This window comes from Eretmochelys imbricata, chromosome 10 (genome assembly GCF_965152235.1).
Source record: "Eretmochelys imbricata isolate rEreImb1 chromosome 10, rEreImb1.hap1, whole genome shotgun sequence".
Taxonomy (NCBI): Eukaryota; Metazoa; Chordata; order Testudines; family Cheloniidae; genus Eretmochelys; species Eretmochelys imbricata.
The window spans coordinates 47,935,113-48,079,291 of NC_135581.1; the positions used below are offsets into that span (position 1 = coordinate 47,935,113).

The following is a 144,179-nucleotide window of genomic DNA, read 5'->3' on the forward strand; positions in this document are numbered from 1 at the left end:
CTGTTCGCCTCTTACTTCCTCACCATCACCTGCTCCCCGGCCCGGCACCTCTCAGGAGCCCAGCAGGACCTGCCCAGTGACGCCAGTCCCCACAGGTAACGTGTGGGCCTGATGGATCCCAGCACCCACGCAGTGTCTGTGCTAGCCCCTAATTGGGGGAAGCTTCCTGCTTGGATCCTTTGTTGTCCAGGGACCCCCGACACCTTCGGGAGACTGAGGGTTCAGATCAGCCAGGCTTCTCGTGCTTAGGAGTGGGCAGAGCTTCCCCCGGATACTCAGGGAGCCAGAGAGCTCCTCAGAGTGGGCAGCTCATGGGGGCAGGGCTCAGGGCAGTAGGATGTTCAGGGGGGCACTGCATGTACTTTTCTCCCCGGGGTCAGTTTCCTGGCTGGGGGCGGAGGGGGCAATTTTCACATCTTTGGAGGAGAGCGAAGGTCACATCTGCAGACGCTCCCCCCTGCCCCTCCAGCCTTCACAGTTGGCGGCAGGGGAACCAAAGGCAGAAGTGGGGCAGCTTCTAGTCTCACCCTGCTCCCTTCAGTGCTGCAGCAAGGGAGTCCTGCCCCCCCACCCTGCCCAGAGAGCAAGCATCCCTGCATCACCATCTCCTGCCTCCTTCTCTTCCCAGCATGGCTGTGCACGGGTGCTGCACCTCAGGGGCAGTCAGCAGCTGTGGAGCTAATGGACCAGGAGCGAGGCTGGCAGCTGCTGGAGGAGGCCCAGCCCTAGGAGTTCACTCTCCTTAGCAGGTGAGGACAGAGACTGGAGGAGTCACATTCTTGCTCTGGAGCCTAGTGGGGCAGAGATGAGAGGGGGTGGCCAGGACCGGGCTGGATTCTGGCATGTGCAAGGTTGTCATGCACACGTCAACAGGAGCTCTTGTTCTCTTCCAGGGCCATGGCGATCCACCCAAAGCAGGCCCTGAAGAGCATCCTGCGGCTCCTCCTTCCCAACCTCCAGGCCAGCCAGGAGGGTGAAGGCATGGCCTGCACCGCCCTGTTTGCAGAGGTGAGTTTGGAGGACTTGGGGGAGGGTTAACCAGGCCCAAAAGCTAATGGAACAGGAGGCCAAGCTGGTCAGCCAATGAGAGATGGTCCTGGTGGTGTATTGCTTGTAAATTAATCCCTCTGCTGGGGACTCTGTGATGGGGTTTGGGAGCACCCCACTGGAACCAGAGGGAGTGCTCTGCCCTGCTCGTGTCGCTTCTGTTAAGCTCAGCTGAAGCCAGCCTCTCATGAACAGCAGTCAGTACGGATTTAAGTCACCTCCTGACCCCTGATCATACTCCCTTCCCCTTGCTCCGGCCGGGCTAGGACCCACTGACCTCACCCAGCCCTCTCTGACAGCTCCATTCGGTCCCTTTAGTTCCTCAGCAGCCCCTTGCTGATGGAGAATGAGCCCAAGGCGATGCAGAAGCAGGTTGTGAGGGCCATGCTGCAGTGGACAGAGGACAGCAACATCCATATTCAAGGCAGAGTGCTGCACGGCCTCAAAAACGCAGTAACCTAGTTCCCGGACAAGGTGGGTCTGGAATGGCAGGGTACTAGGCAGAGAGGGCTGGATGGGAAGCTCCTGGTTCCCCTTCTCCCCAGCCCCTGGCTCTTGTGGAGCAGACTGGGCTGTAGGCTCACTTGCCCGGACTGTGGTTACACTCAGGCTGACAGAGCGTTGGCCCAGCAGGAAGGAGGGGAGTTTCCAGAGAATTGTCCTGTTGTTTGAACTAGCTGAAACCTCTCCGGGCTCTGCAGCTGCCAGGCTGATTCCCAAAGCATGTGAGGGCCTGAGTCTGTCCCCCACTAACCACCCTGCATCCCCTGTCTGCAGGAGAACAGCGGCCTGAGGCAGACCTCCATGGAGCTCTTTGGCCACCTCAGCAAATTTGTTTCCAAGAAGTCGTCCCTCTTTAGGGCTGAGGTGGAGAAGAGCATGGGGACACTGCTCATTCACCTACAGGACAGGAACCCCCAGGTGACCCAGGTGAGTGCAGCTGAGGGCTCATAGGGGCAGGGGTGGCTGGGGGCATTATAACAACATGGCAAGGGTGGTGCAAACTCCACCCTCCAAGCCCCAGCTCTCCTCAGTGCTGACCTGTGGTACCCAGGACAGGGACCCCCCCACTAGTCCAGCCCTCCCTCACCCCACACAGAGCTCTGCCAGCCCTCAGAGTGTAGCTGTAGGGCAGATCTGTGGGGTTTCCTTCTCCTCCTCCATTCCCCACAGACACTTCCAGCCTCCCTGCCCAGCCAGACTCTCGGTGGCTTTGGCTCCATTTTACAGCCTGCCTTGTTTAGTGGCCAGGCCCAGGTCTATCTATGGCCCCTAGCAAGTGACCTGACCCAAGCAGGGCCTCAAGGAAGGGCAGGTCGCTGAGGCCACTGGCTCTCCATTGCTGCTGCCCTGCCCTCACTTGTGTGTTAGCTCCTGTCTGGGAATGACTAGCATCCTGCAGCAATCCCCCACCCCCCGAATAGCAGCCCCCAATAGTGCCTGGATTGAGGGGAGGCCACGTACGTTGGTCACTGGGCAGTGCTGTTAACGGCCTGAGAGGGACCCACAGGGAATGGCCCCAGCCCTACTTCCTATTATCTCTCCCTGCCCCACGAGTCTGGGGCCCAGTGCCACATGCACACTGCCAGCAGGGGGGAGGGGCTGGCCTCATCCGCCCACACATAAACCCACCCAATTTCCCCCCTGTGACGGGTTGGATCACAGAAACCCCCTTGGGGCTGCCAACTGATGTGCCAAGACTACTTCTGCCCCAGCTTTCCCTGCCAGCTTGGGCCTCCAGCACCCTGTCTTGCTGAGCCAAACACCCAGGGTCTGAACCACCTGCCCCAAAGCTGCAGACCTAACTGAAAGCAGCTTAAGAAGTGTTCCTCTCTTTAACACTCAGATGCCCAACTCCCAATGGGGTCCAAACCCCAAATAAATCCATTTTACCCTGTATAAACTCAAATTATTCGCCCTCTATAACACTGATAGAGAGATATGAACAGCTGTTTGCCCCCCTCCCCCAGGTATTAATACATACTCTGGGTTAATTAATAAGTAAAAAATGATTTTATTAAATACAGAAAGTAGGATTTAAGTGGCTCCAAGTAGTAACAGACGGAACAAAGTGAATTACCAGGCAAAATAAAATAAAACATGCAAGTCTAAGCCTAGTACAGTAATAAAACTGAATACAGATAAAATCTCACCCTCAGAGATGTTTCAATAAGTTTCTTTCACAGACTGGCTGCCTTCCTAGTCTGGGCACAATCCTTTCCCCAGTACAGCCCTTGTTCCAGCTCAGGTGTAGCTAGGGGATTTCTCATGATGGCCGCCCCATTTGTTTTGTTCCACCCACCTATATATCTTTTGCATAAGGCGGGAATCCTTTGTCCCTCTGGGTTCCCACCCCTCCTTCTCAATGGAAAAGCACCATGTTAAAGATGGATTCCAGTTCAGGTGACATGATCACATGTCACCGTAAGACTTCATTACCCACTTGCCAGTGCACAGGTATACAGGAAGACTTACAAGTAAAACAGAGCCATCTACAGTCAATTGTCCTGGTTAATGGGAGCAATTAAGATTCCAAACCATCATTAATGGCCCACACTTTGCATAACTAAATAGGACCTCAGAGTTATATTTCATATTTCTAGTTTCAGATACAAGAGTGATACATTTATGCAAATAGGATGACCTCACTCAGTAGATTATAAGCTTTGTAATGATACCTTACAAGAGACCTTTAGCATGAAGCATATTCCAGTTACATTATATTCACACTCATTAGCATATTTTTATAAAATCATATAGAGTGTAATGTCACCCCCCGCCACCTTCCCACCTCCCTGGGACAAAGGGGTAGCCAAGGCTCCTTGGAGCCAGATGCGGGAGGGCTCTGCGGACAGAGGGTCTCCTCTGTCCTGGGCCCGGGCGAGCCCAGCACCTGCAGCAGGAGCAGGTCTGAGGGAGAGATCCTGCCTCCCAAAGGTCTCACCGTGGTTCCCCTCCCCCCACCCCACTGAGGCACTGGCCCCAGTCAGGTCCCCCCACAGCCTGTACGGGGGGTGTGGGGGGGCAGAGATTCACAGGAAGCCCCAGCCCTGCCCACCCCAGCTACCACCTGCCATGCAGGCAAAGAGCCAGGGCAGCAGCTCTGCCACACTGTGCTTCACGCCAGCTCCCAGTGGGGCTTGTGTGCCAATGTGTGCCTTGGGCACAACACCTCTCCTGGCCTTTGTGGGGCACAAGGCCAAGGCAAAATGATCCCAGTAATCTTGGGGACTGACTCTCCACCCAGCTCCTTCCCCTCCTCTGCTTGGATGGACTGGGGACAGGGGGGCACCTTGAAGGACAGAAATACAAGCGGTGGATAGTGCCCTGCATTCTGTTAAATAACCAGGCCCGCCTGCCTCCCCTAGGATACGTGGTGGACAACTGAAGCCAGAGAAGAGAAGGCTTGGAACGCCTGCCCTGCTGTAAGTCACAGCTGAGGCATATTGCTGTGGTGGGGGGGGAGGGGGAACGGGATGAGGAGGGGTTCTAGGGGCAGGGGGCAGCAGCCACATTGCACAATGGGTGGGAGCCAGAACCCAGTTGGAGTGACATGCAGAGTGTAGGAGCAGGGAGAAAGCCCTCAGGGCTGGCTCTGGGGTATCCTCTCCCAGGCCATAGTTTGAAACTCCCTGCCCTTTGGGGTGTTCTCATCCTGGCCCAGGCAGGAGCCATGGCTGGTCAGCAGGGTCTGGGAGTCAGAAGTGGGTCGTTCCTGGTAGGCAAGGGGCAGTGGCAAGCAGAGAACCCCCTACTCCCTCGCCAGCTGTGGTGCCGCCAGCAGGGACTCTGAGCAGCCCCAGCCCAGTGCGAGGCAGGGGGCTGCTCTGAGCCTCATTTGGTGCTAACTCTGCATAACCCAGCCTGGCATACGCCAGGAAGTCGTGTTGCAGACCCACCATGAACCATGTCTCCCAAGGATTGCTGCCAGCCCCCTGCACGCACAGAGCAGCTGACCACCACCCCAAACCTCCACACAGCCCCAGCTAAGCTTATGGGGATATGAAATCTAGCTCTGAGCCTCCCTACCTTCAACAGATGATCATGCCCCAAAAGGCTGCACCAGAACAGAGGAAACAGAGCCAGATGCTGAGGAAATACATCCCAGGGCTGGAGTGTGCAGTCCAACACCCCGCCCCATCACAGGCATTAGTTCAGTCAGAGGCTGACCCTGTCAGCTGCTCCCTAGGCAGAACCCAGCCAGGTGCTGAGCAGGCTGTCCTAGGCCTGGTGCTTCAATGCCTATAGAGGCTGCAGTCAGCGCAAGAAGGGTGGGCAGGGGTTGGCATAGAGCCACAGGCTGAACTGCAGGCCGCAAGCAGATCCAGCATCGCTTCTCACAGCCCCAATCCACAGAGCAAAGGAGGAATAAGGCTGCTGCAGCCAGAATTTCCTTCACTCAGGCTGCAGGTCCTGGGTTCTCCCAGCATGCGGCCCTGGCTGTCAGAAAACTCCCCAGCTCCCTTTAACAAGCCACTCTCCTCACCCCACCCCCTGCGGGCACTGCCTAGGACAAACTGCAGGGGGCCAGCTCTTGCTTAGGGAGGGGGAGTTTGAGCTCTTTACATTAGCTTTGTAGTGAAGCGAGCTCCTAACCAGCAAGACCACTAATAACAGCAAGAGCCACGAGGTTACTTGAGCAAAACAAATACTTTAAAAGAGGCAGGGCGGAGAGTAAAGAGGAACCTGAATTACAGCGGGTAGCATGTAAGCGGGAAAGTAGAAGTGCTAAGATGGCTTGTGAAGAGCAAATAACTGAAGGTATATAGACAAACACTAAGAAACACTTTAAGGCATCAGAAGCCTGTGAAAGAATGAGTGGATTCAAGAGAGCAATTAAAGACGACAAGGACATTGCTGAGAAGCTACTGGGGCTTGAGATTGCAGCAGAGGCGGTCCTGGACCAAGCTGATAATTTACGAAAAGTAATCCCCCCCCCCAGTTCTTCAAACTGGATTTCATCCTGCTCTTGCATCTAGAACCTTCCATTTTTTCTTTCTAAAATTCAGAAGTCCTACCTTGGACAAGTCCCCATCTGCGTGTGAATTAAAGCATGAGAGTATCAAACCCTGAACACAAGTTTGTAATATTGTTTGCAGTAACTAGCATCCCCAGCGTCCAGGCCGCCACGACCAGCAGCTGCGGGATGGCTGTTGGGTTCTCAGGGCCTCGCTGCAGGGTCTGTCCTCACAGCAATTGCTGCTGCATACTCCAGCCTAGTGAAGGGGAAGAAAATCTTTGTGCAGAATCAGGCTTATATATTCTGTTGTGCCCTCATTACAGGTCAGCTTTATAAAGCAACACACAAGAACACAAGGGCATAACTGCCTTTCCTAAGTGAGGGTAGCTGCTAAGTCTGGGGGTAGCTGCATGCTAATGACTACATAGGGATGATACTCAAGATCTCATGTTCACTCCCCAGATAGACTTGCAAAGATCCACACCCACAGTAGACACCTCTCACCACAAAACTCAGCTTGTTACATTTCCTGACACCCTCTCTATTTACAACCTATGCAGTTGGCTGCTTTTTAAAGACAAGTGCGTGTTGCAAACTCACGTTTTGTTATCCATTTCCTTCTTTGCAAACAAAGATTCAGGCGGAGAGAAATTCACTCATACTTTTTCCTGCAGGTCTAGCTACTTAGATGCTCTGCTCACACAGGCAGGCTGATCATGTGGGCTGGACCACGCTGCTGTGTGGATGAGGGAAGCCTATGAAAGGTGGGGTGTAAAACGGCATACTCACTGAAGATGCTCAGACCAAACTTGGGTCAGGATGCAATGCTACAACAGTCCAGCAGGGGGAGCCACCCCAGGAGTAATGGGCAGGCTGCCAGTGGATGTCCCCATATAGGCAAGAGAGCACTTGCAGAGACCTGTGAGAAAGCAGGAGGATGCCCAGGTTACTGCCTTGCCAAGTTCCAACAGGGAGGTGTCTCTTTCTCACCAAGATCTACCCGAGCTCTGATCTCTAGGGCAGGAGCCTTTTATTTAACGCTGCAGGCCTCACTCATACACCTGCCAACCAATCAAGGCCTTTGAGCTCCATTTGCACCATACAGAACAAACGGGTGGTCAGACTCACTCACCTCGAGGGTGCCCTTTTTGTATGTCTAGGACTTTTCCATCTTCTCCTCCTCCACAGAGGGGAAGAGATTGGAAGCTCCAGCTCCTGAATTGGGCTGTTGGGGACACACACTGATCACCAGTGACTTATTGGGGGACTAAATAGGGAACCCTGGAGACAAGAGTATTTCCCCAACCTGCCTAGGGTGGAGAAACTTTAAGATTCAGGTCCCAGGAGTCCAGAACCTCTCGAGTTTGCCCTCTGCAATCCGTTCTCTCCGGGTGGAGCCTGACAGAAAAACAAGAGATTAGTGGCCAAGGGCACAGAGGGCTGCCGTGTATCCCCTCCGGGAACCAAGGCTCAGGAGAAAAGGCTAGTGGCCTGCCAAGCAGCAGTCATCAGGCTTGGCTTCTCTGGCCCTTCAACAAATCTTCCCCAGAACTTCTGAGCTACATGCAGGCTGCAAGGGGTGTATCGCTCAGTGAGAATTCACCTCTGGCAGGCAGCCCTATCAAGAGCGGGGGTAGGGGGATCGGAATGACATGAGCCCAGGATGGGCTTCCTTTCTGGGACAGTAGAGCTGGGCAATCTGCAGCAGAGGCTCACACTGCAAATCCAAGACAACATCATCATCATGTTCAGCCTCACCACGAGCAGACGCCTGGCATGTAATCAAGTCTCCATTCTGTCCTCGTCCAAAACTTGAAATCAAACTCTTACCTTCTCGACATTAAAGACTGCGACAGATGCCCGTGTTGTGTAAACAGGCAGCGAGGTTATGCAACCTAGGCAGAAACAGGCACTCAAATACTGCACTGATGGGGGCCTTGTAAGGATGTAAAGTAGTCAGATGAACAGTAGCATCTTTATACAGGAGGATCCTTGAACAATGCCCCCAAGCTATTGGACTCAAAGCAAGAACAAGCATCTCTTGTTCACCTCTCAGTAGGAGGGCTCAGGGAAGAGAAGAGTGAAGCCACAGCTCGTATCGAATCTGTTCTTCAGCAGATTTAGGGTGACCAGATAGCAAGTGTGAAAAAGCAGGACAAGGTGTGGAGGGGTAATAGGATCCTATATAAAACAAAGCCCTGAATATCGGGACTGTCCCTATAAAATCGGGACATCTGGTCACCCTAAACAGACTACACGCTGCACATCAGTCATACAGCAGCAGCGTTGATGAATTCATCTAGAATGAGAATACGGTATCTGCACCATCCGAGTCTAAAATGGGGTAAATGCACACAAGGCAGACTTTGAATAATGCTTGGACAATACAAAGCCAACTCTCTCCTCCATGCAAGTTCTGCTGGTTGGATGTGAAGATACTAGGGTGGGGTTGCAGTCGTGGAGGTGATGGTTTATAAAAATACTCCTGGAAGACCAATAAACTGCTTCTACTACACAGCCACTTCCTAGGGGAATCCAAAGAGATTAGGTTTCATTTGGGACACTTTCCAGAAAGCAGCTGAGGAGAGAGGTGCTTCAGCTGCCTTGTGAACACGTACTTCCAACAGATTCTCTCCCACCCAACTGGGAAAAGTCTCCATGTGTGTCAAAGACGGGACCGCTTACAGCTGAGGGTGAGAAGTTTTAAAGCACCCTTTAGTGAAACCACTCTGATTACCAGACAATGCCAGGATTAACTGTCTCGAGTACCATGTCACTAATCCAGCATGCCAGGGACATCACAGAGTGCAAAGGCAAACGCAGTGGTTTACTAGCAGCTGTTTTGCTTGACCTAGATACAGAATTCTGGTCTTGCCTGGGAAGGAACAAGAGATTCTTTAAAACCTTTGAAAGCGTTGCAGCTTTAGGCACCAGAGAGGCAAATGCTTCCTCAGATTTTCAACCTTCAGTAAGATGTGGCAGCTCTTACAGAGACAAGCAAGAAAGTGCCTGGAGACACAGAAGGGCTACCCTGAAGTCACAACTCTTTGCTGGCCTGTCACCAACAGCTGGCGAAGGAAGCTGCACATGCTGCAGTGCTCCTGGTCTGGCCGCACCAACACGCTCGGCAGCATCACTGAGTCAAGACAGCACTCACCGAGTCAAGACAGCACTCACCAGATGGTCTGGCTCCCTGGAAAGTCCTCCAACAGCCCAGCTTTAGACGTGCCTGTGGGGCAGTGTCCCAGGACAGGCAAATCGGAGGATTTTAAAAAAATATTTTTTTTGTGCAACAGCCTCAAAACTCAAAGAATGGGAGATGGACAAATGACTCCGCTGAACTGAAGCCTGTGGGCTGCACTTCCACACATGCATCTTTGTTGGATTTATTTATTTTTTTAAAGCTGCAGTCCCAAAGGAATGTTTCGGGGGAAGTTCTGGGTTCTACAGGAGGTCGGACAAGGTTCTAAGGCCAGAAGGGATCATTGTGATCTATGACCCTTGCTTGCTAGCATCCCTAAGTTCAGAGTCCAAAAAGGATGACTTCAAAGGGAGGCTCAACGGCACTGTTGAAAATGAATCAGACAGGCTATCCAGTGAGTTAGAGCACCTTCTGACATTGCCACTATTTGCATCTCTCGGGTCCCCCTATTCATTATTAGCGGACTTGCAGTCTGTATTCAGTGTGCCTTAGCATATGGCTTTGGATACCCAATGGCAGCTGGTTGAGCTTTTCTGGTAGTTCTGTGTATTTCCACAACACAATTACCTCATGGGGCTTCCTCACCCAACAGGAAGAGACAGAGGAAAAACTATTAAACTGTTCCAGAAAATACTGAGTACAAAGTGCAATGTTACCATTTAAGCTAAAAACATTCAACGTTCATGTCAGGGTGGCTGGGTGTTTAGTGGCCCTAAACTCCATGACTGGGTATGTGACAGACCTCAATCTCGAAGCACTGGATGTAGGCAAAGGGAGTGCTGAAGACCGCTCTAAATCAAAAAAGAATCCGACTAAAGAGATCTGTTAATTTGTTAAGCAACCAAAAAGGATTGATTTGTTATTGAACACCCCTGCTGCTAACACAACAGAGGGAGAGATTTTTGACATTTCCACTGGCTGGTAAATTGTATTACCCCATTTCCTAGACTGACTCAAGGGATGGGGGCAGGAGTGGGGATGTCAACCCCTTCCCCCAGCAGCTTTAGTGGAACTGAAATTTACATGGCTGATAACTTCCTTATTTGTTCTGATCTATAGCAGCTGGAATGACCTCCCAACTCCAGGGGAAGAGGTGCTTAATTATTGGCTCGTGGCCACCACAAAATGTTGCAACTGCTACAAAATAAAGAGTTTATAACCTCTGAACAGGAATTGCTTACAAATTAGTATCTGGAATCCAGAGGTGATATCCTAGCAGATAAATTTAAGGGTAAGTCAAACATTGGTCATTTGTGAGTGTGCTAAACAGAGATCAAACTTTCAGGCGTACTATCTTCTCTCACCACCTCTAATTCTGTTTTTATTAACAGGAGCGATTCCATCAGATGCATCTCCCTCCCTTCCCTCAAGAGAGTGTGTGTCAAGATTTCATTGTGTATGATCAAGAAGGAAGAAAAATCTGTACACAATGATTAGCCCTGATATTTTAATGGAAATACTGCACTACAGTCAAGTTTACAACATTTGTATAGAAATCATCACATGGATAGGTGGCCAAGGATCACATTACAGAATACAAAAAGCAATTTAAAGTAAAAAGAAATCTTTGCTATTGTACAGGCTGGGATCAGAGCTTGGAGCTCAGAAGTCAGACATCAGGAGGGATGAAAGCTGTAGGTGAAAACCCTGCTGCAGGAGAAGATCTCCTTGTGTTTTATTGGGTTTTTTTCCTGGGTACCTTGAACAGCAGGAATCCCGCCATGTTAACCCCATTCCGCTCAAATAACATGCAGGCACAGACTCTTGGACAAAAACACCCACAAAGCAGCAGCAGCTGTTACTTCCAAGCTGGTAAAGTCTAAATCATCCAGACTTCCACTTTCAGATCAGCTTTAACATACATTGAAAAGAAACACCTGAGGGTGGGGTGAGGCGCAGGGGAGTGTGTGTAAAACCTTTGAAATGGAAGAGGACACAATAAAACCCCCTTCCTGTCTGAACACAGCAAAAGGAGGAGAAACGGGACAGGTAACTTATTGCTGGCAAACTCTGAAAACTCCCCAGTGGGCTCTTTACTCTCTTTTCCTTTCTCCATAGGAGGCTCCCATTCTTCACCATGGCTGGAACTACTCTCTGTACATTGGCTGCCAATGACTAGTGACCCTTATAGGCCATGCACTTTCACCACTCTGCTCTCCCAGGCTGCACAAAGGCTGGAGCAATTGCCCTCCCCCTGACCCTCTCTCCCCAGCTTCTCCATCTCTCTGCCATGGAAGGTAAGAACTCAGTTCTGAGGGGACAACCAGCTGTCTTGAAATCCCTGGGACAGATTTAAGAAGGGGACTTTGAAAAGCAGCAAAGCTGCATTCACAGCTCTCCAGCTGGGACGACAGAAGCTGTTCGGGCACAACTGGCAGCATTGTTTTGTGCAAGGAAAAGATGCCTCCTTTGAGGAGGAGAGACAGTGCAGTTGGGTCTGTCGTGGCTTACGAAGTCCAGGCCAACTTGTCCGAAAACCAAAATCTTCCAATGCTTAAATATCTGCCAGCACTAAACTTCTATGCTTAAAAAAATATATATCCCATTTGTGGATTTCACTCGTGAAATGCGTCACACAGCCTACCAGCCTTGCCTTTCTCTCTCTCACACACCGACCGACCGACCAACACACACACACACACACACACAGAGACACAAAGCAGCTCTAATCAAATACTGGTTTGGTACTTAGGATGTTTTCTCCAATACTGAGAGGGAAAATACATAAGCACAATCAACCCCAGCTAGGTAGCTCAGCAACACTTCCCAAAAGCGAAGGTTCTCTGAGCTGGAAGACCAGGTGGATAAAAATTACCCACCAAAAAAAAATTTAAAAGTTAAAAATTATATAATATATATTTATATATCATAACAGGCTGCTTAGAACATGATCATGTTCACCACAAAACACACACATTGCCTCTGCCTTCTCCCCTCAGATTGTGAAGCCAATAATAAAATGGTCAAATGTCCCCTCTCCCCACTGCAAACTGCATGCTGCATGGTGCCTTTCAGAGCAGGAACAGGGCCGTGGGTGAGCGAGTGTCTTCCTCAATAAGAACCAAGATGTACTTTTATTTACAAAAGAAAGGAGAGAAAAGTTTCCACACAAAAGCACTACAATGATAACTCCCTTTGGTAAAAAGTGTAATAAATGTCTCCATAGGTCTGTTTGTAGGTACTAACTCTCAAGCCACCTGGTACTATGGTACACAAGAAGCTGGTACAGTTATGCTAGCACATCAAGCATACTTCCTTTAATAAAAAAACAAAAAAAAATTGACAATATGTACATTTATTTACAAAAAAGGAAGGGGAACATGTTAAAATTGTGTTGTTTCTGCTGTGTGTGCGTATGTGTGTGAAAAGCTGGTGCATGGCACTAGGAGAGACTAGTAAACAAGCAGGTACAAAACAGTCCCACTGGCACTAGAAAGGACAGACCAATCTGAACTGGTTGAAACAGGAGTCCAGCAGGGTGAAGGAGGGAAGTCGAGGGTCAGATCCAGGAGATGGTGTTCAACATCCGGACTGCAGAGCTGGGTGACCCCATGTGAAGATCCTGGCAAACCTAAAGCAGCCTAACAGAGGAGAATCCAGTTGTGATAGGCACCTCTGGGTTTCACGACATATCTGAGCATGTAACTTTAAATGCATCACTCCGGTGAGGATGTATGCAACATCCAGTTCTCGTCCCTTGTAGCTCAGGCCATCGAGGAGTTAGTCTCAAACCTGCTGGTGCGTATGAGCTAGCTGCATTTCTCTAGGATCACTCAGTTCTGAAAAGGGTCCTTCCCTCCACAGTGCACGCTGAAGTCAGAGGCCTGTTGGCAACAGTTCCAGCTTAGGTTTGTAGAGATCCGTATTCCTAAACCGAATCCCGCTGGTCACAGGCTGTACCAGCTGCACACTAGTCAACTGGCCATGTTACGGAGATACACAGTGAGGGGAGAAAGGCATCTTCCTCGTTTCCTTGATACGCACACACACACACACCCCACGTGATCTTCCCTCACTCAGGAACTTTACGGTGTCTTGAATATTGTGCCGTATTTGACACGGTACTTGTTAATGCTCACAAAGTGCAGGGTCTCTGTATCACAGGTGGTGGTACAGGGCACCAAACCCTCCAACCCTTCTCCCATTAGCCACTTGTTTGTCTCAGCTGCCATTTCACGGGTCACATGCTCCTTGGTCCATTTGTCCACCCAGGCTTGGAACCGCTGGTGCAGCCGCTTGCTCACTCTTTCATGGGACTACAGAAACGGGAGAAACAAAACAAAAATAAAATAAAATAAAAGGCTACAGCCCCCAACATTCAAGATGACGAAACACTTAAAAAGAGAAAACACACCCACTTCCCTAGGCCGACAGATTTAGCTCTACTGGGGAACAGGCAATATAAACACTGGCCCTCGCTGACTAATCAAGGGAAAGTGTCAGTAAATTGGAGGCGCTGTATGAACAAGCAGACACAGACACTCTTATTGCCCAACTGGAAATCCTCAAAAGCCTAGTGTCAATGAAAATTAAGTCTGTGAAATCAAGTGCTCAGAAGCCATAAAATTCAAAAGTCATCAAATGTTTGTTGAACTCTGAACTATAATGTTAACTCTGCCACAGTGTATATCCTGTATATTTTATGGAATGGATTCAACACTGTGTTCATGATCAAAACAGAGACACATAAAAAATACATGTGCACCAGAGCAGAATTAAATCCTCAAAAGAAGTAACGTCCAGAAGTTCCTGACTTGACTGCTTGATTATAACCCTAACGCTGCAATAACGCTAAGCTTCTCATATCATTTCCCCCATTAATGGCAGTGTCAGGTGATGCAAGACTGTGTTCAGTCTTCAAGGCAGGTGTTTATAAAAAACAATACAGAAACATTTTCACGTGTGTGCAAGAATTCCAGCTGGAAGAGAAGAGGGGGGTGCTGAGACAGATATATTTGTTCCCAACTTCTCACAGCGCATGCACATGGCACCCCCACTAAAATAAAGTTATTTTTAGACTGAAACAGAGCCTAAGAAATTTCAAGCCAAAAAGGAATCTGAGTAAAGTTATGAGTAGTTTAATAAAGGGTTAGTTGAAGTTTAACACTGACTTAATTACTGTGGTCAGTCCCAGTAGCTGCTATACATATTCCCATAGCTGTGCTATTCTGCTAGAACCAGAACGTCCGAGTCCTGGGAAAATACGCATTGTGACGTTTCCAAGGCGGACGGATTTAAATCCACTTTTCCATTTGTATTTCAGCTATTTTCTAAAGAAAGATGCACTCTGGTTGATATAACCATTAAAACACCTTGACTTACAACTAAACAGACGCTTTACAGTAGATTTGGTACATCTGTTTGCTACCTAGAAGTGTACACCATAACTCTAAATTTAAGCAATTTATATAGCTTAACATTTTCATATTCTTATTAACTGAACACTTTTAGTATGTTAGAAAATGGTGAATCATATATTACTTATTTACTAGATAATTAACTTTTTGCTCATGTTATGTGTCAATCTGCATTAGAATGGTAACTGGAATGTAAACAAACAAATAAACCAGTATATAAAATGTATTTGTATTAAACAAGACAACCTTAAATGTTTTAGGCACAAACTTTTCTTATCAAAAGATGTTTCACGTTGACAATTAAATTTATTAAACAGAGGGATTAACTGTAGTCAGTGAATTAAACTGATTATTTCAGGTTGGTCTGGGAAAATTTTCAAATATGCCTAACTGAAAGTAACGGGGGCTTAAATTTCTAGTCTCACCTATGTCTCTTGAAAAGAAGACAGACAATCTCCTAAATTACCTAGGCTCACTAACTGTGCTATATTTTTGAAGCTTGACCTCAAAAGTTAGATGCTTTCCCTGGCTCTTTCTTTATATTAGAAAAGAAGCCTTTAATTCAAAGGCTTTATTTTTATTTTTATTTTTAAATAGTGGGTTCTGGATTCAGCATATTTATTTGTTATTTAAATGTCTTATTATAATCTTCTAAGTTTAGGCCTCAACATATATTGTATTAAATTCTGATTTCATTTTAAACGGGCTCATTTTTAAGAAGAAAAACTTGTAAGTAACAAACACTTTTTAAAAGGATTATATTTAATTAAAAAACAAACAAACCAACCAACCAGTCTTCCAATTTTTATCCATCCTGGACCTTTCTGTATTATGACATAACTGCAGCTATCCTTGTCACAAACCCAGCACTTTCAAGCAGCTGGTATATTTATTTGCAGTGCTCCGCTGCCTGGGAGCAACCCTAGACTCCCACTCTCAGTGACTGCAGGGACAAGGCACAGCTCCTTGATGAGATGAGCTTGGAGGGCTACGTCAGTTTTTCAGCATTTTAGTTCTTTGCTATCCCCCTTTTCAGGCCCACCCTAACAAGGGGGATAGCAACCAATGTGAGGTCCCCCTAGGCAAGAAACCTATGAGTAAAAGGATGCTAACAGCTGCCTACTCTAAACAGGAGAGTTTGGGAAATGGAGGGGTAGGAAAGGAAGGGTTACATCTCAGGAACATTCAGAGGAAGTTTACAGCATCCAGTGGACTAAACCATGTTGTGTCCAGTCCTCAAAGCAATATAAAGACGACTAAACATTATAGGAGAACAACCCCATCCCGGAAACTTTATCTGACTCTCCCCAGATGCCCTTTGGGAGCAAGAGGTTCAGGGAAACACCAGCTGCTCATCCCATTCCTTTCACTCAACTCCTACCTGCTGAGCACGCAGCAGAGCGGTCCTCCTGTACATGTAATCTTCCGATTTGATCACGTACACCATCTTATAGGAGTTCAGTTTGAATTTACACTCCAGCTTGTCCAAGCTCTCCACATTCTCCATGGACTTCTTACTGTTTCCCTCCTTCCCTTCCTTCTCCTGCTGCTCCCGACCACGCTGACACTTACGGATCCGCCTCAAGTTCCTGTAAACCAGAGAATCCCTGCTGGGATTAGTGCTCATCCTCTGTCCACTAGGCTGGACACATCTGGTGGCTCCAGGCCAGCCCTTCGGAACCCAAAGTATTGCTCAGAGCGGAATGGTCACAAATTAAAGTCGTTTAGGCTCATGTGCCTACCATAAGCCAACCCACTGATCTCAGCTGTTTACAGAGAGTGAGGGCCTTTCAAAGCTATTTTGCAACCAACTCCCTGCTAATGAAAAGCACTGACTCAGCACCTGCTGCACTCAGCTAGAGGGCTATTGTAAGCCAAGGCAGGATTGCCAAAAAAAAAAAAAAAAAGGGGGGGGGGGGGCTGGTGACTCCCCAAACCTCTGACCTCCCTGCTGCCTGTGGACTATGCCCTCTCTCAGTCACTGGAGAGCAGGAGCCCAGGGTGGGCTCTTGGAATAAACAGCAGCACAGTGTCTTTATATGCTACTCCCAGGTTAATGTCTTCTAAAGTGGCAGAGTACTAAAAACAAACAAGAGACTGCAATAGCCAACACTGTGATCTAGTAAGATTTTCTCCCCCTGCTGACATGGGTACTTGTGGTCTGTGTGTCACTTTTCACAGCCACAGCTTGTTCACTCACCTTGGTAGGAAGACCGGCTTTTGGGCCAGGTGTTCCCGAAGTTCAGGAGAGGTAGAATCAGAGTTGACATACCGCTCTACGTAGTCTGACCAACGCTGAAATTGGGCACAGAACACAAGGAGTTAACCAACATCTGCCAAATCAAACAACTCAAACCCAACTCTGAAGGGGTTAGGTTGGAAGTGGATGAAAGAAAAGCAATCTTTGGAGACTCCATATATTTCACACAGGTCCCACTCACTCTCCCCCCATGGACGGACATGCACCTGTACTGTCTGGTTTTTTAAATTGTTAATGAAAGAGATGCCAACGAGGACTCTTCAACCCAGTTCACTGAGTGCACTGTGTCACATAATGAATGTGTCCTGTAGAACTAGAAGCAGGTCATAAACTATAGCATCTGAAACACTGACAGCTCTGCCATCTTTAACCAGTATACCCCTGTTTAAACTTTACAAGCTTAATAGCTGCAGCTGAACTCCGAGGACAATCTGCTCTTACCTCTGCCTCTACAGGGTCATCTGAGTTCTCCTCTTCGGTGTCCAGCAGCTCGATGGTTAATTGGACCTGGCCTCTGCTCTGAATGAACATCAGCTACAAAACAGAATGTGGAAGGGGACTTCGTAACAAATTATTCAGAAAAATGAATCCCTTTCCACCAGGGAAAAGAACACGGAAGGAGTTTTGACAATGAGTGGGAAGTTCTAAATCACTAAGTAGCTAATCTAACAGAGGGTAGAAGGAATAAGGTTAAAGAAATTATTCTACGTATATCGGCAGAAGAGAATTCCTGGACAGAGAACCATGATATGCTTAAAGAGAGCTGGAAGACAAAAGCATGAACTGCTGTAGTGAACAGTTGGTATTTTATTAACAATCAGACAAAATCTCTGTTACCCACAAAGTTTACTCAAAATTGGGATGTTTCTAAAGGCAAAGCAAGAAGCTGGACCCCTTTTAGCAGCATGCTGTTTTCTGATCAATTTGTGCAGTTTCAGTTCTTTGCTTCCCTGTTTATTTTGAGACTCTCAGTGGGAACACAGAGACACCCTATAAATATCAAAGCCATTATCAATGAATTTCACTAGTTAAAGATGGGCCCGGCCACTTCTGATTTCACAGTGACGAGAAGTATGGATTTGATTTTAACTGTGAGTCAAGTTTATTTAACGCATAGGTAGCAAATATTAGTAAGAGACCATTACAGTCTACAATGGATGAGATGGAAAAAAGGTGGACAGCTCCAGTGACCCACAACAGAGGAGGGAGAGAGAGATTAAAAACCTAGTGACAGCAATCAATCAATACAGTATTACTCTGGTTTTGGGATACTGAGAAATACAGAGAAATCCTAGCTTTACTTCAGGATATGTATTTTTCCATCTTCCTTGCAAATGCCCCATTTCCGAGGAACTCTTTATAGAAATATTTATCTGTTTTTTCTGTACATTCTACAGTTCCTGTCTGGGTTTTATGCAAGCCCCGCCAAGGGCTATATTAAAACTGACAGTCACAGAGCAGGTACCCAGCAGCTCCAGGCTAGAATGCACAATCAGATCTACCTGTCAAGCTCTATGAGAGCTGTGGAGCACACAGGTGTCCAGAGGTCCTTGGGATATTTGGATAGTTACGTAAAATGAAAAGCTGAGCCCATTCTCCTTTCTCAGCGAGCCTTCATACTTCCCCTCCTCTCTCAGCAAGCTCATCCAGAGTCCTCCTCCAAGTGTCAGCAGATATGGTTTTTACCTTGAAACAGTTCTCGTCCGACATGAGCTGCTCGGCTTTGCGCTGGTACGTGGCCTCCACAAGGGTCCGAGATGATTGTGAGGACAGCAGGCCTCCAGTAGCTCCATTGTTATTCTCTGACAGGTAAAGGTCTGTCACCTGCACACAGATCTCATCGCTCACTATGTGCTGAAGCTGGGAGCAGGAAGGACACGGAGAAGAGGAGTTAGTGAAGAGGGTTTTAAATGCCTCTGGATTTGGTGCACTGTATACTGCAGTAGCTCCCTTTCCCCAACCCAAGACAGTCAGAGAGCTTTGCAATAGTGTGCAGAATGGACAACCTGCCTTCTGCAGTCAGGCAGTAGACAAAACAGAACGCTAAGAAAATCTCCAAAATAAACTTCTCCATGTGGCATCAAGCAGAGAGTTTGACATTAATCAAAACAAGCAAGGCTGAGCCTTCACCATCTGCCTGCACTTCTATACTCAGAGTTTCTGAGCCCTTTATTACAGAGATGTCCTTCTCGAGATACGGTGATCACAACACAGAATTCCAGCTAGCTGGGGGATTTGTTAGTTTTATGCAAACACTTATGTCGAAAACTATAATTGATAAGAGGGAAACCATTTTATCTCCCCTGCATACATATACGCTGTGGCAGAATTGGTCAGATTTCCAGTTCTTCTCCACTATGCAAGTCTCATAATCAGCTAAAGAATATGTCCATCAATGCAGATTAGAAATGAACATACCCTTAAAAATTCCTGCTTCAAACCTTTGTCTGGTCAAACCGCAGCAAAAAAATTCTAGCCATCTAAGTATTAAAACTAAAAAAACAATTATTTAGGTTACGAACATAGTAGCCTCTTCTATTGTGAATTACAACTACATCCATTGGAAAACATCATGTCCTTTAAAATAAATAATGATGCTGGCAAAGTACAGTTACACATACAAAGTAACTACAGATAAATAACCTTTAAGTAAGCATTATGAAGGAAATGCCTGACAGCTGGCAAAGATTTAGACCATCGAGGTACGTGGGAAGGGCTTGTTAGGCAGTTCTCTTGTCATGAAATCGACACCAAATTCAAAGGTTGATTGGTTGGTTGGTTGTGGAGGGGAAATTAAAAATAATTAAATCAAATTCTAATCCTTAATTATTTCCCAAAAATTAAATAAAGAGCCGGTTGGCTTCCAATTTCCTGTCAAAACTGAAATTAAGAACTTATTTTTAGCCCTACCTTTATACTCTAATTTGTGCTTAACAATTCTCCAAAGAAATGGGATCATCAAGGTAGCCAGCATGTGAGGGCTCACACTTGGGCTTACAGAGTTAAAGTGACAACTAGCAGCTGAAATCAACGAATATACCAGGTTCAAGAGCCAGCCAGTGTGTGTGCAATCCAGAAGGAAATTGTTATTCAAAAGAAATACAGAACCTTTACCAAGAGTCCTTACAGTTTTGGTTCTTGTGTTTACAAATGCTTCAGGTTTTCTTATAGCAAGAGAACACTTCAAATGTGGTCCCATCTGATATGAGGCACCTTTTGAATAGCTGAGGACAGTCTGCACTTGGTAAGGCAACTCCTACCTTTTCATGTGTTGTATATTTATACCTGCTTACTATATTTTCTACTCCATGCATCTGATGAAGTGGGTTATAGCCCACGAAAGTTTATGCCCAAATAAATTTGTTAGTCTCTAAGGTGCCACAAGGACTCCTCGTTTTTACTGATACAGACTAACAGGGTTACCACTCTGAAACCTGCCTTAAGAATGAGGCTTGAACCTACCTGAGGAGTGTATTACAGTCACACACTAGGTGGACCACTTATTACAACACAGTGGTAGCAGCACTATCTTTCTGAATGAGGAGCTTTACTATAATCCCCCTGATTATTGGATCACTTGATGATTACCTGGTTGTGTTCATTCCCTCTGAAGCACCTGGCATTGGCCACTGTCAGAAGACAGGATACTGGGATAGATGGACCTTTGGTCTGACCCAGTATGGCCGCTCTTATGTTCTTATGATTTCAGGCACATACTACAGTCTGAAAAAAGTCCTCTGGGCTCATGTTATTCCTGCCCTCAAGACAGACGTGTATTTTAAACAAAACTCTATCTATTTGAATAGTCAATCTTTTTGCTTTCTATAGAAGGTTTACAAATCTTCAAAAACTGGCATTTTAAATATTGTTAAGCACACTTAATCTAGCAACTTCTTTGTTAAAGCAACATTACTTGGGGAACTGTTGTTATGCCAGATACATGTACCTTTGAAGAAGCTGAAGAGGGGAGACAAAGTACCACAAGGTAGCTGGGTAACCTAAATATCCGTACACACCTTGTTGAACCTCATCACTTAAATACACTAACACTTATCCTGCCCCATCTCCAGAAATATGTTAGAGACACAGGAGGAAACCCCTGCTGTTCTCTCCTCCACTCTGAAATACATCACACAAATACATTTCAATATTACCAAGCTTCCTTTAAACCTTGGGGAGTGCTCTTTTGTGGGAAAGCATCAGCTACTTCCTCTTTATCACCTGGACACCACCCTTCCCTTCCCCTGGCAGTATGCTATAAGTCACCTGTCTAACAATGCTCTGGATCAGCTTGTCCATGGTAAAGGCGATGTAGGCATGAATGGTGAACATCTCACGCAGGGAGTCCTCATACTGGGATGAATCCATGTTGCCATCTAGCAGGTTCCGCACCATGTCCAGGAAAGCTGGGTAGTAATCCTCCACATCAATATCCACTAGAGAAAGAAAAGGTGCAGCATGAACTACATTGTAACACCCCTCAAAGGCAGTTCCTACAGGCCTGCTATGAGTTCTGGGAGCAAAAGGGCCACATGTTGAAGGTCTCAGACAAATTGATGAATTACCAGAATGGTCTATAAAATGAAGGACAACATTGTAAGACTTCAAATTAGAGCTTTTCAAATTAATGCCAGGTTTGTAACCCGTCAGAGACCTCATGGAGGAAGGCAGAGGTAAAATTCTCAGAACTAAAGGAGGTTCTTGCTACTAAAACATTATGCATACTATTAAGGCGGAGACCTCACCAAAAAGACATGAATGCAGACACGTACTAAGGCTCTTATGAAATATACACATTACACATTATTAACAACTTGTATTTCAGTTGCACCCAGAGGTCACAAACTATATCTGGGACCCCTCTGTGCTTGGCACCATTCAGACACATAACCAACGAGTCCCTGCCTTGAAGAATGTAAAACAGAAACCAAGCGGGTTGGGGGAAGCAACTTGCCCGAGGTCACATAGTAACTAAGTAGAAGATCTCGGACTAGAACTCAGGTCGTCTGTTTCTCCAATACCTTATCCAGCAAGCTACATGGACAGTTACTGCCTTTCCAAGCTGAATGTGCCAATGTAGCTTCTAAAAGGTTTTGTGTGCTGTAACAGAAACACAGCAAAAATGGGAGGGAAACGAAAAAAGCAATTCAGGGTACACCCAGTTTTGAACTAACACTCATCACTGTGGTATAGGTATCAAAGGAAGATGAAAATAAAGTTTTTGAAAATACTGGTTAAGGAACAATTGTTTTCTGTTTGTTTTTAATTGTTATAGGCTCTGCATCCCTCAAGGCCAACAAAGACTGTCCACACCTCCTCCCTTGCTTTAATCCAAATTAGGTACTTTACTCTGGTTTTAGCTGGCAGGAAATAGACAGTCATACGCAGTTTAGTACTGTAGCATTATCACCACTAAGGAAACCATCCTTGGAGAATTCTAAATACATATATTTCCTGAGACCATTCTGATTACACTAACATTACAACAGCAAATGGAAGCTCAAAGAGGCTTTTTACTGGTCTACATATGACTGCCTATACTTACTTAGGTTTGCCCATCTCTGCTTTCTTTAGTTGGTAAATCATTTGAACACCAGTTTAAAAAGGACACACACTTGTTAATACCAGAGCCAAAACTGACTGCTTTGTCAATTGCTAGGGGCTGACTCCTCCATTGAGACATTTTATAACAAGCTTGAGGCCAGAGGAGATTTTTATCCAACTTGTAAATCCATGAGGTAGAAAAACAGCACAATTCAAAATTAAGAAATTCAGCTGGCAAGGAGTGTTAAAGCAATACCAAATACCACGCCTCTTACCCACAGCCCCATGAACTACAATGCTTCCAGTCCCAGGGTCAGATCTAGAGATCTCCTCCTTGATAACATGCTGTGCTACATTTAGTGCCCACCAGCATCCTTATATTTCACATTTTGGAAACTACCAAAATGCAGGTACTGAGACAATACCTAAAGGCAGGTGAGGGGGGAGGAACACAGATTCCTCAAGACACCAGGAAACAGATCAAGTACCAGATCCACACACTGCAAATTAAAGCACCTATCACAACTGCCCCCCCCCACTAAGAGAACACTCACTGGGCTCTTTCAGTCGCAGCTGAATTGCTGGGCTGTCACTCTTGTCTCGTTTTATGCCTAGCACTTCCCGCTCCCACTCCCTTTCCCGGTTCTCCTCTTCGATTTGCCGCTCGGCCTGGGTGCAAATCCTCAACAGCCGCAAGCACAGGATCTGGTGAAGCCGCATGAAGATGTACCAGTTGTTGTTGACATAGAAGAGGTTGTACACTTCGTCCACGCCCCGTAGCTTCTGGGCCGTTGTGTTGCTGAACAGCAGCTTGGCTTTCGGGGGGCTGCCCCCAACTCCATTGTGCTTTTTCGCAGTCCCAGTGGCTTCATCCACATCCATTTCCTCCTCTTCTTCCTCCTCCACATCTGAGAGCTCGCCCCGCTGAGCAAACAGCAGGTCCGGAATGAAGTGGTACATGATCTGCTTGATTTTGTACTTGTCCTCTTTCTGAATTCCTGTCTGCCGTTTCACGTGGTGGATGATAAGAGAAGCAGCATCCTCCAGGATTTGCTTGTCCTCATAGGCTAGTGACAGGTGTGGGCCTATGGGTACTCCAGCATTATCTTCTGATGCCTGCTCTTGCCTCTGAGGGAGGAAGAGCAAATAGACAGAGCAAGGGTGAGTCTCACATATGCAACTTACCACATCTTCAAGACCCTTGTACAAAGCACTGGCAGTGAACTGGATTTCCTCTCTCATTACAACCCCAAGCCCTATGGGGGCAGGACCAGAGTTCACACCATCCATCATACCACCACAAGTTCTGGTGTCAACGGCCTACACATATTACATACATGCACGCACGCACACACTCCAAATCTCCTTCTGTCATATCTCTTCCCTTCCTGAACCTGTGGCTCTTACCATAGCAGGATCTCTGTTGCCAAAAAGGTAAGTTCCCTCAAGTGCTAACTCAGTCACTCTGTAGCAGCAGCCACCACTAACTACCATGACCAGGCAAGCAGCGTGCATTCTCTCCTTCCCCCTGAAACTGGTGGCCGTGAATGGCCTACATTGATACAAATGCTGCATTATTAATATACCCCAGCAAACAAGGAGGGGCCAGGGTAAGGAGGAGGTGAGAGCACATGCTCAGAGCCCAGATAACTGATAAAACAACACTATCAGTGATCACCTTACCTCATCATAAATGCTCTCAATCTCATTGAGGAGGCTCTTTGACCTCAGGACCTTGGTGTCATTCTGTTTGAAGTTGATGCCCTGGTGATCCAGGGATTTCAGGTAATATTTCTCATTCTGCTCCCTCCAGACCTTGTTGAATCCTCTCTGGGCTTCTCGCCACTCTTCCTCTTTCATCTTTAGCCTTAAAAAAGCAACAAAAAACAAAACAGGAGCTAAGAGGTGCTAAGATACCACATTGATGGGTATAGGATAAAAACCTAGACCAGACAAGCTGGAGGCAGTAAGGCTTCTGCTCAGTGCCCATCGTCCACTGAAACAAAAGAAACTTTCAGCAGGAGTTCAAATGAGGTACAACGTACATAGCAAAATTCTCCAGAAATGGCCATGAATCTTTAGACTGGTTTTGCAGCTATGTTATTTTACAGAAGGTTAAATAGGCCACAAATGCAAGAGTAGACCCCACTAACTGGGCTGATGAGGGCATTCAACAGAACATAAACCAAACTTTTTTTTCCTTCTGTATAGCTCCTACAGAGTCCCAGGACTGGTTCTGGGTTCACTCAATTTCCCAGAATTCTGCTTTGTGAGGAGTTACAAACAACAAAAATCTCAGCTGTTGTAAACAGCTGGCCCAAAGAGTCCCTGGTATCTGTGACATCCCATAATTTATTTAATACATGGATTTAACCACTTGCCAGAAATTTCTGAGCTCTCAAACTTCTCTGATACTTGTTATGGTCCTGTAACTAGATATTCTTTTCACCCCATGCAACACAGGCATATACAAAACTCTGAACCTCTCAGCCATCCTATACCTAGCCTAGAAGAAAGAAGTCAATTCTGTCACTTCACAAAGAGTGCACTGTAACCAACTTGATCACATTTAAAGGAAAAACATACACAAGTTGGGAAACACACATCCTTCCACCTCTCACATCTTGACATAATGGAAAAGCCAGCTCTCTCTTCACAGGGGATTAAGAAATCACAATTTACATCTAGGCAGCCTAGATACTTTTTATGAGACATGGGAACTTTGCAGAGGTATAACTGCTGAACATTCCAGGAGTCTAGATGCACACAGATCCCAGAAGTACCTCTTACTTGGCAAGTCCCTTCTCAAAACTGTATCCCTCCTCTAATCTAGTTTTTATATCATGTCCATACCCTGGTGTCTAAGACCACTTCCTCACAGTCTTACCCCTCTCCTTTCATCTCTTCTTTCTGTATGTCTAGTTCTCACATTATGTTCTGCCTCAGTAGAGAACCTGCTGGAGACTGCAGGGGTCCTCAACATGATGCAACAGAAAAGCAAGTCCTTCCGGACAGGAGTTCTCTTTCTGCATTTGTACAAAGGGGCACCAATTCTGACTGGGGCATTAGGGAGCCACCATAATAAAGATCTGACAATCCACAACTACAATGCTAAAGGGAATTACTTTTATTTCTAATTATCCTTTGTTCTACATTGTTAGAGATGTATCTGGAAAGCGGAAATGTATGATGACACAGTTCCATCAAAACGCTGTTGTAGCCTCTTGCTATGTAAATCCAGAACCAGCCAGGAGGACAGAGAAGCTATAAAGAACACAAAGGTTAGTTTCCATTCATTTATGGAATATCCCCTTCAGCCAGTTTAGTAGGGGCACATTCCACACATTCTTTGAATATTCAATTTCCACTTTCTCTTTACAGCTCACCTGTCCAGCTCACTGACCATGCTCAACAAGGAACTGGGTGGAAGACAGCACTTAAACTCAGGAGTGACACGTGGTGACCACTAGAGGGGTTGGCTCTTACTCTACTCTATCACCGCTGCCCTCAAGGGTAAAAAAAGGAAGAGCTAGGGAAGTTCAGAAAGTCCTGCACTAAGGACACAAAAGGAAAAAGTCCCACACAGATGGTACTCGAGAAGAATACGTCCTTTCATCAGTTTTACATTTCCTGCCTTTCATTTTCACTGAATAGCCCCTTGTCTGTATATGAAAAGGTAAAGCAGCAGCAATCATATTTGTATACCTCTGGAAAACCCCCTCTGATTCCACCATCTCTCAAACCTAAATAGTTTCATTACCATCAATCACTTCTCACAGTCTTCCCATGTCTCATCTTTCCCTCCACCCGCTCATTTCTGAGCCCTTTATTAATGAGCTGTCCTTCTCGAGATAGGGTGACTACAACACAGAATTCCAGCTAGCTGGGGGATTTGTTAGTTTTTTCAACATACAGTAATGGGATATTTGCTTCAATTCATAGCAGAGATTGAGGATGTATAAGAAGATTCTGTCGACCACCTCTCTTTCTATTCAAGACCACAATGACGACCTGTTGTCTACAGATCAGGAACCTATGCTTTAAAGATCGTAAAACTGTCCAACTTTTGACTTAGCTTCCACTTTCCTAAATCTCATATCACAATTTTTAGTATAATCCCTTCTACCAAGGATGCTGGACTGTTATATATTGTGGTTGCTACCCCTTGATGGTTTGACTATGGTTATTTCTTGATTCAATATCCGAGTGTTATTCAGGTCTAAGTCAATAACCTCTCCTCTTGTGTAGCTACAGACTAGCAATTACAAGAAGTAATAATTTAAAATACTGAAAAACTCCTTCTCCTCACCTTATTCAGAGGTTGACATTTTATATGTGGGGAGTTGAAATTGCCAGTTATAACTATTATTCAAGACAGCGGTCTCTGGCCCCGCTCAATGTTGTGCACTCACTTCCTTTTTCTGGTCAGGAGGCTGGCAGTAGAACGTAGTATTCTTTGAGTTGGAACCTGAATCCAGTACACACTCTGCACTTCAAAGCCTTGTTCACTTTCACAGATGGGATTTATAATGGGATCAAACTCAGTTGTGTTCAAAACTGACAACACAGAACCCCACCCCATCTTGATTTCTGAACTCAAGACTGCCATATCTTGGGTAGTGATGTTTTGGCTTTAATGGACACAATAGTGGCTGGGTAATATGAAATGCAACAACTTATTATAACATAAAAAGAATCTGCATTTCTCAGACTGTATGCTTTCCTGAACTGGAGCCTCTGTGTGTGTTTGGATAGTGCCTAGTGTACGATGAGTTTTATCCAAACGCAAGTAATAATGCCAAAACCTGGGAAGTACCTTTTCAGCACAATAGGAACTGCAACAGATGGGTTTTTCCTCAGCCCATCTATGATGTCGGTTGCTTTGTCAGCATATATCCTCTGCAGCGCCTTGCGGTGGATCACCTCCGATGTGCCACCCAGGGTGTTGTCCAGCCGGAATTTGGCTTGCTCCTCAGCAGACAAGCGGGAGAGTTTCTTTTGGATTGCCTCTAAGACTCTGATTGTTGCCAGGTTGGTCTCCAAGACAACATCCAGCTGAAAGGGAAGATGCGTTAGCCATAGTACAATATTACTTGCTGGAAATTAAGGTCGGGTCTACACTATAGACCTATATTCGTGTAACTATATTGCTCAGGGGTCTGAAAAATCCACACTGAGCAATGTAATTACATCAACCTAGTCCCTTGTGTAGACAGGGTCATGTCAACAGGAGAGCGTGTCCCATTGACACAGCTATCATGTCTCAGGGAGATGGATTAATTAAGCTGATGGGAGAAGCTCTCCCATTGGCATGGGAGCTTCTTCACTTATGCGTTGCATCAGAACAGCTGCCGTGTTTTAAGTGTAGACTTACCCTAACATTTAAGTGAAGCAAAACAAGAACTTAATACTTTTGTAATGCTTTACATGTAAAACAGGAGGCACTTGAGAAATGGTTTAATATTTCCACATTTGGTTGTTCTAATCTACCTACATTTCATCTGCTTCCTATACAGTATTGCATCTTTCCACAAGAAGTTACAGGTTACCAAAATGCTTCCTTTAGGAAATAAGATTTTCCATGTGTGGGAGGTACACAATTGACAGCATTACTACAAAAGGAAGTAATAATCTTAGCATAGGCAAATAATTGCTGAGCTGACTTCCACTTGGAGTGTCAATCATTTAAACACTCTGTAAATGTCATTTTTCAGACTTAACACAGGGATTTATTTCAGCCCCTATGTACTAGGTGGCTAATAAAAGGAAGCATTAATTATGCACCTGTCATTGAACAGTTTTATTTGGAATGACCTAAACTGAAGAGGAAGAAAGTTCTGCCAAAGCTACTGACCAGGATAAAGTCAATGGGCTGGAAGGGAAGGGGTTGGTGATCAGAAGCAGTTACTTGAATTTTGCTCCTTGTATTCACAAAGGCTGAATAGTCCTTAATTAGAAGCATAACCATGTCCACCAAAGGCAGGACAAGTAGTAATGGGCTTAATCTGCAGCAAGGGAGATTTAGGTTAGATATTAGGAAACTTTCTAACTATAAGGGTAGTTAAGCACTGGAATAGGCTTCCAAGGAAGACTGTGAACTCTCTGTCATTAAAGGTTTTTAAGAACAGGTTGGACAAACTTCTGTCAGGGATTGTTTAGATTTACCTGGTCCAACTCAGTGGAGGGGGCTAGACTCGAGGTTATTTCCAGTCCTACATTTTTATGATTCTATGATCCTATAACCATGTGAGACATGGGTCACCCAGAAAAAATGATTCTGGGCATCAGTATTTAAGCAGTATTATACCATACAGCTAGGCAGTTCATAGAATCCCAGACTTCCCAAGAAATGATTTTGGAAGAACTTCTACCTCAAAACGCTCATCCTCACATCTGTAGATGTGTTCTTCGTATTGTGTCTTCTTGGAGCTAACAAAGGTGGAATCCTCAGACCAGGAAGGGAAGGATACCCAAGTATCATTCAAAACCTTAGGTGCAGGAGAAAAGCAGAAGACTGAGGGATCTTTTCTCTGAGCCATCAGAGAAGCAGACATCCAAATTTACATCATTACATGTTCCTCTGACAAGGAATCTCAGATTCCCTACATCCATGGTCTCTTTTCCTTGGTGAACATTCTCTCCTGTACATACCACAGGACCCCTTATAGCCAAAACTCGACCTTTTGGGCATACTGCAAAAGCCAATGATTTGACATTGTCTGTGGGGAAAGCTAGGGGTTTTTCTCCTAGGGAAGTCAAAAAAAAGGGTAAAAGTAGTATTTCTGTTGCTTTGGATTTATTGGCTGGCTGAGTTAAATTTGTTCTGTTAAAATGATTGTTTAATGATGCTGGGTGGTCTCACTGGATTATTGTAAGTATAATAAATTGTTAAGGTGCCCATGGCTTTTTGTAGGGACTTTATATTCAAACATAGATATAAACCTAGTCAGGTGCTTAAATCCATACTCTGGCACCTTGGCCTCATTCTCAAAGGTCCTGAGCAACTGATCTTCCACCGACTGCAGTGGGAACTGGGATTTCTCAGAACCTCTGAAAAAAGAGGCAAGGTGCCAAAATACAGATTGGGAGACCAATCTCAGCCAAGCAAGTTTGAAAACTTTGGCCCGTTTTCATAGACCCTGAAGTGTGTGAGGCTGAATCACTAATCTTCTGCAAGACAGAGTTTGTTAGGATACCACATAGGTCATCCTTTAAAGACATGTTACAGTAAGGTTTTCAAATGATGCAGCTGGTTTTCACCATGTTATTTTATGCTAGCCTACCATCAGTCCAATTAAATGTTTATCACCTACAACAAAAAAGCACTTCCATTTGCGGGTAACTGGTCAGCTACATCCTGCCTTTCCTTCTCCATGGCATCATGAGCAAAGCCCTGCCTATCCCCTCAAATGGAATCTTGTGGCAACATTTGTGGTGGCAAAGATCTTCACAGCCATCTAGGCAAGACATTTAGCTGTGCTCTGGGGTTCCCCTCTTCTCCAGGGAATCCTCTTAATCCCTCCTATAAACCACTAGGAACTTAGATAACCTCCTGTAAAAGTCCCTATCCCACCCGTATCAGAACCACTAGCCTTCCTCAGCTGATAGGTAAACAGTACTAGCCAGCACCATTCCTGCATTGATCAAAAAAAGGTCGTTACAGAGCATAGCAAGGACTGTGCACATCCCCTGACTCTGCACCTCCTGCCAGGAGAAAAGGAAACTCAGGTTGTTGATCTGTGAAGTCTCTATAAACTGGACAGATTCTTTTAAATTATGTATTCTGAGAATCCCATAAAGTTTTTCTGGTGTACATACACACCACAACTGAAACGAAGGAAAACTTTATGGAATTCTCAGAAAACACAATTTTGTGAGGAATCTGTTTTCACTCTCACACTCTCTCACACAGCTGGTAGCAGCACTACTATTGAATGAGGCAGGGGTTCTGTGGAAAAAATAGTATGTGATGATGAAACTGAAGACTATATCATAATACATTTGCACATGTGGGCGAATTAAGGTTATACTGGCCAGCTTTAGCATTTCCTAACTTTGAGTGCTTGACTTTGCAACTTTTCAGCATACTAGAGTTATGCAGTCAACTCCCCTTATTGCCCTTTTCTACCAGCTACCATTCAAGTCCTAGCAGACTGGAAATGGGCTTCCCCCAGCATGCAATTCCTTTGGCTAGAGTGCCTTACCTCTTTACATAGCGGAGTCCGCCCTGTGCACTTGGGCTGCTGGTAACTCTTGGGCAAGGCTCGGTAGCTGGAGCCCAGTCTCTTACAAGAGGCATAGTCTATCTCCATGGCAATCCCCTCTGTAGCCCGTTCTTTTGGAAATGTCTCCATGTGAACAGACTCTTTGTAACCCAGAAAGTTTTTAAACCAAGTGAACAGTTCTGGGAATTTCCTAAGGGAAAAGAAACATACAAGAAAGCCTTGAAAACTGTAGCGACTTAGAAATCAAATACCAGTGCTCTAAGATACTGGGTCAGAGCTGCCACTTGAGAGAGACGGTCCAAGACGGCCCTTGGAAGTCACATCTGGGGACAGAAGACTCTTGGCCACTCAACTGCACTTTGAGGAGGCCTGGTAAGTGGATGCCAGTGTAGAAAGTCATTCTGTTTTTCTTTGGATTGCTCCTGCTTCTATTCATCTTGAAGGCTATTTTTTTTTGTGGCAAATGCCTTCACATCTGGGAGGCTGTTGCCATGATGTCTGAGATCAAACACTTTTGTTCTGCCTCATCCTCACTCATCTCAAAAGCTGGGTTCATATGAGGAACTGGGTCTGCTGCTTCTCCCAGAGTAGGCAAGACTTGCCAGGAGCACTCTGACAACATTTTCAAACTGAATCTCTGACCATTTAGGTTAGATATAAAAGCCAGTTGGCTGGTTTCTAACCTATCTGCCATTCAGGGACTCAGCCTTAAAACAGATCATTACTTTCCTGATTGGAAAGGGGTAAAGAAGTTGAATACTGATTCTAGGACTCCACTGAAGAAAAATTCCATCCTTGAAGAGTGAACCTCACACCACCAGAGCCTCAGCTGGTGTTGCACAATTAGGTGGAAGATTTAGAAAATACCAGCTGATAAGTAAGCACATAGATATTGGTAACTGAAGTGGATTCTGCTTGTGAAAAAATAATCTTACTCTCTGAAGACCTTATTAGAAACTAAAACCAATACAGGAAGAACTAGAAATACTAGTGAATAATCACAGTTATGACATAACTGGCATCACAGAAACTTGGTGGGATAATTCACATGACTGGACTATTGGTATAGAAAGATAAGCTTGTTCAGAAAGGACAAGCAGGGGAAAAACCAGAGAAGGGGTTGCCTTGTATATCAAAGACGTATGCACTTGCACTGAGGATGAGATAGATATGAGAGGCAAACCTGTTGAAAGTCTCTGGGTAAGGATAAAAGAGGTAAGAAAAACAAGGGTGATGTTATCGTAGGTGCCCACGATAGACCACCAAACCAGGAAGAATAGGTGGATATGCTTTTTTTTTTTTTTTAAACTAATAAAATTATCCCAAACAACAGGACTTGGTAGTGATGGGGGACTTCAACTACCCAACCATCTGTTGAGAAAATAATACAGTAGGGCACAGATTATCCAACAAGTTCTTGGAATGCACTGGAGACAACTTTTTATGATAGACGGTGAAGAAAGTGACTAGAGCAGAGGCTATTCTAGATTTGAGTCTAACAAAGAGAGGAACTGGCTGAGAATTTGAAGGTGGAATGCAGCTTGGGTGAAAGAGATAATGAAATAAGAGTTTATGACAATGGACTTCAAAAAGGCAGACTTTAGAAAACTCACAGGATTGGTAGGTAAGATCCTGTGGGAAGCAAGTCTCAGGGACTTCAGGAAAATTGGCAGTTTTTTAAAGAGACCTTAGAAGGGTACAAGAGCAAACTATCCCAGTGCATAGGAAAGGATGGATGTATGAAGAGACCACCCTGGCTTAACCAGGAGATCTTCAACATACTGAAACTCAAAACAAAGCATGCAGAAAGTGAAAACTAAGTCAAATTACAAAGGAATATAAAAAAACCCCACAACACCACAAGTACACAGGGACAAAATTAGAAAGGCCAAGGCACAAAACAAGATTAAACTGGCTAGGACCATGAAGAGTAACAAGAAAACATTTTACAAATGCATTAGAAGCAAAAGGAAGACCAAGGACAGGCCCATTAACTTAATGAGGAGGGAAACACACTCACAGAAAACACAGCAATGGCTGAAGTGTTAAATGCCTTTTTCATTTTAGTTGTCACAAAAAAAGTTAGCAGTGCTCAGACAATTAACACAATGAACATCAGTATAAATGGGCTAGGATCTGAGGCTAAAATAGGAAAAGAAAAGTTTAGAATTACGTAGACACGTTAGAGGTCTTCAAGTGACTAGGGCCTGATGAAATACATCCTAGAATACTTAAGGAACTGGCTGAAGAGATCTCTGAGCCATTAGTGATTATTTTTGAGAACTCATGGAGGACAGGTGAGATCCCAGAGGGCTCAAAAAGGGCAAATAGAGTAACTATCTGTAAAAAATGGAATAAGGACGATACAAGGAATTACAGACCAGTCATCTTAATGTCTGTACCCAGAAAGATAATGGAGCAAATCAATACCAATTTGTAAGTACCTAGAAGAAAAGAAGGCAATAAGTAACAGTCAACATGGATTTGTCAAGAACAAATCATGTCAGACAAACTTAATATCCTTCTTTGACAGGCTAACAAACCTTGTGGAAGGGGGGGAAGCAGAAGATGTGATATATCTTGACTTTAGTAAAGCTTTTGATACGGTCTCACATGACCTCCTCATAAACACACTAGGGAAACATAGCCTAGATGAACCTAGTAAAAGGTGGGTGCACAACTGGTTGGAAAAGCATACTCAGGGAGTAGTTATCAATGGTTCACAATCAAGCTGCAAGAGATATCGACAGGGGTCCCACAGGGATCTGTTCTGGGTCCGGTTCTACTTAATATCTTCATAAATGATTTGGACAATGGCAGAGAGAGTGCACTTATAAAGTTTGTGGAATATACCAACTGGGAGGGGTTGCGAGCTTTTTTGAGGACAGGATTAGACTTCAAAATGATCCTGACAAACTTGAGAAGTGGTCAGAAATAAACAGGATGAAATTCAATAAAGACAAATGCAAAGTACTACACTTTGGAAGAAATAATCAATTGCACAAATATAAAATGGGAAAGGGCTGCCTAAGAAGGACTACTACAGAAAAGGCTGGGGGGTTATAGTGGATCACAAACTAAATATGAGTCAACAATGTAACATTGTTGCAAAAAAGCGAACATCATTCTGGGATGTATTAGCAGGAGTGTTGTAAGCAACACACAAATAATTCTTCCACTCTCCTCAGCACTGTTAAGGCCTCAACTGGAGTAGTGTGTCCAGTTCTGGGCGCCACACTTCTGGAAAGACGTGGACAAACTGGAGAAAGTCCAAAGGAGAGCAACAAAAATGAGTAAAGGTTTAGAAAACATGACCTATGAGGAAAGATGGAGGGGAGCGGGGGGGGAGAGAGAAAAAGATGGGTTTGTTTAGTAAGAGAGGAGGGTGATAAATTATTCTCCTCAACCACTGAGGACAGATCAAGAAGTAGTGGCCTTAAATTGCAGCAAGGGAGATTTAGGTTAGACATTAGAATTGTAAGGATAGTTAAGCACTGGAACAAATTACCTAGTGAGGTTGTGGAATCTCCACCCTCAGAGGTTTTTGAGAACAGACTGGACAATCATCTGCCAGGCATGATCTAGATAATACTTAGTTCTGCCTCAGCACAGGGGACTGAACTAGACAACCTATCAAGGTCCCTTCCAGTCCTATATTTCTGTGATCGCCTACAAAGCTTCAGCAATAAGAGAAGCTTCTAGCCTTATTACTAATGCTAATTAATCATTTCATTTATTGCATTTTTGTCATTACATGACAGAGGGACTAATGTCCCCAGCTCTAAAATAATAAAGTGAGCTTTACTGTACCTTTCCAGATATAGATAGTTCCTGCTCTAGCTCAGAACACACACAAGATACATGAGAGGAAGAATCATTTTAAAAAGTTATTTTTATTGATTTAGGTCTAATATTTTACTTTTTCTAGCTAACATCAGGCTCTTTCTTAATGACCCAAAGTTTGCCAAGTTTCAATGAAGCGAAACAAAGATTGTAAGTTGTTTGCAGCAGTCTTTCATATTGTGTTTGTACAGCAGCCAGAAAAACGAGGCTCTGGTCTTGATTTAATTTATCATCATCTTCGCTTTGCCTCCTTCTCTGCCCTGTGTGCTAATTCGGTCTAGAGCAGCATGGAATACTAACCTTGCAGCCCCAAACTGATGTAAGAATAACTAAGGTACATAAAACTTACATACAGTCTCTGCCATAACTTATGGTGGAATTGTTTTGTTCACTATCAACTCCCAAAGAAGGGTTTGTACCCTCTTGGTTTACAGTTTTGCACTTCATGGTGTATTGTTCTGGACATTAATTTGCTTTGGGGCAAAAACTGATCTGCTCCATGTGACTCTACTAACTTTTGGAAGTTAGCAATTATTCCTTTTTCGAGTTGGTATGTTCTGTACCATAAAGACAAAATTACTATATTTATGGGGGGGGGAATAGTTCACAATCACAAAGCAAGAGGCTGCTAGGGCACCATTGTTAGATCTTCTGAAGAAGGGTAAAAGGATCAGTAATAACAGCACCACTTCTGCACTCCTCTTAGCTGCCTTTTCATTCTTTGCAGTCTCTAGGAAGCCACAAAACTGCCTCTTTCAGGCACTTCACCAGAAAGGGAAAATGGCGGTCATCAAATCAGGTGACAATGTGCAAGAAAAAATGGCTGTTCTTTTGCTTCAATGAAGGACAGCCAAAGAAGAATCTAAAATCTAATGCACTTTGAATTTATAAAGTACTTATAAAGGATCTCAAAGTACGATTGGTGTTCCTTTTATCTCATAGGCCTGCTAGTAGCATGTGGCAATTTGCCACCTACATTCATAATAAGAAGTGTTCAGGGAGGGCTGGAGGAGACAGGAACCTCAGAGGTGACACATTTGGATCTCAGAGGTGAACTGGTATTAGCTCACTGCTGTAAGGGCAACTCTCTACCAGTTATTTTGTGAAAAGAATTAAGCAAACAGCAGGGCACACAGATAAACTAGTCAACATTAACGTTCCATCTCTGGTGTGTACACTTTGTGCTGCAGGTAGCTCAGGAAATCAGATGCCCAGTCAAACTATTGAAGCTATGGAGTGCTGGGCCACAGAACCAGCTGTAAGTTTTCTTTCTTTACATGGCCACACAAGTCAGCATTTCCTTCCTAGCTCCCGAACAAAAACAGACTAGATCCCCTAACGTCACCCACCTCCAAGCACTGACCATATAAAGAAATGGATTTGCCCATCCTCCACTTACCCCAAGAACGGAGAAACTAGCTGCACAAGCTCAGCCCGGGAAATCACCTCCTGATTAAAAATAACCAGGCAACGAAGAAAATTTTCATACGCCTCCGTACTACGCAGAGCTTTGCGGACCTTACATACATATGGGAGGAAGAAAACAGTCAATACAGAGTTGAGAATGAGTGCAACCTAGACTTAATACTGTGCTCTCAGGTGTTATCCTGAACAGATGAGGTTACTCTCACAGCCAGAATCAGACACACTCTTTTAGACTTGGGAGTTTTATGCCATTACATTTAAATGCATTTCCCCTGCCCATGCACTACTACTGTGAACAGGTAAGGTATAAGAACCTCTGTAGAATAGATCAGAGCATAAATTAAACTGGGTCTCTGGTTCTCGCTTGCGCAGACCATGAGGCAAGAATGATGACTGATCCAAGCATGCCGTTCTCCTAGTGGACATCCTCCTCCATCCCAAAGAGGTAAGCAATCAAGATCTTTGTGTCCACCCATAAGGAGAAGAGCAAAATATGGGAACACTGAGAAGAGTCTCAGTCAAAACTGGTTCATAGAACACTGTCAGCAGAGACTACAACAGCTGTCTGCTGTTCTGCTTCTAGAAGCAGACGCGTCACACAGGTAATCCTCTACCCACTAGGGCAAACTGCAAGTCCAGACAACAGAACAATTCACTGTAGCCTAACAATCAGTAATCCACGCTACAGCAGTCACAACTTTCCAGCTTGCCATTATCACCACAAAGTGGTGTTTGTAATCCTCCTCTTCTCAGTAAGATACAGCTGAATCAGATTCTTTAAAATACCATTACCTTCCCCCATGAGAACAATTTGCTTCTTCACATCAAATAGAGCAGTAGCATCATCAGGTTATTCATCGTTGTGATTCAGACTCTCCTGCTAGGATTTCTACATTTACTTAGGTTAACACCTCAGTGTTTTCCATGCAACGTATGGGCTTTCGGTTACCATTACCTCTCAAACTGCAAACCTGTGCCATACCCCAGGGATCAGGATGGTGTCACTAGCACGTGGATATGTAGTTAAAATGAGCATTTGCCTGGGGTCACATGCTCTGCTACATGCAATGGAGGAGAGAGAAAATTGTGGACACCTCAGGGAAGAGTACAAGGGACTACTTGGAGGCATCTCATACTGCCTACCTGCCTCAGTCTAGTCTGTGTGGTCAGGAGATGCGGCAAGAAATAGGTAAAAACTGCACAACATGGTTTGTTCCCACTCAGGAAAATGTAGCTTACAATGCAACTGACTCATTTAAGCAAAGTTGCCCCCACTTCATGCAGCTGGACAGGGGAGGGGAATGGAAAGTGACACTGCCAACACAACAAGGTAGGCCATGTCACCAGTAGCATAGGGGGCTCAGAGTGATGGGAGATGAATGTGAACTATGAACAAAGATGCCTTTTCCTGCAGAGTTTTGTCTTCCATGACAACTGGCAGCCACAACCCCTGACAGCTATGCTCTGCTGCCATCTTTACCTACCCAGAGGGGACAAAGCCGTGGATCAAAGGCAGCTGAAGAGCCAAAGATGGACTTTAGGGGCAGGGATATGCACAGAATTTTTTTAAATTAATATATATCAGATATATAGACCAGCTGATAGCACATGTAGTTAAAAGATGACAGAAGTCTCATTCTGGAGAGAACGCCACAGACTTCGCTGTGTTTAGTTACATTGGAAAACCAATGTGCTATGAGCATGAATCAAATGTGCAAAACTGTCTATTCAGAATTTCATCACTCACCTTCTCGAAGAACAGAGATTCTGTCCCCACCCCATGTTTGCTGGCTTCTGCCAATGACTGGTCCTTTAAACCAAGCAGCTTTGGTTTCTTCTGCAAATAGCAAAAGTAAAACCACAAAAGGAGGATTAAAATATGCAATAACAATATTTTGCACAGCTATCATGTGAGGGCATGTGTTTCAACTTCCCCGACACCCCATGTACAGTACATCCTTGCTATAATGCCCTTCATTATTACAAACCTTTGGCTATCATGAACCTGGTCCCTGGAGCCCGATTACAGTACAATACTGTACTGTGTTTAAAACAAAACAAAAACACGTTGCACATACTTGCACAATTTTTATCCAGCCTCATATGTTGAGCCCAAGGGCAGAAACTAAGGAGTGGGCTCCTACCCCCCGTCCCCTCTCCTGGGGCTGAAATCCAGAACCCCAGCCCCACTGCTCAGGGCTGAAAGCCGGAGCCCCAGACCCCCATTTGTTTTGATTGTCTTTTTGCTATAACAAACCCATGGCTATCACGAACAAAAGGCTTGGATCCCAACAGGTTCATTATAGCAAGAATGTACTATTCTTTCAAATAGAGCAGTCAACATCAAATTTTTAGGAGGAGAATTATATTTGAGTTTCTACTGGTCCCCCAAAATTAAAATATTCACTTCGCTCCCCTCTTTGCTTCCCCTGGACTTTATATAATTGCTTTCCCCATACTCCTGTTTCATGGGGGGGAGGGGGGAGGAGGAGCCTTTATTTTTCACTAGCAGCAAAACTTTAAATAATGTTTAATGCAAAGATGGAAAAAATGCATCAAGCCACTTGCACAGAATACACCTCAATATATTAGTTCTGTACTTAACAACAATGAAGACAAACTCCTTTAGATTTCTGCCAGAATCTCTCCCACCTACTCCAATCTTGCACCTCCCCATAGTTTCTGTATTTCTTTGCTCTCTTCTTTTATTTGTTCCCAGGGTCTTCAAGGAACCCTCCCTCCCACAGCTACACATCTCATTCTCAGAGGACTGCTGGAAGCTGACCATTATTGTTATTTGCTCCATCACTCTGGAGGCAAGAGGGATTAAATTACTAGAGAGATGGGTGCTGTTCCTTTCCTTTTCAAAGCAAAATGTAGAGCTCTGGGATCACTGGATAAGACTACCAGCACAGAGAGAAAAGAGGCAAACTTGACCCGTACAACCTCAATAACCAAACACTAGACCACTTTGCCATTTCTGTTTCATTGCAAAGCTTTATCCACCCAGAAATTCTGGTAGCTTGTAAAAGCAAGGCTTGGTTAACAGAACACAGACTCATCAGAACTCTCAAATTTCCTTTAGCATGGGAAGAACACACAAGAGCCCAACGTACCTGCATTGAATTTTGATTTAATGCAACCCCTGGGATACACCATAACTATTCCCCTTTTTTACTTCCCCCAAATGCCTTGAGAACAGCATTGCAAGCTTTTCAGACAACCTGTCACTTGGTCAGGTTTACTGAGGCTTCTCCCTATCTACTCCCTCCAAATGCTGCTTTATTAAATAAAACAATATAATCAATAAACATATCCCGGTGTATTCTGTAGCAACATAGAAGAAGAAAGCAAGCACTGTTCCTCTTTCTCCACTGGTAACTACTGCCACACTACTCACACAGGCTGCATCTAAGTCTCTAGCCCTCTTTGTATGGATACTACTAAGTCCTGCCATTAAAGGCAGACCTGAAAAGGGTCTAATTAGAAGCCTGGGTAGGTCTCCTTCGCCCTCAATCTATTCATAACCTGGAATTTGAGCCTCAATATAAACAAGTACATAAAGTGCATTCTACTCTGTGCCCTCAATTTTTGCCCATTACCATTATTTCTGGGAGAAAAGCTGTGAACTATGCATGTTCTTACCTTCACTGGTGGGGTTGCTCCAGTTCCTGAGTGCCGTCTGATTTGACAGCCATTTTGGTTGGGTCTTTGTTGCTTGTTGTTGAGCTGGGGTTTCTTGATTGTACCACCGTGGTCATTTCTCACTGACTCCACTTTCTCTGCAGTTGTCTTGCTTAACAGCTTATTTAAAAAAACCCACAAGACTATTAGTAATGTGAGCTTCTGGCGCTGGGGCAAAGGTGCATGTGAAACCCCGTCACCTTAGCTCTAGCTGACCAGTGCATTTTACAGCAGTGATTATAGTCCTAGAACAGGTCTTTGAGGCACAGGAGTCACATTTAAAGATTTGTCAACAGAGACTGTACTCCCTGCCCTCTTTTCCCCATGTGCAATGAAGGACTGTTTGAAAACACACTTAGAAAAGAGGAAAGCAGTGTACTTTTCTGAACTCAGTTTTCTTGCATAGCCAGCTTTCTACCAACTAAATTAGTGGGGTTGAACTCACCACAGAGCTGTTAGCATCTGGCAGGAACTGCCCAAACTCAGAGAGTAAATCCTCCTGGTTCTTGAAGAGGCGCGCTACCTGTGCGTACACCTCCTGCTCTGTCAAAGCTGGTGTGTAGTTACCACCTGCCTCCTTGGCATTCCGCTGCTCTTTCTGTCACAGGAATGGGGGATGTGAGAGAGCAAAGGAAACAAGAACCATTACAGCTGCTTTCCCTAGTTTCTGCTTTTCTTTCCCTAGGGAGCAATACTTAATGCAACTCAAAACATTCATTCCTGAGTTGAGAGTTTATGTTTGTTGCTCCTGTATCGCTAACTGGAAAATCAGCAACCGAAAGAAAAACTGAATATGGTGGCTGGCAGCTCCTCTGAAAACAAAGAGTCATTCCAAATGCTCAGGGGGCAAACATCAACTGAAAAGGTACCGATGCTAGATAGCTTGTTCTCTCTCCTTCACATTACCGTATGTAGATGCATTATATCCATCACCCCTTTATGCCCCAGGTTCATACAACATTTGGTTTAAAAATCCTGCCCACTATTTCAGATAATTGCAATCAGACGAATGCTGATTTTGCACTGTTAACTCACACGCAGTTAAACTGGTTTGAAATACACAAGTTGCCCCCCACTCTCCCTCTAGCTAATTATTTGCTACTTGAGCATGTCAGTATGTCAATCTTCCGCATACCCCCTTCAGATACACAATACAGGCGTAAATGAATGTTCTATGGTAAGGCATGACACACATTTATACATACTTAAAAACACCTGCATGGGTAGTGCACGTAGACAGTGTTCCACTAACCTGATACGTGTGGAGGATCTCCAGGAAGGCCTTATAGATGTCTGGCTGTCCCTGGAACCGATTCTTGATTTTGTTGACGTAGTTGATGGCATGATTGAACTCAACTGGCTGATTGTTCTGCAGGGACGGTGTGGTTCCAAGAGAGATTGTCACAGGTGTATGAGGCTGCACAGGTGGAGAGCGTGGTGATGCATATGGAGGAATTGGGGGAGTCTGCTGGCTGGCTGGCGTATGTGCCTGCAATTGTGATGGCTGAGAAGAAAAGGGACACTTAGTTTTGTCTTAGAGATTTGTGTTGTGGTAGTTTATTTCATTCAGATCAAATCCTAGGAAGAGAACATGTAGTATTAAAACGCAACAAAATCAGTCGCACACAATAACCTGCGGGGGGGTGGGGGGAGGTGGAGAGGCGCAGGAGCTGTTCCCACAACTGATGCCAACAGCAGAGCACCATGCACAGGGTACCTCTGTGAGATGGAAGCTCTCAGTCTACCCAAGATACTTTGATTTGACCAATGGAGAGGCTGAGTAGGCTGGACATACCCTGATGATACTAATGCCCAGTGAAATAGCCCCACCCGTATGTTTCAGCACTAGGGATTGTGGCATGTTCATTTCTTGGTGTTCTTAACTCCACAGCTGGGAGTGTTACAGCAAATTTTTGTTTGCACTGATGGAGATGGAGGAGGAAAGGTACACTGAAACTAAGTCAATGTTGTCTATCCACACAACTCATCCACACAAGAAAATTTCCTAATGGTTGATCCTGGATGGAATTTTATTTTTATTTTCAAAAACTGATTCTGAATATTAATGGATGTACCGAATAAATACATATAAGAAAACAGAGGAAAACTAATGTAGGATGTTACAATCATCTAAAGAGCTGATACAAAGCACACTTGGTAAAACAGAGGAAGACCTCACCTTTCAAGTAGTGAGGAAACATTTTGACATTACAGAGCAACTCGATTTTGGCTGAGTCATTTTTGTCTTCATATTTCAAATTAACAGGAACCAAACCGCATAGACTTAACTTGCTCCAGGGTGGCTAGTGATTGTCTCCATTATGAAGGTATCCTGTACTCCATAAAGCCAGGCAACTGAATCTGAAGATACTTTCCTTTTCCAATATTCAGTTAGTCACATAACTGACACTAACAAACATGAAAATCAATTTAGGATTTTAAAATTTGGTTGCTACTGTGACGAAGTGGGAATGTTCTTAATGTTTTAGGGAAACTGAGGCACCCACACAGTATTCAGAGAAAACATTACGACCATTCCCACTTCGTCACAGCTACCCTTTAGTGGGAGGCTCAACAAAATCACAGAAGGGTCTAGAGCCAACTTGGAGCTGGTAATTTTCAATGCAACTGAAAATACTTCACCTTCCACTGCCTTCCAACATGCATTAAAGCTGTATTTTGGAGAGTGTTACTGGCAGTTCTGGTAACAATCCTTGTAGTTAAGGTTGGCTTAAACTTAACTACATTAAACCATTATAAGACCTTGTTTTCAGTTGCTTATAACTTTGTCAAACTAACTCTTCAAGCTCAAGTTTCTTATGCCTGGCATCTGCTTCAGGCTAAAGTTTTAGCATAAACAGTTCAGCTAGTTCTGAGAAGGAGATCAAGGAAAAGCATGTTTTGCCCGTGCTAAAACAAATGCTTACAACCATTTCATTGAGATGCTCTAGGGCTTCCATGCTTTGGAGCAGGGACTTGAAATCTGAGATTTCCTAATTTTTGAGTGTTTGACTTTGCAACCAACCTTAATGTTCTCTTCATGTATTTTTTGCATGTTATTTTTATATAAAGGCAGAAGACAACTACCACTAGTGCATCACTCTGAGGTTCTATTAATGGTCAGAGAATCCTGCTGCATGCTACCAGTGTTGGAGAAAGGGAAGGTTATGGTCATCTAGTCTGGCTTCCTGCATAACACAAGACATAGGATTTCACCAGTGATTCCTGCATTAAGTCCATAATTTCTGGTTGAGCTAGAATGCATGTTTTACAAAGACACCCAAACTTGATTAAAAAGACTTCAAAAGAAGAATCCACCATGTCCCTAGGCAAATTGTTCCAGTGATTAATTACCCCAAATGTTAAAATTCTACATGACAGATACAAGGTGAGTGAGGTAATATCGTTTATTGGACCACTTTCTGTTGGCGGAAGGGACAAGCTTTCAAGCTTCTCAGAACTCTCTCTCATATGACCTGAGGAGGACTTCTGTGAAGCTGAAAAGCTTGTCCCTTCCACCAGCAGAAGTTGGTGCAGTAAAATATATTACTTTACCCACCTTGTTTCTCTCATATCTGGGGACCAACACAGCTACAACACTGCAAACAACAATGGAAAATTCTACATGAGAGTTTCATACAGCTGCCAACCCTTCCATCAGGATTTCTGTTTCTCAGCAGAAAACAAAAATAATGTAGGGGAATATCAAGAAGTCCTCTCTGTTCAATATTTATCTATTGCTTTATCGGGGCCCCATATCAAATGCAACTGAGCTAACTAAAAAAGGCATTCATCTGGGCGTACCAGACCATCCTCGGATATTGGTCTCTACCACATTTTGCTAGAGACTCTGAGTATCTTTCTTTCCCCAAATAAAATGTATAACATTGGCTTGCATCTCCTTTGGTAGTCTCCAATTGAAAGGTTTGAAATTTATTGATTTTGGATAGCAAATTCATTTTTTAATCAAAGCAATATTTCCAAACTAATCAGTAAGGTTTTTTTGTTGGTTATTTTTTTTAAATAAAAGCTTTTACGAAAGGAAAGTAAGCTGGAGCCAAAGAGACTATTCAGGCAGGAGCACAAACTAGGGTTTTGAGATGCTACAGTAACAAAAATAGAGTCACTGTTTCATACCTGAATTTGCCTGCTCCAAATCTAAAACTAAAAAAAGGAGTTTCTGAAGTTTTGGACCAAATCCATCACTTTAGATTCCATCTAAAATTTACTTTACATGCTAAGACTTTTCCAAAGTCAGTAATTTTCTAGACAGTTCTGTAGAACCATTTATATTCACATATGGTCCTTTTCACTGTGCTGGCAGTTCAGTGACTGATTATTTTCACACTCGTATCATATCACCAGGCAATATGACCGCTCTCCAGAGATGGTCTCCATGAGTGATCATCCTATCATTCACATGCACACTCACAGCTGCTGCTGCGGAGCCAAACTGGTACATGTTTACTGTCGTTTTCATGATGTGAAAAAGTTGCGAAAGTGATTTTACAGACATTTCAGTTTTTACATTTCCTTTGATGAAATGTTAAGCCTTTTGCAATCTTTAGTTTCTTACCATTTCTAAACAGGGACTAGGTATTTCACTCTGCCTGTGGTATCCAAAGTCTCTCACCTTGCTGATTTTGGCAGGTGGTGGCTGTGGCGCGGGCTGTGCTGGGGTTGGGGTCGACTGTGCTGAAGGCTGGGATTGATGCTGAGGCTGCGGCTGTGGCTGAGGCTGGAGGCCATGTGTGGGGATCTGGTGAACCTGCCCTGGTGTTGTCACATTCACCATGTCATTAGTCTGCACCTCAATTTTGTAGCCAGGTGGCAAGAAGGTATTGAAGCCCATGATCAAGTCAGGGTGACCTTTGAAGAGCTGAGACACGCGGCTGATCACTCCTGGAGTGTCAATACTGAAAAGGAACAAGAAGATAGAAAGGTCACAGATCTTGCAAAGGGGCGCTCACTGGCAAACTGGGAACCCCACACAAAGGAACTATACTTTCCATTCAGATTTTTATCTAGCCATCACTAGCTTGCGACAAAGCCAGGAAACAAGACAAAACTGATTCTTCCTCATGTATTATTTAACTTGTTCTTACGTTACAGCCAATTTTATTTGTCCAAATAACACTAACTCAATGTGATTTGGTCACAAGTCTGACCGCTCTGCACCTACTGGCAAGCAGACAACCAAATGGATCAGCTGTAACGACTGAACTGGGAACTCCAACTTTCTAAGCAGAGATTTGGCACAAATGAGGGGATTGGCTTAGGCTCCAGAATGGAAAATACTGACCAACACTGCACTTCCCAGCACTGTCCAACCAGCAGCACGAATGGAGCAAACAGGAGGAAAAGGACTCTAGAGATTACCAAGGGATGGATAATCTCCAAAGTGGAAAGTGCTAACCGTCTCTTGCCTGCATCTCCCAAACATGCATGCGCACACACACTCTCTCTCTAATCTAATATGAGGAAAGCAGAATATAAGTTGTTACCTTTGAGATTTAAATTCCTTCATAATGTCCAGGAAATCATTGTAGACCTGAGGCTGACTACCAAACTGCAGCTTCACCTGGTCAAGATAGGACAGGGCATCCTCCACCTGAGAGCAAAATAAAGGAGCTAAAAATACACCTCAGAGAAAAGTGGGTGCCCACTCTTGAGCATGAACACACATTTGGAAAGGCACCTGCCTACAGTAAGCCACTAAGAGTAAGTAATTAGGTAGCAGCCTGATCATAACATTGGCTAGTTTATAATCAGTGCTATCTGACCATTTGATACAGCCACATCCTATTGCTGGGCTCACACTGGAAAGATCTTGGTATTTTTCTGTGATGATGCAATGTATGTGTCAGCAGAAATAGTCACAGTGAACACACTTCAAAGTAACCATTTCATCACTGGGTGGGGTGATTGCTAGTAAAAACTCAGAGCTGGACATGCACTATTTTTCCTACATTTTTTGTGGAAATTATTACTGAAGTCTAAAAATAAACATGGCGGGGGATCCTAGGAGGAAATTCCATGTATTAGTGCTGCCAAGTACACACTTGCCCTTTTTTTAAAAAAAAACTCATGAGACAGACATTTCAATTTGGCTCATAAGGATTTGGAAAATGCTAACTGTGGATGTTAACTTGGAAGTACCTCAAACAGCAAGGAGGCCATGTGGACACTTAGTTTCTATTTACGAATGGTCCATATACCAATGTCTGATTTTCAGGAGGTGCTGTCTGAGCAACCGCAGCCCTCAGTGAGAATTCTGGGTGCTTCTTATATCTGAAAGTCGGGCTACAAATGAATACACTGCAAGAGCCATCCATCTCCCATTTTGCTCATTACCAGATTGTCCAGAGGTATGAAAGCTCCTACATGCAACAGAAGCCTTCTGGAATAATATCTGAGATCGACACTGGAGTTGTTCCTGTTCTATTGTATGGGAAATACTGAAGTTAATTAAAAAGTTAATTAAAAAAGAGATTTTAATCCATATTCATCTTGAACCTGATCTTGAACCATCAGAGGTTTTGCCATTGATTTCGAAAGGAGCAGAATCTGATCCCAGAATATGGGAAACTAGGTCCCCTGGAAAGCAAGCGCTCTGTTGCTCTGTTTACTGTTTTAATGTAGGAACAATGAAAGACACTTCAATACGTTTTCCAAAAGAGAGGAGTAAGAAATAGACATAAAATCATATACATGTGTTCTTACTACAGCTGATCTGAATTTAACCACTTCAATGTGTTATTTTTGGTTGGGGGAGGGGGTTAAGGGAATTTATTGCAAACAGTCTAAGAACAGAGCCTTGCTCACTCCCAAGCATCTCCTCTACACCCACCCACACAAAGCAACACATTCAGAAAAGCCTCTAGATGCCACGGTAGTTTAACCCTTTCACACATGGGCTCTGCATCAAAGCTCCTTGGCCCCCCTTCATTCCTCCCTAAACCTGTTGATTAGAATTCCAGATTTCATTATTTTGCTACAGCATTTGAAAAGAAAATGCATTAACAGAGACGGGTGGGGGAGTCTTTGGCTTACACAGCCTAAATCCCCTTCTTCATACTGAAATATTAACAGTGTACAGGGCCAGCTTTCAAGTCATGAATTCCAGGCTTCTGTGGCTCATCAGGAAAGCTTTTAACAGACAGCCCAACTGGCTCTTCCGGGAGGCTGGTATTACATATGCAATAGCCAAGGACCCCAGATTACCCCCAAACTTCTGGCACAGGCCTCAGAAACTGCCGCCTGCTCTGCAGCAGCACAACACAGACAGAAGTCGATAGCGTTAAAAGATTTTAGTGAATGAATATACAGAACTTCAATACTTACTTTCAATAAAATGTGATTTTTCCATTCATTTAGGCTGCTACACAAACTAAAGCTCACCACAGAGTTCACCAGGTCACAGAAGTCAGGGGTTTTGCTGATGAACACTGGTACAGCACAGACTACATGGGACTCTGTATTCCCTACACATAATGCTAGTGCCAGACTCTTGGGTTTGTTCTGAACACCATGCCAAAGGCCAAGTTCCAACTCCCACCAAGTTGTCCATAAATCTAGCCTAACGATCCTTCATTACAAAAAGATTATTACAAAACCAGCAACTATTACCTGAGATCTCTCATCCAGTTACATCAGACACCTGTGCAGATGAAACTACCGCCAACTAAGCAGATGCTGCCCTTCAAAACACCTATTTTACAGAATGATAAACTGGAACTTGGTGTTACCTTAAGCCTCTGGAACTGCTGTTGCCCCTGCACGGGTGCTGCTGGAGGGGTCGGGTGAGCATGACTCTGCACCACCTGGCTTCCATGAGGCTGCACTGGTGTAGTGTGGTGATGTCCGCTATGGACGGTCGCTATAGCGGGACCATGACTGCCTGAGCTCTGGGGCACAGCCGACACCTGGAGAGGAAAGATCAGAAAGCAGCTGGGGGTTAGGGCTTTATCTGCTCTTGGAAATTCCCTACTGGAAAAATTGTGTACACTAACAATTCAAGCTTCAATGAGGACATGGACTTACATAGCGCCTTTCACCAAGGCACAGCCCTCACCGTACTGAAATGCAACCACTTCTGTGGTGAAACAATAGCTGCTTATTGTGAAGCTAGTTTAAAAGCAGCCTCGAGTCCTATCCATTCCTTAATGCACAGATGCTGCATAAATTTCATCTGGTGACTATCTGTAAAATGGGTATAAGAACCTTTATCCAATTCTTTGGGCAGCTGTGCACTGTAGCTGTTTATAAATAAATGCTTCAGCATCTCTGGATGAAAAAGTACAAACTACAATTCTGAATTGGCAGAATGTCACCAAGTCTGTACTTTCACCATAGCACCAAGACTAACAGCCTTATTCATTAAATGCATTTTGGGCTCTTTAACCATGACCTGCAAAAAGGGGAAAAAATGGCTGGTTTCTTTCATTTTCTCTGATTTACAAAGGCCTTGAAGATTTTTTTCGGAAGTACGAAAGGAGGGAACCCTCTCTGTGTTTATGATAGAAATTCAGGTCCTGTCCAGCCTGGAAGGCTCTCTGACGACTGGAGAACTAGTGATGTGATACCACCACAAGAGCCAGGAGCGAAAGTAGAGAAGGGAAAGAGATTTTCAGGCAGATTTGGACAAATTTATCAGTGCGATTGCATGATCAGGGTTGCTTGTGATGGTAGGAGGCAGGGCTCAACAACCCCACGGCTCACATCTGGTTTATGTCTTACATTCCTAAAAAGCTCATGCTTCAGGGTTTCAGCCAGCCACTGGCAGAGGACAGGAAGGATTCTCCTCCCCCCATGTATTCTGGTAGAGTTTTTTTTATCTCCTTCCTTTGACATATCAGAGATGGCCATGCCTGGAGATGGGACATTTGGGGGGTGGCCAGGTCTCTAAGGTGGCACTAAGCATTCTCTCTCAGTTACTTGGCTGGCTGATTCTTGTTCACATGCTCAGGGTCCAACTGATCACTGAATGTGGGGTCAGGAAGGAATTCTCTCCCAGGTCAGAATGGCATTGACCTTGGGGGGTTTTCACCTTCCTCTGCAGAGTGTGAGTGCGGGTCACTTGCCAGTATTTTCTGGGGCTCTCTCATTTAAGCATTTCCCTGACATCTTTGGGGCCTCAGGCACCAGTGCACCTGGGTCCCTCCTATTCTCTGCCCATGGCTCATAACGGCCTAGTCTCCTGTGGGATGCAATACTTTGGTCTCATTTCAGTTGTTGTGTTTAGTGTGCATGCACTGGGTAGGGCTGGCGGCCTGTGAGTTACAGGAGGTCAGACTAGATGTTCTGGTGGTCCCTTCTGGCCTTAAACTCTGATTCTATGATATTCAAATTCTGGTTTCGTTTCTATCTATTACCACCTATTTAATGGCACAATGATGAAAATTTTGGATAAAGAAAGCCTTTGTTAAAGATTCAACACCATAGCTCTTCAATGTACGTGTTAGAGCTCTCAATTAAGATCCTTTGGACCTCCCAGAGATCCTCCAGCAAAAACCTGGGAATCCCAAACTTGATGCTTACCTTCAGAAAAATCAGGAAAGACAAGCAGAACAAACTCTTTTGGGCATGCACTTTTCAGGCCTCCTTTATACATCATAAACAAGCAAAAAGTTAAATTGAAAAATTCTTTAATGAATACTTAGCTTGAATTTTTTAAAAATTTGATTTAAAAAAATCCAGTTTTTTAATAGAGAACCTGCTTCAAAACAAAAAACAAGCAAGGTTTTTTGCTCCTCCATTCACATTTAGAAGACTCTTAAGAAGGCCTGAGCGCAACACCAAACTTACCTGGGCCAACTCTCCAGACCTCTATCCCCATCTCTGAGTACATGCCCGCCTGCTATCTGCCTGCTGTTGCTGTTAGTAGTGAACATCCTTTTGGAGAGCCTGGGGTAGCACGTGCACATGAGTTGCTCCCTAGGCCAGTGCATGAGATGGGAAGTGCAACTGACCAGCATCAAAACCAAGGCAAGGATGATATATAAAATGCTGGGAAAAAACTAAGCAAACACTGAGAAAAATAGAGGACAAATATTTCTCTCTAGTGTTTCATTTATAGAAATCTTACATGCTGCTATTAGATTAATAGGTACAAATTTTTCAGATGATGCGATTTTCAAATTGGCAATGTTCCTTTAATAAGCACAAAAGGTCAGGATCTCAAAAGGAAGAATGCCACCTAATCAATCACCCACATCACTTCCTGCTGCACTTGGATTTTCCTGGAAGTCTCCCATCCAAGTATTGATCCAATCCAGTCTTTCTGAGTTTATGAGCTGAAAAGATCACAGCAAAGGTTGAGTGGCTGCAGGACAAACTATCCTACTTAAAAGGGAAAAAAACCCACTTACTGGCCTACTTCTGAATAGGAGATAATTCAGAGATCAGGGTACAAGGATCCCAAATTTAGGCCTTAACTCAACAAGGTACTTAAGCACATACCTAATTTTAAGCTTATGATCAGTTGCCACTAAAATCATGGGACTTAAAGCAAGTGCTTAAAAATCAGGCACGTGCTTAAATATACTGTCAAATTGGGGTCTTAATTTAAGAGGCCATTTCTGGCAAAATAAGAACTGCTGTCACATGTAGAACCCCACCATAGATTATTAAACCTGCATCTTGCATTGTACAGTCATTGCTGTTCACACTAAGTAACAAGTGGGCATACCTGGTAGCTGGGAGTTACAGAATACTGAATTCCAGTGGCAGACTGCATGGTCTCCGAAACCGCCTCATATACAGGAGGTGCTGGAGCAAGCACACGGTGCTGGTGTTGGAAAGCTTCTGTGCTGCTGGTGATACGTCTCTGTTGTGACGCGTACACCGGTGACTCCTGCTCATCCAATCGCCGCTTCATTCTGAACTCATGCTCAGGGAAGCTCTACAAAACCTGCTAAAACAGTTCAATTAATAAACAGAAGTGATTAATCATTCTCCCTCAATGAATACAATGCTGAGCTCATCAACATGAGGCATAGCATAGGTAAGGCAGGTTTCTGGGCATCCATTTAACTTAATTATTTCTTGGATAATTTTTTTGAGGGGGGACGTGGGTTTGGAATCAGAATTAATTTTTTCAGGTGAAATAGTAAAATTGCATTTTTTTAAATACTAGCCTGTTTTAGAACTCAAATATTCAGTTTGAAAGTAGAAGTTGATAATTTCTTCAACAAACTAAACCGAAGTACATTTCTAATTTGAACATCGCTAACATATGTAGGTTCTGAACAAAGCCACGTTTGCATACTACACAGACTGGAGATGGTTGAGGAGTTTCTGGCAACAGAAGTCCAAGTAGCTCTTTCACTGTGGTGGTGAATCTTCAGTGGACAGCTGAAGGCCTTTTAAGTGCTTACATTGAAAGTGTGAAACTCATAGTATGTCAGCTGTGAACCTGCAGCGGCAACAGCCCAGGTAGGATGTTAGCCTGCCCTGTGGGAAGGGGTTTCCAGAAGCTTTGGGAGTGGGTATGGAATTTAATTCTAAATAATTTAGGGGTTAAAAGATGAGGTTCTCTCAGATTTTACAGGCTGAAATAAAGTTAGTAGTAAATCCAGAACAAGAAAAAACTGCAGACTTGCTAGTAAATTTAGTTTTGATTCCACATTCCTCGCCAATAAGTTTTACCCAGCCCCAGTGTCATTGCAGATCACCAGTGTCACAAAGTGGAGCAGGGCTAAGTGTCAAAAATTGGCCCCAATGTTTCCTCAGGACATCAGAAGACAATGATGAACAACCCACCTGCAGCTCCCTCAAGATCTTCTTGCAACACACATCCAAAAAGGCATATGCTCCTGCTCTAACCCAAATAGCGATTCCCTAATTCACTCTAAATTTGTGTCATTCTTCTGACCTCCCACCCCTTCAAATTCTGTAAATTCTTCTCTTTAATTGCATGACCTCTCCTTTCCAGCCAGGATATTCAACAACTGCTTCCTTCTAGGTGATGACAGTTAATGTCATTCCTGAGAAGTTACTTATTCTTCATACAACCACTGAGAGTGTTCAAGCACATTCAGTCTCTCTCTCCAATCCAGCACCACATCCTAAAGAGTGAAACTTTTTTCTCTGCGGTCTGGAATACACCTGGGTCTTTCCAAAGCAAATATATAGCCTTGTCAGTTTCAGTGTAATTAATGAACACAATTCACTGCTGGCAAGGAAGCTAACAGAAGCGGTCCCCCAGCAGATGTAACTGGGCTCACGCCTCCCCCCCCAAAAAACACCGGTAAACCAACACCCTTCATGCCTCACTTCAAATATCAGCTTCCAAAAACATTCTAAGTTGTGAAGTTATACTAACTCTTCAGTTTGAGTGCTTAATTAGCCAACCAGATGACAAACAGTGATCATCAATATATGTAGGTATAACAAGTAAATGCACAACAAATTGTGTATCAAAAGTCCATGTGTAGCTTCTTAGTATTTAAGAAAGTCTAATTGTGTAACTTCTTACTGCTTTCCCTGGAGCCTCTTTTCTCCCTCACTAGTTCTTCTTTCTCTCCCCTTGTTGCAGGATCTCACTTTTTTAGTTGTTGAAGTTGTACTGTGAAGCTTCCTCCATCTCAGAAAAGAATCTCCCATCAGGAACCTACCATATCTATTGTGAGGGGCCTTCTGATACTGATCAATAAGCTCTGGAATGAGGAGGAGGAAATTACTAAAACCTAATTCATAGGGTACTAAGCCTAACAGACCACAGTGACATCTGGAGAACAGAAAGGCAAAAATCCAGGAGAAACTGAGTTGATTTTCCTGGTTTTGTCTGCTGTTTTTGGACTGGTTTCTGCAAATGACTCCAGCATCTGCCCCATGATTTCATTTACTGTTACCCTCCTAGGGTTTAGAAACATTTTAGCTTTGTAAAAAAATATTTTACAGATAGCACAGCTAGAATCTAAACAAGTAAAACAGCAGAATTTGGCCATGCACCTTTGATAGAAGCACCATCTAGGATTTCACATCAACACTGTGATAATAAGGGCATGTCTACCCTACAAAATTAAGTCGACATGTTAAGTCAACATATAGCTGCCACAGTAATTAAAGCGATGGTTCACGTCCACACCTTGCTCCTTCTGTCGGTGGTGTGCGTCCTCACCAGGAGCTTCTGCTGACTTAAGCATGTGGGACAGTGACAGCTGGAGTCCCCATCCCAGTGGGGAGGCAGAGACTCCAGCTGTGAGCCCCGCGCTGGGCTGACAGCCAACAGGCAATGTAAGTAATACAGTGTCTACACAGACAATGAGGCACCCTAACTGTATTGACCTAAGTGCTATGCCTCTCGTGGAGGTGGAGTTATTCAGTTGACATACAGGGCAACTTGTATTGGTAGGAGCTACATTTTAGTGTGGATGCTTACAGAGTTAGGTCGATGTAAGCTGCCTGATGTCAATCTAATGCTGTAGCGTAGACCAGGCCTAAGTCAAGTCAAAGCAAAGCCTTGATAGCACTCACTTACAATGCATGCTCAGGAATATGGAGCAGCTGAGAGGTAAGTCCCTATGTGTCCACTTAATTTTTGTTCTGTCCCCTCCCCATTCTTATATTGTTAGTCTCTCTAGGCTTAGTTCACTCCTTACCCTTTTAACAGAGCAGTAGCATACCATCAGCAATGCAATCATCACAAAAGCATTTCCAGCAGTTACAAAGTTAATGCTCTCTCTCCTCCCACTTCTCCCCAACAAACTGGGCATGAAACTTTTCAATCCAAATTCACAGTTTGCAGCCAAGCAGAAAGTGAGCCAGCTATAATAGGCCTAATGTATAACCTGCACAGGGGTATAATTCCAGAATACAGAAACACTGAAGTGAAAGATACAGTTGCAGAGACCATCTAATATAATGTGCATGTCTAACAAAGCTCTGCTGTTTGCGTGTCTTCGCCCAAAGAAACACTTTTCACTTTTCCTGGGCTAGTCAAGGTTTAAAGTAGATGCTGAGCTGCCTAAAAGGCTGTGTAAAGGTCAAATAACTGCTAAAAAGTCTTGCACACTTACCTGTTATGAGGATTACAATTCCACCTGGGACTACAAGGTCAGCCTTTTCTTCCAAGGAGCAACAGAAGATCTCAGATTATAGATTTACTACAGTCTTGCAGAGGTGCAAGGATGAGTTATCTGCTACAAGTCATCTGCCGGGAAGGTTGGCTTAATCGTCTAACCCTCAAGTCTGGAATTCCTAGACTGCCTGGTCAAAATGCTTACAGGGTCAACTCAACCCTTTAGCTTCCCAAGGCAGACAATGAAGTTCCACACAGGATACTGTATGTGGATATGTTGGATGTAAACTTAAAACCAGGCCCTGTTTGCTCTTAATTTTTACTAAAGATCCAAGGCCATTTTTGCACAAATTACACACAGAGGTTACATGCTATAAGCTGGACAACTGCCTTGCACACCAGAGTAAACAAAAATTGAGTGGCATGGTATGTAGGCAAATTTTATCCTTCTCTTGTACATTCACTTACTGGGTGAGCAGTCCGTCCAAACCTGGAAAGGGCTTCTCCTCCTCACTCTCTTAGTGATAGGTAGCAGAGGTGAAGCTTTGGCACCTCCATTCCCCTGCAAGCACTGTAGCTGCCTCAGCTCTCTAGCTGAATGCTTACTCATCATCTAATGCTAATATAACCAAGTATGAAAACTGACAATAAACCAATTAGAACTCACACTAGGCTGGGCTTCCAGACTAGTGGGTACTCCTGGCCAGAAAGTGAGTTTACAAGAGAATACCAAAAGCCTCATTTCTATGATGGAAGGTCCGATATTTTGGATTGGGATATACCATGCATGCTTACTACCTGGGAGATTACAATACCTCATGTCTGAGAGCAGCTCCTAGAACTACACCCAAAGGCCAGGTCCACAGATACACTAACCTTCACTCTGTAATGGTCAGTGAGCATGTGGACCAAACTTCAGATTGCTGCTTGTCAGAGCTCATCCACAAACTTCCTCTTGGCCCAAGAAGTGATTATGCCCCATGAAATAAACCTTTACTCAAGGGGGGGGGGGTGGAGAGCAAGGGAACCCATCTGCAAACTAAAGTTTCCTTAATAGAAAAATGATTATTCAAGTGCATTAAAGACCTAGAGGCTCTGTCATCTTTTCTAGCCCCTATGGAATCCATAAAAAGGATTTCCCTTTGCATAGGTCTTTAGAGAATGCAGACTAGATGGAAAAAACCCTGTCCTAAGCAACCAATCCCTCAGATGGAATTTCTGGCAGCTCAGACTAAATGTTGAGGGACCATGCCACATGGACCTCTTTAGTGAGCAACAAATTGTGTTCTGCCCTATAAGAATAACTTTCCACTCCTAGCACCACCTTGCTTGCTGGCAATCCAGGCAACACTGCTTACTCCTGTCTCTGGTCCTTGGAGACCAGCATACACTACTCTGACTGCTCTAAGCTCCAGCCAGTTCACATGCAGAGATCTCTCCCATGTGGGATGAATGGGACTGCAGGGTGGTTCCCCAAACCTTGAGGCTGGCATCAGTCCTTACCCCAAATCGTAGGTCCTTGAAGTGACCTCCAACTTTGAGTTTAGTTACATCTCTCCCACAACTGCAGGGACAGCCTGAGCTTCAAGAGACTCTGAATCCTCACATGTAATCCCCACCCCATTCCTTTGTTCACCACTGTGAGAGCAGCTTGTGAACCAAAATGCTTCCTGACCTACAGAGCTAGATCAATTAAGGAAGACATCTTCTTGGCTCAGATGCTGGAGGATGCTCTGATCTGCTCTGCTAAGTTGTCTTGCCGTTTGTACTCTCTTCTCTGATGGAAGACCCATTCCTACCACCATACTAACTCAGCTGATGACATGGGATCAGGTTTTGCTTTTTTGTATCTGATCATAAATCCCAGCCACATCAAGAGAGTTGCTGATTCCTGGACAGCTTCTCTTGTTCCTACCAGAGTGAAGACTTTCATGAGCCAGCCAGATATGGAAGAATATGAAGTTTCCTCTGTGGCTCTACCACCATTACACTCTTTGTGGAGACTGAGCCAATGGCCAGGGGAAAAACCTGTAACATTGCAGAAAGGTACAAAAGTCCACAGAGTAACATGCAGAAATCAGAGAGCACTCAGTGATCCTCTATTCTGCTGAAGTCTGCTTCAGGGGGAGAGGGACAGGGGCAGGCTCAAGGGGCTCTGGTCAGGTACAATCTCTGGAATCAGAGTAACAGCCGTGTTAGTCTGTATTCGCAAAAAGAAAAGGAGTACTTGTGGCACCTTAGAGACTAACCAATTTATTTAACCAATTTATTTATTTGAGCATGAGCTTTCACGAAAACTCATGCTCAAATAAATTGGTTAGTCTCTAAGGTGCCACAAGTACTCCTTTTCTTTTTGCGAATCTCTGGAATGCTGGCCTATACCAAGGCCTGGGTGGAGATCTTCATTATGCCAACCAGTCTCTATTCTGAGAAGACAAATATGGTCTCTTGGGCTCTGGAATGACTTTATTTTCATCACTGAGACCCTGAAGGCTTGATCTAGTGCTTCCCCAAATAACTTTTCCCCATTAAAAGGCAGATGCAATGAGCTCCTGCTTTGTTGCAAATTCCTCCTCTCCAAGAGCATTACTAGAAGGCTCTCCCATCCATAAAGTGACTGGTAAAGACGGAAAGAAGATTGTGTGACCAAGACCAGGGAGGCATCACTGAGGAATCTGTAAATTTCCAAATTTCAGTCACAGGGTACTTCAAAGCCACTGGCCCCTCCACAGGGCAGGTACAATTCTTAGTTGAAGATATGACTGCAGAGTCAATAATGGGGCAAAAATCCCAGCAATTGTGCTATCTTTTAGACAACCTGTAAAATATATGCATCTGCCTTGGGGCGGGCTGTTCTGGCACCTGATTTCTCTCCATGTCCTTGTGAAAGGGGAAAGCTCACATCTTGTTTTGAGGATACATGTGTAATGACTGTGACCCATTTAAGTACCTAGAGTGAGTATCAAGGACTTGAAGATGAACGACAATGCTAAAACATAAATACCATGTTATTTTTATTTATATTTCCAATGTACAAAAAAGGCTTTTATCTAACACTAAGCCTCTACTGTAGACTAAAAGGACAAAGAAATAGATTAACCCAGATTGTGTCTGGATTCTACATCCAGAACATAGCATTTACTCAAGCACCTGCTTTCGGGTAGAAACTAATATTGGTCATTCCAAGCTTTTAGATAATCTAAACCAGGGGTTGGCAAACTACGGCCCACGGGCCGGATCCAGCCCCTCAGGGTTTTGGATTCGACCCGCGGGATTGCCCCCCTGTGGTGCCGCAGGACCCGCGCCGCTCTCAGAAGTGGCCGGCACCACATCCCTGCAGCTCCTGAGGGGGAAAAGGGGGATGCCGTTGCCACCCCGGAGCCGCTTTAGGTAAGCGGTGCTGGGCCAGAGCCCGAACCCCTCCTGCACCCCACCCCCCACCTCCCTGCCCTAAGCCCCCTGCCCGCACTCGCACCCCTCCTGCACCCCAACTCCCTGCCCTGAGCCCCCTGCTGCACCCTGCACCTCTCCTGTACCCCAACCCCCTGTCCTGAGCTCCCTCCAGCACTCCGCACCCCTCCTGCACCCCTGCCCTGAGCCCCCTCCTTCACCCCAACCCCATTCCCTGAGCCCCCTCGTACACCCCGCACCCCTCCTCTGCCCCAATCCCTTGCCCTGAGCCCATTCCTGCACACCGCACTCCCTCCCACACCCCGCACTCCCTCCTGCACCCCAACCCTGCATATAATTTTCCCACCCAGATGTGGCCCTCGGCCCAAAAAGTTTGCCCACCCCGATCTAAGCACTGGTTTCCAGCTCTACAGATTTGAGATAAGTTGTTAAACACAAAATGGAAAAAGAGCAATATGGTAATAAGAATAATGTAATTTTTAAAGGTCTTCTATCTCAACACCTGTCAGGACTAGGAATCTTTTAGCAGATGAGTTCCTTTTTCAAGAACTAATCATGGAACAGCGATCACAGAGAAAGAAGATCTCAATCCCCAAAGATGTGAGAGATTTCTGAGAAAGGCTATGCCAACTGTGTAGTCACATACTGAACATGTATCCCTAGACTCTTATTTTTTAAACAAATGGGAGAGCTCAATATATCCCCAAATTCCAGGATTTCTCAGAAAAAGCATAACAAGGAACAGTTTAATACAGAGTGATGTATCCGGTGACCCTCATGTCCTAATTCAAATTGCATGCTGCAGACATCTTTTCACAAGCTGTCTGAAGTTTTAACATATGTTCCTAAAAGGTTTTATACAGGTTTATAACTATAATATGTACAACGTGATACTTCTATTATTACTTCGTTTTTTAAATGTTAGACTCTGGACAGAACTGCACTAACTGAGGGCAGGTCTACACTACAAAATTGCATTGGCGCAGCTCCACCGCTAGAGAGAGTCTTCACCAAAAGCACTAAGCTGACGTGAGAGAGCTCTCCCATTGGCTTAATAACTCTACCTCCACGAAAGGTGGTAGCTATGTCGACAGGAGCAGCTCTCCCACCAACAATAGCGCTGTCAACTTGGGGGGTTAACTACGTCATTATGGGGTGTGAAAAATCCACATCCCTGAGTGATGCAGTTATACTGAAGTGTGTAGTATAGACTTGGCCTGAATGAGGTTGGTAAACCTGCTTTAATGAAGGGAGAGGAGGGAGAGAAAAGGGTCTTAAAATGAGGAGAGGACCTGATATGGATAGACAACAGGTGGACCGTAGAAATCTACACACACATACATACACATCCAAAAGACAAAAGAAAGGAAGTGTGGGGATTTCAAACGTTAGCAGAAATAAAAGGATTGCGGAAGCAAGAAAGCAAAATAGGGTGGAGGAGGAGAAAAGGGACAGAGGGACAGAAAAGTTGGGGAGGGAAGAGCTGAGGGGGTCAGACAGGGATAGATTTTACCTGAGAAAGTAAAATAGCTTGAAACACTTACAGTTTCTTCTCATTTGGACCATGGAAAGAATGGTGGGTAGGGGCAGGGAAATGAGAAATCTTAGCTAGTGCTTGGGACTCAGAAGAGCTGCACTCAATTTCCTGCTCTGCCACAGACTTCCTACGTGACCTTGGGCTAGTTATTTGCTCTGTGCCTCAGTTCTCCATTTGAAAAATGGGAAAAACAGCACTGACCTACCTCACAGGGGTGTTGCTAGAACAAATATATATTAAAGGTTGTGAGGCACTCGGATACTATGGAACTGGGGACCATATAAGTACCTAATATAGATACTGAAAAGACATTAAATGAACTCCCTGAAACGTTGAGAATTGACTGCAAGGTGAAGTGCTGGCAGCCCATTGATTATGCAGCTATGGATCTTACCTAGGCCTCAGACTAGATGCAGCTAGGATAATCTTAAACACCACTCACCTCAACCCAGACTTGAAAAGGGAGGATGAGAAAAGTGGTGGTGAGGCATTAATTTACACATTGTCACAGCAGCAGCTGTTAATGATGACCCCAACTCTGAAAATTACACAGTAATAATTTGTGAGAACACAAAGTGAGTCAAAACTTCACATAAGAAGTAAATTTCCCCACCTCCATGGTGTCCAATTTCTACAAAAACATTTCTTCCATCATTAGTGCTCAGAATACCTAAGAATGCAGCAATGGGGAGGAAAAAGATACAAAAGTGCAACCAAGAGCACACCCCCATCCAGACAGAGGAATACATATAGGCCTACATTTTCTGCTCTGGCTTTAACAACCATAAAAGCTTTCAATGCTGGAGAAGACCAAAACTGCAATCTAGACAGAAAACGATTTATAAATCCTGGAAACTAAACTGGTTTGTATGCCAATTTCAACACAACATTTCTCATTCCAAGACCTACATGTTCAACAAGGCCTGTACTGAGTGCTCCCTGACTGGCCTGACCATGAATGACACATCACAACAGCAGGCAAAGTAAACCTGAAGAGATCTATCTATTGCATGTTGTAATCCAATGTGAAAAACATCCTGTATTTCTCTTCTCTTTACATGACTTCAAGAACTCCAGTCAGCCTAGTATTTCTTGAGTTTTCCATAGTTCAGTGTCTGTGGTATTTTGTTATAACGGCACTGTGTCCATATGCTGTTCAAGGCAGAGACATTGGAAAATGTATAGCTCTACCACCATTTAATAACAATTTCAATTTCCTTAATATTACTCTTATTTCTTCAATACTTGTCTCCAGTGGTAACAGTAGACAATAGTCTCCACACCATTTCACTGAAAGCCAATATTTTAACAAAACCCAGTGGTTGTTTGGGAAGTCAGATCTGTACCTCTGTGCCAAGCAGCATGAGATTAGAGACAGCCAGGACAGTCCTTCCAGCTAGCAAAATTAAATGTGTCTAATTGTTAGTGAATCCAGATGCCATCTAGGTGTGTATAATCACTTCCATCACTGAGTGCACGACAATTATCAACAAATTTATCTTCACAACAGCCCCATTAACTAGAGAGTATTTATCCCCATTTGTATTGAAAATTGAAAGACTAAGTGACCTGCCCAAGGTCATGCAGAAGGTCTGTGGCAGGGCCAGGAATTGAATTGCAATCTCTTGAGATCCAACCCAGTGCCTTAACTGTGAGATCAACAACACTACACATAAAAGAACCAATTAAAGCCACCCATGGGGGGGGGGGAAGAAGGGGGGTGACTTACCAGTGCCACTTTATCCTAAAGCCTGCATTGTGAAAGCTAAGATGGAGTCTGAAGTGCCATCATCCTTGCTGAGGACATCTGGCATTCACAGGTTTGCACTGAGATGGCACGCAACTAATGGGTGAGCTACCTATATATCACTTCAAGTTTCAGACAATTCCTCAGTTCAACCAGAGGTGATTTTTTTGGCATCTTGTTACACTAAAATCTTATCACTAGACACTCACTTAAGATAGTACTGTTTCCTAAAACATTTTCATTAATAGAGTATTATTTAATAGTTTTCTATTTTACTGCATCAGTTTTCTTTTACACTTTACCTTTTAGTGTATTGAAAGTTTAAACCCTTGCACAGAGTCCACTGAATCCCAATCACACTCTTGGGGATACAATCATTTGCTAACCACACACCTTTTCCCTCTCCATACTGCAGCCTTTATTTTTGCAGAAAACCAGCTCTGCTATAGTTAAGGCTGAAAACTCACTTCCGCTGACTTCAAATGCTCTAAAATCCACATGCTTATTCATATTGTTTTGAAATTTAGTATGCCTCAAAGGGATGCAAATTTGGGGTCACCCAAGCAAGAAGTTCTCAAGATATAGAGCCCTGGGGGTGGAGAGGAGGAAGCATTTCTTAAGGTTGACAGATTCTACCAACTTTTTTTGAGCAGACCTAGGGAATCAAACTGTGGCTCTGATTGTGGCCCAAATGGTCTCCACTACTCAATGCTGGGAGAGGTGACATTCAGGTGGGTGGGTGGTGAACCTGTCAGCCCCACATTCTTCCCTGGTATGCGTATGCCAGCATCTGAGGGCATCTGCCCCTTTAGGGGGACCTGGGCTCCTCTTCCTGCCCCTCATGTGAGCTAGCATCCCAGGAGGCCTCTTCACTCTGAAAGACTCAGATTCTCTCTGTCCCGCTGGGCCCCTCCCACAAGTGAGCAGGCATTTGGGAAAACCCTGCCCTCTGGGGCGGGAGCTGAGGACATGCAGGCTGGGGGCATGAACCCAGGACACACTGCAAGACTGGGTGAGGAGCTGAGGGGCATACCTGATGCATATCACTCACTCAAACACTTGGCACGGAGAAGACGAGTCCCCAAATCAAATCTGGGCCTCAGGCACAGCAGTACAGACCACAACCACAAGTCCACCTTGGACATCTATTCTTTAATTAGATACTCATTCAAAGGTGCTTCATTGTACATAGTGTTCTTTTAAATGAGTTTGTTCACTTATAGCAGACACTAAACAAGTCATACCTGACCATTATATTTAAATACAGGTAAGTCTATATTTATATTAAATTTTTAACCCCTTCCAGTTGGTACTGTGCCTAACACAGCGCTATGAAATAAATCCCACTCATTGAATATACTTAGACTAAACTAGTTCTGGATTAGAGTTTTTCAGAAAAAAATGGTAATCAAAAAGCTCACACATTCCTCATGACACATTTGGTCACTCAAGCAGCTTCCATTTAAACAGCAAGTATTTGTCAGTTTTACAAACAGTTTCAGTCGTCCAAATAGAACATATCTTGCTCTGATACAGCAGATGTATCTTAAGCAAATACCAGTTTATATTGGTGCATGTACTGATGTCATATCTACATGGGCAATACTATAAAAAAACACTTTGTATTCTGTGTTTCATTGGCCCAGATTCAAGGAAGGAATCTGGCATTTGACAAGACAAATACAAAATATATTAATGCTTCTACAGTTTATGAGAATACCATTCCCAGTTACCTACAACCCCAGGTAAAACCCTAATGCAGTTTCTATTGATGTACAGTAAGCAAAGGGGTAAAAAAAAAAAAAACAAAAAAAACAAAAAACCCAAAGATACTGAAACTGATACACTCAGTGCAGGCCACTGATAAATTTAAAGATTGTGAGGAGCATACATGTAGAGAAGGATGCCAGTTCTTGATTAAAATATTTAAAAAATTAATGTTAGTAGCAGAATACTCTAAGAGTAATTCTCAGACTCCTACATGCCTCTGTGTTGTTCCGTGCACAGTTCTTATGCATAGCTTTGCAGTATTTCTATCTAGAAACTGCAACAGTCCTTTGATAGGAGTTCTTTCAAACGAAATCTGGAAATTCTAATAAATCTACATGTCCCTTCAGAGTGGGTTTAAAGAGTGAAAGCAGAATAGGCCAGTTACTCATAAGTGATGCTGTGTCCAAAACCAAAAAGTAGCAGCAGAACAAGAAACACAGGCACCTAACCATGTATATTTATTGTTAGAAACTGTGGTAAATGTAAAATATTGTTTTTATATTTTAAAATAATACTTTCTACAGGAAATACTCTAAACAGTTACTACACACTAGGGGTAATAAATAGGTGGACTGCAAGCCAAATCCAGACCACCAGGTGCTTTTTAACAGATCCCAAAATCTTTTTATTTACTTTTTTTTATTATTATTTTCTCTGGAGTCTGGACCTTGACAAAAAATAATTGACTACCCCTACTTTACACTATTAATATGGTGATGAATAAGGTGGGTTGAAGGAATAAATCTGAAGATTTTAGTTAAATTCTATGAAAATCTGCAGAAACCCCACTGATGTCATCATTTTCAGCTGCTCATCCACACTAACACAACTCAGTTCAGTTTATTTCCACACCTCAAACATGTTTTATTTAGCTCCCTCTTCCTGAGTATTTGTAAACAATATGAAGTGTACAATGAGGAATCAAGTGAGAGTAAAGTACTAAAAGGCAGCCTGTATTTTTTTTAATCTGTAAAAACCTGAGGTTTCTGATTACCATAGAAACGTACATCATTAACAAGAGATTTAAATTCTCCAGACTAAAGTATTACACACTGGATATTTTACAACGACCCAGGAATATTCTGTAGTAACTATGCCCATCTTCTGCTGTTCAGCATGCTCACTCAGCCCAATTATCTCCTAGCTGGCTCTGCACATACATGGAGCATTTGAGGACAGACTACACAAGCACAAGAGGCTGATGATTAATGCAGAAGCTCCAGCCATACTATACTATGGGAGGTGACTGGCTGCCCTTTCCCTGTGATCGGGTACTTTGAAGTACAAAGGACCACTGGAGAGTCTTTTGCCTCTCTCCCCAAAATGCAAAACACCCCCCCACACACCAAAGCCCCCACTTCACCCCATGCTCTTAAATAACTGGAGTGAGCCTGCAGGAGCCCCAGTGGACAACACAGCTCTAACTCGGCTGGAGGTATGGATGTGCTCTGGACACCCTCCAGATACACATCACAGGCACGTGGAAGACAGGCTGTCCCCAAGCCACTGGCCTTTGCTGACAGAGCTTCCTTCCGCCAGCCAGTTACCTAGTGCTTAGCGTCCAGTTACCCCCCCCCCCCGCTAAGAGTTAGGGAAGGAGACCTCCGAACATCGCTGCCTCGCTGCAGGGATCAAATCCAGTCGGCTACCCCAGAGCGTTTGGGATACAACCGGGGAGAACCGCCAGACGAGTGCAATACTGCTCCGTGTAACTAGCCGAGGCTGAGTGACCACAGGGTGTGGGTCCCCAATAAGGGTGCTGTGTGAAATGGACCCGCTCACCGCGGGTCTCCGGTAAGGGATCGAAGCGGGGTAGGAGCCGAAATGCAAAGCCCCCATAAGGGAAGAGTACAGGGGAGGAGGCGGCTGTGTGCAATCCACCCAAGACCTGCACGGACGGAGAAGAGGAGTGGGAGGAGCTAGCAGCGTGCAGTGTACCGGGGAAGGCGACGTCCCCAGAGGCGGAGCCTGTGTGCAATGCCAGCACTGACTGACGGGCGCGGGGGAGGAGGCTGGGTGCCACCCTCCCGGCACCGGGGTGAGAGCAGAGATGGGGAGAGGGAGGAGCCTGCGTGGAACGCATCCAGTACTGAGAGGAAGAGGGTGTCCCAGGGACGGGGGCGGGGCCCGTGTGCAATGTACTCGGTACCGAGGGATTCCGGGGGGTGGACTCCGGTAGGGGCACGACGGGGGCGGGCTGAGTGCGATGCAGCCCGCGGGCTATCCAAGTACGGCTTATACTCCATGCACTCGGTTCTTAGGGGAAGGGAGTTTGTCGCGGAAAGGGAGGCGGGCCCGTGTCCGCTGCACCGACTCCCGGGGCAAGGGGGCGGCTGCATGTGCAATGTGAGTGATCCGAAGCGAAGGAAAGGGTTCGGGAAGCTCATCTTCGCTAATCCAGAGCCCGGGAAAACAACCCGACCGGGACGGAGAGTGGGAGCGGCTACTTGTCCGCTACGCTCGCCGGGGGAGGGGGCTCCGTGTACGTTCTGCACCGGGGGGTGGGGGGCGCCTGTGTCCGGCGCACGCGGGGGACCGCTGCGGGGGGCCGCTGCGCGGAACCGCCCGCTCGCCGGGGCAGGGAACCCCCGGGGAGACGCAGCGTGGGAGGCTGCTCTCGCTCCCCTCCCCCGGTGGCGCCCGAAGCGCGCGGGCCACCGGCGCGAGTCCCCGCCCCATACGGAGAGCGAGAAGGGACAGGAGCGACCCGCCCCCCGCGGCGCCCGGCGGGACTGTCACACCGCCCGACCCCTCGGCGCTCACCTCAAAGCCCCCCTGCGCCCAGGGGGATCGCGCCCCGCCGGTGGCTCTCCGGGCCCCTTCTCCTCACGCGGGGGCGGCCCTCGGGCCCCTCCTCCTGCTGCTGGCGGGGTCGGCGGCGGCAGCTCCCCCCCGGCTCCGGCGGCTACTCGAGAGGGACGGTCCCTGGCGGTGTCGCGCTGTGGGAGGGCTCCCCGGCCCCGGCGGCTGCTCCGGGCGGGGTGGGGGGTCCCGGGGCCCCTCCTCCTCCTCCGGGCGGGGGCGGCGGCTGCTCGGTTCGGGCAGTGGAGGGGGTGAGGGGCGGCTGGGCCTGGACAGATACGAGGGATGGTCGGCCCCGGTGAAGGGGGGGGTAAAATGGAGTAACCGTCTCTCGGCGGCGGCCGCCGAGCGCTGGCCGCTTCTCTGTTCCCCGGGAAATCCCGCCCCTCCCCGGCCCGGGGGGAGACCCCCGCGCTTCCATTGGGTACGTAGCCTGCCACTCACCGCTTCTCCCAATCACAGCGCAGTGCCCACCCCCATCCCCCGCCCCTATTGGACACAACCCCCAGGAAGGGGATGTGAAGGGGGGGACCGAGGAAAAATGTCCGTATAGGAAACAAGCCCCGCCTAGTCCCGCCTCCATTCCTCTCTCATTGAATGCCGCCTACAGGAACCGGTCAACGATTGGAATAGGTGCACGTCAGTCAAACCTAGACTCCCCCTATCTCAGGCTCCGCCCCCGGCCACTAGGAAGCTCCACCCCCTCTCTGGGGAGCTCTTTTGTGGAATGTTTACATCTGCAAGTGGATCCAGATTCGTGCCCCTACAAATCCGCCCACAATCCCGGGAGCAGCAGCTAGTGCGTTGGGCGCACTGCAAGCCGTGTATCTGCACCCATGTTGCTTCAGAGTGTTGCCCCAGCACGTGCACTAACACTGTACAATGCACGGGTGCAACAAGCTGCAGCAGCACGGGCGCCAATTCTGTCCAACTCCACAAGCTGCAGCGGCGGTACGCCCAGTATCGCTAACGCACGATGCATGCATGGGTGCAACAAGATTCAGCCGCACGGCAAGTAGCCCAGTTTAATACACGCAGGCACCAAACTTAAGCAGCTATGCACTCGCAATAGTAATGCATGAATGCAACAAGTTGCATGAGGTCAATCATGCTACCCAGTTTCCAGATTATCTGTGAGATTCATCCGCTTGCATACAATTTAAACTGGGATGAAACCTCGTGCATACTGCTCGCTAGGAAGCAAGGTAATTAGTTTCCTTTTACTCCTATCAACCCAGTTTGAAACTTGCAGCAAGTTTACAGGAGGTAACAAGTGAAACCATACAACAAAACAGGCACTATTTAAGAACACCTTTTGAGACAACACCAAAGCTGTACGTGGTGGTTGCATTAAACCACAACCCTGGATTTGGAATCCAGCCTCAAAGAACTGCAGGTCACCTACTGAGCAACTTGAGCACATTTTGGATCAGAGCTACTCCAAACTGAAGCAGATAGGGAAGGTAGATTTGTATTCCAATATAAAGTTCAGGTATGTTTTTACACTCACGTGGAAGAAAAAGCTGTCATAGGATTAAACAGATGTCATTTTCCCTCTAGTCTGAAAGCTTTTCCCCCAAAGTTTCTGCGAGGAAGCATTAAGTTTGTCTCAAAGGACAGACAGGCCCAGAAGGCAAACAAACAACAGCAAAAAATAAAGTGTGCATTTCTTTACCTGAAGTTGCATGACCCCATCGCTAAATAACTGCATTGGAAATCAAAGTCTTAGCTTACTTTTAGCCACTACAGTGACTTTGCTTTATTAATTCCACACAGGAGTTTCTGTGTATTTCCACTACCACTGACTTGTGGAGCACTGACCAACTGCCTTAGAGGCTTCTCCAGGCCAGCAACATGTACAATTCTCATCCTCAATTCTTCCTTACTACAGAAGTCAGTGACACAGTGTATCCATTCAATACAAGCCCCATGCTTCCAAGGGAGAGGAGGATAGTCAAAACAAATTGACTAGCAGTGTAAATCACAGTGAATTCTTGGCATTTAATAACAGTCACCATGCAGACAACAAATGAAAGATACCTTCTGGTGGTACCCTAATGAAACTGTATTCTTATTGCCTCCCACAGGCCAATACCATTACACACACTTTCTATTCCAAGCCTTAAAACTGTCCAGAACCCTTATTTGGAAGTATATTTTGTACCTTAAGAGTACACACACAGACCTTAACACCTCCCTGTCTAGAAGAGCCTGCTGTAATAGGAATGGGACAGTCAAGGCAAAGTAGCACACAGGTCTTAAGCATATGGCTGATACTATTTTTAATATTTGGTTCTATACCTCTGTTGGGTGTTGCCCACACAACTCCTCTCTCTTCCCTGGTGTAAAAAGGGACAATATCTGGATCACTTGGAGATTGTCCCTCACCTTCCACTTATAACCCTGCTAATTATTGTACTGGGTGGCCGGATGCTGCCTGTTGCTGCAGTTTCAAACAAGCGACTTTCTGATTCATATTTTGAAGCATGATTGTAATTAAAATAAAAAGGTGAGCAGGTTATGCATGGCCCAGCCAGTTCAGAAATCCTCAAGTGCCAGCACCCCTCGCTCACACGGTCTCTTTAGTGCATGATGTACACACACACCAACAGTGAGAGCTACTATTAAACCCTCTTTAGCTTCCTCCAACAGACACGCCTCCAGCTAGCTCCCAGTAGCTTTGGAGCAGACGTGCAGGCTTCAGTTTTAAAATATCTTCCAACATGACTGAACTTGTAGTTCTGAATTAAGAGAGAGACTTCAATGAGGCTCCCTTCTAAAGAGCAGCCCCTGCGAATGGGGGAGGCTTCGCTTCACATCTTTTTACAATGAGTCTGAGCCCAATAGAAGCAGGGAGGGAAGGAATCGATTTCTCTGCATTGGACTGTCCCACCGACTCACTCGTCCCTAAAAACTGGGGTGATTTCCTCTTTTGCCTCGCCCCCTTCGTGCACGGAGTAACCAGGTACCCTCTTTTCTACGTGTTAACTCTGTCCCTGAAAGCATACCAGAGGTTAGGGCTCCACCCCGACTGTAAAGCAAAGCACGACATCACTAGGGTAAAACAGGGCTTAAGGGAAAATCCACGTGCTGTACTGCAGATTGCACGCAATTTCCACGTTTCAGGACATAGAAGTACAAGGTAGTAAACACAAACAACACGCACGCAGAGCTCCCTCTCTCTGCGCTCCTCGTGGACTACATAGTACAAGATTTGTAGCTAACCAGGGGGCAGATACATTGTACGATCCACATCCAAAGAGCTTTATAGCCCCCTAAACTGAAATCAACCCAGGAAAAGTCTGCTTGTGACAGAGGCTCATTTATCCAGGGACTGGGGGGGGAATCACAGCAAGGGAGGAGCTGGTACTCGGTCAAGGCACCGAGATGGTGAAAGCCACCCCCTTTCCCATACGCTGGCTCAAGGAGGGCTGGGGCGGGTGTGCCAAAAACTTTGGGCCACACTCTTTACCTTCAGGATAGATCTCAGAGAAGGGAAAAAGAAAAAAAACTCTGCCTCCACGAGGCAGTCCAAACGTTCTGGCGCCAGACGGGACTTGGAAAGAACGAAAAGAAATTGGGGAAAGGTGGGGGAGGTTCTCGCATTACCAACCTCTCCCCCCCCGCCCCCGCCCAAACCAAGCTCGAGATTTGTTGCTCCTTGCTCTTAATCTCAGGTTTTCACCTCACGGGCGCACTATGCATTGGAGGAGGAGGGAGATCGGGGGAGGGGGGAGGAGACCCGCAAGCGAATGATGTGTAGTATTTCAGATATCCAGCTAGGCAGATTCCGTGCAGTCTCCCACTTAGATCTCCAGAGTAAACCAAGGCTGGATTTCTGCTGTCTCCCGCTCAAAAAAAACCCCGTGCGGCACGGGGGAGGAAACAGGGCCGCCGAGTGCTTTTGCTGCCAAGCAATATAAGACCAGAGCGCGCAGCTAGGGTGACTCTCCCGCCTTCTCCTCCCCCAGAAGCTAGAGGAGAAGGGGGCTGGCCTATGAATCCACAGCGGTGCGGGCGAGAGCTCCCTCCGAAAATATCCTAAGCAGCCACCCCTGCCCTTGCCCGGTGGGGAGGGGGGGATTTTATTAGGAAAGAGGCACCTTGGCAGGTGGTCCCCCGCCCCAGCAGGAGGGCTTGTCGGCGGAGGGGGGATTGCCTCTCCCTATCTCTTTGCCGGGCAGATCTGACTGATCTCTGGGCGAATCCTTTTGTCCCTAAGTCCCTCCCAGCATTGACTGCGCAGCTTCACTTCCGGGATGGCTGCGCCCCACGTGGGGCGGATCTATTACACGTGGGGGGGAGGATGGGGGAAGACACCGGACCTGCCTTCTCCCCCTCCCCCATTCTCCCTCCCTTGGAGGCAGAAGGGGGCGGACCAATGCTTTCATTTCTACCAATCAGCTCCAAGGAGAGGAAAACTTCCCTCTTCCTGATGGAATTAGGCAGTCCTTTACCATTTGGGGCGGGAGACCAACCTGAAAAACAGCCAGGTCTTCTGACAGGCGAGGCGATTTGGGAACCCTAGCCAATAAAGCAGAAGGGGTGGGGCTAATTCTTCTACCCAAGGAGAAGGGCTAATCCCGCCCTATGACTACATAGGGAGGAAGGGGGCGGGGGAAGGACTGTGAGTGTGTGTACTGCGTATTCACTCTATCAGTCTCATGCAGTACGGGCACGCTACGCTGCTTGCATAGCTGAGGTTGCAAATAGCAGTGTTCCTCCAGCACAAAATGGGGAAAGCGACTCAGACTGGCAGGATTCTGGAGTGGATTCTCTCAGTGGGGTCTCCTCTAGGCTGGAAAGAGAGAAGAGGCAGAATCCCCTCCGCCCTCACCATCCACGCCTTGTAAATTGGAACGTGAACCCTCCTTTGCTTTCCAGCCTGCTGTTCCCGCCCCCTCCAGAGTCCGCCCCAGAACCCAGCCTTGCTGGCGGCTCGCGGCCTCACTTTGCTAGCGCTATAACGAGCGCAAGGAAGCCCCTTTCGTCTCTTGGGCCGCGAGACCAGCATGGAGAGGGCCAGCCCGTCACGGTAGCTAACTCCATGCAGATCAGTCCAACACCCTAAATCCTCGTCCCTGTCTCTCTGATGCCCCCTCTGCAGTGTTTCCTTTCCCCAGGTCAGAACCATACTAACTTGACCCCCCCCCCCTTCCCCGACCTTCACAGTTCCTTTGCTTCTTTAAACTATTTTGAGCCGCTCTGCAAAAAAGCGGCAAGGACCACCGGCTTGCGGGAGAAAAGGGGCCTGCGGGGGTAGCCCAACCCCGGAGCTGTCCATCTTTCCCTCCCACCGGCATAGGAGGCGGGGTGGAGACTAGAGATGCAACTCCATGTTTGCAAAGGGAATCAGGTTCAATCAGCTGGGAGATGAGAGCTCGATGGATCGAGACCAGGAGGAAGGCGGCTGCTTCGGTTTGGGTCGCAAAGTAGGCTCAGTGCACTGCAGGTAGCAAGCGTTCGGTAACGGAACGTTCGCGCGTGAACAGGGGTTCGGCGCTGGAACGTTCACCCGGTGTCTGGCTACTTTGCGTTCGGCAATGGAACGCCACGGCGGCTGCTAGAGGCCCCACTCCATTCAGCGGGGCTCCGGCGAGGATTGTTTTGGTGTGAATTTAAAAATAACAATCACACAGCTGCCGGTTCAGCGAGAGAGAAACTGGAGCTGCAGCCCAGGCCCCCCTGCCGGCGGCTGCCTCTTGGCAGATCTGTTCACACGCCTCCCCCAACAAGTTTTCACGTAAAGAAGCACAAATCTGCAGGTTCCGATTCCGCCCTCTCTGCGAGTACATCCGGCCTTGGGATTTGTAAACTAGATCCACGCTCTGGCAGCGCCTGCAAAGCCCTGCATCGAGCCGTGCTGCAAAAGCCACCCCCGCACCCCAAAAATCTACTCAACAAACTCCTAAACCTCCTCTCGGGACCTTGACCCGCAGCGCAGCTTTGTTTATGCCAAGCAAAATAAGGGGCGGGGGAAGTGAAGTGTCCCTGTTCCTTCTCCTCCTCCTTTCCTCCAAACTGCATGGATCCCAGCGCGATGTTAAACAAACACCACCAGCACGCATACCACCCGGCCAAACGCTTGCTCTTCCTCGGATCTCCATGCAGGGAGGGGGAGGGAGAGCGAGGGTAAAGCAAAACCCAGGGAAAAACTGTTTTTAATTTCTCCCCTCTTCCTCAACGGATCCGACTGCTCAGTCCCTCTCCCACCCTGATTACCAACAGCTCCACCTACCACCCCCTTTCTCTCCTCTGGTTCTGGCCCGATTTGAGCCGGGTGATCTTAACACACCCCCCAAAAAAACGCCCAATATTTTGGGGACTAAATTGAAAGCAGCTGTTACATACCCTCAAAGCCCAGGCGAGGACTCCTGAATGGATGGGAACTCCCCCCAAACGGGATTGGCCTCTAGCTGAAACTCGTCACTTCAATCCCACCCATCAGGGGAGGGAAGGCTGGATCCAAACCTGCAACCCTGGACACGCCCTCCCCTCTTCCCCAAAACACGCAGGGCAGGGCTTTGTGCGAAAGTGGAGTTAGGCTGCTGATCGGCCATTTATGTACATCAAACTCACGCCTGCACGTCGGGGACTGAAGTGAGCGTTCACACACTGGAGCTTGCATTAACTCCGGTTTCCATCTGTCTAGCTGCGCTTGAAGCACTTTCTGAACCTACCTGTTACAGTGTTAGGATCACAAAAGCAAAGTTGTGCTGAACGCCACAGCGCCAGTCCTAGGGCCATGGGAGCGGTGCGGTTGTGCTAAGACGCCCCCCTTGGCAGCCCCACTCCAGAGCAGGGAACACAGCAGCAGCACAGTAAGTGATTCTTTTCTAATAATAATTAATTAATACTGTGCCTTGTCCTGGCAGCTCCCATCCAACCATTAACTCCTGTAACACCATCATCCTGCTTGTATAGTGAGTGTCCTCTCTCCAAGGATCTCAGGACAGTTTACCAACATGCAGGATTAACCCTTGCAACAGGTCTTGGCGGTAGGTATTACCCTCATCGTATAAAGAAAAGGAGGACTTGTGGCACCTTAGAGACTAACACGTTTATTTGAGCATAAGCTTTCGTGAGCTACAGCTCACTTCATCGGATGCATTCAGTGGAAAATAGGGAAATTGAGGCACAGAGATTAAGTGATTTGCCTGAGGGCTGTGGCAGAACTCTGATCTTCTGAGTCTCAGTCCTCTACTTTAAGTTGTTATACGAGCTACGCACACTTTATCAAACAGAGAACGTCTAATGGGCGAGAAGGGCAAGACCCTTGTCAGTTGGACGAAGAGCACAGGAATCTCTTTTGGAGGAGCAGTTGGAACCATTTAGCAAAGGGGTGAGTGCCAGGAAGGAGCACTCTCTCCCCACTATTGTTGTAGGAATTCTTATTTTTTGTATTATTGTATTGTATTATTGTAGCACCTAGCAGCCCTAGTCATAGACCGGAACCCCATTGTGCTACGTGCTGTACAAACCCAGAACAAAAAGATAGGCCCTGCCCCAAAGATCTTACAATCTGTATATAAGACAAGAGACAACAGATGGGTACAGGCAGATGGGGGGAGAACAGGGAAACAATGACACATGACTGGCCGTGAACACCAGTAGACACTTGGATCCTGGGAGCTGATGCTCTGTTCTTACAATCTAAGGGAAAATATGGGTGGGATTTAATTATCACGATTAATCACACTGTTAAACAATAATAGAATACCATTTATTTAAATATTTTTGGATGTTTTCTACATTTTCAAATATATTGATTTCAATTACAACATAGAATACAAAGTGTACAGTGCTCACTTTATTTTTGATTACAAATATTTGCACTGTAAAAACAAAATAAATAGTATTTTCAATTCACCTAATGTAAGTACTGTGATGCAGTCTCTTTATCATGAAAGTTGAACTTACAAATTTCAAATTATGTACAAAAAAATAACTGCACTCAAAAATAAAACAATGTAAAACTTTAGAGCCTACAAGTCCACTCAGTCCTACTCAGCGGCGTATTAAAGCTTAGGCCAACAAATTTGCAGGGGGGGCAAATTTATAATAGCAGCCAGAGGCTGCTTCCCTCGGTGCTGGTTCATGCCCTCCACTCCCGGCCCCACCCCAACTCCACCCCTTCCCCGCCCCCTCCCTGCCCCTATTAGTCCCCTTCCCCAAATCCCTGCCCTGGCCCTGCCGCTTCTCCTGAACGCGCTGCGTTCCCCCCTCTTTCCCCTCCTTCGCAAACCTGTTTTGCGCACAAGCACTGGCAGGGAGCGGGAAGAAGCAGGACCCGGCGGCACGCTCAGGAGAGGAGGCGGAGCGGAGATGAGCTGGGGCGGGGAGCTGCTGTTGGGGGGCGGCAATTATTTCAGTGCCTAGGGGCAGCAAAATCATTAATCCGCCATTGGTCCTACTCCAGCCAATCACTCAAACAAACAAGTTTAGTTTCATTTGCAGGAGATAATGCTGCCTGCTTCTTGTTTACAGGGTCACCTGAAAGTGAGAACAGGCATTTGCATGGCACTGTTGTAACTGGCATTGCAAGATATTTACATGCCAGATGCGCAAAAGATTCATATGTCCCTTCATGCTTCAACCACCATTCCAGAGGACATGCATCCATGCTGATGACAGGTTCTGCTCAATAACGATCCAAAGCAGAGTGGACCGACATATGTTCATTTTCATCATCTGGGTCAGATGCCACCAGCAAAAGGTTGATTTTCTTTTTTGGTGGTTCGGATTCTATAGTTTCCGCATTGGAGTGTTGCTCTTTTAAGACTTCTGAAAGCATGCTCCACACCTTGTCCCTCTCAGCCTTTGGACGGCACTTCATATTCTTAAACCTTGGTTCGAGTGCTAGAAATCTCACATTCATACCTTCTTTTCATTTTGTCAAATCTGCAGTGACAGTGTTCGTAAATCAAACAACATGTGTTGGGTCATCATCTGAGACTGCTATAACATGAAATATATGGCAGAATGCGGGTAAAACAGAGCAGGGGACATACAATTCTCCCCCACGGAGTTCAGTCACAAATTAAGTTAACTTTAACGAACATCATCAGCATGGAAGCATGTCCTCCAGAGTGGTGGTGGAAGCATGAAGGGGCATACAAATGTTTAGCATATCTGGCACGTAAATACCTTGCAACGCCGGCTACAAAAGTGCCATGCGAACGCCTGTTCTCACTTTCAGGTGACATTGTAAATAAGAAGCAGGCAGCAGTATCTCCCGTAAATGTAAACAAACTTGTTTGTCTTAGCAATTGGCTGAACAAGAAATAGGACTGAGTGGATTTGTAGGCTCTAAAGTTTTACACTGTTTTGTTTTTGAATGCAGTTATGTAATAAAAAAAATTCTACATTTGTAAGTTATGCTTTCACGATAGAGATTGCACTACAGTACTTGTATGAGATGAATTGAAAAATACTATTTCTTTTGTTTATCACTTTTACTATGAAAATATTTGTAATCAAAAATAATATAAAGTGAGCACTGTACACTTCGTATTCTGTGCTGTAATAGAAATCAATATATTTGAAAATGTAGAAAAACATCCAAAATATTTAATTAATTTCAATTGGTATTCTATTGTTTAACAGTGCAATTAATCGCGATTAATTTTTTTAATTGCAGTTAATTTTTTTTAGTTAATCACGTAAGTGAACAATTAATCAACAGCCCTAGTAATATCTTTTATTAGACCAACTTCTGTGGGTGAGAAAGGCCAAGCTTTTGGAAGCTCGAAAGCTTGTCTCTCACCCCCAGAAGTTGGTTCAATAAAAGATATTCCTTCACCCACCTTGTCTCTCTAACATCCTGGGACTGACATGGCTACAACAACACTGCACACAAGTATTTACGTTGAGTGGGAAAGATCATCTACCATAATCCTAATGTGACAGCTCACCTATGTGATTGAAGCCACATCACCATTCACTGGTAAACAGCAGGTCTACTCAGCTAGGACGATTCCTAAGAGAGATTCGAGTACATTTCAATGGCTCTAAGCAATGGGTAAGCAGCCTGCCTCAGGTGCATCTACACGTAACAAAACTGCAACCTGGTTTTCTGCACCTATGCTACCACCAGTAACTGCAAGTTTAGATTAGGCACATTAGTGGTGAAAAACAAGCAAATCTCCAGACCTGTCAGCGTTCAGTCAAAGTTTGCACTTACATTCTTGGTTCCACTGGTGTAGAAAAATGGGTAGCAATGATATAAGCGTAAAAGTCTCTGTAGCTCACTTAGAGCATGATCCTGTGTGATGCTGAGTATCCTTAGATCCCATTTACTTCACTGGGAACTGAGGGTGCTTTCTTGCACCTTACAGGATGAAGCCCTTAAGTGGCATACCTGGTGGTACCTGTAAACTAGTTGACACATATAAGTTAGCATCTGCTAATGCGAATCTATTCTTAGCCAGTTGTTTGTCATTTCACATTGTTCTCCTGCTCTTTTTTTTTTTTTTTTTTAAGCGTTCAGACATCCCTTGTTTGTAAAGTGAGGTAATAAAAGGGAATCTCTCTCAGCACAGTGTGCTGCTTTGAAACACAGCCAGGACGGTCTGACTTCCAAAGCCCTGGTTCTGACACAAGGAACGTGGCACTAACGTCTCTGCTTCAGTTTCTCCATCTGTAACGTTGGACAATAATTCTTACTATCTCACCAGGGAGTGTTAATGAATTAGCAGATAAAGTGCTTTGAAGATGAGAAGCACATCTGTGCTAATGAATTATTATTAGAGCTGTGTGTATACAGACAAAACTCAGTGGTCTGGATCCTGCAGTAAATTTTGCAGAGGTAGACCACATGGAGTTTGTTGCAAGATCGGGGCCAAAGTTTGATCCAATAGCCTCAGACATTTTCATACTCTTTTGGGTTTGCTTTGTTCAAACATTACCTAGATTGGTTTCAGAGTAGCAGCCGTGTTAGTCTGTATTCGCAAAAAGAAAAGGAGTACTTGTGGCACCTTAGAGACTAACCAATTTATTTGAGCATAAGCTTTCGTGAGCTACAGCTCACTTCATCAGATGCATAAAAGTGGAAAATGCAGTGAGGATATTTTTATACACACAGACCATGAAAAAATGGGTATTTATCACTTCAAAAGGTTTTCTTTCCCAAAGGTGGGAGTGGGGTGGGGGGAGAGAAAACCTTTTGAAGTGATAAACACCCATTTTTACATGGTCTGTGTGTATAAAAATATCCTCACTGCATTTTCCACTTTTATTCATCTGATGAAGTGAGCTGTAGCTCACGAAAGCTTATGCTCAAATAAATTGGTTAGTCTCTAAGGTGCCACAAGTACTCCTTTTCTTTTTGATAATAGGGTATGTAATCAAGATTTACGAGCACAAGCACTGATGGAAACTCTGTCTCCAGATCCCATGTTCAGTCACCAAAAGAAAAAGTACGAATGACTTTCTGCAAGCGTTTGCAGATCAGAAGAGTTGCATTCAATCAGAGAACAGAAACGTGACCATGTGACCAATTGCTCCAAGGCAATGAATGGGAAATTTAAATAGCAAGTAACTCAGCAAACAAAATGAATCAAATAATTTTGCAAAGCAGGTACATTTCAGACATTTGTGGCCACGTCTACCCTACAGAGCCTTTTCTGGGCTACCCTTCTAGTGTAGACACAGTGTAAGCCAATCAAAGGAGTTTTTCTGCCAGTGTAACAACACTACCTCTCCGCACACCATTTGCAGCCTCCTTCTGCAGCCTAGATACGTCTCCATTGGGGGTTTTGTCGGCATAACTGTGTCGGTGGAGGGAGTATTTTTTTTAAATCCCTGACTAATATAGCTCTACCAGTATAAGTTTTAAGTGTAGACCAGACCTGTGACTTTTTCAGATGTTCCACGTATAGGAAAAAGGCAAAGTTAATCAAACCAGGGGGAAATTTTTCAACAACATAAATAGGAACTTCCTTTTTTTGCCTTTGCAAATCCTCTTCTAACTGGTTAGTTAAGAATTATTTGTTCAGCTCTAATTACTGTTATGATCTTGGATAGTCAGGACAGTTGCTCACTTGGAATTTTTAGATTTTCGTCACTTCGGGGTGACCAGATCTAGTTTTATGGGGCTGTGCCAGGGACCCAGACAGTTAAACTAGGAGCTTGACCTGGTTTTAGTGTAATGAGATAGCTGGGTGGCTGAGCACTTACCTATCCCCATTCAGAAGAAGCTCCTGCCTCCTTTCTTCCCCCTCCATATTCTGGGCCATGAGTTGTCTCTGTGTTAGGGCGACTAGTTCACTACGTGTCTGTCTCCCTCTGATGGAACTCTTCAGTGGAGCAGTGCCCAGGAATTCTAAGGCAATAGGGCTGAACTTGCACTCTTAAAAATGTGTGTGAAGTTTTTGCGCCTGCAATGATTTGCAGTAGTTAAATGATGACTGGTATCATTGCAGGCAAAAGTCAGCCAGTTGGGCTCATGGGGTTAGCCATAATGCCCGAGTTTTGCACTAGCTATTTATTGCAAAGGTAAAACAAAAACAACAAAAATGCAAGCAGCTAGTTTGGAGGCACAAATTGCAATGATTAACAAGGAGGTTATGCCACGTGGATGTTTTTCTAAAAGACATGCTATAGGAATTATTTTGGAGAAATTCTCCGGCCTGTGTGAGACAGGACATCAGACTAAATCACAACAGTCCCATCTGCCCTTGGAGTCTGTGAATCTATAAACCTACCACCATAATAAGAACGACACTCACAACTTTGACACTCCATCAATACAAGAACCCAGCCAGAAAAACCCTGAAACCAACCAAGTAAGCACAGAGTTTACTCTAAAAGGGAAAAGGAGCCAGAGACTCAAAGAAATCCACTAGGGACTTCACTATTGCTGATTGATTTTACATGGGAGGTGCTCAGAGAGTATGGTGCTCGGCAACAGTATGGATCCTTAGAGATAGATCCTTAAAGAGCACGTAGTGCCATGTGGGATACTGCAAATCCTGGGGCACTGTAGATATGCAGCTGAGATGCGCCAGCCTTTCCAATGACTTACTGCCTTGTCTGCTACTTCCAGGCACACACAATTCCATTGGAGACAGTCAGTGTGCCACCCTGCCACAAGTTTCTGTAAATGGGACCTGCAAAGGATTTCTTTTTATTGGATTTGTGCCTGTTTTTTGCTTCTTTATGACGGATCAAGAAGGCCTGAAAGGTGCGTGCCCCTGAAAGCCGGCTTTTCCCCCCTCCTACTGGTTTTGTCTTGGAAAAATCAGGACTGCTCTATCTGGATTCCCCTGGTTTTGCTGGGGGTCTTATTGTGTGTGCTGATACTTCAATGGAAAGGGCAAAAGTGTTGAATCTTGAACCAAAGGCTTAGCTTACCCAAACTGGCTAATCAGTCATTGACGTTAAATAGGTGCAGTAAATACAAAAGGAAGTGGTGGGACTAGCTCTCCCTTCCCCTCTCAATTACTCAACTTCCGCTATCTTGACACTTGGGATGTCACCACTTTGCTGGCTCTCCATTCATCCTAGCCTCCCAGGGTAGGCAGCACGGAAATTGTTAACGTAAAGACCAAGCTGGGAAAAGCCCCCCAGCCTCTCTTTGGCCTCTCTTTGATACATCATAAAGAAAAAGTGTGCACAATCCCAATTAATTTTCCTTCGCGGCTTACCTCCAAGGGAGGGGAGATGCCTGGTCAGTTGGGATGAATAGCTGGGGGCATGTTGCCTGGCAGAAAGGCTAATTAGGGATTAGTAGAGCCCCCCGTTTTGTAAGACAGCTTGTTATGAACAGTTTCTTCCTTCCCCCTTCCATCTGTTAAACCCTCCCACACTGCAAGTTCCATCAGACACGCCCTCCTCTGCTACTGGATTGCCAAACCCTGCATGTGCTCCCAGTGCCATGTGCCCTTCCGCACACTCAGATGCCACACTCCCTAGAACAAGCCCTTCCCCCACCCCAAATTCATCTCCCTCTTCCTCCCAGCTGCTAAACCCTTCCCTGGCCCTCCTAGAATAAGGTATTGTTAGAGGCCCAAATTATCCCACCAGCTCCCCACACCCCTCCTACCAGCTACACTCCACAGTGATGTGAGAGCGGTTCCAGTTTTCTTTTGTAAAAATAGGGTCTACCTAGGCTAGTTAATGAAGAAGATTCTGCTGTGCCAGGATCAGCTGATACCCCTCCTACTCTTTGCACCAGCCTCTTGGGTAACTCAAAGTGACCAAATTTAAAACCAGATGTTTAAATGCAAACCCATCTCGGATCAACAGTAAGTCAAGGAGCAGTGGGACTTTGAGGGCCTGATTCTTGGTTAACGTATTCCTCCGCTTGGGGAAGGGGACCTGTGACGGGGTGAACTCACCCTGCACTGGACAGGAACTCCTCACTGGGGGTACAGGAAGCCACGCCCCAACATTCCTACTGGGCATGCTCCAGGTGTAGCAGCCGTATAAGAGGGAGCAGTCTGGGCTGACTGCTGAAGAGGAAGGATGTTCCTTGCTGGCTCCTGCCCAGGAAACACTGGAGCCCTGGACTGCAGAAGCCAGAGGCGCCAAGACCCACACGGATACCCAGGTACCTGTGGACACCCCAGGGACGTCTGAGCTACAAGAAGTTGCACTGGCCGAAGAACCGAGAGACGCCGAAGATGCACAGATCACTGACTGGAGTGACAAAGTGGGAAGTAGCCCGGGGGGACAAACCATTATCTTGAGGCCTGTCAGCATGTTGTGGATGGATCCCCACTAACCCAGTGGTGGACTCACTTGCTCTGCATGGGCTGGGGATGCTCCCTGCACAACTGGTGTACTCAGGGGGCTGGTTACACCCACTTTACAACGCTTTGTGCTTCCAGAGTGGGGTAAACTTAGAGCAGCTGAGAAACAGTGTGAGTGAGACAAAAAAAATCTCTGACTATTCTAGGTACATTTCTGGGGTGACAATATCCCTAAATCAGTGTGTGGTGAGGGGGGGGAATGGGCCCTTTTGTGCTGCTTTATAGTATATTAAAAATATCTGAAAGGGGAATTATTTCTTAAGGTTCCCCCACCCAGAAACACCTAGGTCAGTTTCATTTAGTTCTCCAGTCATCCAGAGAGGAATTCCAGGAAAAATAAAAGATCTGAATTTCTTCTTCTTTTTTTTAAAGGCAGAAAAATAATGCAGCCCTCTTCATTTGACACAATGAAGCAAAAAAAATGTCACACACCCACATCACCTTTAAGGAGAAATTATGTCACCTTCCCCTCTCCAAGATTCACCCTTTATTTCAGTGTTCATAAAGTCTGCAGACGGACATGCAATTATCAGGCAAAAAACTGGAGTCTCTACATTTGAGGATCAATGAACACATCAGAAGGCCCCATGAGGAACTAACAAAACATGAGTAATTAGGACAGAAGGATCAGGATCTGTCTCTAAGAAAATCAGTTTCTTTGCAAGACCTGGAGGCTTAAAATTACAGTGGTAGTTTGAAGGTTCTCCAGTAAGGCTGGTAAATATAAAATATATTCATATAACAGGTTTGATCTTACTCTCATGTAGTTCACTGAGAGTTTTGCCGTTGACTTCAGTAAAAGAAAGGGCAGTCCTGAAATGCTAAATAAAATAAAATATATCTTGTGGCAATTCAATATTAAGGTGGAGAAAGTAAGCACTCCAAAATCAGGATATTTCAAAACATGCAGGACTTAATTCTGCTAGTTTTGTGCAAACTCTATGCTGTACAATATCTGTTAATAACAACTAAGACATGAAGATTTACACATTGCAAGGAATAGAGGAATGAAAAAGAACATCTCTATTCTCAGCAGGGTGGCTGAGGTCATGTTGCGAGCTCATCCCTAACTTTTGGAATTTCCTAAATTTAGCATACTCTGCTATTCAGCCTTGATTGGGCATTTGCCCATCTTTTGGATCAATTTCCCCGCTTGTTTTTAATTAAAAAAAAAAAAAAGTCAGAATAGTTCAGCTCTCAGAGTTTACAAGCTTGTAAATTCATTTAATGTCAGCTTGCTGCTTTCTTGAACTCCGCCATTCCTGATGTAGGCCTCTTAAGCCCAGCCTCCCTTGGCTGTGAACAGATAGCATCCCTGGACCAGATTCTCATCCTCACCCTGAAGAGAGCCACCTTTCCACTCCATCAGTCCCGGGGCAGTCTGGGGCCAAACTGGCCCTTGGTGTATTTTGGGGCAGCCTATGGCAGGCTGTCCCACAGGGGTGGCTGCCCCAGCCAGGGACCACTAGGGAGCTGTGTTCTACCCTATATCCGACACACTCAGATTCTTCTGCCTCCCTGGGATGTCCACTACATGGAGAGAGGGGTGAATGGGGGTACAGAACTATGCTGGGTCTGCACTGGGCAGTACCATCAGAGCCGGGAGGGGACAAAGTAATTGGCCCATGCTTCTGAGGTCTCCTCTAAAAATCCACACCTGGTAATCTGCATGAGAAAAATGACTTTGCTAATGACAGGTGGCAAATCTTCTGCCAATAGTTGGGGTCCATCCTCTCCCATCAAGTTCTCTAGACAGGTTCCCAAAGTGCATATATCTGAAAAGAGGAAGAGACATTGATCATTGATAAGGAAAATTCAGTTGATCACATTTATCAGCTGAGCAAAAGCTGTATCACACACCAAATCATCCCTTTCATAATTATTTTATTGGTTTCTCATCTGAGCAATAAAAAAACATAACCATAAGCAGAATGGTGGTTATTAAAATGAGAAGCAGAATGGTCTATTGGATAGGGCACTGGACTGAGATTTAAGACACATGGGTTAGGGTGACCAGATGTCCCAATTTTATAGTAACAGTCCTGATATCTGGGGCTTTGTCTTATAGAGGTGCCTATTACCCCCCCACCCTCTGTCCCAATTTTTCACACTTGCTGTCTGTTCACCCTAACCTGGGTTCTGTTCCTGGTTCTGAGCTGCTGTGTGATTATGGGCAAGTCTCTTTCCCCTCTTCCGTCTCTTGTCTGCTTGGACTATAAAGGAATCTCACACTATGCTTTAGTACTGCACCTAGTACAATGGAGCTCGGATCTTTGCATTACCGCAGTGCAAACAGTAACAAAACAAGATTTTGTCTTTTAAGAGTAAATGCAAAACATTGCCAGAGATTGGAATGTCCAATCCAATGTTTTTAAATTTAGTTCTTAATGACAATTGTCTTTTCTTGGCTTGTGTTTAATGAGCAATATCCAGGGAAATGCACTCTGTTCAGAGCCCTTGAGAAAGAATTATTACTACCACTAATTATTTTGCAACTAAAGGTGTACCAGGCTCTGGAACAGAACAGAGAACATTGCTTTCAGACAGAGGCTGAGGATGGAGTTTCCAAAGCCATGTGAGGGAGTTAGGAGCCAGCTCCCATCAGATTTCCAGGGGATCTGGCGCCTTTGAGAATTCCAGTGGAAAATCCAGTCCATGTTTGACAAAACAAGGATCTGTGACTGATCCAACAGGACTTGGGGCTGGTTAGTAGCTGCCAATATCAGGGTCTTTGTAGGCTCAGTCTGTGACCCTGGATGCCGAGAAGGAGTTCCACTTTAGTTTTAAATATAGCAGCAAAAAGAATAAGTGAGTCCTCTTGTCGGGTTCTCCTTCACCCCAATGCTATTCCAATACATCCTGCTTGCTGAACTGGGCTTGATTCAGAGGGGCCTGGCATGGAGGAGAAGGAGTCCTTCCCCTAGGCCTTGGAGTAGCAGGCTGGTGCTACCATGGTCCTGATTCCTAGCTCTCCACATAACAGCAGATCCACCAGCCCTGCCAACGCTCTTCCTCTGATCTGCCTCCTAGCCCTGCTGTGTAAGGGTGGGCCAGAAGCTTCCTTGGACCTGGGCTGCAGGGCGTGTGGTCTCCTCCAGTGTTTCTCACCCTGTGCCATGGAGCCACATTGTTCATACTGGATCTGGGGCTCTCCACAGCCACCCAACAAGGTCCAGCATTCACGGCACCCGCATATGACTAATGTGGAGCTTCCCCATCCTTGTTCCCAGCCAACCTCCTATGCCTTACACTGCCTCTTTAAATGCAACTCCTGAGAGAGGAGTCTGAAAGGGGGCTTCTCATGAACTTGCTGATGCCTTCAGCAATCTCTAGGGGCTTTAGGCCAGCGGCCTCCAAAGCACAGACTTGGTAATCAGGGCTCACCTGCAATCAGGAGCTGTACACAGCTCTGGTACATCTGCCCCAAGTGGCCAGCTTAATCAGGAGTGGGGCTGGAAAGTGAAGTTTGAGGGTGGAAATGAACAACTCCTAGAGCCACTTGAGCTGGCAGGTGCATCTAGCAGGTCATCTAGCCCAAATCCTCCTTGCTGGGTCAATTTCATTGTCCCTAAACCAGATGTAACGATGATGCATCTGGTCTGATTTCCAGGGTCAGCGATTCCACAGCTTCCCTGGACAGCTCGTTCCATCACTGAGCTACCCTCCTAGTTAGACCATTTTGTTCTCTTTAATATTAAGCTTCATTTCACCCATGCTGCCCCTGAAGCTCATTGCTGCTTGTTCTGCCCTGTTGACTAATGAGAATAATTGGCCCCTCTCCTCGTTAGAGCATCCCTTTATGTAGCTGTAGACAATTACTGAATTTCCCTTCTGTCGTCTAGACTCTAGGCTGAGCCTGCTCAGTTCTCATCACCTCTCCCACAGGGGCCAGTTTCCAAATCTCTAGCCATTCCTGCTGATCACCTCTGACTCTCCCTCCAATTTGTCTGTCTTTTTCCAGATGCAGTGCTGAACAAATGCTGAACAGGATACTCCAGTGGAGGCCTGATCAGCGCTCAATGGAACTGATTACCTTGCTTATTTGACACACACTTATTAAATCAACCCAGTGTAGCATTTGCTTTTTATGCAGCTGTATTGCATTGTGGGGTCATGCTGTTTATCATTCTCCATCCTCCCTGGATTCTATGCTGTGTAAGTTCTTAGACCATGCTCATTACCGTAGTATGTGAGCACCTTCCAGTAGAGAATTATTTAAAGTGAGTACCTCTGCTGGGCGTGTAATGGAGTGTCTGATTTCGGTAGGTTATTTTTTGTTTCTGTTTTTCATTTAAATACACATGTTGCTGTGTATTTGTGGTAGAGAAGGCAAGGCCAAGGAAATGTACTTTGCACTGAGTGGAAGATGATGAGATTTGGGATGGTCCTTAGCTCCTGGGGGAGTTTGTTCTACAGTCTTGTCCAGACCCTGACAAAAATTCTCTCTCCTGCACAGACGAGCTTTGTTGAGAGTCCTGTTGTGCCCGAGAAGCACAGTTGTCACCCACAGTCTTTGTCCCAGAGCTTTAGGCAGTCTTTTAGATACCCAGGACCTGTGGAGAGCCTTAATGATAAGGACTGTGACTTTCATTTGATATTCTATGGGACGCCAGTGTAGAGAGCAGAGGCCAGGTTTGGTGTGCCCATAGCTGCTTGTATTGCCGAGGAGACCTAGTGCAGCAGTCGGTACTAGTTGGAGTTTCCAAAGTGCTGCAGGCTTCATGCCCAAGTACGTTGCATGGCTGTAGTCCGGCCAAGAGGTGACAATGGGGTGAATAACTGAGACCAGGTCATCATCTGCCAGAATGAGACAGAATCTCCTAGCCCGCTGGAGATGGCAGAGAGCGTTACCTGTGGAGACTGCAATGCAAGAGCTTAGCATCAGCAAGGAATCCAAGAGCACTCCCACACTGTGGACAGAACTGACCAACTGTGGATCATTTCAACCAAAGGGGTGGGAGTGCAGCCGCTAACTCTTCACAGTGCTTTTAGGCGGGAGGGATAGCTCAGTGGTTTGAGCATTGGCCTGCTAAACCCAGGGATGTGAGTTCAATCCTTGAGGGGGCCATTTAGGGATATGGGGCAAAAATTGGGGATTGGTCCTGCTTTGAGCAGGGGGTTGGACTAGATGACCTCCTGAGGTCCCTTCCAACCCTGATATTCTACGATTCTATGATTCTCCTCTGCCCACCAGCACCACCTGTCTTGCATGGCTTCGGCTTCAGCCAGTGGTTCTCCAGATTCTTCTCTGCGGGGCTGCCGCCATGTCAGGATCTCTCATCACCATTCCCTCCCATTTGGTGGCCCTGACCTTGCCAGCTGGTGCTTTGCCTACGCGTAGTCCTTCCTGCAGGAACCATTTCATACGGTTCTTTAGTTAAATCTAACCTTCCTGATATCAGCTAATTACACTGACCTGTCACAAGGGTGCTTCCTTTTAATCCTGTCTCCAGAGTGTTTGTGGGGCTCCAGCTTCATAGCCTCCATGCATTTGATTTATGCCTTTTCCAGTCCAGCTTCCAAGCTGTTAAGTGTTGGTCTATAATGCAAAACTATCAAGGCTCTTTCCCTTAAGCCCTTAGCCACAGCAAATCGCCAAAGAGCACAGACCGGGACTGAACAGGGTCTGTGAGGAGGCAGCGTTGGTTCTCCTGGAGCAGAGAGAACTTGATTGTGGGAGGAGCTATATCCAAGTGGCCAATCAGCAGGGACTTTTTTCAAAGGCTTAACTTTTAGTCCTTGAGGAAGCTTGTTAGCATGAGAGAAAAGCAAAGGTGAAATCTTCAGCTGGTTTAAATGGTACGAGCTTCAGTGGAGCTGCAGCTATTTACACCAGCTAAGGATTGGATCCCAAACACGTAGGAGCCAAAGTTCTGGCTCACAAGACAGTCGTGACAGGCCAGATAAATGGGCTCAGAGATAGAATATGAAATGTAAGGATCCAAATTCATCCCTGCTGCGACCTTCCTCGAGTCAATAGAATTACAGCTGGGATGAAATGGGCCAATTGTAGCTAAGGCTCTGTCCAGGTTAAGAAACAAGTCATGTTAAAACATGAGAACTAGCACATTTTAGTAGCATTTAGCTAACTGTGTAGACAGAGCAAGTGGTAATTTAACACCTGTTAGCTGATTGAGGTGAACCCTCCTCTGTAGTGCCAGCTACCAGGTTCTAAACACACACCTGTTTTCCTAGTGTAGACATAGCATAAGTGTGCAATGATACATGCAAGTAGAAATAATGTGAAAGCTGAGTGTAGTTTAAATGGCATTGCATTAGTTAATATGGTAGAAGAAAAGGATCAGGTGTAATGACAGTCAATTTTTTAACAATCCATGCAGCATGTAGCAGCAGCAAAGATGACTAATTGGCTTTTGACTCCCATGGAGGGATGTTATATAAAAGTCTAAGGGATGTTACATGCCATCCCATTCCGAGGTGTTGACAAGAGCACACTTGACAGAGTTTCCATTTTGATCACCTAGTTTGACCTGAGGTTGATATGAACCCATGACGTGGTAGAGGAAGGAGACTGGTAATACGAGATAGAACCTGACACCCATTCTGTTCGCCTTGGGTTTCGGTTCTTAGAGATACTGGCCCAAATCCTGGTTCCACTAAAATCATTTGCACCAGCTGGATCTCTCCCAAGAGATCCATAAGCATTAGGAGAAGGTTCCCCTTCCCTTGTGAAGTGTGCTGACAAGGAAATCCTGAGGCAATGTCGCTGAAGGCACGCTGAAGGCAATGCCGGGCATGTACTCATCTACCACCTCCATCCAACAGGATCCCTGTGTTCTACAAACTATGTACTGGACCAGAAGCTTAAAATTCCCCCTCTCCTGCTTAACAATGGGTTCCTGTAGAAGATGACTCTCCCTGCAGGAGAGGGGGAATTTTAAGGTTACAAACTCCTATAATCACACAGTATAATTTTAATAGTTGTAACAGGGCCTAGATCTTGCAATAAGCTCTCTGAATAAATCACTTCACGTGCCACTGAAATGCAGCCACTTCCGGGGTGAAATGTGGCAACGGTTAGACAGCTCTCAGCAGTAGGGCATGCCACTTTAGGAGAGGAAGTGATGAATATTGTATCCAACTGGAGCTGGAAGGGAATGTAAAGGAGGGCAGAATGTAGCTGTCGAATGGGGAGCATGGCCAGGAGTCCAAGTTACCAACATGTTTATGCAATTAAACCCTTGAATGACACCAGAGCTGGTCCCAAAAAACCAAAAGTAGTTTCACAAACATATTTGAACCTGATTGTTTCAAAAGCTGTTCAGTGCAGCACTGTGGTTTGGGTTTTATTTTAATGTTTGTGACTTGTTTTTTAAATTAAAATATCAATCAACAATTTTTATTTACTGACAAATTGGGTTTTTTGGTAAACGAAAATTGTAAATTTTTTTTAAAAGGCACACTTTTTCATTTAAAATGTGGACAATGCTGACTTTTTTTGCAAAACATTTTGATTAAAATAAGTGTCATTTTTTGATGACAAATTTTAATTTTAACAGTTTTGACCAGCTCTAGCCAGACACGCTTCTGTTTGTAGATTGTTTTTTTTGTTTTTAACCTGACAAGCATCTAGAAGTGCACTTGTGTCTCTCTGGAAGAGGGCCAAGAGTCATTCCTTGCCAATTTAGGCAGTAGAGTCTCTATCATTTAAGTCAAGCCTGGATGTCTTTCTAAGAAAGATGATCTAACTCACCCACAAGTTATGGGCTTGATGCAAGAATTATTAGGTGAGGCTCTCTGGCCTTTGTTATGCAAGAGGTCACACAAGATGATCATAATGGTCCCTTGTGGCTGAAGACAGAGATGGGGTGGCATGGTGGCCTAATGGTTAATGCTTGAGCTGAAATTTGGGTTTGATTCCAAAAGTAACAGACTCTCTTCCCAGACTGACAGGGTGTTGGGAGCACCATGGCAGCACCTCACTAGAGAGGGAACTCTTCCCATAGTCCAGGGAGAGGGTGATATATTTCACTATTAGTATCATCATTATAGAATTGTAGGACTGGAAGGGACCTTGAGAGGTCATCTAGTCCAGTCCCCTGCACTCCTGGCAGGACTAAGTATGATCTAGACCATCCCTGACAGGTGTTTGTCTAATCTGCTCTTAAAAACCTTCAATGATGGAGATTCCACAACCTCCCTAGGCAATTTGTTCCAATGCTTAACCACCCTGTTAGGAAGTTAGGAAGTTTTTCCTAATGTCCAACCTCAACTGCCGTCACTGCAATTTAGGCTCATTGCTTCTTGTCCTATCCTCGGAGGTTAACAAGAACAATTTTTTTCTCCTTCCTCCTTGTAACAACCTTTTATGTACTTGAAAACCGTTATCATGTCCCCTCTCAGTCTTCTCTTCTTCAGACTAAGCAAACCCAATTTTTTCAATCTTCCTTCATAGGTCATGTTTTCTAGACCTTTAATCATTTTTGTTGCTCTTTTCTGGACTTTCTCCAATTTGTCCACGTCTTTCCTGAAATGTGGTGTCCAGAACTGAACACAATACCCAGTTGAGGCCTAATCAGCACAGAGTAGAGCGGAAGAATTACTTCTCGTGTCTTGCTTATAATGCTCTGCTAATACAGCCCAGAATGAGGTTTGCTTTTTTTTTTTTTTTTTTGCAACAGTTTTACACTGACTCATATTTAGCTTGTGATCCACTATGACCCCCAGATCCCTTTCCGCAATACTCCTTCCTAGGCAGTCATTTCCCATTTTGTATGTGTGCAAGTGATTTTTCCTTCCTAAGTGGAGTACTTTGCATTTGTCCTTATTGAATTTCATCCTATTTACTTCAGACCATTTCTCCAGTTTGTCCAGATAATTTTGAATTTTAATCCTATCCTCCAAAGCACTTGCAACCCCTCCCAGCTTGGTATCATCTGCAAATTTTATAAGCATACTCTCTATGACATTATCTAAATAATTGATGAAGATATTGAACAGAACGAGACCCAGAACTAATCCCTGCAGGACCCCGCTCAATCTGCCCTTCCAGCATGACTGTGAACCACTGATAACTACTCTGTGGGAATGGTTTTCCATTCAGTTATGCACCCACCTTTTAGTAGCTCCATCTCAACTCCACTCTCCTCTTCTGCAGGTTGGCAATAGTTGTATTGATTCCCGGGTGGGGAGAGCTTCAGGAGTTGTACAGTTTATCCTCACACACAGGATCAGGCAGAAGAAGATGAGATGAAATTGAACAAGCAGTCCCGGAGGTAGTTCACTGAACAGTGCACCCAGCTAAAGGCAAGCCCAGGGTCCTGCACAAAGCAGCACTCGTGAGCCACGTCACTGCTTACAGTGCAGGAGCCATTCGCAGCATTCCTTAACCACAACACAAAACCTACATACACTTCTGGGGGGGTGGGGAATAGCATGTCCAGGGCCAGAGAGAGGATGTAAGAAAGACTCTGAAAGGGATGGTGGATGCAGGAAGGGCCTGATGCAAAGCCCAGTGGAGCTGGTGGAAAGATTCCCCTTGACTTTGTTGGGCTTTATATGCAGCCCTAGGGTGTGGTAGGACGGTCTCCTAGAATACGTGTTTCAGGTGTGTTGTAAGGCCCGGAGCCAAGTGTCTGGTGCCTGGAGCGCCTTCTGGTTCCGTATTCTCCAAAGGAAGAAAACACCTACGTTACTGGCTGTGTTGACTTTAGCAGGAGGAGGAGCACTAGTCAGAAGCTATTTACTTTGTGACATCTGCGATCCTCAGAGCCCTACGCATCAGTCAATCAGAGGATTGGATTTTCTTGCCAGTGGCCTTTTAGAACTGCCCCGACACCTTTCATCCCTGCCACTCTGGGATTCACTCCTGCTGGGTGCTTTCAGCTCCATTGGCTCCAGTCCTTTTGCAGGACTGTCTCATGCAGCCAGATCTCTCCCCCTCTCGAGCACAGATGATGCTTCTCAGTGTGTGCCTAAAATGCTACAATTCTTGCTAACTTTAGCACCTTTTTGCACCGTCTAGGCTGCAGCTGAGCAAACACTTCAGTGGCTGGCACTGAACCGTTGTTTGTTTCAAAGGGACGGCATTCACACGGGAGACTCTGGTTAGATGAGATCCTCCTTTTCCCCAGAATCAGTCACTTCATAATGACACTGCTGATTATTATTTGCATTTCAACAGCCTCCAACAGAGAGGATGGCCCCACTGTGCTAGGTGCGGTACAAACACACAGTAAGGCCAGTCCCTGCCCTGGAGGGCGTACTGTCTAAATGGACAAGACAGAGGGGAGACTGAGGCACAAAGCCCATGAAGTGATATGCTCATGGTCATGCAGCAGAGCAGTGGCATGACTAGAACCTAGGTCTCCCAAAGCCCAGTTCAGTGCCCTATCCACTGGCCACATGCTCAGATAGTGAAGAGGGGTGTTGAGCTACCTAAATGCTGAGCCCACCAGCTCCGCCAGCAGCCAGCCAGGACTAGGTAGACACACTGCCTGCTCACCTGAGGACTATGCTTTGGATGGCAGGTCCACTCCCACTTCTCAACCAGGCAGGAGAAAGGAGACATGCTCTGTTCAACACGGAGGGTCCCCACGCCCGGCCCCTGGAAGCGAATTAAATGGCATCCTAGAACCCCGCTGGCAGTCCACCCGCTCTGATGCGATGGGCACGGCTCCTGTGCTAGACCCCTCAGCTGTAGCTGGGCTTTTTATCTTCTCTTGCCGGCTGTAGCACTTTGTACACGCTGGGACCAAGGCGCCCTCCATTACATGCAGCCTTCCCCGTTCTCTGGCCACTGTTGCGGTTTGGCTCTGGCCTGGCTGTTTGCGGCTGCTCTTCCGGTTTTGGTGACCCCTGCAAATTGGACCAGGGTGGAATTCCCCCCCAAGGCAACACCTGAAGCCAGTGGCTAGAGGGGCGCTTGGATTTACTGAACCTGGACGGGCGATAATAAGCCTCTGGCCACCCTACCAGTTCTGGAGTGAAGCTCAGATAGCAAGGAGAGCCGCAGAGGTGTAATCGCTGTGATAGGAACAGCTCCGCAGACCAGCTAGACATGCTCGATAGACCTCTGCCAGCCTGCAGCCCCATTTGCAAATCCACCACTCGCTGGGATGGAAACAGACTCCCTTGCCTCCACACCTTCCCCGCATCGTGGGGAAAATCCATAGCAGTCAGCCCCTGCAGGGGAGATGGAAAGAAATGCAATTTGCCTAGGCCCATATCAGCAAACAGATTGACAGTTGCATCTTTTTCTCTCTGTCACAGACTAATGCCCTCCGGCCCCTCTTACCCAGTCAGATTGCTGCTGCAGCCTTCTTCCTGGTTTGGGGTCTAACCATGTCACCCGCTTCTTGGTATCCCTCCACCGGCTCCCCCTTCTCCACCGCATCCAACACAATCTCCCTGGAGGGAGCAAGTGTGCCCTAGTGCGCGGAGCAGTGGACGGCCTCGGGAGAGCTGGATTCTATTCCCAGCTCTATTCCTGGGCGACCTTGGGCCGGTCGCTTCCCATCGCCAAACCTCAATTTCCCCAGCTGCAAAAGGGCAGCAGTGACCCTGCCCGCCTGTGGGGAGCACTTTGAGATCTGCTGCTGAGAAGTGCCAGGTATTATAGTGATTTCCCTGCCAAGGCCCGTCAGAGCTTAGCTCCTGCTGCCTATCGCCTCATACATGCCACCACAATGTCCCCTCCTACCTCCACCCTGCCAGTGATGACAGCCGCTCTCACGCGTCAGTCTGCACACAAGTATTTTTGCCCTTTCTTCTGTGCTGCCCATTTGGCACGGAAGGAGCTCCTCAAAAGTCCACAGCCACTGCCCTGTCCTCATTAAGACTCCTTTCTGCTGGGATGCTTACTAAACACTCTAGGCAGCTGGTGTGCAATGACCCCTGCTAATCATGCTGATTGCAGTTGGCTCACCGTCCACTCAGGCTTTCCACATGCGCTTGTAGCCACCTACTCTACCCTCCTGCCATGTCCTTCCTACAGTAAGCTCTTTGGGGTCAGGAACTCTATGTGCAGCCTGTCCTTGCATAACAGGGTGCTGCTCCCAATTTACAGCCCCCAAGGCAAATGATACAATGCAACCAGTCTGTAAACTTTGCCAATCAGAGTAGAGAAGGAGGATGCACCTTCATGTGCAGCGGGAGTCAAAAAAGCAAACAGAATGTTGGGTATTAGGAAAGGGATAGATAATAAGACAGTAAATATCCTATTGCCTCGATATAAATCCATGGTATGTCCACATCTTGAATACTGTGTGCAGATGTGGTCGCCCCATCTCAAAAATATGTATTGGAATTGGAAAAGGTTCAGAGAAGGGCAACAAAAATTATTAGGGGTATGGATCGGCTTCCATATGAGGAGAGATTAATAAGACTGGGGCTTTTCAGCTTGGAAAAGAGACAACTAAGGGGGGATATGATAGAGGTCTATTAAAATCATGACGTGTGGAGAAAGTAAATAAGGAAGTGTTATTTACTCCTTCTCACAAGAACTAGGGGTCACCCAATGAAATTAATAGGCAACAGGTTTAAAACAAACAAAAGGAAGTATTTCTTCACACAACGCACAGTCACCCTGTGGAACTCTTTGGCAGGGGATGTTGTGAAGGCCAAGCCTATAACAGGGTTCAAAAAAGAACTAGGTAAGTTCATGGAAGACAGGTCCATCAATGGCTATAGCCAGGATGGGCAGGGATGGTGTCCCTAGCCTCTGTTTGCCAGAAGCTGGAAATGGGCGAGAGGGGATGGATCACTTGATGATTACCTGTTCTGTTCATTCCCTTTGGGGCACCTGTCGGAAGACAGGATACTGGGCTAGATGGACTTTTGATCTGACCCAGTATGGCTGTTCTTATGTTCTGGGAATGTTGCCTATCACAGAGGAAGGTTTAACTGATTAAATACATGAATCTTATCGACGTGTAAGATGCACCTGTTGCAGCTTCCAGGGATAAGTCCGGAGGGAGTCCCTCCAAGCTCTGAAGGGGAGTCTCCTCTACTCTGTTCCGGCTCCCAGTAAACTGCTGCACCCAAGTGCAACAGACTGTGATCGGAGTTCAGCTGAACGTCACCATGAGGATGTGCCCCTGACTGGTCCGTCACCCTGATAATGGTGGATTTTGGAACCCTCCAGAATTGGGGCATTTGGTGACAGCCACGAGAATGTCTCATTCATTCTCCCGCCAATACCACAGCTTGTGTCCATCCCTACCAAATATCTGACAATAAAACCTGGACATGGCCATGGACGCAATCCCCTCTCCTCCACGCACACACTTAAAATACAACTTCCAGAGTGTGCTGCTGTACTCCTCCCACAAGGCGTGCATATATCTTTAGGACCACAGACTGTTACTTCATATGACTGTATGGCCGTGTGGTTATATAATGGATACAAGATATTACATGGACCAAGAGGAGAGAGCACATTTGTGAAGAAGTTAGCTGGGTCCCTCTGCAATGTCATAGCTGCTCTGAGCGTGCAGCTTTCACCATGTGCCCCTCTCAGCGATTGCTGCTTCATTGGTCCATCAACTCTTGGCTTACACATTCCTTAGGACACGGCTGGATATATCTATTTGGGCAGCTCCACTTTGAAGGCTGGATAATGCATGTCCTGGCATCCTCTGAAGCTCCAGCTCTCAAAAGAAGTGTTCAGTAGCTCAGCAGATGTATGGTACCTACAGATAAAGGAGTTTCCCACCCATACAGGTTCAGATCAGTGAATTGTACTATTTCACCAGACTATATTAAGTGCATGGAGGAATTCTGCTGCTCATGAGTTCTGGGGATTGTGAAAGGCTGCTGGGAATCCACAGATTCAAGCTTCTACAGGGAGTTTATCCCCCAGAGCTGGTGGAGATTTTATTTTAGTAAGTAAATTGTGCAACAATTGTCCCTCGTGTTGGCACAGCTGCTGCAAACCAGGGAGGAAGCTGCCCCAGCCCTTCCAGCTGTCTCAACGCTCCCATACACAAGCCTCCAAGAGGCTGCATCCCAACCCAGCGATGCCCCCACTTGGGCTCCATCCCACTGGATGGGGCTCGACCCTGTTGTCTTTTCCTCAGTTAGATTTCAGAATTGACTATCCCTTTCCTGCTCCAAGCCGCCCCCAGACTCACAAGGGTTCATTCTTTTCCACGTGGAGCAGAGTGGAATCAGCGGAGCCGCGTGATGCGTATTTCCAGCAGCCTTAGAGTGGGGTCACCGTCTGACTCTGGGAGAAAGGGCACTGCGCGGCCACACCATCGCTTGTGTCTATACATTCAACAGTGTCAGTCCCGCTGCTGACAAGGAGAGAAATGTGTCTCTGCCACGAGGGAGGCAAAGGCTGCATTTCACAGCAGGAAGGATTATAGCCATGAAAGGTCTTTTTTAGCACAAGGAAAGCCCTCTCCTACAGCAGTTGTAGTCAGCAGGTCTGCAATGTGCAAACAGCTGCATGGCAACTGCTGTGTTACCTCTGGCATCACAACAATCAGCTGTTCAGCACTGTCTCGCAATCGGAGGGCTAGATCCTGCCTTTGACTGCCAGGGCCAGTTACTGGGGGGCAAAGCACGACAGGAGCATTTTCTCCCCACCACCAGCAAGGCAGAATCCCTACAAGAGGGTGTGGCTGATAGGCAAGTTACTGACAAGAACTGCTGGAAAGGGGGCATGGCCAAGAGCCCATCTGGTAAGCACACCAGCTGGTGTCACATGCTCGCCAGGAGTGCACACTGCTCTTTTAAAAAAAAGAGGACAAAACGCAGGAGTGCGCGACCTACTGAGCAGTGACTGGCCTGCCCTGGCATGACGGGTCCTGTAACCACTGCATAACCAGCCTTGCCCTGCGGCCTCCCGCCCTCAACAACAAGGGCAGCTAGCAAGGAGAAAACCCCAACGTTTCTCTCCCATTCTGCACAGACACTTACGAAAATCAGCGGGCAGGAGGGATCAGTCAGCACAGGTGCTCTTGTGAAGACAACATTTCCTTGCTCCCATGCATCGTATGGAAAGAAAGAACCATCTAGTTCACCAGCAACCCTTCCAGAAGCAGGGGCTAGAGGGAGCCATGGCCAGGAAAGGGGGAGCAAAGAGAGCAAGGGGGAATAGATCAGCTTTGATGGGGTGCACATCAAACCATGACGTGTGGCAGGAGGCACTTGGTAAAATTCTTGAAATGAATTGAAAGGAAGGTTAGGATGGTTTCCCTGCCTCTGACATTTTGCCCCGTCCCTGTCCATCTTCTCTGCAGCACATGTACAGCTGGGACGTAGGGGTTATTACTGGCTAGGGAAGCCTGTTGTTGGGACCCTGGGTTAAGATATTGGCAGTCAGTCACTGCCATGACACCTCTGGTTTTCTGGCTAGCATCCTGTGGTCTGAACACTGCATGGAAAATGTTAAGGCCCAACATGACTGTATATCTTACAGACACCTCCAGTCACTCACACTTCACTCTTGTGCTGATCACAGTGTGATCAGAATGGATCTCTCTCGCTAGCCACCTAGCTCGCAGTTACCCATCTAGTTTCCTCTCTAGTGGCCTTATTCTGCCTTTAGCTACCATTACATGTGCAGCTCCCGCTGGCCTTACGGGGAGAGGTGCTTGTATACAGGAGGGAAGAAAATGGCCCCAGTGTTCAAAGTGTGCATGCTTCTGTCCATGTGCAATCCCTAGTGTGCACACACAAGGGATATGCACATACCCATGTGGGCACTCACACCATGTGCATTGCACAGGGACAAGTCGAACACAAGCAAAATGCTTGTGCGCTTCTGAAAATCTGGGCCTCCAGCCCAGCCTATAGCCCAGTTCCTATCCTCCGGGGGGGGGTGGGGGGAGAGAGGGGAAAAATAGCTTTAATCCAAATAACTACTATGCACCTGCAACAGGCTACCTTCATATGACAAGCTTTTCCCCATATGTGTGTCAGATATCTTAATCAGTCACCGTTCTGTTTCCACCTCCTATGTCCCCAACCTCTCTGCCTCTAAAGGACAGTTTGGAGATGTGCACCACTGGCCGAGACTACAAAAGCTGCCAGGGCAACTACAGGAAGGAGTGGCTATAAATCCAAAGAGCATCTTAAAGAAGGGCGAGTTGTTGATTACACTTACAGACACAAAACGTCAAGTCATGGCACATATATGTGCCTCGGTTTCCCCAAATGTAAACTTGGGATGTCATACTAACCTCCTTTGTAAAGTGCTTGGAGATTTGTGGATGAAAAGTGCTATGTAAGAGCTATGTATTATTTTTATTTGAACATTTAATTTCTATGGCCGCTGCCTTTAAGGAACAGTCTGAAGAATGGGGAGGGATAAAGTTTTGCCATATTTACATCTAAGGAGACAGAAGTTTCGTCTCCCTTTAAATAAAATTCCTCAAGTTAGTATAAAATTGAGATTTATGTTTTCCTTTTTTAAAGGCTTTGCAATAAAATGCAAGTTAAGAGACCTGAATAACATAGGGAGTCATATCAAGGATAGAGGCCATCTCGTTTGATCGGTTTTGTTCTGTTTATTTTTAAATCTGTGCACTAGCTGTTCAGAACAGAGCTACAGAATAAAGCAACACCAACCTGAAATCTGGTCAGTTTCATACAGGGAGTTAAAAGCAGGCCTCTAGACCTGCCTTGGAGTCCTCCTGCCAAATTTTGTGGGTTTACAATAGTGTTTTTACCTCCTCTGTTACTGCAGGAGAGACCCTAACAAACAACAAGGGACACTGACTAAATGCAAAGCACTGCCACCTGGAAACAAATACAGACCCTTGTTCCTCCAATCTCTTTCTGTTACAGTAATCTCAGGTGTTACTTACAGGAACAGTGGGTTAAAGCTTTTTTAGAGAGAAGTATGATTTTAACCCACTGCATTTTGCTGCTGATGGTTTTTATGCTACAGACATAACCAATTACACGGGCTCCAAGTTTTCCTGTCATTACCTCGCTCAAAAAAAGTATTTTGTTTGTTTTGGTCTGCTTTGTGATGGTTATTAGTTAGGTAGCATCCAGAAATCCATGAGGCACATCACCTCTGGATTGGAAACACATTGATCTTGTATCGCTACACCTGCTGCTTATCCCCCAGCTGAAGTCAGAATGCTCCATTTGTGATGTTACATGTCTTAGTTGCAGAGAGGGTCATGCAAAGTGTGGGTGTGGTTTTTTGTTTTTTTTTAAACTCGGGGATTTGTAAACATCTTTGGGCAGAGCCCTGTTTTCTTATCCTGTTTGTGAGATGCCTCATGTATTTTGTTCTGGATGCTACATGAATAATAGCCTAAAAGAGCTGCTCTAGGAATTGTTTTGGGGAAGTCCTGTGGCTTGTGGCGGAGGTCAGACACAGTGGTCCCTTCTGGCTGTGGAATCTATGAATAAAATATTTTTGAGCTAGGTAATAAAAGAAAATATTTAAGGGAGGAAACCCCTCTTTGGAAATGTTCAGGTGGGGAGCATTCATTGCTAACCAGCACATTGTTCAAAATGTGCTAGGCCAGTGGTTCTCAAAGCCAGTCCGCTGCTTGTTCAGGGAAAGCACCTGGCGGGCTGGACCAGTTTGTTTACCTGCCATGTCCGTAGGTTCAGCCGATCACGGCTCCCACTGGCTGCAGTTCACTGCTCCAGGCCAGTGGGGGCTGCGGGAAGGGCGGCCTGCTGGGTGACCTTAGGCAAAATCGCTTACTTTGCCTGTGTTTCCTCTCCCACCCTATGCCTTTTTATTTAGCGTGTGAACATCTTGGGATGGGGCAGTATCTTACTAGGTGTCTGTACAGTGCCTGGCACAATGGGGCCCTGATCTCAACTGGGGCCTCGAGTTTGTACTGTAAATAATATTATTTGTGATAAGAGACCTTAAATATTTAAAGAAACCCTGTAATGTTTAATTTTAAAAAAAAAAGTGTGTGGGGGGGGGGAGGAATGGCAGCACTCAGGCTGAACTCTGTCCCTAGCCCCCCCACTGAAAGCTTGGAGATTCTAGGAACACGTTGGCTCATCAGCACGCCTGGCTTTTCTGTCGCTTTAGGTGAGGCAAGCAGCCCCGGCCTGAATAGAGCTTTCTAAAGATTTACATCTCCATTGATTTACACCCAAGCCCCTGCCAGGCAGGATAGAAACAGGCCACTTTTCAAAGTGGTGACACAACCCCCAAGGACCAGGGGTCACAGCTGTTAGATGACTTCTTTAAAGTGCAAGAGAGACCCAGGACCAGTTTTCTAGTATTTTAGTCCATGGAGTGCTGCAGGCAAAAGGCTTAATGACGCAAGTTTGATCAGTCCTCTCCAGCGGTCAAAATCCCATGGTTACTAACTCTCTTGAGATCATAGACAGATTTAAACTCATCCCATTTCCCTGGTCCTCTAAAACATGATGCGGGAGGGCGTGGGAATAAGGTTCTTCCTGTTAAAATGCTGTCACATTCTCCCAGTATTCCCCGCGCAAAAGAAACAAACATTCAATGAATGCTAAGACTGTGCAGATAACCCCTCTACAAGGGCAGAGTTAGGGTTGCACTTCCTCATTTTTCATCTAACTAGGTCCTTGTATAGCCCCTCTTCCCCAAATGATTTGAATAACTAAGAGTCATCATTAATCAATGGATTTTATTCTTACAGTGCTACTGAATTACTATTAACCCCATTTTACAGATGGGAAACCCAGGCATAGAGAGATTAAGGGACCTCCCTGAGGTCACACAGGATATCTGTCTGATCTAGGGAAGGAGTGTAGGTCTCCCAAATACCAGTTCAGTGTTCAATCCATAAGACCATTCCTTCTATGTCTATGCCTTACGTAGCCTGTATTGTGCAGGAGGCAGATTAGATGATTGAATGGTCCCTTTTTGCTTTAAAAATCTATGATTCTCCAATTTTTCAATAATGCAGTGTAATCAGACATTTTGCCTCACATCCTTACATAGGTGTAACATAGCTTGCACTTTTTTCCTCCAATGTTTAATCCAAACACTAATTTTATTGTCATAATAGTTCAGTATCGCTTTATCATCAGACTTTTCATACAGTTCAGCTTTCTAATGTACATAGGAAGAATTTAATCAACAGCTACACAATGTTGTTTTCAACCAATAGTACCGACTTCCTTGGGTGCAATTCAGGGGATGAAACAGTTGACTAGAAAGCTTATTTGGTGGTCTGTATTAGCTAGCTAATTGTCACAATTACTGTATACAGATTACCGTGTGTGTACTTTTTACTGTGTATTTTTTGTACAGTGGGCAGTGTGGCCTAGTGGATAGTGCACTGGATTGGAACTTAGGAGACCTGGATTCTATTCTACTCCTGCTAGCCTGCTGGGTGACCAAGTCGCTTTCCTAGCTCTGTGCCTCAGTTTGCCCATCTGTAAAATGAGGTTAATGATGCTAAACCTTCTTTGTGAGGCGCTTTGAGATCAACAGATGAAGAGCTAGGTATTAACAAGATGTTAACATGAACAGTATTGTAGAAAACATTATATATGATCGTGTAATTAAGGCTGGGGCAGAGCTAAGGTTGTGGGTGCCGACTGTGTGCTGGCGTTCTCTGCCTTTAGAATGCCTCTGTTGCCTCCTCTCTGTTCTCCAAACAAGCTTTTTTGAAAATAAAATTTCTTAGGTTTTATACAGAAGAAAGCAGCACTTGAGCCTCCAGCCCTTGGATGTTCTGCAGACTTTCCAAAACCGCGGTAAGTAAGTGTCAATCCCGTCACCGAGAAATATGTGGGGAGACCCCACCTGAAGGCCCCTGCCCCCGGCATCCTAGGAGGAGGCAGGGTGTTCACCTGTGCCCCACAGGAACTCTGCACCCAGCTGCCGAGTTCCCACAGTGAGCCAGAGCGAGCATCCCTGCCACGCGTCTTGAGAATTCATAGGAGCTCTGTCCTTGCCTGTACACCTCAGGGAGTCCACAGCTGGTGAAGGGGATTTGAATTTTGATCATTGACACAGATGATGAGATGCATCAAAGCAGGGCTCCCTCCTGCACACCGGAGACAGGCTGCAGGGCTCTGCTTCGCAAGACCTACAGATGCTGTGGCGAGGAGCTTGCATTTGCCTCGGTCCCCGTGTGCCTTACAAGAGCTCTTCTCTCAGCTCCAGTTCTCCCTGCCAATTTCAGCGACAGAACACTAACCAGGAGCCCGACGCAGCTGTGCACAGAGCAGCCTGCTTCAGGTCTGCACTTCAGGTGCAATCCAACGCTCACTGTAGTCAAGTGCAAGATTCCTGCTGCCTCCATCAGCCCCTTGACATCAATGGAATCTACTTGTGTGGTTAAAGTCAAGCATGTGCATAAGTGTTGGCAGGACTGGGGCCCTAGTGAACTTAGTGAAAACAACCTACAGCACTTGCTCAGCATGCGAGTTTAAAACGCTCATAACACAGTTAAAATCAAACCCTGTCACCTTTGGAAGAAGGCTGCATACTGCTCCTCATTTAAGGCTAGTTCCAGACCAAATTGCAACATTCACATCTGTCATTTTGACTGCAAGGCTGTGTTAAACAAACAAAAAGTTGCAAGATGATTTTTTTTAGAATGGGAAACGCGCGCGCCCACCTCCTTGTACTCAAACCCAGCGGAATGGGTTTACTCAGTTTAGAGACCACGCCTAGAAAAATCTCAGCCCTAAAAAATTATGAGCAACCGAAAACAGGGGATTGGAATGGAAACTCTTCTGCAACTTTCACTCTGATAAGTCAAGAGCAAAACCCCACTAGAATGTAACACAAGAATAGGTGAACTGGAAGGAGACAGTGTTCTGATAACACAGGCTACTAGGCCCTTGTTTACTCCCTTTGTAAATCAATGGAGAGATCTGGATGCCCAGGGATGGCAGAACTGGCTTCCTAGTTCCATGATATCAGAATGTGTAGATATGTATATTTATCGAGCTTTGCAGCTCACTGTTAAGTGTACACGGTGCTTGGACCAAATCCTGCTCTCTGTCACGCTGGTGTAAATCTCAGGTAATGTTACCAATCGTGAAGCCAATCGTGTTACCCCAGATTCACACAGGTGTAACGGAGAGCAGTTTGGTCCTGCCTCCGTATAAATGCACATGGCATCAGGAAAGGAGCCATTCAACTGTCTGGAGGAGGCTCTGGCTGCCCTTGTAACTGTCCAGCTCTGGGTTTCTCTGAGAACGTGTCTCCTGGGGGTGGTATGCCCACAGGGCAGAAGAGTTTTCTTACTGCCCATTTCCAAGGATCCCAAAGGCTAAAGCTGTTTTTGCAAACCAGGATTTACCTTACTCAGTGGACAGCCAGCTGTTGCAATCCTTCAGCTGCCAGCTGCCTTTCCAATCTCACCTGTGAAGGGAAGAAGGAGGGACCAGCAAACCAAGGGATTTAAAGTCCCCTATTTTGGACTGATCCAGCGTCCATTTCAATTCAACAGAATCACGAGCTGACCAACTGCAGATGGAGCTGCTGGTGCTCTCTCCCTTTCTACAGCAAAGGGGCATCGGAATGGCAAAAATAAGATAAGGGGTGAACATCCCAGCTCCGTAGACTTCAGTAGTAAAACAGCCATTGACTACAATGGGACAAGGGACCAGAATGTCACCTAAGCTGTTTTGGCTTTTTTAATTAATGAATCCCTCGTGCGGTTTAATGCATAGAGCACTGGATTGGGCCTCTGGTCCCAGCTCGACTACAGAGTGGCCATGGGCAAGTCACTTCCCTCCCGCTGCCTGCCTGGCTTGTTTCTTTAGACTGTACGCTCTTCAGGACATACATCTAAGTGAGCTTCTTCCTGAGCTTGCTTATTTTTGGGGCTCCTTGCTACACAGCCCCCTCTGGCCCTGCCCCTAGTTCCCTCAGCCATAGGGAAGCTCTCAATACCTGTATTCTCCTGAGCTGGAGCTAAGGAGACCCACCTGGTCTGGCTGTCAGGCTGCAGAATGACTCTACAGCTCTCTGCTGGGTCCTAGCACCTGTTGGCCTGGTGGCGACTGTTTCCACAGAAACGGGATCGAACAGGCATCAACAGCGAGCACCGGGTTTGCAAAAAGCAGCTACAGATGTTAGAAGCCTTAAATTAAAGAAACAATAGCAGTGAGGGAAACACTTGGTGGCTGTACTACCTCAACGGGGGGAGGGGGACAGAATTAAAAATAGTCACTTAAAAAACAACAACAGATTTTTAACCACCCTCCCACTTAAATATTTAAAAAAGTGAATAAAAGCAATATGGACCTTCAAGTAGCGTGGTTATACTGGATAGCAGTGATTCAGTGGTTGAAGGCCCATGGTTGACACTCTCCCAATATGTGTGTGTCTGATGTTTATGCGTACATGATGATTTATGTGTACACACACCTCGGCATACTCCAGTAGGTAAGCATATACCTTTATCCATCTGTATCCCCATGCATACAGAAGCACCTTCTGCATCCAAGGAAAACAGGTAACATTAATCCTGTCCCTGTTGCTTTCATTGGACTGGGTGCATAAATACGCCTGTAAGACATGCAGCTCTTTGACATCATCTTTCGGATGATGATGATTGAGGAGGGAGGCTGTGCATGTGTGTGTCAGATAGGCAACGTGGTCCAATGCATAGGGCACTAGACTGGGAGCCAGGAGAGCTGGGTTCTAATCCAGGCGCTGCCACTGTCCTGCTGGGTGACCGTGAGCAAACCACTTCCCTTCGCTGTGCTAGTTTCCCCTCCCCTTCCTTTGTCTCCTCTGTTTCAGTTGTAAACTCGTCCGCAGAGGGATTATGTGTATGTTCAGCACCTAGCACAAGAGGGCTCTGATCAGGGGTGGGACCCTCTACGTGCTAATATAATGGACATAAATAATTCGTGTTAGGGTGTCTCCGATTTACCTGAGCGGCTCAAAACCCTGCCCCACCTTTGTATTGAGCCTGTTGAGTGAGCTGTAATTAACTGTATAATTGAGGCGTCTGTATTAAATTGTGCAGAAAATCAGCAAACGAAACCCTTAAAGAGGCACACACAATTTGTCAGCCTTCTCATTCAGAGCTCGGGGGTGGGATCAGTGGACTTTGCACATACCTTTTCCTTTATAGTGAAGGGGCAGAGGTGTCTGGGCCAAACCCATCGCTTACAGAAAAGAGAGCTAGCTTTTGTGAAAGGAATACCCCACCAGCCACGCCCAGACGAACAGCTGTGCCCGACCTCTTTCAACAAGGCTATTTAGCGCAAAGCCAAACAACAGGAAAGTAAGAAGAGACTCATTCACCTGTGATTTTTCTGGCTGGCTGTGGCCCTAAGTAACAGATATCCTGAGGGATTATCTAGGCATGTACTGTATACATGAGAAGCACAGTAAATTAATCCATAATTAAAGCATGCATAACCAACAGGAGCAGCCTCTGTCTCTCTCTGCTACCACGAACGGTTTGTGTGAAGTTCTACCATTGAGTCCAAGGTCTACTTAGGACAGAGGTGGGCAAACTATGGCCCGCGGGACCGTCGGCCTTTAAGCTCCCGGCCGGGGAGGCTAGCCCCCAGCCCCGCGCCTGCAGCCGTGCGGGCAGTGCGGCTTGTGCCTGCCCACCTCCCAGGCTTTCCAATAAGCCTGTCCTGCTGCTCTGAGCGGCATGGTAAGGGGGTGGGGAGAAGGGGTGTTGGATAAGGAGTAGGAGGTCCCGGGGGGTAGTCGGGGCGGTTGGATGGGGTGGAGGTTCGGCGGTGGGGGTCGGTTAGGAGATGGGGGGGGAGGGGCGGTCAGGGGACAAGGAGCTGGGCGGGTTGGATGAGTCAGGGGTTCTGAGGGGGGCAGGAAGTGGGAGGGGGCCAGGCTGTTTGCGGGGGCACAGCCTTCCCTACCCGGCCCTCCATACCATTTTGCAACTCCAATGTGGCCCTCGGGCCAAAAAGTTTGCCCACCCCTGACCTAGGAGGTCCTTCTCCCATGGAGCCACATACTCCCGCTGAGGCCAACAGGAGCGGAAGAGAGGTCTGCACCGGTTAACCCCCTGCAAGCCTGATGCTGCCCCCACTGGACTTAAGGATGGACTCCCATTGACTTCATTGGACACTGGACCAAGCCTGGGTCCCCCTGGACAAAGCTAAATTTCAGGCTGTCAGACCCACAATCCTAACCCAGTCCCTCTTTCGCTCTGTGTCCACAGACTCCCTCACTTCAACTCCCCTCCCATTCCCCGAGCAGCTGCATTGACGAAGCAAGGCGTATGGATCGTCTGTAGGTATATTTATACGTAAATACAAAAACCGTCTCGCCATGCGACAGCGCATAGGAACATTTACAATGATCTCCAGCTCTGGCTCGATCAAGTGAACGTTAAATACAAAACCGAAAAGGTTGTAAAAATAAGAATGTACATTCAGAGAGCTTATTACAGTATAAAGGTACTGAGGGTCTGTTCAGCTGCCAACCTCACCTCCCTGGGCGGGGAAGGAGGGGCATGATGGTCAGATAGCTCAGCAGCACTTGGGAGGGCTGGGGTTGCACAGTCTATGCATTGAATGGCAGTCCGGGCACCGCCGGGGCAGGAAGGAAGGGGTAAGCAGCTGCTCCAGGTTTTTGGCTTCTATACCTTAAGGTGGTTTTCGCTTGGCACTTGGCAGCCGCAGCTCATCCCGATGATGTCTGCCTGGCAGAGACAGGCGGGAGGGGGACTCCCTGGAAAAGCACCGCTTCTAGCACAGAAGTAAGTTACCACCATCAGTTGAGTTCAGACTTCCTTGATAACGCCCAGTTACTCTGACAGCACTTCACAGCCCTCTGCCCTGCAACATTTTGTACCTACTGCTGCCCGTCGCTGCCCCCTAGTGAGCAGGTGAGTCATCTCCAGCCTGGGAAGGAAGGGTCCCCTCATCACAGTAAAGATCTGCAACTCCTCACTCAAGGGAAAAGATGGGCCCCGGGACCCCTCCTCCAAATAAAAGACAGGTAAGACTGTGTAACCCCTGCACGGCACCCCGGCAGGGGGATGTAGCATGCGCTCGGACCTAGCTGGGCCTAGCGCAGCGTCTCCGCACCACTCCGATCCAACAGGAATGTATCAGCGTAACTCACGCCGTGGTCTGTACACTGACGGGCGTGTGTACTAGCGAGTGTGCGTCTTCTACAGCCGCAGCAGAGGAGTGAAAAGAAAAAAAACAAAACAGAGCCAGTAACATCACAGCGCCATTAACAATGCAAGGCTATAACTCCCCACTCGAGAAATCACAGCAGTGAGACAACATTACAACACTGAGCCCCAGGAGCAGCCAGAACCAGGTGCGTGTGTATATGTATCTATATAATACTTTCGTAGGCTAGACTTGAACACATGGAGTATATATTATATACACACATACATACAGACGGACACACACACCTAGTGGCAGGTAAGACTGACGTATGTGCCTTTTCTAAGCCCAAGGCTTGGGTGGTACTGGAAATGGATATTTATTTAAGTCAAGTCCTCCAGGTGGATTTCAGGTGGTCCCACAAAAACAAAATCATACTGAGGAGCAGATCCTCTTCCCACTTATCTCTAGTTACCCCTGGCAAATGGCAGCCACAATTTGGTTTGAATAAGGCACAGTTCAACAGCAGGTGGTAATAGTTAAGACCACGAGTCGCTAGTCAGTGGCTACTAGCTGTGATTCATCAGAACCAGCTAGCCAAGGAAAGGTTGGAGCCCTACGACAAAGGAGTTTGGTTATTGAAGGCTCTGCTGAATCCAGACTGGTCGTGAGGAAGGCGGGCTGGTCGTGACTGACAGGAGAGCCAGTCCCTGCCCTCGGGTTGGGTTGTGTCCCCATTAGCTCTTCTCCTGGCCTGCCCGTGTGGGAGTGGGGGGCAGCAGGCCCTCTCTCTGCACATGCTCAATGATGGCCGTGTAACAGAAATAGTACTGCTCGGGGGTCTGGATGCTGAAGGCCCTCTGCGTTCTCATCCGCATCACCGTCTGGGGCACGTTCAGCGTGCCCGTGTCCTGCAGCTGAGAGAGGCAGATGTCCAGCGCGCAGAAGGTACCTGAGGGAGGGGACAAACAGGCCGTCCATCAAAACACTGCCACTGTAGCAGCACCACCCCACAGAAACACCCGACAACCCCGCTCCCCCTCGTAGACTCCCAGTTACTGTCCTAAGAAGTCCTACAATCTCAGCTACCCTTGGGGAACCGCCTGCCCTAACTCCACAGATTAACACTGAATTCTTGCAAGGGGGCGGAATTCCATCCCTGAAGGACATGCAGGGATTTAAGGCTCCAGGCGTGCATGTGTCCTTGTCAATGTGCCCAGGCGGATTCCACAGAAAGGAGTTCCCGCCTGAGTCTCCCATGAAGGACCAGCCCAGTTGGGAGCAATCTGCCATGTCAAAGAGACGCTCTCGGGATCCCAGCTCTCAGGCTGAAGGTACATGGCTCCCCCCGGGAAGGGACTAAGGACTGCCTGAACCAGAAACAAATCACAGCCAGCCCTCAGTGTGGAAAAAGCCCCGTGAGGCGCGGAGTTGGAATTGGAAAGTACCGGGGGAGGGTGACAGTCTCTATGGCTTCACAGTGGGTCTGGAGAGCATCCCATGAGGGGGAAATACAGTAAGAAGAAAGAAGAGCTATTTCCCTCTGAACTGCGGCGCCTCCTAGGGGTTCACTAGGAATGACACCAGTAGGGTTTCACTCTGTTCTCTCTGTCTCCTATTTACAGGGGCTCCCCTGGCAGCCTGCTCTCCGGAGTTGGAGAGAATTACCTGTCCTGCCGATGCCAGCGCTGCAGTGGACCACCATAGGCGGCCCTCCTGCGTGACCTTTGAAGCGAGGCCCCAGGACACTGGCCGCCAACCTCTGCTGCTGCTTGACTGCCCCCAGGAAGTCGATCAGAGTGGCAGCTGAAGAAGGGACGCCGTAATCCGGCCAACTCAAGTACTGGAAATGGGACACCAGACGCCTCTCTCTGTGCTGTGTGCGAAAGCCCCGCCATCAGTGCTTTTTGCTTCCATTCCATTCCCCTACCCCCATCCGCCCCGGGAGCGCCCCTTTCCTCCCAATGTACAGCGTGGGACTCCAGGCATTCCCTCTTCTTCCTGGAGCAGCTGCACACCAGCCACTGCAAGCCCAGCAGCATGGGCCTTCCCTCATCCAGCCCATCCCTTCTCCTGTCACATCACCCGCATACAGCATTCCCAAGGGTCCCATCTCCCAGCCGGGGATCAGGAGGCCGCCATCAATGCCAAACAACCCAGACACAACCTCTCTCCAAGCCAGCAGAGCTCATCAGCACAGTGGGGTCCCGAGCCCAGATGGCCCACACCACAGTGCTGCCAAGATACCATGCTCCACCCCACGTTTCTCCCTTCCGCAGAGGTGGCCGTACCCCTCTCCCCACGCAGCTGCGATTCTCCGCAGGCAGCCGAGAGGACGGCAGCTGGGGCTCACCCACGCTGCCTGCTCCTTCACGGGCACCAGTGAGGACTGCAGCCTCCTTCCCCCACGGAGCCTAGTCCTCTGGCCCCTTCCTGGAGAGGTTCCTTGCAGCAAGGGGCGGGGGATTACCTCAGTGTTATAGATCTCCAGAAGGGTTTTCTTGTAATGGTTCAAGTTCTCCACCCCAAGGTTGGTGACAGTGAGGGATCCATAGCACACCTGGAAGTCTTTCTCCAGTGGCCAGTACTGGCCACACTTCCTCCTGCCTCCCTCCTCAAGCCTGTAATATACAAGGGGTGGGGAGAAGGGTGGGTTCTTCATTGCCTCCTCCCTGAAGCGGATCGGGGAGGTTGTTCCATCCCGGCCAAGCCACCTACCGACCTGCAGGGCAGCTCGGTCACAGACATGCTGGCAGGCTCTCACCTGCCCGTACCCTATACTCAGACCTTGCTTGGTAATGGGAGAGGAGGGAAATGGGAGACACAGTCCTCCCCTGCAGGAGGGGTGAAGGACGTGACAAGCCAAGCACCTTAGAAACAATTGCTCTGCTGAGGTTTAGCAGTGACCTGACAGCATTCCCCAAATGCTGGGCAGCCACATGTCAGACTGGTAAACACTACACTCAGACAAACAGCTGGGCCACTTAATCCATCGTTACAGGGGCCTATGAATCTGATAAGGTCATTTCGACATACACCAGGGTACTCAGGTTGGGAGTCACAACCATTCTTCCTTTCTTGCCTTTTCATTTAAAAAAAAAAAAAAAAAAAAGAAGGTTTCCAGCCATAATGGTTGTGGAGAGAACCTTGTAAACTTGATCAAAGCGTAATTGAATGCGGTGAGCCCTGCCTGACAGGGCGGTTAACAACAGTTCAGGGGCTCTCAACTGGAGTGGTGGACACCAGCAAGCAGAGGTTGCAGTTATCCTACCCTTCCAGGTATGGAAAAAGCGGAGACCCACTGATGTCAGCTATTCCCCAGAATGCGAAAATCAGACTCCACACTTAAAATAATCATAATGCTTCACACATCTTCAGTGTGTTTCACAAACATTAAGAGACTCAAAACTCCATGGGGGCAGATATTAATAGACTGATTTTACATATGGGGAAACTGAGGCAGGGAGATTAAATCACCTGACCAAGGTCACAGAAGGAGCGGGCTTTAGAAATGGGAAACAGGATCCCAAAGTACTATAAGTACTATACAAACTCTCTCTCGCTGCATATATATATATACACACATACACATATATACACACACACACACACACACACACAGTGAATATATATATAGTGTGCGTGTATGTATATATATAAAATTTGTGTGGCATTTCGTATACACTTATACACATGAACTTTTCCTATACATATATACATGTATAAATTACAGCCACCAACAATCAAAATGCAGCCACTTCTTGGGCAGAATATGGCAGATGCTTTAACAGTGCACAACACCTCTACAAATGTTTAGGGCTGCAAGTGAAGAAGAATGCAAGCTATGCCATATCCGGTGCTGTCTGCTCAAGTCCCAGGAGTAGAGATTTAAGGAAACAAAATGTGGTCACCCAAACCAGACTTCAGCCTGCACCATGGCACTAACTCTCATTCTGTAAAAAGGGACATAGGATCTTGAACGTCCCCAAGTGGCCAGGACCTCTCATCCAAGAGGCTGAGTGGGTCTCTGCTCTCCACGCACACTCACTCACCTGGTTGTCATGACAATCACCAGAACGTTTTGCTCCCACACCATGCGCCAGAAGTCGCAATACGTGTTTTCCAGAGGTCCTGACAGGACAGATCACATGTGAGAAAGGTTATAAGTGTTGGACACATCAATTCTCATCCAGCATCCCAGTGAACGTGGGGATGCACAAATTGCACCTCCCACTGGATTGCTCCAGCCAGTCCCCTCAGGAACAACCCAAGAAGAAGGCAGCACCTGGACCATTGGTGTATGGCAAATCAGCACTTAACAACGACAACAGATCCCCTAGGGCTGCCTCATCAAATCATGTGGGTCGCTGCGATGCTACATGGAGCTTCTAGGAGTATTAGCTCTAAATGCACATATGGTAGCTCCTGCTTTTCACTGCCCAGCACTCCTGTGTGATTATTAATGGTTGGGTGGTTGGTATTAGTTCCCTTCCCCTCCCAGCCACATTACAGTTGCTGTCACTGGTACCAGAACCAGCTCACATGGCTGGAGAACGTGACTAGAGTAGGAAGAAACCGAGGAAAACGACCCACTGTAAACACTACACCCATTCCTCCTGCAGACCAAACACGATACAGGCCAAGTGCTTAAAATGGCCAACAAATTTCTAGCTGTCTATGTCTGCCACAGGTTTGCACCCCATTCTTCTGGCCCCGCTTAGCTGCTGGCCATGTCTCAGTTGCATGCCACCAGGTTTGTGAAGAGCAACGTGGTGACATGAAAAGCTTTTGGGAAGAGCTGGAGGTAGGGTTGTGAATTTGCTGTGGACCCTAGACCCCGTGGTGGTTTTGTGTAAACATTGAGAAAGGTGTTGGCAACAAAACAGCTGAGCCTTCTGTGGTAGAACGCTGCTGCGTCAGGGATGGGCTGGCCCGTGTAAATGAGGCAGGTCCAGTGCCTGTGACAGAGCGGTACTCCCAATTGGCCATTAAGAGGGTGGGGCAGCACCTGGAGGCTAGAAAAGATCTGGGAGAGACCCAATGAGTCAGTCAGGAAAGTTTAGGAGACTGGAGGGGATCTCTAGGGACGACTGCCGCATGCTCTCCGCAAGCACTCCCTGGGAAGAGGGAGGAGTTGGCAAGTTTGGGAGAAGGCTGAAGAGCAGCAAGATGGGTTTGTTGGCTGGCCAGGGCCAGAGAAGGCTGAAGGCAGGAAGAGCAGCAGAGGACCTTACCTGCTGACATCTCCAGAAGAACCATGAGAGGCCCTGGGATAGTGAGGGATGCTCCCAGCAGAGAGGCTGTGGGGAAGCTGGCAACAGAGGGGTTGCACTCCAGCTGGAAGGCTGGGGAGGCTGGCTTGCTACAAGGCCAGGAGAGGGCTGCGCTGGAGATCCAGGGCATAGCAAGGGACACTGAGGCTGCGCCGGACAGCCAGGGTGTGGCAAGAGATGCCAGGGCTGTATACTGCATGTACTGTCTGGACAATGCTGGGGAATTCTGGACTATGGTTATGGGACTTGTTATGATGCATATACATGGAACTTTTGTAATGAATTAACCCCACCAGAACATTTGGATTGTTTCGAGGGACTCTAAAAGGGGAAACTGAGGCAGATGCTTCTGTCAGGCCACGACTTGCTGCAAAATGGGGGAGTCCTGGGGGGCTGCTCCACAACAGACAGCATCTCTGCTGCCAGATGCACACCAGGCACCTTGTGAGCTCACTGGGATTTGACGGGGGAGCTTTATGCTGCTACGCCCCTATTCAGTTGGAAATATTGATGGGGATTTTGTTTGTCTGGTAGGAGACCATGTGGTCCTCTTGAAACACTTTTTTGGGGGGGCAACAGGGATGTAGGTACTCGAGAGAGAGAGAGCGCGCTCTGTAACTAGGCAACGGCACCGAGTGATTTGATACATACTTTGGGGGCAAATAATTTGTGGAAGGGTTTTTTTTTTGGTTTTTGTTTTTTTTTTAAAGTTTGACCACATGGCTGGACCATGGACAAATCAAATAAAACCAGCCAGTCTGTCCCACCCCTGCTCTGTCCTGACCAATGGCTCAACTGCTCCCCAGAGGAGTAACGGGGGAGGTTCCTGCGAGATGATTTGCCAGGACTGTTCCATTCCCTGAGACCCCAGGGCACATGAGAGTTATACGAGCTCTGGCAAAAGGGGCCTTGGATCATTCCTTAAATGCAGGCAGATGCTCTGCAAGCCCCAGCACAGCAAGACGGATGTTTCTATTGCACGGCAGGTCCCTGATTCAAAAGGAACCAACGTACGTGGTGCCAAGTGCCGTGGAGACTCAGGCTGTGACTGTTCTCGGGAGAGGGCATCTGCCTTAGCCAGGACGCTCGTTTCCAAACAGGCAGTCAGTACTGGGTGAGACCTTCGGCTGCCGTACGCTCATACGGCTGATGGGAGAGGGAAGCTATGTTTCACGACAGACCCCATTCCCTGCCCGCAGGGCCTACAGATACTTGGCCTGATTTCCCCTTGGACTTGAATGGGCGTCAGCACCTTTGAGATATCAGCCTCAAACGGTATGTGCGTGCTGCGATTGGGAGGCACAGCTGCAGCACACACAGCCGTGCCCGCGCTACCTCGGATCCAGCTAGCTCGCTAAAAATAGCAGCAAAGCGGCAGGGGCATGAACTAGCTGCCCGAGTATAATCCCGCCGGGGACCCGCGGTGCGAGCTCTGGTGGCCAGCCCACCCAGCTGCCGCCACGCTGCTGTTTCTCGCAGGCTAGCTAGCTCAGGTACGTCCACACGTGCTGCATTTGTGCCTCTGGATCGCCTGTGGTCACACCCCCTCTCCGCCAAACTTCTCGTTCCTCCACCCCCCAAAATCCCTGCTCTCCCTTCTCAATGGGCATTGGCCGAGCTTCTCCCCCGGCCCTCTGGGCTTTGTGCCAGCCTGCAGGGAGGGATGTCTGGTGTCCCCGGCCAGTGCTGCTCCTCCACTCTGCAGGAAACAGTTCTGCAGCACTTTATCTTTGCACAGAGCTCTCCGGACGTTAACTAACCCTCACAGCACCCAGCTGCTAGGGAAATAAGTAGGGCCCTACCAAATTCATGGCCAGGAAAAACGCATCACGGACCATGAAATCTGGTCTTTTGGGTGCTTTTACCCCGTCTTATATAGATTTCACAGGGAGAGACCGGTGTTGCTCAAATTGGGGGTCCTGACCGAAAAGGGAGTTCGCAGGGTGAGGGCGGAGGGGGAGTCAGGGTATTGCCACCCTTACTTCTGCGTTGCCCTCAGAGCTGGGCGGCCAGAAAGCGGCAGCTGTTGGCCGGGCGCCCAGCTCTGAAGGCCGCTCCCCGCCAGCGGCAGCACAGACAGGGTGGCAATACCACCCTTACTCCACTGCTGCTGCCTTCGGCGCGGGGCTCCCGGCCAGCAGCCGCCACTCTCCAGCTGCTCAGCTCTGAAGGCAGCATCGCTGCCCCAGCAGCAGCGCAGAAGTAAGGGAAGCAGTATCGCAACCTTGCAAACCCTCCCCCCCCACAACTCCTTTTTGGGGCAGGACCCCTCCAGTTACAACACCGTGAACTTTCAGATTTAAATACCTGAAATCTTGAAATTTATCATTTTAAAAATCCCGTGACTGTGAAATTATGGACCATGAATTTTGTAGGGCCCGAGAAATAAGCATGCCACCCTCCAGAAGGGGAACAAACCGGCCCAGAGAAGCGAAGTGACTTGTCTAAACTATTGCTTCACCTCCCAGACTTGTCCTACGCACAGCTGACGAATAGCCCGCTGAAATCAACGAGAGTCTTTCCATGAACTCCAATGGGCTTTAGATCAAGCCCTCACCCGATATCTCCCCTCCCCACCCCTTTGAATGAGCTCCTCCCACAAGCAGCCATACTCTAGGGATGCTTCCAACACCTCACCACCGCACGGGGAAAAATTAGCATGTGCTCTGCACCCATCGGCAGCCAAGCTCCCCCCCTGCCACTGCGAGTGCGCCGCGTCCCCGCTCCTCCGCCTACCTCCCAGCGCTTCCTGCCTGGCTGCCGCCAAACAGCTGTTTGGCAGCATTCGCACGCTCGCGCGGGGAGGGGGAGGAGCGGGAAGGTGGCATGCTCTGGGGATGAGGCGGGGCTGGGGTGGGGATTCGGGGAAGGAGTTGGAATATTGGCAGAGAGGCGGCGGAGTTGGGGCGGGGCCTCATGGAAAGGGTGGAGTGGGGGCGGGGGTCGAGTACCTACAGGAAAGAGGGGAAGTCGGCGCCTATGGCTCCACCCTGTTCCTTCCAGCCCCTCCAGAGGCAAGAATCACTCTTTACAGGACTCTGATGAGCACAGACTGGATCAGTGCCGAGACTCCCCCAGCCAGCCACGTTGGCAGCATATGAACAGCAACTTGCCAGCTCACTGTCCCGACACTGCCTACCAGTGGGCGCAACGTCGTGGCGTACTGACCCCATTCTAAGAAGAGTATGATCTTACCCTGAGTACCAATGTAAGCATTCCTTTGTTTATAGCCATCCATGAAGCTGGCATTGATGTAGTCTGTCAGCTGGAGAGAGAAAGATACACAGACCGTTACCACACAGAGCATAACACCACAACATGCTGGAGGAGGAATGCCCAAGGGCAGGGGAAAGCTGTTAGTCAGCTGAGCAACAGAAAGAGTCTGAGGTATGCAGGTTGGGACAGATAGAAGAGGAGTGGGCACCATGCGTTCCCAGATTCCTGAACCTCATCTGGGGCATCTCCCGCAACCCAGCTTCCATTCTGGGAGGGAGCTCAGGTTTGCATCAGTTTTAAAACACTTTGACACTGGCCTATTTTAAAACAAAATCCACCCACGGCCCATTGCACAGCCATGATGCTGTTTACAATTATGCTACCACCACACAGGCCAGTTACACTTGGGGCAGCAGTGCCATGGGACGTGCAACCTGCTCCCACCAGGCTGGGTGGAGCTTAGGCTATTGCTATTTCCAAATACCCCTGACAAATAACCGGGGGGAAGGAGTGCAGTTGAAAGAGGGGAGCCCAAATGCCTGCAGAGATCAAATAGCAACTAAAAGCAGGGGAAGGGAGTGAAATGTGATGGAGCGAAATTCCAGCCCTTCCGATCACCTGGAGGCGTCTTAAAGTAACGAACTCAGCAGGGAAGAGAAACTGTCAAGTCTGACCAGATTCAAATCAGAGCCCCCAAATAACCTCCCACGATGCCTTGCTGTCCATGTTGCCCAGGGACGCAGAGGGCTGTTCCAGACATGGGCTCTCTTCACTCCCTTCCTCGCATAGAAAGCTCAGACATGCCGGAAGCTTAAAGGAACAAAGATCCCTTTCTCTGCAAGGACCCAAGTTGGGGCACTCAGGGGTCTGTGTTCCTCCTGGGGCAACTGAAAACTTGACACGCACCCCAAGTGATGCCCAGAGCTGTATCTCTCAGGGATTTAGGGGTTAGTGTCATAATCAACCATTCTAGGAGTGGCGCCCCCAAGACTCCAGCCTGGGTAGATGAACGAGGCTCTCGTCAGCAATTTTCGGCTGCATGCTCACGCAGCCGCAGTTACTCCGAAGCCTCCCCGTGCGCTACGTTCGGGTTCAGAGCTTGACAGGCTGAGCTATTGTTTTTAATGAGTGCCACACTGCTGTCCCTTGAGCAGCCAGCCCAGCGCACTGTTTGGCTCAGTGCCCCCCATATTCACTCTGGCAGGAGGCATTTCACACCAGGGAGCATGTGCGCTGAGAGCGACAACAGAGGATTGAAACTGGCATTTGGGAGCTTCCAGCTAGCAGAGCCCATAGCGCGAGATGCTGGCTGGCTGTCGGGGCTCAACGTCGTACCCGGCGAACGAGTTTCCCTCTTGCTTTCAGAAGAGAAGCTAATGCATAGAGCCAGACCCTCAGCAGGTGTAAATCAGGGTTAGCTCACTGAAGTCAATGGAGCTAGGCAGATTTATTTCAGATGAAGATCCAGCCCTTAATGTTAAAGGCCTACGTTCTTCCGAGTGTTAAAGTAGGGTGGGACATGGGGTGCTCCTTTCCGGTCACCCCAGCATGGCCAAGGCCCTCAGGGTTCCCCTTGCCCAGCGCTGCTAGGCATGTGGCTCTGTCCAGGAGAATTCTCCACTACCGCTGTAACCGGTGCTGGGGTTTCCGATGCAGGGACGAGGAGGGCCTGTGCTGTTGTTTAAGCGCAGGGCAATGCACGACCAGGTGGGAGATGTGGGTTTGAGACTCTAATTCGAGGCACCACAGGCTGGCAGAGCATGTAGGTGTCTCCCAACTCCGAGGGAGGCCTCTTCCCACCAGCCACACTGGCCTGCGGGTTTGCCTATGTCCTGAGTGCACAGCGTAGGAGACGGAGGGACCTGGTGAGGAGTGTAAGGCAGGACCTGAGGATGTTCCTCAGGGATGGGAGGGAGCGGCAAGAGGGGAGAGAGTTGCCAGCCTCTCCTGGGGACCTGGCCTAAAAGCACCTCAGGGTCCCACCCTCCAGAGCCTCTGCTCTCTCAGAGCTGGCTGCCCCAGGAGAGACCATGCTGTGAAGGAGCAGGCATATGTGAAAGCCTGGAGCAGGTGGTGGGCTGGGTCTCTGGGCTGGAGAGAGGAGTCCCCATCCAAAATAAACCCACCCTCACAGTTTTACGTGGTGCTTTCAGAACACCAGGCCACGCACGGCTCTCACACTGCCCCAGCTGGCAAATCACTCACCCTAGCACACAGGCATGTCCAGCATGCGACTGCCACCCCAGGAATGAGGGTGAGGGGCCGTCTAGACAGTGGAGAGTCAGTGCCCCAGGGAAAACTCTGCCTGCTTACCTCCGAGCGGCTGTACTGCTTGGTCAGCTTCACTCGAGTTTGGTCCAGGCATGGCACGTCCCCATATCGGTTCTTCTCCTGGTTATACGGAGCCCTGTGGGGCACCGAAGAGGCAGGAAAAGTGAGGAAGAGAGAGCGGACGGGAAGCAGTGAAGGACTCTGTTCTAGATCACACCATGCGCCTGGTGCCCGAGTTTGGGCTCTGCCGTCAATCAGACCCAGGGCTTTCTTCATCTAGAGAAAGGCCCGTCTAGCAGATTGTTATGGTAAAACTGACACCCACTTCTCGTCTCTGGTAAGCTGGATCGTGATGTTAGGAGGATTGCTTTGTTCTCCCTCATGCTCTTGGACAGCACTGGTAAGTCTGCAATCCAATAATAAACCAGGCTGAATCTTCCCGGGCAGCTAGAGCGAGGGATCACCCATCCCAGTGCACCTGACCGGCATCCGCAGCACAACTGCAAACTTCTCAGCTGGAAGCACTGCCTCCTTCCGGCCGCGGCTTTGCATGGCCACAAAGGAAGGGGCTGGTTTGGTGGCTCTCTGCATGCAGAGGCACACAGCAGAACCAGGTTTGCTCTCCCCTGGCGAGGCCAGTAAGACGTGGACACGTGCACAGTAAATGCATCCTGGTCTGAGGAGTCCCTTTTTCAATCTTACTGCTGATTTCTAAACCATCCCTTTGCCCTCCGTCTCCTGCTGCTGAGCCTGCCGTGAGAGGAAAGAGACTCAGGTCAGACCCGCTGCCGCTGCACGGACTAGCCAGCCCGGGATGAAGAGAATGGAAGCAGCTTCCTCATTGAAAGAGAGGGATTGTGTCAAGCAAGCCCAGCTATGGTTCTGATTTTGCAGACCCACTGGTGATCTATCCCTCCGACACCGCCATCTCCGTGCCTAGAGGCTTTCCTTGCATACTTACAGGGAACAGATGAAGGTCCCTGCAGGACTCCTGCGCCGGATGTCTTCGTACTCCTCGTAGATTCCCCGCTTCTGCTTTCGGTTCACATGGTCCATCAATTGATGGACAGTCATGCACTTTGGTCCAGGAACATGCACCGAGCCATTATCTCGCGGTGAAACCAGCGGTACCAGGATCAGCTCATCCAACGGGTCTGGGTGGCCATTCTGCTGGGGGAGGAACCGGCAGTTCCAGCTGAGAGGGTCCAGCTTGAGGGATCCCCCTAGGTATTCAGGGAGACATTCCCGGGGCAGGTGTTCCTTCAGCTCTGACATCTTCACCATCTGAACCTGGGGGAACAGAGTGAGATGGGATGGGGTGAAACGCACCCCGAGCATGGACTTGACCAGCCTGTAGGTGAAGAGAGAGGGGCTTGCTTGAGACAGTGGGCACGTAGAAGGGGATGTAGTCTGTCTGGCTGGGGCTAAGAAGTGAACTGATCCACTTCCCTCTTGAAGCCATTACAAGCCTTGTAGCCTGGAAAATTCCTCACAAAAGGGTCTTTGAGTAGCTCCCTTTCCCCTCCATTCTCTTGTTTAGAAATCTGTTCTCTTTAGTGAATGGAGCTGTTCTGACATACTCCAGTAGGGGGAGTCTGCCTTTCCTCAGCTGGAGCAGAACAGAGATCTGGTCTGTGAACCGTCTGGATAGAAACAGCTCCCTTTCCGCGACTACAAGGCTCGATTTGTGACTACTGGGGAGAAGTCCACATTTCAGGTGGGTGCTTTTCATACAACTCTCCTGCTCTAATCAGGAGGAGTGGGGAGGGCAGGTGCAATTCAAAGCCACAACATTATAGGACCTGGGAGCATTAAACTCTGAGGACATGGTTCCATCTGAAGTTATTTAAGGATACTGATGAGGTTGCCAGCTGTACAGCCTCTTTGGTTAAGAAACATTCACACTATGGTCATCATTTTGCTAGTTATCTGAAAGAGGACCCCTTCCAGGCATGGACTTGGTCTATAGAGCGTGGCAGACACCGGGGGCCGTAGAAAGACCGTACACTCTGATTAAATTCCTTTACTTTGAAATGCTGCCCAAATTCAAGGTCTGAATATGATCTCTTGGTTGATGATTAAAAGGGAATTAAAAAACTGTCCTTATTTTCCAAAAAGGAAGAAATGGTTTCAGACCCTAGATGGTTAACAGAACTCATGGGCAGCCCTGGAAATGGACTGTGAAGAAAGGATTGTTTTAAAAAATAAAATTATTTGCCAATACCCAAGGTCAGGCTTCGGAGTGAGACGATGGTACCTCAACCCCTTCTTGGGAGCAAAAGCAGGAAGCTGCACTCCTTACATTTTGATGATAATATAAACACCTGAACCACTGGAAGGAATGCAAACCCCTGCTTTGCTTTACTACTTGTAGATTCTGTGGTGCTAAATGAAAAGTGAAAACCTAAGACAGACAGTAGTTGGATGTGATACAATCCACTTTTGCAGGAAAAGCCCAGAAGCCTGATCAAAGGACTTTGCAAATTAAAGCCTTTTCCATTTAGCCTGTTAGAATATGATCTGCAATAGGCCGAATGCCCTAAACCCCGCCCAAAAAGTCAGGACTGGGCCTTTAATTTAAGGCTACCTATGAGTTCTGGTAGACCCCAGACCAGCAAAGCAAGTACAGTTGAGTAGTTATGCTGATTTTGATGGCACTATTCATCTACTTAAAGTTAGGCACATGTTTACTTGCTTTGCTGCATTGGGACCTAAATCAGATGGTGGTTGTTTTTTTTACATACACCCTCCCACACATGTTAAAAAAAAAAAACATTTAATTTCCCCTTTAAACACAACGGGGCCCTGAATGGGACTGGGGCCAGCAGCCACAGTTATCATACACATTAACAACAACAAGAGAGTCCAACTGGAGATTCTCAGCCAAGTGCAGCCTCGGAAGCTTTGGCTGCAAGAGAGCATGTCGCTGTGCCAGCAGGGTAACAGTGCAACCATTTGCACAGACACAAAAGCACTTTGGTGTGGACACACGCAGGCACAAGTGAGCGGAGATTCTTGCAAGTTCAACAGTCGGGCCCGTTTTTGAGTGCTCAGGGCTAAGTCAACCCTGGGTGTGATGGACACAACCCAGCTGGCTTCAATGCAGCTGCTCCTGTTTGCACCCTTCATGCATTTAGCCCTTAGCCTCATGTTTCTTTAGCAACCCTGGGAGAAATACCCAGCTGCCATCACTGGAATGCATTGGCCAGCGTGTATGAAAAGGGCTGCACCAGAGGCTATGAGATCACCTATCTATCACACAACATCAGCCTTTGCCTCACAGTCTCCCTGCGTGGCACCCTGTTTCAGGAGAATTTCCCCATGGCAGGGACTCTGATTCGGGGCTTTTTTCCATGTGCCAGCACCTCCCCACCCCGGCCCATGTTTTACTCACCCTCTCTCGGAGCTTCTCTTTCAGCAGGAGGCTGATGATGGAGTAGGGGACTCGGAACCACATCGGGGCACCCACAATAAACACCTTTTTGAGACGAGCCGGGAAGGCTCCCTGTGGATGGCACACGGATGCATTTTAAAACCACAACCTCAACCCATGCCTTCTCTTTCCTGCCTTCCCCGCTCACGGCCAGCAGGGGGAGGATACAGCACATGCCTGGAGAGAAATTAGGCAAAGGGCCCAACAGCAAGAGGCAATTTAACTGGAGGAAAGAACAAGCTGCTTTAACTCTTTGCTCTTTAGGAAGTTACAGGCGTGGAGCCCACAGGCCATGCTGATGGGTGCATTATAAATGCCTAGCTGTGTTAACACACAATTGGAACTTGGGGATCTTTTTTTCCTTAAAGCTCATGAGTTAATTTGTTCTGGTTTATTTAACTTTTCTGTATATACATAAAATGCATTATGGTTACAGTTTAATTGTTTGTGCGTTGAAAGGGAAAGTCTTGTGGTAACATTTCCCTGCGTAATGCTTCCTTATTTCTCTTATGTTTTCTTCTGGGAAATCAGTAATTGTCAGGGTACTAAAAACAAACTAGTCAAAAAACCTTGGCTCTGTTTTATTGAAACATTCTCAGCCATTGAACCATGAAGCAGAGACATTCTAATAGCAAACCCTTCACATTATATAGTACTTACAGGCCTGGTCCAAGCCCGCTCCAGTCAGTGGTAAGATTCCCACCAATTCCAGTGGGTTTTACATCAGGCCCTACATGTCCAAAACATTTTATGATCATTAACTAACTGATCCTCACAATACCTGCTTTGAAGTAAATGGGGAACTACTCTTCTCCCCATTTTACAGATGGATAAACTGAGGTTGACTAGCCCAAGGCCATACAGTGCACCGGTGGCAGAGCTGGGACTAGAAATCAAATCTTGAGTCTTGTGCTCTACCCACTAGACAGCACTGCCTCACAGTCTAGATAGCTTTGGATAGCAAAGTAAGTAGAGCAGAGATATTAGTGTTTGAAAGAAGTCACTGCAGAGATGGTGACTTCCCACAAGTACTCTCACCCTTTCTATTTATAGCACTGGCAAAGGCTTTGACTCCTGCTACCATGAAGAGTGGAGACAGACATGTGTTCTGAACTCTCAGGGTCTAAGGGAAAGCAGGGTTCAAAGAGAGCTGCTTCACTCTGCAGTCTCTATCTAGGGACATATAGGGCCCTCTTCACAGTCTTTAAAATGGATTTTATCCCCATGACACTTCTGTGAGATAGGGCAGCACTACTGTACCCATTTCACAGAGGGAGAACTGTGGCACAGGATGGATTAAGGGACTTGCCCAAGTTCACACTGGAAGTTTGCGGAATTGAATCTAGGGCTCCCAAGTCCCAGTCCAGTGCCCTATCCGTTGCGCTATCCTTTCTACCCCCTACAATAGGTTGCAGAGTCTCAGAATACGCAGAGGGAGAAGCCTCCGTTCCCATCAGCTCCCCCTGCACCATTTCCTTTACCTTCAGCAGGTTGAGGATTTTCTTGCTCAGGTCCAGCTCGAAGTTGGTATAGTGGGAGCCTGCCATGTCGTAGATGAATACCAGACCATTTCTCTGCGTTTCAAAGCTGTGTGCACGGGGGAGAAAGAAAAAATCACCTGCCGCTGGTGACGTGGAATCCTGGCGCACAGAGCCACGCAAAGCACGGATTCTTTTAACCCCTTAAGTACCATGATTATTTTTTTTTGCAATGCGTGAAGGAGGATATTCACTTTGAACAACAGAGGCCAGACCCTCAGCTCATTGATACCACTGAGGTTCTGACCCCAGGTTTTTAGGAACAGAAAAAAAAAAAAAAAAAAAAAAAGATCACAGAAACTCAAATAGGGTATTTGCACTATCAATTCTTGGCATAGATGGCAATTTGGCAAACTCCTCACTAGGGTGACCAGACAGCAAGTGTGAAAAATCAGGACGGGGGTGGGGGGCGGTAATAGGCACCTGTATAAGATAAAACCCCAAATATCAGGACTGTCCCTATAAAATTGGGACATCTGGTTACCCTACTCCTCACTGAACTCACATTGACGTCCATAGGACTCAACTGCATGCTTACAGTGTTTTGCTGTATTGGGGCCTTACTACAGGCAAGACCCAGTAATCGAGCATTCAAAGTTAAGGAGAATAAAACCAAGATGGATGCTGGGCTATCAAGTATTGTAATCCTCTCCCCTGTAAGCAGTTTGGAAATGGCACTTTCAACGTAGCATTTCTACTACAGAAGCACGAGGTCCAATGAATGGGGGAGCTGGCCCTGTTGCTTTAAACAGGATCTGGCCAGTAAAATAGCTTAGAAATGTAACACCTGCAATGCAACAGTTCCAGATGTAAGGGGGCCAAATTGTGCCCACAAACTGCCCATTATTTTCTGAACTGCAGCCTAAGTGCTAGGTGCACATCAAAAAAATCATTGGTCTAAACTTCGTGCAGTTAAGTGATCCACTCGGCAGATTAGAAAAGCCTGGGGAGGGTTTGTGCACGAGGAAACTGATCAAGGTGCCCGTTGCTTGTTAATTACACCTTGCTTGTAATTAATATGTGCACCACCCTGTACAAACATCTTCTTGCCTCTTGGTTCAAACAATCAATAGCTTCAGCAGTGAAAAAGAAAATCTGTAACAGGTGAAAACCTGTTTTTTCCATTCATGCGGAAACCAGAATTCCTGTTCAGCTGAAAACAGGAAGTTTGTAAACCAGGGATCAATGTGACCCCTTCTCTCTCATTTTTGCAATGCATGAGACAGAGATGGGGAATCAGGATGCACCTAGGCAGATACGGCTTCACATCTACTTGCAGCATGAGACAACGCCTCTGTCTGGGGCTCTCTGAGATCACGCTGGATGTTTCTGAAGTAGGGTGCACGGCGAATCGGGCATAGCTAAGAACTTGGTACATTAAATGGAGTTTACAGTGTCCTCTCAAGATTTTTAAATGTGTATTTCTGATTACCTCGTTCGCTTATTGTTGGATGTGTTTAATTATTTCAAAACTGAAATTAAACTGAACGTGCAACGTTGGCCTGCTAGGCAGAAGGCAAAAGCCATCTTTTCTGTAGGGTTTCTGGGGAGGGTGGAGGCTGGGCTCCTGGATGGAATGGAAAAGGAAGGGGATTTTCTGCTGCTTTGATTTACTGGCTCCTTGAGTTAATCTGTCCCTCCTCCCCCACATGGATTTTTTGTATGTTGCTGGGAGGTTATAAGAACGACAACAAAAAAATGCCAGTCTAGATCAGGCCAGCACCAGCTACTGCCAGGTTTCTTGTTATGGGATAACCTGCCTGAAGGTAAAATTTCTACCTACCCCTCTTTGATAAGAAACAGGTTTATGCTCTGAAACATGAGGAAAGGGACTGTCTCTTTGTCATGTGTTTGTACAGCACCTGGTCCAGTGGGGCCCTGGGCCATGACCAGGGTTCCTAGACACTCTGGCAATACACATAATAAATAATGGCGTGTTCCTCTGCCTTCCAAAACTCCTTTAAGGGTAAAGTTTTCAAAAGGGCCTCACTGATTTTCTTATGTCTGTCAGGGACTTTTGGAAATGTTCCTTAACCCTCCTAATATTAACTCTGGATGCTCTTGTTATTTACAGCAGTGTCCAGTCCTTTTTGGAGCTCTGCTAGCATCTTCAAACTGTGAGTTTAATGGTCCGCTTGCCTTCAGCTTGCGTAAAGGCATCTTAATTAATTTATCTTTAATTACAATAGTGAGAAAAAAACAGCCAAAAAGAAAATCAACAATAATTCCAGTGCTTTGCCAGCTGAGATCTATTTCAACTTTGTAACGCTTTTATCCAAAGGAAATTTAAACCTTCACTAAGTACTTTCCCGATCCAATTTATTCCCCCCGTACCCAGTCACAGCAAATGGAAATAAAAGCATTCCAAGCTGAGCTCTTTTCAGTAACTCCTGATTTCTGAAACATACAAGCACTTTCACTCAGTTTAGGACTCAAGTTACACTCACTGAAAATTCTGATGCTGATTATTGCTGCAGTGCCATGGCACTCCAAATTCATTAGCACCCCAGAGCCATTCCCCCAGGTCAGCCCACATGTTTTATAATCTCAAATGGTAGCTGACTAGATGTACTCACAGGCAGAGGTGCAACTACCTGCCCATTTACAGACAGCAGCCCTGATCCTGAAATTGAATCCACGCTGGGAGTCCTTTGCATCTATACAGATCCATTTGCAGGATTGGGGTTCACATTTGCAGAAGTGTCAGGTTTTGAGGCCATGTCTACACTACAGACTTCTGCCATCAGGGGTGTGATGAGTTTTGCCAGTATAAGTTGCAGCCGCCGTGGCTCTTTGCCAATCTAGTATATCACTATAGCTATACCAGCAAAGCCTTCCAAGCATAGACCTGGCCAAAGATTATAAGCTCTTCGGGGTGGGGACTGTGTCATCCTGTGTGTTTCAACAGTGTCTAACCACATCATGGGTGCTACTGAAATACAAGTCACGAACAATGATAATCAAAGGGACGATGCATCCTTTTCTGTGACGCTTGAGGAGAATCCATGAGCAACCCCAACAAAAAGCAATCTTTGCACTGCTTAGAGATTGGACCTTTCAATCCCCAGTCCTTCAGGGTACAAGTCTGAACTGCGTGTCTGCCCAAAAGAGAAGATAAGCTCTTGGGATAATGAATGCATATTCCTCTATGCACTCAATAACAAAGCACACACTTCTTTTTCAAAATTTAACTTTATGCAGTAGACTATTAGGGTTGAGGGTGCATCAGGCATGGTAACACTCCAAACTAGCCTTGTATTTAAATACCAACAAAATGCATTCATGTTGTATGGAGCAGTGTTTCTCAACAGGCCAGTCCCCGATATGTCCCTGACACAGTTTAAGAAGGCAACAAGCCCGGTCCCTGGTATCCAAAAGGTTGAGAAACACTGATATGGAGCACCCGACAAGCAAGACAATTCAGAAGTAAAGAAGCTCTTGTTTCGCCTTCTCCACTACGTTCTGACACTGCAACTTATTGAATTCAAAATTCTCCCAACGCAGAATGATCATCCCATGCCCTACGCACTGCAGACCCCAGGGATAAGCAGAGTGGGGAAGGGGTGACTAGCTAAGAATTTCCTTTCACTTTTGCATCAGGAAATCAAAGCCCTGAAAGTGGGTCAGCCTGTCATGTGTCACACAGTACGCTCCCTGTTTTGTTACATTAACCTTTGTGCATATGAGCTGCTCCAAAGAATGATACTGTTACATATAAAACGAGTATTCTCCCTGCTTCCAAATATGCATGCCCAGATAACATCCTGCCTCGTCCCCCTACCAAAAATCCTCCCTGAAAATCTTCAGGGGAGACCATGGTTCTTAGCTCTTTAAAGCATACCAGAGCCAATGACTCAGGGATTAAGAGATCACGGCTTCCTCGAATACAGTCGAAAGCATCAGGGGTGCGAGATCTTTATGAGTTTTAGCAAATTTCTCAGGGAAGCCAGCTGGGCCTAGGGATTTTCCATAAGCTTACTGAAGGGCAGCAAGCTTTTCTTTCGCAGGCCTTTGGCCTTTCTGACTGAGCCCCGCACAGACAGCTCTGAAGAACAGAGTTCATTTTGAAAGCTCGATGAAAAACAAACAAACAAACAGCAGCATTAGGGACATTCAACCAGCCAAGTGCTGGGATTCAACAGATTAATGCACCTCGTGTAGGAGAGTTTATATTGCCAGGGGGGAGGCAGCCGTACCACAATTACAGCTTGGCAATTTCAAATCCCTGCTTTAACAGCACCGATTCAATTAATACTCCTCAGCATTTCGGCCAAACGCCCCTTGACTTCTCTTCTTTACGGACCCTTCAAAGGCAGATTCAAGGACATAAACCACCTATGGGGCATCTTCAAAAACTAAACAAGGGCTTGTGTAGCTGTTAGTGTAATCTCCTACATATACGTAGTTATAACACACATGCAAACTACATTCAGAGAACATGGCTAAGGTTGCAAAGTCAAGCACTCAAGAGATAGGGAATGCCAGAATGATGGTTGCCTGTGCATTGAATGAGGCAGAGGCCCTGTGGGGAAAATAGCATGTGACCATGACACCAAAGCCCATATCATAATGCAGCCGCACAAAGGGACCAAATTAAAGTTTCACAGGCTACCTGAATTCTGGCATTTCCTCTTTTGCATGCTGGACTTTGCAGCCTTAATACTGTTCTTTTTGTGTGTGTAAGTTCGTAGGTCTTTAAGAAAGCAAACTGAAAAAAAAACGAAATTCCATCATGCGGCATCATATCAACACCACAATGAGATATAAGGGTAAAACCAGCCAAGGTAGCAGCAGTTACCCACCGTGTGATCACCGATCATGTGGCCAATACAACTTAAGACCCCCACTGCACAGAAATCCTATCCTTGAGTGCTGCAGGCCTCCACCAGCAGCTGCTCACACAGGCAGGCTCTGCCGTAGGCCTGGAAAATCAGCTAGTACGCAAGTCTCCTTTATATTGTAGGAGATAGGCCAAGGTCATTCAGATGAATCAGCTCAGGTTTGCTCTCTTATCCCAAATAGCTTGGGATCTGAAAGAGACAGATTCATGAACTCTGGAGTAGGGCTTAAAAAAGAAACCCTCTGCCTTGATCCCCAGGCCCAGTCCTGCATGCGCTCACATCTGTCTACAACAAGAGACAGAGGCTGGAAATGCTGCAGGGATTGGAGGCGGAGGGGAGGGAAGCCAAGATTTCCCCCCAAAATCCATGCTAGAAATTCAAATTCCTGCCGGGCAGCGCATACTGATGGAAACCCTGGATTGTGGAGTTCAGCAGGACAGGGAAAACCACCCCGCCTAGGTTGCAATGGGCATTACAGGTATTAAAGCCCATCTAGGAACAGCAAGGTGAGCAGGCAGGAGCTGCGTGCCACACGTGTCTGTACTCACCTCTCCACAGCTCTGTCCAGCAGATAGAACAGCGCCTGGAGCACCACATGTTGGACGCTTTTATTGGGATGATGTAACTTGGCGGTGAAGAGGGCGATCGAGGCTCCGGAGGGGTCCCGTGCGCTCTAGAAGATAATCAGGGGAAAAGCATAAAGACCAGACAGGTGGCAGAACAGTCTCTGCAGAGACCATGGATGGTACAGAGCTCTTTGGGACAGGGACAGGGTCTACTTGTGTGATTGTACAGCACCTTTGCACTACAAATAAATAGTAATGATGGAGGTTTCATGCTGCAGCAAACTGGAGGTGCAGAACTGCGAGCGTGAATGTAGCAGACATGTGCAGGACACCCCATACAGAACGGATTTATTTTAGGGAGACTATTTTCCCCTTTCACAATGTTCATTAACTTGTGAGCTTTCCTGCTCTGATCCCTGGGGGACAAGAAAAGCATGACTTACACCCATGGAGGAGAAGACAATTCTATCTCCTTACTCATTCCATTCTACGAGCCTCCCACTAGTCTACTGCACCCTTAAAGTGAACCAGAGGAGCCCCCGAAAGCTGATCATCTTTAGCTGGCATTTTCCCCAGACCAACCAGATAGCCCAAGGGAAGGGGATAAGCCCAAGGAGTAGCTAACGCCAACTATTGCTGCGCATGAGAGCTGGCCCAGGAGCTCCCTTAGGACCCCCACTTCTTAGGACAGTGATGAGCTAACAGCATCTCTGAGACGTTGCCATCTTGCTCAGCGTGGAGGTAGGAGCAGTTCACTGATGCAGCCAATGGGAGAGGGAGAAAAGGAGAAACGAAGAGGGGAAAACAGCTGTTGTGGGTGAATAAGCACAGCCCCCACTTCTTCAAGGATCCCAGCTGGACCACCCCAAAATCTGGAATCCCTGCCTTAGGGTTACAATCTCATGAGACACAATGGTGCAAACACCACCTTGTATTTCACCTTCCAAGACCCGTGCACACTTAGTTTTTCCCAGTGCTGCCCAGCTCTCTCTCCAGGTTGCAGGCCCTTTGGACGTGGAGAGGGCTCCTCTTGCACAAACCAGGCCCGTGGGAGAGAAAGGCCAGGATGTGATCCCACACTTACCAGGATGGTGAACTTCCCACTGAGCAGCTCAGAGCGCAGAGGTTCTTCGTGAGGTTTCAACTTCACAATTCCTTCCTTCAGCCGAGTTTCCTAAGGGTTCAGAGGCACACAACAATCACAGGGACAGCAGACAGCACAGGAAGCAGCTTCCAATCAGCTGCCATTACTATTTCCTGCTCAGCTGGGAATCATTAAAGGTATATGGCCACCATCACCACCCACCTGCTCAGTGACCAAGCCTCATGCAAATCTAACCCAAACAAATTTCCAGATCTGGCTTCAAAACTTGGGCCACCTTCTCACATCCCTGAGGCTGGCCAGAACCACCAATTCCCCATCTGGGCCACCAAATCTAGCCAGCTAGCCCAGGACTGGGGGTGGTGGAGAGGATGGGAGGCAAGCCAGCTTGTCTGGCACAGAAGCAGCAGACTGGGGTTGTGATGTAGTTCCTGGGTTTATATAGGGGGGACAGACACACTAAGAGTTTAGCTGCCATTGTGTCCTTTGTGGGTGTGGTTAACCCACTAGCCAGATCCCAGGGCAAAGGATTATGGGTGTATGCAAGAATCCATAGAGAAACCATCTTGGATTCTCAATTTAATGTTTGTTCAGGTTTCATAGACTGCTGTGAACATCTCCTAACAGTGTCGCCTGAAGAGGCTTAGAAAAGATGTGTAGTGAAGTTGTTTAATGCAGGACCAGAAGGCATTTGGGTACTACGGTGATAAGCATGGAATAACTACCTCTACAGCAGTGGTTCTCAAAGTTTTGTACTGGTGACCCCTTTCACATAGCAAGCCTCTGAGTGCGACCCCCCCCTTATAAATTAACACACTTTTTAATGTATTTAACACCATTATAAATGCTGGAGGCAAAACAGGGTTTGGAGTGGAGACTGATAGCTTGCGACCCTCCATGTAATAACCTTGCAATCCCCTGAGGGGTCCCAACCCCCAGTTTGAGAACCCCTGCTCAACAGAATCCAATATTGTTCCTGAAAAGGGATGGGGAAGAAGGCTGGATGTTGGCATGGCCTAGAACTACCCAGTTCAATAATTCCTTGGACACATTCCTGTAAAAAAAACCTGTGACCAAGCAGGGGAAAGACGAGAAGCGTCTGAAAGAGAACAAGTTTGGGGGATGGGCAAGTTTAAAACATTGTCTAGGGTTTTTTGCTATCATCATCCTGGCAGGGTGGTTTGAATTGATTTTGTGCCTGGGTGACTCACAATGATTTTGCATGGCTGATTTATACGCTTGTAGGTTTTTCACCAAAGCAAAAAGATATCTGAGAAAAAAAGCATTTGAGAGCATAACTGTTCCCCTGGAAACGAGAACAGCTTTTGCAATGCATCACATCACTTAGCAGCACAGAAAAGCCCGGCCTGACTCCAGCTCCCCCCTTCACCAAGACAGCTCCGGCTCACGTACCCTGTAGGAGTGGAACAGCTCGATCGCTCGGAGGACATCAAACTTCCTAGCCATGAGGAACTTGACGGCCACATTCCAGGAAAGCGGAGATACATTGTACTGCACAGTCCACTTGTTAATCTCCTCTAGGAACTGCTTCGTGGCCTATTTGAGAGAGAGACATGCATGGTAAGGCAAGAGGGAAGAGACACATTAGTGTTTGCACACACTAAATACCAAGGGATGGAAAATAATCTGGTACAGAAGCTATTCTGAAATCCACTCTAACCCACTGTGTATCTAATCACACCTTCTTGTCAACTGTCTAAATGGGCCATCTTGATTATCACTACAAAAGTTTTTTTCTCCTGCTGATAATAGCTCATCTTAACTAATTAGCCTCTCACAGTTTGTATGGCAACTTCCACCTTCTCTGTATCTAACTATCTATCTTCTTACTATATGTTCCGTTCTATGCATCCGATGAAGTGGGCTGTAGCCCACAAAAGCTTATGCTCTAATAAATTTGTTAGTCTCTAAGGTGCCACAAGTCCTCCTGTTCTTTTTGTGTATCTAAAAGCATTCGATGGATCAAATAAGTAGGTGACACATGGTAAGGCAGAAACAATGAAATGAGAAAGGAGATGCAAATCACCAGCTCAAAGCAGCCTGCACAAGTCGGCAGAGAGAAAGAGATGGAATGATTGGATAGCTGGCAGTGAAGCTGTACAGTATGATGCACCAATCACTCAGTCTCACTCTTTTCATCAATCCCAGCAGCCAATGAGAGCGGTGGGAACAAACGAGCTCTGTCTGATTGAGCAATAAAAGAACAGGGATCATTCATTGGTGCATTGTTAGCTACAGCAGCAAGTCACTTTTCTACTTAACACAGGCCTCCAGAGTTTGCATATTGCTTTCCATGGCAGCTATGAAAGGCATCCGGAAGCCATATGAGTGATTAGTTAGACAAGCCTCAGAGACTGAATCTGGAAAGCCACCCAGTGCTTTTGGAAACCGCGATAGCTGGCAATCCGGAGAAAGGGAGCTAGATCTCCTAGCCTCAGCACTGCTGGATACCTGCTGAGAATGAACTGTACCATCTCCAGACGATGCCAGGTACATTGGAATCCCACCAGCCTTCACCTTACCAGAGTCATGGTCTCTTACTGTCTCAGTTATGCCTCACTAGAGAGACATTTCTCACTTTAGACCCAGGTTCGTTTCCTTCCAACACCAACCTCATGCTCTCTCGCTATTTCCCTGAGTTATTTACATCGACAGTTCCAACTGGGATAACGAGGTTGTAGATCAGTTACAGTGAAGGAATTCTGGGAGAGACAGAAATATGGTTGGGTGAAATTCCATGGCCTGTCGCATGCAGGAAGTCAGCCTAGGTGATCATAATGGCCTTTTCTTCCTTGAAATCTATCAACCTATTAAATTTATTCCACATCAGGCAAAAGCACCCTTAGTTACCAGTCCTCTTTGTGTGACTCAAGCTGGGTCTTTGTCCCACATTAGTTATTTATGCAGCACAGTAAGTACATGCATTTCCATACAGTAAATGCCAAACTTGTAAACCTCTGCCTTGAAGGGATTACACTCTAACCAAAAGGCAAAAGCAGGTACAATCCATGATGGAATACACACAGCATGGGATGTGCTAGTGGTTACTGTGGAATAGGCGAAGGTTTGTATGGTTTATGAGAGAGAGAAAGAACAAACTTGGTGTGATCTGACAGGGAGAGAAGACAAAGGGTGAAGACAAACAGAACAGTTGGAGAGGAGATAGGGCATAGCACAGATGATGCCAAGCCACAGGGAGGGGAGGAGTTTTGGAGAGCTCTGGAAGCCAGGAGAGGACACTTGCCATGGAAGAAGAGGTGAAGCCAATGGAGAGAGACAAGGAGAAGGGGGGTTCGGTCAGAGTAGCAGAGTTTGGGATGGAAGAACAGTATCAGGGAGGGATGGAGCAGAGATCAAGGGAGAAGGAGGAGTTGGAGCCACCAGGGTGGGAGGCTGGCGAAGGATGGAATATCTTGGTGACTGGGATGGACAGGAGGGGGAGGATGAATTCTGTTGTAGATAAAGAAGCAAAATGGTTTGGCCATTGGGGGCAGAGGGAAGAGGAGTCTCACGGTTTGAATGAGGTGAACAATGGTGCTTCTGTGAATAAGACAAAGAATTAGAGCAGAGAGGGGATTCTGCGGGAAATACAAGCTCTGGTTTGCATATGCCGAGTTGTTTGAGGCAGCAGCAAAACATCCAAAGAGAGAAATCAGAGGGACAGGCAGGGATGCAGGTTTGGGTTTCTGACAGGCTGAGGAGTATGTTCAAAGAACATGAGCTTTGTTGTGTACCAGCAAGAGGGCTTTCTATGGTGTTTGAAAGGAAACCTCCGAGGTCTTTGCCTTTAAATAGGACAGTGAGACAGCTGCTGATGGCAATTCTCCCAGAGAGAAGAAACTCAGAGTTAAAAACCAGCCATACCTATGAACCTGTTAGTGCCCCTACCCTAGGCATTCCGTCCTGCAAAACCCACCTGGAAAGCTGACAGAGACCACCAACATTGGCTAGATACCAGAGCGCTCCATACAGGAGGGTGGATGACAAAGACATAAAGGTCACCACCAGCCATGGCTTTAGTAGCTATACCCCGACCTGCTTTAAATACCACATTGGCTGGGAACCAGTTAGCACCAAACCAGAGAAACAAGCTTTAGCACCGCAAGGAGGACTGGAACAGCAAACATCACAGTGACCAAGAAGGAAACAGACTGCTGCCTTGGACAACCCAGGCCAGGTGAACAAACAAAGCCCAGGGCAAAGGAAGGAAGAAATTAAACCACAACCAAACATATAGGGCAGTATGCTGCTCTCCGCTATACCTAGCACATCCATAGGATCGCACAGGTGTAACCACAGGCAGGAGCTGGATGAGGGTCAGTTCCCCTGAGCGCTCCCTGAGACAGTGGTTTCCTTTTCTAGCCAAGACAATACTTTTTTTCGCTAAGCTCCTAACGGGATCCTCCAAAGATCCTAGCAGAACAAAACCCCAAATATTCTGCTGTGAGAACACACAAAGGACCTTTTCATCCCCTCTGAGCTGATAATCATTTCAAAAATAAATAACCGACAATAAATCTCTAGATAGAAGAAGCCAAGAACCCTCCGCAGAATGGGGTGCATCACCCGGCAAGATATAAAGATGGCTCTGCATAAAATAAACCACATGTATGATTAATCCACACTATTTGCCTTCCTCAAGCAATAGCGGCATTGCCAACGTTCATCATTTTAGTGCAAGACTCATGATATTTGGTGCTTTCCTCATAGCCTCAGCACCAGGAATCGTGTAAATATAGGAGACTCTCGGCTTTCATTAAAAACGTGAGATGATTTTTGAGGCTTGGCTAGACAGCTCTAGTTGTCACCACAGAGGCAGTGGGATCTAGGGTAACGTTTTCAAGTGTCTAAGTCCCGTTTTTTGCTTTTGAAAATTTTACCCTTAGTGGAATAGGGTGCAGGGGTGGGTGGGATTCAAGACAGTTGAGTTCCCTCGCTGGCTCAGTCAGTGCCCTGCTGTTTGACAGTGGGCAAGTGTCTTTACCTCTCTGTGCCTCTGTTTCTCTCCCCCTCCCCTTTGTCTGTTTAGATGGGGAGCTCTTTGGGGACTGGGGCTGTTTCTCAGTAGGTGTTTATACAGCACCTCACATGACGCAGCCCCAGTCTTGGTTTGGCCTCTGTGCCCGTTGGGAACACAAACATCAAATAACAATAATCTCTTTAAACTTAGCTCCTCCTCTGAAATGGCCTCAACTCCCGGGGGCAATTGCCGGACTCTGCCTCCTGCTGGCCAGGATGTGATTCTTGGCTCAGAGCACAGGAACAGTTCTTTCGGATTTGGCCTGGATATTGGTCCTTGTGAGAATAACCTGATCTATATAACGGTGGGATCTTAATAGATATGACAGATACAAATATGCCACTTGCTCTGCTCCATCCCTAGCAACAGCAGCATCAGTCTTGCAATTTCCTCTCTAGTTTTTGTACCGTCCCTTTGAATAGAAGGGAGAGTGGATGCAACTAGCCCAGTTCTATGGGGCAGGGACTGTCTTTGACAATATGTTTATACAGACCTAGCACAATGGGCTCCCAATAGTGTTTGCTGCTTCTTGGCAATCCTCTAACACAAGTCATGATAGCAGCCTTTAAAGGTTGAGAAATAAACTTAAACCCAACCCAGTAGGTTCCCCCCCACACATGGTTTTGTTTGTTTGTTTGGATTTTTTGATGTGCTTCTACATCATTCCAAAGCACATCCAGGGACAGAAATAGACTGGAAAGCTTTTAGATAGTAGAAATTTTAGTTGACTCGCAATCTGAGAATGAAAACTTTGATCCTACTGAGTTACACGGGAAGTGATGAGAACAAAGTTATTGTTTCCAACTAGGCACAACAAGAAAGTCACAGAACTGCCTAGAAGGGAAATGGGTGGAGTTGCTACTGACCGGAGACAGGGGCATGGAGAGTGGATGGAAACAAAAGGAAGACAAGACAACTCAATTTAATACTGTGTCAATTTTAGATGCCCAGTTCAAGCAGGTCAACATTGGTTGAGGAAATGTTTGCAGGATGCAAAAAGCGCACGCACACTTGACTTGAAATATATGCCTAAGTATTTGTAGGATCTTGGCCTTAGATTTGTTTGGTCGAAACTTCATAGTAGGCTAGGTGCTGAAAAAGCAAACCAACTGGTAAAGAGAATAGATATCGAAGGACTGATCTAAAAAGAGAGCGAGGCTGAACTAGTTAGCAGACTGAGAACTTGCTCGTTGTGTTTTGCTTATGGAACTGCAAGTTTGTACACCAGGGGCCCTTTTATGTTTGAAGACTCCATAGCGAGTTACCCACTTGGGGTTCCTTCGTGTGGTCTTTTCAGGTTGGTAGAAATCTTGCACCATTCTGTAGCTCTTTCATCCACCTCACTAAAGCCCCCATCACACACATCAACTGGGATAAAGCAAAAAGAAAAGGAGTACTTGTGGCACCTTAGAGACTAACCAATTTATTTGAGCATAAGCTTTCGTGAGCTACAGCTCACTTCATCGGATGCATCGGATAAAGCAATCGCTTTACACGGTAGCAGCCGAAGAGACAACCAAAAACTTACAAATAAGAGTTAGGTTAGGATCCCAAAAGGTAGTTAAAGAAGAGGGGCTCTGAACCAGAAAATCCAAAGTGACACCATTTGTTTCAGTGGAATTACTCAGGATTGTCACTGGCGTAAATCAGCTAGAATCTAGCCCTCTCTGGGTGTCCCCTGGCACTGTTTTAAGCCTGGGTCAGCAGCTGCAGAGGATTAGCGCTACACTCCTGGGCATAAGCACTTTCCCAGTGGCATGAACACTGACTAAGAACATGCATTCCTGGTCAGTTGAGCTATGCGTCCAGTCCGTGCAGCTCCAACAGCCGAGAAGTATAAAACCCATTATAACTACACACACAAAAAAATTAAGCACCTAAACCATTCTCAGACCCTAGGGGTGAACTTACAGCTTATAAATACATTATTAAAGCAAATGTTTGCAATTCATTTCCTCCTTCATTTACCCGCCAAGACCCACGGTCAAGATTCTGTTGTTTCCCATGCGAGAGATGGTGACAATACAACCCCCCCCCAGAGCTGAGAATTTAAGGGCTGCTCCCTTTTGTGAACTAACGGGCTAGTGAGGTCATCTGCTTTCAAAGGAGAAACACAAGGACTGTTGAACCAGGGTCTTGGCAGGTTGAAATAAATATTTCAGTTTCCTTTTTCCAATGCCTTTTTTTGTACTTTCAACGCTACACACGTATTATGCGAATGATTTCAAGCCAAATTCTGCAATGAGCCATGCATGTACAATTCCCATTAAAGTCAATGAGAGCGGACCGCACACAGGAGAGGACAGAATTTTATTTATTTCCGTTTGTAAGGAAAGTGCCCATCTGGTCCCCTGAGTGATCTCAGAATAACTAACCTCAGCTATCAATATTACATGCTATAATGACTCAAAGGATCTATTAGTAGGAGGGAATTACAGTTGCACCAAGAGACTCCAACTATAGGGATCTGAGGCAAAAATTGGGGATTGGTCCTGCTTTGAGCAGGGGGTTGGACTAGATGACCTCCTGAGTTCCCTTCCAACCCTGATATTCTATGATTCTAAGATGGGGGCCTCATTGTGCAAGGCCCTGTACAGACACATAGTAAGAGACAATCCCTGCCCTGAAGAGTTTATAGTCAAAGTACACAAGACAGACAATGGGTGAAATGGAAGCACACAGAAATGAAGTGAGTTGCACCAGGTCACAACCAGGTGAGTGGCAGAACCAGAAAAAATGCAGTCTCCTGACTCCCAATCCAATGCATTATCTGCTACCGTGGTTCTCAACCAGAGGCACATCAACTCATCTAGATATTTGCCTAGTTTTACAACAGGCTACATAAAAAGAACTAGCAAAGTCAGTACAAACTAAAATTTCATACAATGACTAGAGTGGTAGCCATGTTAGTCTGTATCAGGAAAAATAACGAGGAGTCCTTGTGGCACCTTGGAGACTAACCAATTTATTTGGGCATAAGCTTTCGTGGGTTAGAACTCACTTCATCAGATGCATGGAGTGAAAAATACAGGAGCAGGTATAAATACATGAAAGGATGGGGGTTGTGCCAGCAATGCCCCACTGCCATGTACATTGGCCAAACCGGACAGTCTCTATGCAAAAGAATAAATGGACACAAATCTGACATCAGGAATCATAACATTCAAAAACCAGTAGGAGAGCACTTCAATCTCTCTGGTCACTCAGTAACAGACCTAGAAGTGGCAATTCTTCAACAAAAAAACGTCAAAAACAGACTAACGTGAAGCTGCAGAACTGGAATTAATTTGCAAACTAGATACCATCAGATTAGGCCTGAATAGAGACTGGGAGTGGTTGGGTCATTACAAAACCTAAACTTAATTTCCCCAATGCTAATTTCTCCCTACTGTTACTCACACCTTCTTGTCAACTGTCTGTAATGGGCCACTCTCTTACCACTTCAAAAGTTATTTTTCCGCCCTTGGTATCCTGCTGTTAATTGATTTATCTCGTTAGACTGACCTCACACTTCGTAAAGCAACCCCCCCATCCTTGCATGTATTTATACCTGCTCCTGTATTTTCACTCCATGCATCTGATGAAGTGGGTTCTAACTCACAAAAGCTTATGCCCAAATAAATGTGTTAGTCTCTAAGGTGCCACAAGGACTTCTCGTTATTTATACAATGACTTGTTTATACTGCTCTATATACTGTACACTGAAATATAAGTACAATATTTATATTCCAATTGATTGATTTTATAATTATATGGTAAAATGAGAAAGTAAGTAATTTTTCAGTAATCGTGTGCTGTGACACTTATGTATTTTTATGTCTGATTTTGTAAGCAAGTAGTTTTTAAGTGAGGTGAAACTTGGGGTATGCAAGACAAATCTGACTCCTGAAAGGAGTACAGTAGTCTGGAGAGGTTGAGAACCAACCACTGATCTACTGGACCCAGCTAAAATTAAGTGTCCACCTCAAGTTTTTCCTAAGACACCTGTCTGTCTCACATGGTCTCCAAACTCCTTCTTCAATAGCTTATTGGATTTGCTGTTAAAAGCCTTTGAATTTCTCGCTGTGGACACATATAAATTCCTGTTAAATGTGCCAGCATGGATCCACCTGTAAATACAAACCTCCCCCAGCCAGCCAAACTGTCCCACATAAACCAAACTACTTTTAGGTTTGGAGAAGCTATGAAGGAGCCACAAGCAACAGCTGGAGGGGCTGGACAGAGGACAGAGTTTTGATTTGTGCCTAAAGGGTTAAATAATAATAATTTTTTTAAAAGGCACCGGTTTTAAAAACTGGAATTCTTTCTAGTTCCATCTTTACCCTAGGATTTTCTTTGTACAAATAAGTCTGTTTTAATAACTCATGATAGGGGAATTGGGTCTCTTGTAGTTTAAGAAATAATTAAAGGTTAATGGTTTCAATTAAATGAATTTTTTTCAAAACAAACGTTATGTATTCCTTTATCATTTTTGTAATGCCGTGTATTTATCAGACTCCAGTGTGTAGTCATGTGAAGGTTTTATTCATATAGCAGCATGTGACTTTCCTGTTTTGAAAACTTGATGAGAAGAGAGAGAGAGAGAGGAATCAGTACTGCTTTTAACACCGTTTCATTGCTTAAAAGGTGCACACACAAAGGACACCCAATCCCTCCAACTCCTTTGCTCTAAGCTAGAGACCATCTGGCGGGGTGTGTTTTAGTCAACCGTTCAGGATTAAACTAGGCTTCCTACTCCTCCTCTCCTCAAACAAACCCCAGTAGAAAGGATACAGCCAAACGAACACAGACAAAGAACTGAAGTCACCCAGCCCGTGACATAAAACAGGAAGAGCCATTCTGAAATGAAGGAATTTTCCATTATCCCCAGCATTGTGCAAGAGCAACGAACAGCAAGCAAAGGCAGCTAAGATTGGCTTTCGAGAAATGCCGCCGTCGCAGCGGGAACAGGAAGAATTTGGAAGCTCAAAGTGGCGGTGTAGGGTGTCTGGCTGCTCTGGGGAGCCGGCCAGCTCCCAGCGAGGCAGAACGGCTGGAATGATTTGGAGCCAGTCAGCATGAAAAGGGCCTCCGTGTTAATGACTTCCTATGGGAGGAAGTGAAGGGCCTGAGTTTATCAGCACTTCACCGGCCATGTGTGACTGGCCTGGGCCTGGGCCCCTATGTATGGCTTCACCTCATGATTCCAGCTAATGGGGCAGGATATTTGCCACGTCCCTTCCATTTGCACTGGCTGCTTTAATATGATGAAGCTTGTTATCTCACCAGCCATCACGGAGCGTTAACACCACCATTTCCACAGCCCCACGCTCCCAGCAGAGCCTTGCCTGAGCAAGGACGGTAGGGGAAAGCTCCCCACCAGAGGTAGCAACAGCAGGCGGGAACCTTTGCATAGACAAGGTGATGATGAATTGCACTCCAGTGGTGCCAATCAAAAGTCAGCCCCCCACCCCCACCCCTCATTGTGCTGGGGGCTGCACAAACAAAGCCGGCAGTGCTTTTAAACACAGCCTTGCTCGGAGCCTGGAGCTAGAGCTCCCACTGTTGCTATTGCTGGCGGAACTGTGCCGATGTTAGAGAAGGGGGGAATTTCCCACCCTGCATGTAGGCATGGCCACACAGGCTGTAATTAACTAGTTTCTTTGTGCTACATCCATCCCCAGTGTGCAGATCTACCCAGAGCCGAGCCCTCTCGCAGCACTGAACTAGGACTCCAGCAGCGTGAGCTTCCGCACAGCGGTTTCCTATCAAAGCCTGCTAGGATTCCAGCAGTGTGAACTTCTCAGAACAGTGCTTGACCAACAGCAGCTACTACTCCAGCAGTCTGAGCTCTCTGAAAAAAGGTTATGAGCAATGCCCATCCCAGCCAAGGCTTCTGGCAGCTCCCTGGCAGGGTCCCCTTGAGATTCCAGGTTGCAGGAGAGCAGCCTGCATCCTGCCACACTCAATATTCTTTCAGATAACATGAAGTCATCTCTCCAGGGGATGCCATTTGCCATGGCCATCAAGTGCTAAGACACCCTCTTGCCATCAGTTCTTTTAATGATCCCTGTTCCAATTTCTTTTTCTCCCCGGGGAATTGCAGTGCTTTGTCCTTCCTTCCTGTAAACCCTCTACCGCCTACAAAATGATCTCAGCCGGTCTCTCTTGTTAAATACACCAGGGACTCAAACAGGTGCTGAAGTGTCACATTCTAATGCAGGCACATCCTGTTTCCAGCAGATGGTACTTGTGTTTGGGATACTGAAGGCACCATAACGCATGAGCAGGAGGAGGAGCAGGGGAGGGGAAAGGGTTGCCTTGGTTCTAACCTCTAGTCACACAGCACATAACACAACTCAGCAGCACAGTCCCCGCCAGCCACAACACCACAACCACAAGAAGAGAGATTGCAGCGTCAGAGCTCCATCAGAGGGCATGTTCATTCCAACCCCCCGCCCCCCCCCCAGCTCTGGCATTTGCTCAGGTAAATTACCTGAAACTGATCACACTCTGGGCTCCAACCAGCAGCAATGTTGATGGAAAATTTGAAGGGAAAAAAAACCATTTTCAGTTATTTCTGAGATATCTGGGTGGGGAAGGAAATGGCATTTTTTCAGCCATTAGGAGAACAGATGTTTTGTGTCCAGCTTACTCAGACTTAAACAAGTCAGTAAAAGTGCCATTCTTTTGACCTTCCAGTCCAGCACTGGGTGAAGAGGGACAACACTGGCTTTAAGTGTCATTGCAGCCTCCTGAATTCCAAGGGGGGCTGCCCAACCCCTAGCCTAAGGCCTCAGGGCTGCTCTAGTTTATGCTGATTGCAAGCTGAGGATAGCCGGAGTGCAGTGTGCTCATGCTACTACACCTCTGCCCTTCCACTCCCTGCTCCCATACAGTGAGGCATGAGGGGAAGGCAGATTAGAGCTATAAATAGGACCCTACCAAATTCACGGCCATGAAAAACACGTCACAGACCGTGAGATCTGGTCTGCCACCAGGAAATCTGGTCTTTTGTGTGCTTTTGCCCTATACTACACAGATTTAACAGAGGAGACCAGTGTTTCTCATATTGGGGATTCTGGCCCAAAAGGGAGCTGCAGGGTGGGGGGGTCGCAAGGTTATTTTAGGGGGAGTCACGGTATTGCCACCCTTATTTCTGCACTGCCTTCAGAGCTGGGCAACCAGACAGCAGCAGCTGTTGGCCAGGCGTCCAGCTCTGAAGGCAGCGCCCCACCAGCAGCAGCAAAGAAGTAAGGGTGGCAGCACCTTGCCCCCCCCCCCACTCCTTTTTGGGTCAGGGCCCCTACAATTACAACACTGTGACATTTCAGATTTAAATAGATGAAATCAGAAATTTATGATTTTAAAAATCCTATGACTGTGAAATTGACCAAAATGGACCATGAATTTGGTAGGGCCCTAGCTATAAGGATGGTTCTGCATCAAGTGAGGAACTCATAGACTATCAGGGTTGGAAGGGACCTCAGGAGATCATCTAGTCCAACCCCTTGCTCAAAACAGGACCAATCCCCAATTTTTGCCCTAGACCCCTAAATGGCCCCCTCAAGGATTGAACTCACTACCCCGGGTTTAGCAGGCCAATGCTCAAACCACTGAGCTATCCCTCCTCCCAACTCCTCTAAGAGCTGGGGGATTCCCTAGGAGCAGGACTGAAGAATGGGGCCCACAGAATGTAAAATGCTCAAGGCAGGGTTATTTCTTATGAAGTACCTTAGGCACTTTATCAATAATAAACATTTGTTAAACACTCTCAGAAGGAAGTTTCCCTGATCTCCCAGGGAATTGAATCCCTGGAGTATGTTGTCCGTCAACTCAGATTATAAATTCTGGGCTCATGTCTTGCTCCAAGTCTCTTGCAGAGCAGACCACACTGTCCAACCCTAAACAACTTGGAAGAAGTTCATCCCCGAATGAAAAATAGGGCTTTGACTTGGTCTCGGAAAGTTGCTTTCGAAATTAAGATACAAGCAAATTGAAAATTATTTGCTGAGCATGCTCAGCCCAGTGTTTTCCTCACCGAGTCAAACACATGTTTGCGTGTGTTGCTCTATGTGAAGGCAAAGCTATTTGTATGGGAGATAATTTTCCTAGCCCCCTCAAGCTGTAACTGACGAGCGGTGGTTTGAAACAGTGGCTGTCAACCTTTCCAGATTACTGTACCCCTTTCAGGAGTCTGATTTGTCTTGCATACCCCCAAGTTACACCTCATTTAAAAATGACTTGCTTACACAAATCAGTGTCAGAGAACACTAGTACTGAAAAATTGCTGACTTTCTCATTTTTACCATATAATATAAATATTGTACTTACATTTCAGTGTATCGTCTATGCCGGGGTGGCCAAACTTACTGACCCTCTGAGGCACATACGATAATCTTCAGAAGTTTGAGAGCTGGGCGCACCTGCGGGGGCTCAGGGCTTCAGCCCTGCAGCGGGGTGGTGAGGCTAGGGCTTTTGCCCAGCTGGGGAGGGTTGTTTAGGGGCATCAGGCCCGCAGGAGGCAACTGCCTGGGTCCGGGGCTTCAGCCCTGCTCCTGCTGAAGCCCCCAGCCCCAGCAGGTGTGCCCCACGGGGCTGAAGCCCCCAGCCCTGGCAAGTGCCTTGTGCAGGGCTGAAGCCCCTAGACCACCCTCTCCAGCTGGGCAGAAGCCCCAAGCTCCCCACACAGTTTGGTAGATGGAGAATGGGGGTGGCATGAGGGGATCCACGAGCTACGGTTAGGCCACCCCAGTACATACAGCAGTATAAACAAGTCATTGTCTGTATGAAATTTTAGTTTGTACTGACTTTGCTAATGCTATTTCTGTAGCCTGTGGTAAAACTAGGCAAATATCTAGATGGTTTGATGTACCTCCTGGAAGACTCTACATGTACCCCTGGTTGAGAATCACTGGTTTGAACTAAGCTACTTTATGCAAGTGTTTATAGGTTTGGGACTTTAAACTGTAACATTAGTTGTGTAAGAAAACTCAGATGATACAGCAATTGTATAAGTCTATCCTGGGATGAATAAATTACGGGAGTCACACAATGTAATTTCTGAGAAAACAATCAGTGGTCTCCATTCCCAGGAGATGGGGCCATCACAAGACAGCCCCCATCATAAATGACAGCCTTGTTGGCTAGCAAACTGGGGAGAACACAGAGTGAATGGACATGGAAAATTAACTGTTTTCTCAAGGCTAGAGCCGATCCCTCCACATCACGATTGAGGCTAACTGGCAGAGCAGTGTGGGGAAAGCTGACATTGGCCTTGCCTCTGCTCTACAACATCAGTGCTGTGGGTTAAACAGAGGACTTCAGACTCCAGCAAGGCTGGGCTTGGGCAGCACTTGGATGGAGACTTCCATAGGGGGAAAAAGGAGTCTGGACATGTGTTTCTATTGCACACTGAACTGTTTAAGGGCCTCACATAGGGTTACTACTCACAGCAACACCGGTTTGCCTTTAGCTCAGATAGATCCACCTTTCGCTTTTGGACACAGAGGTCCCAGGGTAATTTCTTGCTGAAATAGATTCCTTCTAATTAAGGATCTATCTAATTCATTACTCAATGTTTGTGCAGCCTGCTACTCTTCTGCTTTCCACTGTACCCATCATGCTTTGCAGTTTGTAGTGCATTCCGGCAATAGTGAATTTCTCTCCATTTTGATTATAGTTTTCAAATCGCACACACTGCACTTATGGTGCCAATTCACCTTCCAGGATAACGCCCTCTACTTTCACTCACAGCTCTCCGCAAAGTTCAACCTTTGGGACAAACCTTGCCCTTGCAGCTGATGTTAGGTGTAGCTGTGTGTGTTTTTCTCAGAGCAAAATTTGTTCTGCCATTATTTAGTTACAGGAACAAGGAGTTAAAAACTTGTCCATTTAAAAAAAAAAAAAAAAAAGGACATCTTGCGCACAAGTAAGTCAAAACCAGCTGAACTTTAACGGTGCACAGGTGGGATTTCCCAAGGCACTCGGCACTGGCCTGATGTCACCGGAAATTTTTAAATGGACTCTGGCAGCACAGTTAGGCCAACTCTTGAGCGCTTTTGAAAATCCTGCTCTATGTACACTTAGACCTTGCTGATAGAAAGCTTCCCACAGTAAACTGGACATGATTCACTATTAAGGCCTGGTCTACACTAAGAAGTGACATCGACTCAGCTACATCATTCAGGCATTTGAAAAATCCACATCCCTGCGCGACAAAGTTAAGCTGAACTAAGCCCTGAAGGCAGCACTAGGTCAGTGGAAGAATTATTCCATCACCTACCTACTGCCGCTCAGGGCAGCGGAAGCCCTCCCGTCGGCGTAGGTGGTGTCTTCATTGAAGTGCTGCAGCTGTGCATTTCAATTGGAGACAAGCCCTATTTTCATGCACGCACGTTAGCTTCGCAGAACTCAATTTGCAATTTTATCATTTCAAGGATAAGATCAATGTTTATTTTTAACCCTTTTTTTCTCCTGATTTGTATCTATTTAAATTTTCACAGTTACGGGAAATTATGATGCGGACGGGTCAGACAATTATTTAACGACAGTCTCTAATAAGTTCTCAAGTAGCATTTTTCTTATTTTTACCTAGCTGTAAATTTCTATTATCAATGGAGATTTTTTTTCCATCTGTTTGTGTGTCTACCTGGAACTTGACGTTGACTGACATTCACCAATGCAAATCTAACCTGTCCAAGCCTACACATACACAATGCGGCATCTGGGCTTTTTCTGTATCCATATACCGGTGTAGTATAAAACCTGTGGAGTTGCAAGAAAAATGAAACTGTGTGAGTTAGGGTGTGTCCACACAAGAAAGTTTTCCAGTTAGGCCAGTATAGTTAAACTCCAATGTAACTCCACATCTGAACACTCTGATTCTGGAGTAAGAGGAGTTTGCTTTTTTTTTTATTTTTTTTTTTGGGCGGGGGGGGGGGAGAGGGTTAGTTTAAACTGCTGCCAAGGTGACATAAGATAAACTGGCAATAGCCATTCTTATGCCACAAGAGCATGTATCTGGGGAATTATGCAGATATTACTACAGCGCTTTAAATTCATGCCTCACTTTCTATCGGTATAACTTTCCCATGCAGACAATGACAAACAGGCTGCTGGAATTTATGGAGTTGTGCAGTTCTATTTTGCATAATTCCATAGCGCTACGGCTATTTTTAAACAAGGGAATTAAATGCAAAATTCCTATCATTGCTTTAGGTAGGTGCTTATATCAATCAGGAAATGCAGCTGTAAGGGTAAAGTTAATTCACCAATGTTGTACTTGAAGAAATCTGGATTACAAGGGAGGCTGTTAATTTAATACTTTAATTCAGAGAAGGCTGGATATGCAACCAAGCCCTAACTGGGCCTCCCCTTTTTGTGAATGTAATTTTCTGGGCACAGTTTTAAGTCCTATAGGCCTGGATCTTGCTAGAGTCTCCCATACACAATCATTTGCAGGTTGGGGCTGTAGACACCTAAGCACTGGTACTTAGATGTCCAAGTGACAGAAATCGTGGTCACAAATAATTGCAGGCCTAAAACTTTACCAGTAATTATGTGTGGATGCAAATGGTGAAGGCCAGCTTTTGAAAATTTGGTCCATTTTCAAAGACAGATGAGGAAACACGGCTACAGGGACTTTAGCTTTTGTATGTCCTGACTTTTTCGCTGTAAATTTGCAACCTTTGCATAGCATTAGCACGTGTGTATTTGCATTTATTTATAGTTAGGGATTATGCAGCCTGTTTGCCCTTAAGGCTTCACTTTCACGGTCTCATAACTTTCCAAAACACATACTTTTTAGGGCTTATCCTAAAGGCAAGAACTTTTTTTTTTTTTTTTTTTGGGGGGGGGGGGGCAAGTTTGAAGAAAACATGTTCACCTTTTATTTAAAGACATAAAATGTTTCATGTTTTGCAATTCAGACCTTTACTCCCAAGTATTACAAACCGCAGATGTCCTAAGCATTGATCTAAACTAGCACCTGGGTTACAGTAATATTAAAATCAAAAATAATAAAACCATAATTTTAAATATATTATGAACTTCATCTAACCTGGAGAGATGTGCTATTTGATTATCATTCTCTATCACTCACCTGGAGCAAGCGATCTCTATCATGCATATGGAGTCTTCTATTATAATTCTGCTACACTACCATTTAAAACACAATAATCCATTTAGAATGTTTGAGCCTCAAGCAGCCAATAGAAACAGATGGGATTTTTTTAAAAGTGTAATAATTACTGACATGCTATTCATGTGGTGGTAACTCCCAACATGTGGTAGGTGCTATACAGACTGGGGTGGACTGATTTAAATCAAAGGGATTAAATGATTATTAAAATGGGTAATTTAAAATCAGCA

General features: G+C 46.5%; 2 protein-coding genes across 4 annotated transcripts in view; both read right to left on the minus strand.

Moving 5' to 3' along the window:
- Positions 1-10,642: 10,642 nt before the first annotated feature.
- SIN3A (SIN3 transcription regulator family member A) lies at positions 10,643-65,164 on the minus strand. Of its 3 annotated transcripts, none has more exons than XM_077827782.1 (21): positions 64,799-65,163; positions 50,238-50,459; positions 47,296-47,472; positions 45,052-45,158; positions 44,181-44,463; positions 40,800-41,051; positions 39,993-40,145; positions 39,509-39,667; positions 37,611-37,700; positions 35,838-35,956; positions 30,575-30,785; positions 28,742-28,858; positions 27,187-27,425; positions 24,054-24,237; positions 22,925-23,498; positions 21,093-21,262; positions 18,513-18,686; positions 17,268-17,360; positions 16,767-16,861; positions 15,948-16,155; positions 10,643-13,465 (listed from the first exon to the last, which is right to left on the minus strand). In XM_077827782.1, the coding sequence occupies exons 2-21, from the start codon at positions 50,424-50,426 to the stop codon at positions 13,235-13,237; spliced, it is 3,825 nt and encodes a 1,274-aa protein (XP_077683908.1). In that variant the 5' UTR covers positions 50,427-50,459; positions 64,799-65,163; the 3' UTR covers positions 10,643-13,234. The 3 variants fall into 3 exon arrangements, with proteins under 3 accessions (XP_077683908.1, XP_077683909.1, XP_077683910.1); XM_077827783.1 differs by having other exon boundaries at positions 50,238-50,462; XM_077827784.1 differs by lacking the exon at positions 28,742-28,858 and having other exon boundaries at positions 64,799-65,164.
- Positions 65,165-103,716: 38,552 nt separating this feature from the next.
- Positions 103,717-144,179, minus strand: part of PTPN9 (protein tyrosine phosphatase non-receptor type 9) — a 49,406-nt gene continuing 8,943 nt past the window's right edge. The window contains exons 2-13 of the mRNA XM_077829316.1: positions 128,201-128,344; positions 126,770-126,859; positions 125,668-125,792; positions 120,222-120,327; positions 118,702-118,812; positions 116,269-116,597; positions 115,350-115,443; positions 113,016-113,085; positions 108,600-108,678; positions 107,018-107,168; positions 106,216-106,423; positions 103,717-105,499 (exon numbers count right to left, since the gene is read on the minus strand). Of these exons, the coding sequence (XP_077685442.1) occupies positions 105,285-105,499; positions 106,216-106,423; positions 107,018-107,168; positions 108,600-108,678; positions 113,016-113,085; positions 115,350-115,443; positions 116,269-116,597; positions 118,702-118,812; positions 120,222-120,327; positions 125,668-125,792; positions 126,770-126,859; positions 128,201-128,344 (1,722 nt within the window). The 3' untranslated portion in view covers positions 103,717-105,284. The remainder of the gene's footprint in view (positions 105,500-106,215; positions 106,424-107,017; positions 107,169-108,599; positions 108,679-113,015; positions 113,086-115,349; positions 115,444-116,268; positions 116,598-118,701; positions 118,813-120,221; positions 120,328-125,667; positions 125,793-126,769; positions 126,860-128,200; positions 128,345-144,179) is intronic.

Excerpts from the sequence above, each read along its gene's own strand:
- SIN3A (XM_077827782.1), bottom strand. The coding sequence starts at position 50,426 with ATGAAGCGGCGATTGGATGAGCAGGAGTCACCGGTGTACGCGTCACAA. Across the intron at positions 40,146-40,799 it reads AGATCCTCCACACGTATCAG|AAAGAGCAGCGGAATGCCAA; the intron begins GTTAGTGGAACA and ends TTCCTGTGACAG. Across the intron at positions 27,426-28,741 it reads GTGAGGATGAGCGTTTTGAG|CTGGATGTTGTCTTGGAGAC; the intron begins GTAGAAGTTCTT and ends CTTCCCTTTCAG.